The 144179-nt window shown below is 47.5% G+C and overlaps 1 protein-coding gene and 1 long non-coding RNA gene across 4 annotated transcripts; one reads left to right on the forward strand and one right to left on the reverse strand.

The window, feature by feature from the left end:
• Positions 1-15903: 15903 nt before the first annotated feature.
• On the reverse strand, positions 15904-93793 carry Col6a3 (collagen type VI alpha 3 chain). 3 transcript variants are annotated; one of them, NM_001427497.1, is made up of 44 exons: positions 93506-93691; positions 78330-78445; positions 76522-77142; positions 70332-70934; positions 64401-64985; positions 61648-62247; positions 59669-60241; positions 58571-59173; positions 56049-56654; positions 52237-52848; positions 51266-51865; positions 50338-50675; positions 49355-49433; positions 47503-47648; positions 45953-46045; positions 45336-45389; positions 44523-44594; positions 43881-43907; positions 43730-43774; positions 43559-43612; positions 42600-42662; positions 41985-42050; positions 41496-41549; positions 39136-39171; positions 38623-38685; positions 37774-37836; positions 37501-37563; positions 36212-36274; positions 35428-35478; positions 35310-35345; positions 34890-34952; positions 33943-34005; positions 32139-32171; positions 32019-32055; positions 31900-31911; positions 31317-31810; positions 29765-29861; positions 28550-29248; positions 27305-27407; positions 25300-26150; positions 23219-23482; positions 22053-22151; positions 17369-17533; positions 15904-16653 (listed from the first exon to the last, which is right to left on the reverse strand). In NM_001427497.1, the coding sequence occupies exons 2-44, from the start codon at positions 78415-78417 to the stop codon at positions 16640-16642; spliced, it is 9951 nt and encodes a 3316-aa protein (NP_001414426.1). In that variant the 5' UTR covers positions 78418-78445; positions 93506-93691; the 3' UTR covers positions 15904-16639. The 3 variants fall into 3 exon arrangements, with proteins under 3 accessions (NP_001414426.1, XP_063123589.1, XP_063123590.1); XM_063267519.1 differs by lacking the exons at positions 15904-16653; positions 17369-17533; positions 22053-22151; ... (5 more) ...; positions 31317-31810; positions 61648-62247 and having other exon boundaries at positions 31817-31911; positions 93506-93793; XM_063267520.1 differs by lacking the exons at positions 15904-16653; positions 17369-17533; positions 22053-22151; ... (6 more) ...; positions 70332-70934; positions 76522-77142 and having other exon boundaries at positions 31834-31911; positions 93506-93788.
• LOC134480411 (uncharacterized) lies at positions 23479-31320 on the forward strand. The gene is made up of 3 exons (XR_010054868.1): positions 23479-23691; positions 24828-25089; positions 30132-31320. It is a non-coding gene; the product is annotated as an uncharacterized LOC134480411 (long non-coding RNA).
• Positions 93794-144179: the final 50386 nt, after the last annotated feature.

Consider the following 144179-nt stretch of genomic DNA (forward strand, 5'->3'; position numbering starts at 1 on the left):
CATGGAGGAAAAAGAAAAGTTTACCTCTCTCTGCCCTACTGGGTCACTTACTGCCTCTGTATCTCAGGGAGGGGCAGGGCTTCCTGTGCCCTTTCATGAGGTACCCCTGAGTGATCTCCCAATCATGTCAGAGTCCTGCGTGGGTAACCAGAGCTGCTCTGATTCCAAGACAGAAATGGCGGTATGGCCTGGAGGACAGGAAAGGTATGGCTTCCTGTAACAGCTAAATAATGTTGGGGAAATTCACTCATACAACTATTGATAACAACTGTCTTTGTACCAGGTAGGGAACTGGTATTTGATTTTCAATATTTCTAGAAAGCAGACAACAGTCTTTCTGTTGTCCACACAACATAAGCCGCCTCAGAGAGGTGTGGAATTTTCCCAGTGCATTAGGTGTTTTAACTGTTGGCTTAACAAACTTAGTGGCATAAAAATGCACAATATATCATTCTTTAGGGTTGTGAGGCAGGACTCTAAAATGGGTCCCAGTGGACGAAGATTAAAGTGCTGCTAGGAACCTTCTAGAAGTGCTGCCCCTCTGTCTTCTTTTTCGTGGGAACTGCCACACCCCTGGCTCACGGCCCCAGCCCCAGGTTCGAAGCCAGAAGTACAGAGCTCAGACTGCTCCACTATCACATTTGGCTCCCTGACTCCGATCTCCATCCTCCACTTTCCACATTTAATATAAAGTGTGTGGTGTCCACTTTCATGTACGGATGCATGTGGTCATGCATGAACCTGTGAAGGTTAGAAGTCAACTCTGTGTGTCTTCCTTGATTGTTCCTGTCTTGAAGCAGAGTCTCTCACTGAAGCTGGAGCTGATGAACTGGCTAAAATGGCTGTCCAGTAAACCTCAGGATTCTCCATCTCCATCTCTAAACGGGTGTGCCAACATGACCAGCTTTTCTACTGGGATTCTGGAAGCTGAACTCGTGGCATGCTCACACGGCAAGCATTTGGCCAGCTCACCAGTCTCCGCACCCCTGTTCTTCCACCTTAAGGAACTTTGTTATTACATCCTGTCCACCAGATAATTCAAGATAAATTCAACTCCATTTCCAATATCAGGTCCCTGTGCTATGTGAAGTGACATGTTCACATACAGGTCCTGAGGTCTGAGATAGGGGCACCTTTGCCCGGCCATCTGTCTATCTATGACACCAAGATCACAAGACTGTCAGGTGGCAGAGTGTAGCCAAACACAAGTCTATCTTCAGGAGCTACCTCCTGCTCCATTCTCCTCACTCTGTCTGGTCACCCAGCATGCTGCTCTTTTGCCCTGTGACTTCTGGGACATTTCCAGCACCCCTGCAGCCCATGCCTCTGAGTTCTTCAAAGCTCAAAATGGCTTTCATCTCTACCTTGGAGCGTTTCCTGGGCAAACTTGGCTGCCGACCATGAAGGCCATATGATGAAAACTCCATCTGGAGTCTCCCCTGCCTCATGGTGACAGTCTGGACTAGAATCCACGGGCACAAAACACACAGCCAAACTCTGGGTAGCTCAGACCATTTCCTACCAGCATCCCATGTGCTTTCGTCAGTCATGCCTAAGGAGAACAAGGAAGGTCCTTCTCCCACCAGAAAGCTTTGCACATAGACAGCGGATGGAACCACAGGCTCCTTCCTGCATTTTCTCTTTGTCATGTGGAACAGCTCTGACCCCTTCACCATACCCTCAGGACATGCTCTGGCTGATTCCCTGCACCCGGGCACAGTGTCCCCCACATGCTACTGCCATACAGAATGGCAGTCACATAGACATGTTCTAATCAGCCTTTCTCGTGGATACCTCACCATTTCCTGCATGAAATCAAACTGTCTTTCTGCCTGGTTGATTGTAGACTAGGTTCAGTCTGCCTGTGGTCTGACTAACCACACTGCAGTATGGTAGTGCCATCCTTTATCCTCTACTTGGAGGTAGATCAGTTGTCTTTTTTTTTTTTTCTTTTTTGAGACAGGAGTTTTTTGGTTGGGTTTCTATCGCTGGGATGAAACACCGTTACCAAAAGCAACTTGGGGAGAGAAGTAGTTGTCTTACATTCCCATACCGCTGTTCATCGTTGATGGCAGTTAGGGCAGGAATTCAAGCAGGGCAGGAATAGGGAGGCAGGGCCTGATACAGAGGCTATGGAGGGACACTGCATGCTGGCTTTCTCTCTGTGGCTTGCTCAGCCTGCTTTCTTATAGCACTTGAGACCACCAGCCCACAGATGGCCCAACCCACAATGAGCTGTGCCTCCCACAACAATCACTAAGAATATGCCTAGGCCTATAGCCCAATCTTACAGAGCCATTTTCTCAGTTCCGGTTCCCTCCTCATGGATGACTCTAGCTTGCATCAACTTGACATAAAACTAGCCAGCACACAAGGTCTCATTATGTAGCCCAGGCTAACCTGGAACTCCCTGTGTAGACCAGGCTGGCCTCAAACTCATAGAGATCTACCTGCCTCGAGCTGAGAGCAAAGGCAGGGGCTACCACATTCAGTCTGACTTTTATAAATCAGGGTCCTTCTAATCAGGGTCTTTCCTCTAAGCTTCATGACATCCTTCAGTGTGAAAATTCTCCCTGCCATGTTTCCATTCACAGCACTGACCAAAATGCTGCCCAGACTAGAATGAGGAGCAGAGCTCCACAGCCCACAACCAGAACTCTGGCTTAGTGAATCAGGGATTCCTCTGGTCACCGCTAACCAGTAACTAATACACCTCACTGCACGGTCTCCACACACAGCTCCCCGCTTGGCTGCATCCCATCGTCAGGGACTGTCAGATGCCCTAATGGAGAACAGATGCTGTCAAAAGCAACCACATTCCCAGGGCCACGCTTGCCAAAGGAGGAAGTGAGTTCTGCGGGCGATGGTAGGGGTGGGGGTGTTCTCCCTGGATCTTCCGCTAAGCATGACGGAGACAGAGATGGCTTCAAACAATCCCTGATCTGAAAATGACACTTAGCTCCCTTGATGCCTGGGATAGGGAATCCGAAGAGCAGAGCTCTATGATCACGTCTGTTTTATATGTCATCCGGCATACGGTAGCACAGTTGGTTCCCTGCAAAATGGCATGCGTTCCCTATCTGCCCTGTGTGTCTCTGACTTAGAGTGGGCATCAGTAGAGCTGAGCTAAAGAACTTGTGTGGTGGAAACTTCCCTCCATAATACTAACCCGGCACACCTTCCATGACCCCCTCCCCACCCACCCCCATCTCAGACATGACACACACCTTTTCCACAGCTTGGGACAATTCTGATCAAAATAATTTTCCTCGGGTCCTAGGGGAGGTTGGTGGAGGCTATGTGGGTGGAGAAGATTTAAATGCATTGTATACATGCATGAAAATTTCAATCAATAAAATATTTTAAATGCATCGTATACAGTCAGTTCTGAAGTCGCTGACAATGCAAAAATGGTTGCAAATGGTATATGGGTGATCTTGGAAGACCCCTCCCCCCGCTTTATCTTTACAGGACAAGTTCTGGACTTCACAGTTCAAATTATTTTTAGGAATGTGCTTAAATTTTGGCTCTAGCATTTGGTGGAGGAGGGAGCGGTGTTGCAAAGGAAGAAGTTATCCAGTGAGGTTGACAGGGCATCTCTGATCACTTCCTGTGTGCCCAAGCCTGCAGTCGAAGCTGTGGGACAAGCTGAAGTGAGTCTGTGGTCTCAAGAACATGTGATGGGGGAACTCTCATAAGTAAAAGTCACACATGCTAGTTGATGCCACTCAATAGCCAAAGAGAGAACCAGCACTCGGTGTGGCTGTGTTTTCTCAGCCTTCCTCTGACCACATAGATCAGCCGTTGGATGTGTTTGAAATCCGCTGACATGTAAACTCCTCTCTCTCTCTCTCTCTCTCTCTCTCTCTCTCTCTCTCTCTCTCTCTGTCTGTCTGTCTGTCTCCCCATCTGTCTGCCTCCCCCTCCTCACCATTTCCCCCATCTGCTCTCTAGTACAGCCTTGACAAAGGTAGCAGTGGGAGGAATCTCTTACTGTGCCCTCCATGCCTCAAACACAGCCTCCTTCATCACTGCATCGTCTTCCCTCGGTGCCCTCTGCATGGAAATAATGTATGTGAAATTGCCAGCCCAATGCCAAGGCTAGACAGCAGGGTTTCTATGACAAATGCAGCAACAAATACTTTCCTGGAGATGAACCATGGCTAACGCACAAGTTTCCACAATGGCGGTCGGTGGATGCTTTTGATCTCAGGCTTGGCCTTCGTTATGATGTCAAAACAATCTCTAGGTCATGGAGTCCACAGCAGATGGACTGCAGTTAAAACCGTGGCTGATATGCAGTTGCTGGGGAATAATAAGGTGAAAGTTGTCCAGATTTTCAGAAATAACATTCTCAAAACTAAAATGTACCATTTAAAAGTAGAGACCAGCAGACTGGTTTGGCAAATTGGACTTAATGACTTGAGTCTAATCTCCAGGATCCACAGGGTGGAACGAAAGAATCGATGCCTGAAAATTGTCCTGTGGCATGTGCACCCCATCAAACACATCTGTGCTTGGTACACACACACACACACACACACACACGGGGGGGGGGGGAGGATGTGGTGAAACCATTTACTCTCTTTTAAAAGTATATATGAATGTTTGCCTACATATGTGTATGCACACCACATGTATGCAGTGTCCAAAGAGGCCAAAAGAGCATATTGAATCCCCTAAAACTAGAGTTTCAGTTATGTGCTACTACGTGGATTCGGGGAACCAATCCCAGGTCTCTGCAAGAGCAGTGGGTGCTCCTAACCACTGAGCCATCTCTCCAGCTCCAAGAGACACCACTCACTCTTTTTCTACTTAATTTTGAAATTATTATTTTATTCATATGTGTCTGTGCCTTCATGTATGTCTGTGCAACACTTCCATGCCTAGCACCTTCAAAGGCCAGAAGAGGGCATTGGATCTCCTGGAACTGGAGCTACAAACAACTGTGAGCCACCATATAGATGCTGGAAGTCATTTTTGAGTCCCTTGGAAGAGCAGTTAGTGCTCTTAACCACTGAACAATCTCTAGCCCTGAGCCACTCAGCCTTAAACTAAAGGCATTAAGTAAAGGCCATGCACGGAGGTTTCCTGCCCCATTGTATTTCTAGTACCTTCCATAATAAAGGTGAGTGTTCTGCAGTGTGGTGGTGGATATACTTGACTAACAGCAAATGAGGGGTGGATTGAAGGTTGAACTGAGGACCTGAAGTTAAGGACCTGCACCTGGGTTACTAACAGAGCCATTAGAACCCACTGAGAGACATCAGAAGGACCCAACCCTATCTGAGGCTCTGTACCCGAACAGGAAGCATTAATAGGAACTCACCAGAAAGGTCGACTGGATATTGTTTGTCAATAGCATCCTGAAAGGTTTTCCTTAAGTGATGAGAACTGTCAGCTGAGAGCAGTTTAGTATCTTGATTGACAGCTGACAGGCCCCGCCCAGCGCCAGGCCACAGCCACAGCTGTGAGGATCAAAACCACAGGACTGACTCAGAGTATGTAGGAACAGAACCAGATCCAGTGTGGCTGCTGTTGCCTCCACAGCGTCTGATGTTTCACTGGCGGAGGGGGGGGTGACAACAGGGACCCTGGGACCACTTTTTTCCCTGGAGCCACAGCGAGCAGTCAATCAAGCAGCCACTATGGTAACAACTTGTGGTGCCGGGCCAGCTGACCTGCTAGGTCTTAAGAAAGGCACGTACTTTACAATGACTATGAGGGTGCTCAAAAGAGTCCACATCCCCACAGCCAGCTTGAGAAGGATGGGCTGGCCTACAGTTTTACTTCTAGAACTTTCTCTGTGCTTCTTGGTTTATGAAAAGCACTTGCCTCATGTCATAGCAGTCTTCTATCTATAACTGATGCCATTCTCAGAATGGTACTCCACATACTTTTCTTGCTTAGCCCACTGGACTTTCAAGCAATCCGTAAATCCTTGTGATCAGTTTATACTCCTCCCTAGAGCCTGTCACGTGTGCAGTCTTTATGTAATGGTCACAGTCAGCGGACCATCCCCAAGCCAAAGACGTAACATTTTATAATACCATTATAAACAGCAGACCACCCACAGAAGCCTGTCCTGGGAAATGAATTTTAACTCAGGGCTTCTAAACCCAGAGTTTGTAACCCGGTGTCTCGAGGTCCATATCTGCCCAGAAGGCATTCATTTGGCTGTAGTATGTTAAAATCTTTAAATCTGACTGTTTTCAAAAGGATAGAAGTACCCCACTCGACTCAAACAACAGAAGTCCCTACTGCCCCATCCTTTCTCTGATGCTCCTCCTCTGTGAAACCTGCCTGGCTGTTCATGGCGTTGAAGTCTGTGGCCCCACCTAAGCAGCCTTAGTGGGGTTCAGAGGAACCCCAAAGGACTGAGGCAAGGTGGTCACAGTAACCAGAGAGGCTGCCCCAGCTACTGAGAGTTGTATTTAACTAATCCATTTTTTAAAATTCATTCACCCAGTATTGGTGTAATCTGGCAGAAAGGTGGTGTCTCCTGGCTCTGGGGTATAAGGAGGTAAGAGTTTCCTGCTTGGGGAATTTCAGGAGGAGGACTCTCTGAGATTCCACGATGGTGCCATTTCTCTAGCACCAGTGATTAGTTCGGGCTGGGGTGAATAACAGCTTCTGCCAAACAAGGGCATTAGCAGAGTCCCAGTGAGACGTCCCTATATTCCGTCGATGAGAACCGGCTGCTGCCGAGGTCCACCCTGCTATTTTTAGCCCTCCGTATTGCCACCCTGGCAGAAGCTCCAACTCAATGGCAGGCAAAGGGCTCCACACGTGCAGGCTGGAATGCAGAGATAGAAACACTCCTGGGGGTGGGGGACAGTGCTCGCTCCCTTAAAAGGCATGAGAAAGTCCCCCGACTGACTGTGAGTTAGGAATATGGACCCCAGATGCAGACACATTTACCTCTCAAGAGTTCCTCGGGACAACAAATTCCCCAGAACCTCCTCATGGTCACGCTTACGAGGAAAGTTGGCTTTTGCTTTGAAACGTCAAGAGGGACGACAGTTAGATGCCATAGCTGTGATGCAGTCTGCCCAAAGGCAGAGCCTTGATAAATTCCCCTCTGGGCATTTATTTTTCGAATCAAGGCTGTGTAGCCAGTTGGTCACAGTTTGCACAAATTTAGTCCTTGGCGCCAGATTTCCCCAGGGTAACCCCACAGAAAGAAAGCATTCGGAATACATTCTGAGGGAAGGATAGAAAGACTAGAATAGTAAGACTAGAACAGAATTAAAATGTCTTCACCGTCGTCCTTTATTCTGAGCAATAATGTGAAGTGTGCAGAAGGGCTGTTTCTAAGAATGGCCATAGTTATTTTATCTTGAAGCTGTGTCTTACCCCGAGTAGTGTACCTCCCTTGAGATGAGAGAGATTCAGCAGACTATCAGAGGTGAATGGCAGGCAGGTACCCTGTTGTTGCCAAAGCCCTCTTTGGCTTCAAAGAAAAACATTTTTCAGACAGAGTCGCACTATGTAGTCCTGGTTGTCCTGGAACTCAGAGATAGACCTGCCTCTGCCTCCCAAGTGCTAGGACTGAAGTCATGTACCACCACACTCCCTGTGCGTGTGTGTGTGTGTGTGTGTGTGTGTGTGTGTGTGTGTGTGTGTCTTTAGACTCAGACTAACACCTAACCACACTCGTGTCTTCTACTCTGTCAAGGGCTAGATTTGTTCTAGGTAATAGCGAAGACCATTAGAAAGCAAATGGAGGTCAAGATGTGTCTGGAGGGTGCGCCCAGGTCCTCCGGTATCCACCTCCCGGTGCTGGTCAAAGTCAGAGTGAGTTGGTTGACAGTCACATAAAGATTTGACCCTCCTGGTCCCTGAGAAGGGAAGCAGAAGGGACTCCAAAGCCCTCAAAACTATACCTCGGGTGCTCCCTGAAACAAAACTATAGACTTTTATTTCTAATGCCTTGACTTCTTTGGAGACTATTGAGAGCACGAGTTGGGTAGGCTAAAGCCTGGTCCATAGGACGTATGAACATAGCTTGTTAGATGGCACGAATTGTTCACCAATGTGTTCACGGACACGCTCAGCCTAATTCTTTCCAGAGCCATGCGATTCCCAGGATTGTCCTGGGGTTCAGGCTTGCTTGAGCCAAGAAAACTGCAATTCATGGTTTTTTTGTCTTGTTGTTTTTCAGATTTATTTGTTTCATTGTATGAGTATTGGTATTAGCCTGCATGTATGTATGTGCCTTGTATCCACTGAGGTCAGAAGAGAGTGTTGAATTCTCTGGAACTGGAGTTACAGATCAGTGTGAGCCACCATGTGCTGGGAGTTGAACCCAGGTCCTCTGCAAGAGCCATCTTTCTAGCCTGGCCTCCAGTCATTTTCCCTAATGCTTGCTTAGGAATGACCCCGGGACCCTATTCACGTATCACAACGCCACCCTCTGACTTCAGATTTCCCTTGGCTTTCCATCGCATTGCATTAGAACCTGTCAATTCCTTCCCATTACTGAAAAAGATGTGAAAACTGTTAGGTAGCTTTCAGCAACCATGGGGATGCTCAAAAACCTAGTTCAGTTCCAAACCTAGATGGGAACATGGACCTAGGTGTCCAGAACCACAGCCAGAGTTCACATCCCAGTTCCGGGTTCAGTTGCTACATCTCACATGAACATGGTTCCTTTCCAGCGAACTTTACTGATCCCAAGGGGTAGGGTGTCAGGCAGAGAGCAGGCTTTGGTGCTTCCACAGAATCTTCACACAGCCAGGGAACCCCCTTCTTCCTTCTAAAGGATGGGCAATGTAGTCTTTCACCATCTTATTTCTGTCTCCGCTACCTTTTCTTTGGGTTCATGTCCAACATGACTGATCAGTAGCATTCGTGACTCCCACCTCAGCCCACCTCTGAGTTCCCTCGTGTCTGTGGCATGGCAGATGTCTCTAGCTCTACTGTCTGCCTCAGTGGTCCACATTCCCTGCCTCTCCACCCAAGCCCTTCCCTTACCAGTGCTGCTCAGGTTCTCCAACAACTGGAGGGAGTGAGCGTCATCAGGTTGACTGCCGACCAAAGATCTCAGCTTCCTGTTCCTCAACCACTGACCCCAGCTCCCCAGTGACTCAGTGCGACCGAGCTGCTCAAGCTGCTCTCAATGTGCCTGTGTTGACGTTCTCACACACAGGCCTGCTTCCCGGTGCTCTGTTGTTGTTGCTTTTCATCTTCTATGGTTCTCTGTAGAAAAACTGGATGAGAGTCTGCTTCAGGCAACCTGTTTTACACAAGGCCTCTCAATTCGCTGGACTGGACAGAGTAGCTATCAGACATGTGGGCTCTAACGTTAGCCTCCAAAAGCAGAAATACCTTTTCTCAGGTATGTAAGTGCCATCAATTTCTTTTTGTCATGCTATTTCTGTTCCCAAGATCTCTGGGAAATTTTTGGCAAATACTGGAAATCTGTCGTTCTCTTGAAGTCAAACACGTGTGGTTAGTTCCCTCCGAAGGTGCCCAAATACCGTCCATCAGATAGGGTTGTTTTTTTTTTCCCAGACACCTCTGACTCCAGGCAAGATCACAGTGTTGATTTTCCAGACTGAATATTACTTAAAAGATGTCCTCATTATGCAACTCCCCTGTCGCTGCTCATCACTCCCTACCAGATGCCATAACTGGATTTGTACGAGACCTCACCTCTGCTGTTTTGCTCCATAGCTACTGAGGGCCACACATAGGTCACAGAATTAAGTAAGATCCATGTGGGGCCTCAGGAACTCAGGGCAGGTCAACCCTTACATAAGATCCAAGAAAATAGTTAAGAGTGCAATGGATCTTAGAGCAGCTACCAGCCCCTGGCCTCAAGAGAGGATGGGACCCACAGGCAGCATGGAAACTCAAGCAGGCAGGAAACAGAGACGGAGCAAAGCAAAGGACTTTCCCGGCACCAGGCCCCACAAGCTTTGTAACACATCATCCTGCCAGTCAGCCCATAACCCATCACCCCAGCACCATGGCTCACTGGCCCTGAGCCATGGCTCATCAGCCCAGCATCAGAACCCATGGATCCTCAACATAGTCAGACATGGAAAGTCATAGAGAAGTCAGCACAGTGGAGGGCAGCAGGCTGGGATGCAAGAGGTCCTCAGTTCAGGTCACTTCCCCTCAAGCCAGAAACATATTCCAGAACGGCGCTTCTCCAGGTCCTTCTGAAGGAAGCCAGAGCAACTTGGCAAGACAGAGAAGGTGTCAGAGAAAGGACAGGGAAGGTTAGTGATGCTCTGTCTGAGAGAAGAACGGAAGGTCCAAGCAAAACTGATAAGAGGGAGTGAGCTTGGCTCTAGTAGAAGATACAGAATGCTCTGACCACAGAGGGACAGCTGAAGCCTCTGAGGAACAACAGCTGGGCTCACTCAGGGACCAGGATTCACTGGAACTCTGGGGTTGCTGCTGGGCTGTAATGACTTGTGTGTGATATCATAGCCAGGTGAACTGGACTATTCTGACAGTCTGAAAAATCATTTGCTAAATTAAAAGCTTCCACTGAAGAGTTTTACCCATGATGCTGTGTGTGAAGCATCTATGGCCATGCCACACTTCAGTTCTACTGATGGTCACTTCAGCTGCTTATATGCACTGAGGTCACATCAGCTGCTAGGACAGCCCATGGCTTCAGTGTCTTAGCCCAGAAGACATCGTTTTCTTTAAAAAAGAAAGAAAGAAGGAAAGAAAGAGAGAGAGAGAGAGAGAGAGAGAGAGAGAGGGAAAGAAAGAAAGAAAGAAAGAAAGAAAGAAAGAAAGAAAGAAAGAAAGAAAAAAGAAAGAAAATCTAGCACAGGAAGTGCTCTTTATAGCCAAGCCAAGCCAGAAGCTGTCCCAAAGAGACTGAAGGGACACTAGTGTTGTGAACATGTCAGGGATCAAGAAAAAACACAACACTCATGCAATCTAGTGAAGAATAGTCCCTGGGAGTGGAGAATAACAAGAAGTCAGGGATCAGGAGGAGCGCTGCAGCTCCCATCAAACTCTCCCCAGGCCTAAGGAACACAAACAAATCCACAAATGTTTTGGGTCTGTTTGCTGTGTGGGAACTTATGTAACTGCATCTGTTGGATCAGAATGAACCCAGAAGCTACTTGCCTAAGATCTGAACAAGATTGTATTGGTAGAGAGTTCATGAAGCTCCACCCCTCACTGAAGAACTATTGGCATTTAATGGGGACTGTAGGAGGAACATTCATGTTCATGCAAATGACCAAAATTAAATTCAGTGAGTCACACTGTGACAAACAAAAGGAGGCTTGTTGAAAAGAATAAAGATTTCAGTGGAAAAGAGGGAAGAGGAGGTGAGAGAGAACAACGGGGGTGAAAGTGACAAAATTTTATATATATTAATATGTATCAAAAATAAAAATTAAAAATTACTAATCGGTATATATAAATCAATGCCTTATGCATAAAGTATTTCATTTAAAGCTCTTTTTTTAATGAAAGAAGCAAGAGAAACTCAGATTTCAATAAGGCTCCCAGGAAGCAAAATGGCCACCATGAAACAATATGGCTCCCAGAAAACAAAATGAGGAAAATGGCAGTCACTTACAATTTGTGGGGTCATTGTTCACCCAAGGCCAGTGCTTCGTCCAGGGTCAGGACTGCATTTACTTGTACAGAGAGTGACAGACCCTGAGTGGGTCTTGAAGCAGTTGTTGGGAAAGAGAACCTTCAGTGATGACAAAGCCTGCTGGAGAGCAGCTAGATAGATTCAAATCATAGAGTCGGTAGTGAATCATCGAATTCATCCAGGGGTCATCAATTCATACCACATGTGGTGATTTCAATAGGTATGAACCCCACAGACTAACATATTTGAGTATTCGGCACAGGGAGTAGCACTGTTAGGAGGTGTGGTCTTGTTGGAGTAGGTGTGGCCGTGTTAGAGGAAATGTGTCACTGTGGGGGCGGGCTTTGAGGTCTCTTATGCTCAAGCTATGCCCAGTAACACAGTCTCCTCCTTGCTGCCTGTAGATCAAGATGCAGAACACTCAGCTCCTTCTCTAACCCCAAGCCTGACTGCATGCCACTAAGTTTCCCACCATAATAATAATGGACTAAATGTCTGAGACTGTAAGCTAGGCCTAGTGAAATGTTTTTCTGTATAAGAGTTGCCAAGGTCATGGTGTCTCTTCATAGCGATAAAACCAAAATAAGATACCAGGTAACATGGAACCTTTTAAATGGGAAAAGAAAGTGCTCTGCCTGGTAGGGACATGGCTTGAACCAATTCTTCTGTGACAGTAGCTGAACCCTTTGACAGTGGGGACTTACCCCTTCATAGAGATGCTCTTGGGAATGTGGAAGACCAGGATGAGAATGGCTAGCCCACTCAGCTGACCACCTGAATTTCTGTGATCTGCCATTCTAACTCTAGAGAAGTGGTGAGTGCGATATTCCCAGATGTTCCTGGTCTCACCTTAAGCAGCCCAGGAACAGGTACAGAAAGGCAGCACACAGCTGCGGTGGACCAAATCAGAGCGATGCGGGACATGTGCTGGCAACGACAGGTAGAAAGATCAGAGAGAGCTTTGGGCAGCAGGAGGAAATGATTCTTTAAGTAATGGATGCCACCCAGTTTATTTGTACCTTTACTAGAACAGACCCTCCAGGGATATCAGAAATATAAGGGTCCCTTCCACTGGTCCCACCCTGTGCTCTATAAATATTGTATGTATCTGTAGGTCTTTTCTAGAACACTACACACAGGCCCAGTGCCCAGTGGACATACACATGGGAACAACCAGTGAGCTCATTCTCTAGGACACAGCTACCCCTGGGAGTCAGTGAGATATAGCCCCATTCCCTCACACCACAGCTAGGCTGCAAAGTCCACAAGCTACAGTGCTCCTCAGAATTCCCCATGTAGAATTAAACCCTTGACCATCCCTCGCACATAGTGGGAGCGATCTTCCACCTTTTAATCCTGGTCTCACCTCTGTCTCACTTCACACTCCTCCCTCTTGTGGTTCCCTTGTCTCCCAAAGAACTGACTCACAATTAACACTTTGGGCTGTTTGGGGATACCCAAATAATAACTCCCCCCCCATAAAAACATTTTAGGTCTATGTTATATAAATCAAGAAGGAAGATGCAATGCTCAGCCCATTACTTGGGTCCAGAGTCATATCAAGAGCCATAGGTGACATTGCCTCACACAGAGATGCAGAAGAGAAGCTTCCCCAAGCTAGTCAAACCAAGAGTACTCCAGAGAGCTAGTATATGCCTCACAAAGGAGTTGGCAGAGGAAAACTGCCACAGACATGAGCCAAGGACAAAAGCAGTTGACACACACCAGCTAACACCTCTCATCTAGACTCCAGGAAACAGTCCACCATGACACGCTATGTGCCTGGAGAACAAAGAGGGAAGAAGTCAGATCTCATTCAAATTCCAGAGCCAGGAGTTGAGCCTTTACAGGGGAGCAAAGCCTGTATATGGCTAAGACAGAAAGGCTCATTAAGGATCTGATATTTCACCTTCAAAATGGATAGGAGGTTCCAGTTTTAAGACTCAGTACTGATGGTTTCAGGCACCAATCACGGCAAAGGAACAGTAGGATTTGTTGTGGCCTTATCCGTGGCGACACTGTCTAGCAATGAGATGGATCAGCACCCAGAGGTGTGAGCACATGTTGAAGGTGATGAGATGGTGCTGTTGATAGAAAGGATGGTTTCCTGACCCCAAGTCACTTGGGATGTCTTTATTAGAAAGCAGGGTGACTGCCGATGACATTAGCTGAGATGAGGTCGGACTAGAAGATGGGGAATCTAGTCAAACTTGGCTGGTGTTCTCATGAAAAGACAGCCATTTGGAGACAGAGGTGCATAGAAAGAGTCCCTGATTATGAAGGAGGCTGGTGGGGTAACGTCTGCAAACTGAGGTATACCCAGGGCTGCAGCAACATTGAAAGGCAGGAAGAGCCTCGAGGAGGGTGAGTCTCCCCAGTTTTAGAGGCAGCACAGTTCTGCTGATATCTTGGTTTAGAGTCTGTCTTAAGATTTCTATTGCTGTGGAAAACACTATGACCAAAGCAATTTGGGGAGAAACAGGTTTATTTGGCGTATATTTCCATAGCATCATTGAAGGAAGCAAAGACAGGAACTCAAAACAGAGCAGGATCCTGGAAGCAGGAGCTGATGCAGAGGCCATGGAGGGGTGCTGCTTATTTGCTTGCTCCCTTGGCTTGTTCAGCCTGCTTTCTTAGAAAACCTAGGACCACCAGCACACAATGGGACTGCCACGCCCCCAATTAATCACTAATTTAAAAAATGCCTTACAGGCTTGCCTAAAACCTGAACTTATGGAGGCATTTTTTTCTAATTGAGGTTCCCTCTTCTCAGATGTCCTTAGCTTGTGTTAGTTTGACATGAAATCATCCAACATAGACCTCCAGATCACTTGATTGTGAGGGCTTTTGAAACATCCCCAAAGCTTTGCAAATCCCCTAAAGCCACCTTGATAATCAGGTGTCATCTAGACTCAAGATATAGGTGAACTCAAGTCCCCCAGAGTCTTGGACCATGAAGCCCTCAGTCCTTCCCAAGACCATCATTAATTTAAGTAGAACTCTCCTTTACCCAAGCCATCCTGCATGTGACATCAGCACAGAGCTTAGTTCTTGCCCTTGTTTCTAAACTTGTCCCATTCTGAGAACTTAGGAATCCCCTTTGAGAATCCAGCAGCTGTTCTGAGAATGGCCCCTTGAGACTAGTGTCTGTCCTAACTTCCAGGTTCTGCACACCCTGTTGTCCCTCTTTCCTCCATCCTCCCTACAGATTCACTAGCAAATCTACCCTTAATCTTACATTAATGAGTCTGCTCACACCTAAGAGCCTATCTTAGTCCTACCATCAGCACCTGTCAAAGCAGAAGCATTCTGTCCAAAATATACAGTTTCTTCCCTAGTGGGAATTTTTTGTGTATCCTCTGAAAGTGTATCTGCTTTGTAGTATTGTTTGTTTGTTATAGTGATGACCATAGTGTGTGTGTCTATGGTGTGTGTGTGTGTGTGTGTGTGTGTGTGTATGTGTGTGTGTGTGGTGTGTGCTTGTGTGTGTGTTGTGTGTGTTTGTGTGTGTGTGTTGTGTGTGTTTGTGTGTGTGTGGTGTGTGTGTTTGTGTGTGTGTGTGGTGTGTGTGTATGTGTGTGCGTGGTGTGTGTTTGTGTGTGTGGTGTGTGTATATGTGTGTGTGTGTGTGTGTGTGTGTGTGTGTGTGTGTGTGTGTGTGCATGAGAAGGGATGGGGGAAGATGAAGATTACTTCATTTTATTTTATGGATACTTTGCCTGCAGGTATGTCTATGTACTATGTGTATTCTTGGTGTCCCCAAAGACCAGAAGAAAGTATTCGGCTCCATTCCCAAGAACTGGAATTACAGATGGTTGTGTCTGTGTGCTCTTAACCACTGAACCACCTCTCTAAGCCCAAGATAAAGATTTCTAAAAGAAGGGGGAACACGGCAACAGCAAAGTATATTTTGTCTTAGAGATTCCAGGGAAGTAGTAGAGTCAAAGAGAACTATTCCATCCCAGCCACTGTTGGATAGCAACAATCTAGTTCCTAAGTTAAAAAATAGTCACTGTAAAGAGGCCAGAAGCTGAGGTTCTGGGGTCAAGAGTTAGAAGAGAGGATGAGTATCCTCTTTTGAGTCTCAAACTATCCAGGGCTCTCTAGAGTATATGGTGAGCCTGACCCTCCTATATAACATCTCCTGGATCTTTCACAAAAGGGCCAACTCTACTGGCCTCCTGGGACACTGTCTTCTGTACAGTCCCATGGGGTCTTCTGTCCCTTTCAGTGAAACCAGAGTCTGGGCCTGAGCCAAGTTCTTGGCTTTGGTGGAATCCTGACAGTGGACACTACAGAACAAGAGAGCTAAGAACACCAAAACTCATGACACATTCAATATACTTTATTTAAAAGTTTCTTTGTATAAATTTCCTAAAAATTTTAAACATTGAATCCCACCTCCAAGCTCCAAGACAACAGCATTGAAAAATAATCCGCCTTAGAGGACCACCAAAAAGATTCTCCATTATGACTTTCCTTGAATTCTTTAATGGAGGCATTTGTCCCAGCGACGTGCACAGGAAAGGGGTCTGATTTCTTTTAATTAGATCATTTGTCAGAGGACTTAGAAGAAAATTGCATCAAAGTCTAATCCAGGAAACTGGGGCCATGAGAAGGTTAGACTTTTGTTTCTCCATCTAAGCCATGCAACTACAGAGGAATGAACCAAGCAGAAATGTACAGAGTAGCTGTGAGGTCAAGCCTATGTTCTAGACACGGGGTTTGCCTGGCACAGGCATAGCATGGAATTCCAGAGGGAATGTGAATTCATAGGAATGTTCACATAAACACCAGCAGTGGCTAGCTATTACACAATGGTCCAAGTATACGGTAGAACTGCCTGGAGACGGAGAGCAGGGTCCACAGACACGTTTAGCACCATATCGACAGGTCATGTGCAGAGGGTTTCCTCCCGAGGTTGAGTGTCAATCAAAGCATGAAAAGGCACCGTGCTGGGGCATCTACCCAGAGCTTCTATAAAAACCGAGTGAGAAATGGCTGCCTCCTCCTTCTCCCAGAGGTACGTGTTGCCCGAAGGCCTTGCTTAGGATCTCGTCAGACTGATAACTCTGGGTGTAGAAAGCGTTGAGTGTGGAGGGAAGGAAAGAAGAGTGGAGCGAGAGACAGAGGGAGAAGAAAAGAAGAGAGGTCAGTAGACATATAATACACTGTATTACCACAGCACAACCCCACGGCCTCCAGTCTGTACCCCTTCCTCACTGGTTCCTGTGATTCTTGTGGTTTGGGCTGTCTGAAACCTGATTACCCAGGCCTTGTGCCACTCATTGTTAATTGAATTGCTCACTACCATGGAGCTACTAGACAGCCCCAAGGTCAACATTACTTTTCACAGGAAGCAAAGCTATTTAAAAATGACTATATAAGTGTTTATCATTAGTCTTCTCTTGTTGATCATTATTCTATTCTAACAATCGTGTGTGCTGGGACCCTTCTAAAGTGACAAGAATGTGCTAATGTTCCCGATGTGATTGGCCGTGTGTTTCCTAACTGCCATAGATACACTTAACGCTTTCAGGAAACAAATCGGTCATTCCAATCACTGCTGTTTCCTGTGGTTTCTTTTCATGTGTGTGTAAAGTTAAAAACCTTATCTTTTTAATGGTCCAGTGGCCCATCTTATCTGAGGATGTGATTGAAGTGTCTTCAGGTATTCCATAATCATTGTAACTCAGGCATTTCTCAGTGGTGAGGGCATTAACCCCATCTCTTCTCTTACACATAATAGAGAGCTTTAAAAACCCAAGGGAGGGAGGGACCACTTACCAGGACTACACATCTTTTCACATTCTTCCTGTGAGTGGAATCTGTTCTCGTTGCCCCCGCAGCCTCCATACCAGAATCTCTTGCAACTTTTGCTCTCTAAGTCATAGTGCCATAGTAATTTGAAGTCCTCACAAGTCCCAGCATCTTTGGGCAGCTTACAGATATCTACAAGGTCAAGAGGAGAAAGGAACATCAGTCGGGCTGTTCCGATTGTTCCATATTGGAGCCTGTGGTTGGATCTCAGTGCTACAGTAGAGAAGAATTTCCTGGTGGGAAGGTTTTGACCAACCCAAGCCTCCATTCCCTCATTACTCTACGGACATGGCAGGCAGTCTCAGGTTTGCAAAGAGTAAACAAAATCGCACCAAGCATTCTCAACTACAGGCTGTCACTGAGTAACAAAAACAAAACGACTAACTTCTCCCCGTCTCACTCTCCAGGGCATCTGATCTCCAGCTCTTTCTGTGTGCACTGCCCAGAGAAGAAACTGGATTTCCAGACCACAGGCTCTTCTACTCCTTGGAAAATGGCATTAAATTCTGCTAGAATGTACTTCAAATGTAAGGCTATAAGTTTCATGAAGAACATAGGTTGAAAAATGTATGTAGACTGTAAACGGGTGTTCTTTTTTTATATATAAAAATAAATATATACACTGTATTGTTTATGCTCTGTATACGATATCATATCTCCTATAGCTAGAGTCATAGGTAGCTGTGTGCACCCTGACACAAGTGCTGGCACTGAACTCTGACCCCTGCAAGATCAGCACCACTCTAAACCAGTTATCAGGTCTTCCTGCCAGGCCCTCGACAGACGTTCGTTATGATAAGTGTGTTTGCGCGTGCGCGCGCGCGCATACACACACACACACACACACACACACACACACACACACACACACGTAGCCAACTATTTTTTCTGGCTTCTCACATAAAACTAACATGGAGATCAAACTCAGCAGATAGCAGAAATGCCCCAAGGCAAGACCGTGTGGGAGCTGGAAGCTTTTTTGTTTGCTCCAGTTAAAGGAAGTTCATGTTTTGAATACACGCTCCTGCTGGAGCCCAGCTGCAAAATAAGGCTATGTCCTCTAGATGCCTACAGAGGTAAATTTACAGTTTTCGAGCAGCAAGGCTTCCGTTTACAGAACTTTCTGGCAAAGACCAGAGTTTGCTGGGAAAGATGTGTGCATGTAAAATGTTTTAATCTCAAAGTCTGAAAGTCTAAGCTTTCTGTCAACAAAAGCTCGGGATCTGATAATCTGCATGTTTGTGGAAGCGGCTACCGATCTGACTCTCAGCTCTCCCTCATCCTTCTTGCTTTCCCGAGTAAAATAAAACTGAAGGACTGGTTCGGTCTTCGCTAAATGGCTTTAACAGGAGGTGCCCTTGATACTTAAAGGTGGCTGCATTGCGATATTTGAGAGCTCAGGGAAGCAAACGGTAGAGTGGAGATTTTTAAGGAAGGTTTGCTTTGCTTGGTTTTAAAAATACAAATTCTAGCCACTTCATATGCAATGCTTCAAAGTCTAGAGTCTTGAAAGGCAAGTTATGGATGATGTCGGAGGTCTATGAGCAGAATCAACCTGCATCTGGAAGCAAGGTCGTATGGAAGCACAGTCCTCTCTCTACCAAAAGGACAGACTTTAGACGGGGGACACGGAGTCAGACTCCTCTCCCCTCGTGAGGCTGTGTCAAACAGACAAGGACTTTCACCTGCATCCGCACGTTGAAATGCCTCACCTCCATCAATGGGAAGGAGAGATTTCAGATTTCACCCGCAACCAAATGCTTGGCAGTCGTGATAAAAACATGGGTTCCAGTTAAAGACAAAACCAAAGTCACCCCCTCTTTGTCAGATGGTGTTATATGTCTGTGTAGAAAATCCTTCCCTAGTTCTGGAAGCAGCAACTCCATATTTGAAGACGGAACAGCCTGACCCAGATTTGGGTTTAAAGATTATATTGTTTACACTAACTAAACACTGTTTATACGGTTTCATCCTTCAGAGCCACAAATAAAGAAACGAGCCTATCCCTGAATCTTGCTCTCTAGGAGTTCCTCCAAGTCTCTCAATGAAACAAGAGTTTGCTGGAAGTTTTACATTTTCCACACTCATAGAGGCAAAAGCTAAGAAGAGAGATGCAGACGAAACACACCTGTCCCTGTCTTTGAAGTGAAACATCTTCTTTGGCTAGTGTTTTTTTTTTCCCTAAATTTTACTTGTTATTACTGCATGTACACACAATCTAGGAGAGAGGGTGCACTGTGGCATGAGTATAGAAACCAAAGGAAAATATTGTGAAGTTGGTTCTCTCCTTCCACATTTTCCTGGGTTCTGGGGGTCAAACTTGGGTTCTCAAGCTTACACCCTTAGGGCTTTACCACTGAGCGATCTCCCTGGCCCTGTGACAGGATCTTGAAGGAAAAATCCCAGAAACCCCAGCCACAGAAATGTGGCTTTCTTTTGAGGTCAGCGTTCATGTTGGGGTATTCTTACTGTGGAAGCTTAAGAATAGCCCAGAATAGACTGTGAGCTACAGGGTAGCAGGAACTAATGAACAGTGGGATATCCTCCTCCTCCTCCTCCTCCTCCTCCTCTTCCTCCTCTTCCTCCTCCTCCTCCTCATCTCCCTCTTCCTCCTCCTCCTCCTCATCTCCCTCTTCCTCCTCCTCCTCCTCTCTTCCTCCCCCGCCCATCCTCCTCTTCCTCTTCTTCCTCCTCCTTTTCTTCCTCCTCTCCCTTCCCCTTCCCAAGCAAACTCTCACTGCACCTACCTACTCCATTTTTCCAGTTTACATTTACATCATAGCATTAAATTTCTTCAAGGCTTTTTATAGAATCTCTCAGTAGTCGCAGTTAATCATCACCACCTGTACGGAGTCCCGTCCCCCCTCGGTCCCATAAACTTCTATTGAGAAAACTCCCTAGTCTTCAGCCAGCCTTCTCAAAGGAAAGGCTCGAGACAGTGGACACCATGCAGCCGTCTGCTGTTAAATGACTATGGTAGCTCTTCTGTGTAGCACAGTCACAAAGGCAGCTACAAATGCTGCTGATGACCGATGAATCACAGAAAGAAAGCGAGTAGTGAGGGGCATCCTGGCCCTCCAGACTAGCCAGAAAGCATCAGACCACCTCCCTGCTACACAGACTTGCTCTTTGAGGACTATGACAATACCATACCTAGATCCTCACAGGATTTCGAGTTCTCATGTTAGTAATGGCGCCGTTGGTGCCTAAGTCAAAACTATCCAGCACTACGTAGTCACCTCCTCAAAGCGAAACAGCCAAGCCTCCATTCTGCTAATTGACAGTGTAGTTTGAATATGAATCTCTCCCACTGGCTCATATGTTTGAACATTTGGTCCCTGTACTGGCTAGTTTTGTGACAACTTGACACAAGCTATAGTCATCTGAGAGGAGGGAACTTCAATTAAGAAAATGCCTCCATACGATTGGGTTGTAGGCAGGTCTGTAGGGCACTTTCTTAATTACTGATTGATGGGAGGGCAATCCCATTATGGGTGGTACCATCCCTGAGCTGGTGGTTCTGTGTTTTATAAAAAAGCAGGCTGCACTTTGAGGACTATGAAATAATACCATTCCATACATAAGGGAGCAAGCCAGTAAGCAGTACTTCTCTCTAGTCTCTGAATCAGCTCCTGACTCCAGGTTCCTGCCCTGTTTGAGTTTCTGTCCTGATGTCCTTCAGTGATGAACAGTGATCTGTAAGTGTGAACCCAACAAACCCTTTCCTCTCCAAGTTGCTTTGGTCTTGGTGTTTCATCACAGCAACAGTAACCCAGCCTAAGACAGTCCCCAGTTGCTCAGGAAAGATTAGGAGGTGTGGTCTTGTTGGAGGAGGTGTGTCACAGGTGAGGCTTTAAAAGCCCCCCACCATCCCTCAGGAGTTCTAAGCCTCCTGCTTGGGGATCACGATATGATCTCTCTGCTACTCCAGCTGCCTGCAGCCTGCCACCTCTGCTCCACCATCACGAACCCTTATTCCTCTGGAACTGTGACCCCCAAATAAATTCTTTCTTCTATACGTTGCCTTGGTCATGACCAAGTGACTAGATGACAAGAGCATGTCTGATCATAGCAATAGAAAGGCAACTAATATGGGGGGTGGGGTTTACAGGGGAGACTTGTATTCCAAGAACATAAATCTCGCCTGTCACTAACAGACACACTTTGTGCCCAGGTACCTAGGAGAGTGGTATACAAAACCAAGCCAGGATGTGGTGTTTCCGGAACTGGGAATACATGGGAACCCACATGTTCTGTGGGATCCAATCTGTGTCTCCTAAGCAGTGTTTTATAGATGATCTGGTAAGCGAATGAAACCCTTTGCAGCACCACAGACCACAAGTAACCCTAGCTAGTCTCAACATAACACAGAGGAAGTGACTAATGGAGCCTTGTCTAACAGCCATGGGCTCAGAAGCAGCTCCAGCCAGCTTCCTCTAACACTATTGGGACAAGCTTGGTTCCTCTGCTTTTGAAACGAGACTGTGTAGAGTGTGATGAAACCCAGCAGCTGAGGGCCCCTTTGGAACCTACCCCACGGAAGTCATGTGACTCAGTGTCAGACAGGTGACCTTGATTTCAAAGGGTTTTCGATTCTTGAGAGAATACTTTCTGAGGTCCATTAGGGGGGCCTACAACTGCCATGACTTACCTGTTTTAGTGAGAAACAGTGGCTCTGTGTTCACCATCAGGTTAATGGTTGAACTAGATGCTCGGTGCGCTGCCTGAAGAACTGGAGGCTGAGTTTTCTCTATAAGAAAAAAAAATCCAGGCAGCTAGTAGTTGACTCAGAAACTAAAAGGGCTGGGGAATGCTAAGCTTGCTTTCTGGATTAATCTCTTGGGTGATAGGTGCTATTGAAACATAGGAGAGGTTTGAACTCACTGCAGATGCTTTAATATATTCTTCAATCCACCTGTTCACGGGTAGGTGGGGGGGTCCTGATCTAGAAGAATGGCATCCTGAAGTTGGGTGGGTCTTTTGGGCCCTCTAACCTAGGGCTACTGGTGTGCCTTCCTTTATTCAAGAATGGTTCCACTGTAAGAACCATGCTGAACTAAGGAGATGGCTCTGCCCACACTCTTGAGCAGAATAAAGAATCAAGGGGGGAGAACCCACATTGACTCAGAATGGAGAGAGACAGGAGTGGTTCGGAAGGTCTGGGTATGAAGGACATGGTAGTCACGTCCAGTCACTTGGGAAGATCATCTGAACCCGAGGGTTCCAGGACGTGCTCAGGAACACAGAGACCATAGCTTAAAAACTTAAATTAAATTAAAAAGTAAGGAAGCAAGAAAGGGATTAGGAGGAACGGCCTGAGGAAAGTGTACAAGCCAGCCAAGGATAAGCAGGTAGGGCTGGGGAGAGAGGGTCTGCTAGCCTATCTTCCTTAGCTCAGATGCCCCAAGACTCTCAAACTCTCCCTGGCTCCCCAAGGAGTCAATTCTATTCACTGAACTGGAAACAGGAACCGGAAGTGGCAACAGAGATCCCACCATCTTCCTTGCCAGGATTCAGATCTCTGTTTCCTAGGTGCCACCTATATATGATAGGTTAAAGCAGAACAAATCTGGTCTCCCTTTTGAAGTGTCCCAGGAGCCAATGCTGAGGGCAATATGGCACAGGGAACACCCGCTCCCATGCTGTTGCCGTGGTTTCGATTCTCAGGGTGTATGTACCTTAAGTACCAAAGACTGATGGATTCTCCTTAGTTGTGTCTATGTTTCAGAATGGACTCGAGGCATGATTGCTCGATATCCCATTTTGTATGCCACGTAGAAATCAAGAACCAAGTGCTCTGAGATCATCAGTACTTACTCGTATTGAAACTCCCTTGGTAGATGGCTCTGACTTGAGACTGCAGGTAGGAGACCACTACGACATGGTACAGCTGTCCAGCCAGCAGGCCTCCGATGACACGGTCAGTGACAGTGAGGTTTTGTCTCAGAACCAAGGACTGGTCATGGGCCGAGGTTACAGTGAGGTCATAAAAATAGGAACTGGAAGGTTCAGGCCGCTCCCAGTGGAGTCTGGCACTGTTTTCGGTGACTTCAGAGACCTGGACTTCTCGGGACACTCTCGCTGAAAGATCAGAGTGCAGAGTTAAAAAAAGTGAAACTCTTCACAAGTGGAACCCATGTGGGAGCATCAGAAGAGATCTGGGAGATGTTGGTGGACAGCTGGCCTGAAGCTTTCTGAGAAAGGGAACTAGTGTCCCATTCTCTAGTCACATCAGCCTGCCTGGCAAGTAACAGTATAGTGGCTCAAAAGCGTCCTTACTCATCAACAAGGTACATAAGTAGCTACCTTCATTTTTCTATCAAAAGTCCCTGGTTAAGAAGATGCTTTGAGGGGCTGGGGATTTAGCTCAGTGGTAGAGCGCTTACCTAGGAAGCGCAAGGCCCTGGGTTCGGTCCCCAGCTCCGAAAAAAAAAAAAAAAAAAAAAAAAAAAAAAAAAAAGAAGAAGATGCTTTGAAACGTAAGTTCCAGCATGCTAACAGGATGTTACAAGACCAGCTTTAGGATGGCAAAAGTGAAAATCATGGTGCTGTAGGCTATGACAAGAATTAGCCCCCCACCTGCTCATAAGGTCAAGATAGTTTCTACTTTTTCCTGAGCACATATATTGACTCATCTTCCTTTATAGATTGTGACATTCTGTAGTATCTTCCTACATCTTCTTAGAAAAGCTAACAGTTATACCCCTGGGTCTCATTAACTCCCCCACTCACTCACTCCCCCACACACACTAATAAAATCAGGAATGGGTTTTTTTTTCTTGGGTCAGAATGAGTGTGCTGGTCAGCTTTGAGGAAGGGCTGAGTTTCTGGGGTGTAATTTCTCACTTTATTGAACTAACTAACCCCTGATTCTGCCACAATACCCAGTGTGGGGCCCCATTCTGTGACCATGTCCCTTTTGGAAGAAAGGGATAGATATTCACAGTACCAGCTTAGATCTTTCCATGCAGTATTAGAAGGGGAGAAAGTTTGGTTCCAGAAAAACAAAAGGGAAGAAAGGAAGGAAGGCAGAAAGACAGAGGAAGGAAGGAAGGAAGGAAGGAAGGAAGGAAGGAGGAAAAAAAGGAAGGAAGGAAGGAAGGGAGGGAGGGAGGGAGAGGGGGGGCACTCTGCTACCTAACCAAAACAAAACAGCAGGCTTCTCCTTTCTCTCTCACTCCAAGTCAGGAGCATCCAACCCAAGGCCCACATTCTATATGTGACCAAGGACAGCTATGGGTATGACCCAACATAAAATCATAAGATTACCTAAAATATCATGAAACATTTCTTGTGTAACTCTATTACAGGGTTCTCAAGCTTGAACTCTGAGAGTGTCACAGGGCCTAGCCATGGACGGTGAGGCTCTGAGGCCCAGGGGAGAGCCTACTGTGCTGCAGTATAATTTTTATCTTTGCACCCACAGATGCTGCTTTTTGCAACAGAGACAATTACATTGAGGAAATGCAGAGAACCTCTGATTGTGGGGTGCCCCACCCTAATTCACAACATCTAAAACGCAACCTCCTATACGTAAGGCTCAAGGAACATCATGGAAGATGGACAGAAATATTTCAAGAGCCAGAGAACCAGGACGGGACCCTATGGAGGAGAAGCTTCACCCAGGGAAGCAGGGCTGAACCTACAGAATGGAGTTGTCTTCCTCAGGACCCCAGCATCCTTGAGAGGTTGTACAAGGGAAAACTGCTTTCTGATTCAGAGAAAAGCAGAAGCAATGTGTGCACAATCCTAGGCATGGCTAGCATCTTCTAAAGTCTATCGTGAAGCTACGCCAACCTCGGGTCTGCAGACTACCCTGTAAACCAGCTTCCAGGGCCCTGTCCTTGGAGTACTCAATATGAGCATAAAAGATGGTGTCTCTAACCAGGCTTTCTTACCCATGGGCTTAGTAGTGGCTGGCTTGGTGGCAGCTGGTTTGGCCTGTGGCCTGGGGGCCTCTGGTTTCGTAGCAACTGGCCTTACAGCAGCAGGGAGGGGTCTCGTTGCTGCGGGCTTCGATGCTGCTGCTGGCTTCACTGCTGATGCAGGTCTGACTGTGGCTGTGTTTGTGGCCACAGGTTTGGCTGCCACAGGCTTGTTGGCAGAGGCTGGCTTCATAGCGGCTGGTTTAGTAAGGACTGGCTGAGCTGGGGCTGGCTGAGCATGCACTGGTTGAGCAGGGGCTGGCTGAGCAGGGACTGCTGGCTTAACAGGGACTGGCTTAGCAGCAGCTGTCTGAGGAGGGGCTGGTTTAGCAGGGACTGGTTTAGCAGAAGCTGTCTGAGCTGAGGCTGATTGAACATGGACTGGTTGAGCAGGGGCTGGCTTAACAGGGACTGGTTTAGCAGCAGCTGTCTGAGGAGGAGCTGGCTTAGCAGCAGCTGTCTGAGGAGGGGCTGGCTTAGCAGCAGCTGTCTGAGGAGGGGCTGGCTTAGCAGCAGCTGTCTGAGGAGGGGCTGGCTTAGCAGGGGCTGGTTTTGCAGAAGCTGTCTGAGCTGAGGCTGATTGAACATGGACTGGTTGAGCAGGGTCTGGCTGAGCATGGACTGGCTGAGGAGGCACTGACTTAGCAGAAACTGGTTTGGCAGGGTCTGGCTTAGCAAGAACTGGCTGGGCAGGGGCTGGCCTAACTGGGGCTGGCTTGGCAGGTGGCAGATTTACAATTGATGTTGGTTTGGTTGTTGTCACTGGCTTCATTGTGGTCACAACTTTGGATGTAAGACTGGAATTAACAGTATGTGGAGTGTTTCTGTTAAAAACAAATCAAACATTACCTGTACCCATACTTTTCTTTAGCATGCTATGAAGAGCCATAGCCCTATGATCTACAGGAAATTTGCTGTATTAGCAGCATGAACATATTGGTTTCTGTAAACCTATAATATTTCATGTTCTACAACTCTTACTTTCAAAACCTGCCCCTAAGGAAATACTGAACAGAATATTAAAATAGAATGATTCAAAATGATTACATTGATTATACATAAATCTGATATTCAATTTTCAATGGATAAGTAAAGGTGGAAAGTAAAAGGGAGGAAGAATAAATATTTAACGGTGTTCTAATTTAAACAACCGAGTTAAGTACAACAAAAATCAGCACTATTTGCTTGTACCATAAAGTATCTACTCCTTGCATGGGGTGGCTCACGCTTGGAATCCTAACACATTGAAAAGATAAGACAGGAGAATCGCCACGAGTTTGAGACCAACCTGGGCCACCAAGTAAATTCCAGGCCAACATGAATTACTCAGTAAGACTGTGTCTCAAAAAAAGACAAAAAGAGAGGATAGAGACAGGGGAGAAAGGAATGCATAACGCAATATCCTCAACTCTATTCACGTTGGCCATACTTCAAACTAGGCTCTGGGCATATAAGATGTGGTTTAAAGTAACAATGTACTAGGCCTGGCTTAGATCTCAAGAGAACTGATATTTAGTCCTTTTCTCATGAGAAGCCTCCTGGTCAACTTGTGAATAAGCCCAGGCTAGGCCACTGGAAGATAAGAGATCATGTAGAGCAGAAATGAATCTTCCCACCTAAGACCAGGCTAGACTAGCCTGGCCATAGCTAAGAAATATACTATCACCAACATAAAGGAGGCCAGTAGAAAGACAGACAGACTGACTTGACAGGCAGACAGACTACACAGCTGAACCCAGTCAGTAATTTATAACCCACAGGATTTCAAATTATTCTTGTTTTAAGCCTCTAAATTCTGGGTATTTCATTACGTAGCAGAAGCTGACCAATACAAAAGGATGTTTAAGAGCTCGCATTATTTAGAGAAGTCATATTTCAATATTTCAATGTCACACCCCATGAAGCTGGGTGCTGGTTGGAGAGCCCTTACAGCTACTCTAGTTCTATGATATCCGGGATAACGATCATAACTACTTACATCTGTCTGTGACCAAACTTCACGCCATTCTTCACTGGTTGGTCCCCTTGGAACCAATCACACTGCTTCCTGAGATCTGGAGGCAGGTAAAATGCATTTCCACCTAGAGGGGGAAAAAAAATCAAACTTTATGTGAATCATATGGAAATTGAAATTAGTGTTGATGAGTTAGTTACATAACTCCTTGGGTAATTCATTTATAGGTAATATGTCCTCAGTGTGAGAAGGCAGACCAGGATTGAAATAAATGTTGCGTAGAGAGTAGAACAGGCTCCAGAGACTTGCAGAACATCAAATTACTATCCAGTTATGTTTAGGGTTCTCTGAATGCTTTCTCAGGTGCACTCTTGCTTAATCGTCCTAAGGCAGAAGCGTGGATCCCTGGGTAAAGCTGAGGTTTCTCTTTGCTTCACATCTTCCCCTAAGTCTTTCACAGGACAGGCCCTCATTATGTGAACACTATACTGTTCATGATCCTCAACTTTCTCCTGAGTGGGGACTACTCACGCTGTCTTATGTTCTATAGACCCTCCCTTGTTGGTTTCATATGAGGCCTGAGCTCATTCACTGTGAACTATGTCAGGTCTGAACTATCCTCATGGAGGATGCAGTCTCAACAGATCACAGGTATAGGGACAAAAGACCCATAAACCAATTAAAAGATGACCTAAGGCCAGTATCCAAAGGTGGGGACTATTGAAAACTAGTTCTTAAGATAACTGCCGAGCAGCTGCTGAAGAGAAAATAAGAGGCAGGGGGATTCTACTCAGGGGCAAGCATGGGTTTGGTAGTAAATCCCAAATCAATGCAAACTGTTCTAGAAGCTTTTCTCAGGCCCCCTGACAGGATAGGCTTCCTTATGGCACAACCAGCCTACTAAGTCATGCATAGTCACTGTGCATTTGGTCCATTTGCAAACCTAGTTGTGGACTCTTTGGGACAACATCAGCGCTTTACGGATAGAAAGCATCAGTCAAACGGGCATAAGTGAACAAAGGAGGACTAGCAATTTGTCTTTGTGTGCCTTGTTGACTTTAGCTCCTAAGTCAAGGCGCAGGGTAGGCGTGTGTGTGTGTGTGTGTGTGTGTGTGTGTGTGTGTGTGTGTGTGTGTGTGTTGGATGAATGAACAGATCACACCAGCACAGAATGTATTTTCTATGACTGTTCACCCAGCCTTGTGACCTGAGAGTTAAGAGTCAGAATAAAGCCATAGACAGAACACACTAAGTGTGGCCCATACTTACTGCCGACAAAGGAAGGGAGCAGCCTTCCAAAGCGCATCAGAGGCTCCTCGTTGAGCTCAGTCGATTTGTCCATGAATTTGAAGAAGACATCATTGGGCTCACTGGCAAAACTGTAGACCTCCTTGACGTTCACCTTCCTGCCAATGCCCAGAACCACGAAGAAGTAACCCTTGCACTTGGCCTGGAGGATGGCTCTCTGGGCCTCCTCCAGCTGCTCCCTTGGTATCTCCCCGGTCAGCATCAGCACCACAATTTTGAGGTCCCGTGGGTTTGGAGCACTTTCAAAGATGTTCTCTATAGTGTATTCAATGGCATTGCCCAGGTCCATGGTTCCCTGAAGTTGGGTCATCCTCCGGCTAAGGAAGTCTAGCAGCTTTTCCTTGGCACCATAGTCTGTCAGTGAGAACTCCACCTTCACTGGTGGCACACTGGTGTTGTCCACGGACTCATAGGTGGCCTGCTGCACAACAGCCACCCTGGCAAAGTGCTGGGAAGCCTTGGGGTCTGGGCTCAGGTCCAGCTGTCTGACCATATAGCTTATGTACTTCTTCATCTCATTGAACTGGAACAGAGTGGTAGCCTCTGAACTGTCCAAGATGAAAGCCAAGTCTATGTCCACATCGCTGCCTGCTGCCCTCCGGTCCCTGAAGGAAGGCCTCCAGTTGCCGAATCCACAAGATGGGTCAATATTGCAAATGTCTGGGGAAAAAGCACAGTGGCCCATTACCAAATGGTCCTAGCAGCATCCCAACTTTCTGGGAGTCAGGTGACTATGGTCATCACAGGAAATAGGAACTTCGCAGGGAAAAAGGGATGCATACCTAAAATCCACACACTTGGGAGGCAAAGGCAGGAGAATCAACAGTTTGAGGTAGCATACGATATATACTTAGACTATGCCTCACTGCCTTAGTTGTACCCAGATCTCAGTTTCTGTCCCCTCATTTCACTAGATGAGACTTGTCAATGACATAGTCTTCTTAGTGCTCCATGAGGCTAAAACATTAATGTCACTTGCTGCGCCTTAAAGATAGATGTTCTAAAAGAACTTCTGAGACCCTTGAGTGCCCTTGAGTGGCGCTTACATTAGTAACCACACTGAGCCTTGAGTCTTAATTTAACATTATCACTCTTCATTCAAGTGTTCCTCTGTAGTCACAACTTTAGTGGCTATGGCTGGACAGATCCCCATGCTCCAAGAGATGAACAGCTTACCCAAGCAAACGTGGCAGGTGAGGACGTTCTTCAGGAAGTCTCTGAGATCCCTCCTTGCAGGCAGAACCAGGGCATGTCCTACTGCTGTGTTATTGATCTGGTTTAAACAAAGGGAGATGTCAGGATGCACACAGGCGAAAGGAGCCATTATGAAAACACAGAGTAGCAACAGGACAAAATCAATGAGATAAACTGCCCGTGACATAGCATCCTATTATTTGGACTCTGGTTGCTCAGATGATTAATTAGACACTAAACAAAGTGTGTGGTTTGCCTGTGATGAACCGGGGTGGGGGGCTCAAATACTATGGTGGTGGTTTTAGCGGTGGTGGCAAACACTAATCCGCCCCCTCCCTTCTCTCTCCAGGTTAGACAGTTACAAGGCAAACAAGAATGGCCCTTCTTGGAGATGAAAGCATCCTGCCCATCACAGCAGTGGGCATGTGGCATCCAAGTACTGAGTAACTAATGTGAATTGCCAAGGGGATTCCTTTCTGATCTGTAGAATTACATGTGCTTCTGGGTCCTTCGGCTCACGCAAAATAAGATGAACAAAAACGTTCCCTCACAAGAACTCACAGCCAGAAGCCCAAGTTTAACACTGAACTCCAAACCCAGTGTCTGATCCCAAACCAGGTCGCAGTTTGGCAGAGTAAACACTGAGGGACAGTGGCACTGAGCAAGCCATAGCTTGCTGACACAGAAAGTGGTGACCCCCAACTGGCAAGGCACAGAGCCCAGATCACACAGCCTCGCCTCACAAGAGAGAATCCCAAGATACAGAAAGGTGGCAAAAGGGACTAAGGACACCTAATTCTGGTCAGGGGTTCCTGTCCTTTGTATCTATTGTCCATGTGTCTTGACTAGTGTCACTAGAAGTGACCCTGAATATACTACTGGTCAGTTACAATTAAAGATATACAGGTGGGAACAGGATGTGTCCTCTTCATAGACTGGCCAGGAGAGCTAGCTAAGAAAAGGTTTAAATAGTGTGGGGTTGGGAGGGTCCTGAGGCCACTCATATTTTGAGGATCTCACTGAGAAGCTGTAGGTCCTAATGGCCAGCTCTGGGAGAGTCTCCTCCAGAACAGAGTGGGGTAAGCTCTACCCTGTACGTGAGCCTCAGAATCTAGTGGCCCAGCAGCTTCTCCATTCTTGAGACCTTCACTAACTCCAAGACCTTCTAACCCATAAGGTAAAAATGAATAAAAGGTTTAGCAACATGTTACAGGAAGTCAGGGTAGGGTCATATAAAACTCAAATTGAGCCACTTGGTGAGGAGCTAGAGTTGTCCAACTCCACTAAGAGACAGAATCCACCCACAGCAACAACCTCTACTTGGCCAGCAAGAACATAGAGCCTTGCTACCTAGCCAGAGCTACCACCATGTATGGTGGGATCTGGGCTGCCCTAGACACCTCACAAGAGGTCTCGACCATCCCAGCCCACTCAGACCTTTCAGAAGCCAACAGACACAAATTCTACTTAGAGAACATGACATTCCTTAGAGCTTTCTCAAAGATGAGAGGGAGCCAAAGCATGGAGCGCAGACCTGCAAGGCATTGATGAGCTCTCGGTCCTCCTGGCTTGTAAGGAACAAGGGTGTGATCCCTGCATCTGAAAGCTTGAGCACAGCCTCTCGGAGCTGAAGGGATGGTTTTGTGGGCTGATTGCTGAAGAAAATGGCCACTTTCCTCATCAGAAATCCATTCCTCACACGTTTGAAGGTATTCCTGGCCACGAATGACATTGCGGTCTCCAGGCTTGGTTGCTTAGATGTCAAGGCCACTTGGAGATTCTGAATACTGTCTAAGAGGGCAGACTTCTTCTTGGAGTCAGCAAACCGGATCTCTGTGGTCACCTCATTGTTATAGGTGACCACAGCCACTCGGGCACCCCTCGGACAGTTGCTCTCTGCAATGGTCAGATCTCCCACAATGCTCAGAAGCACTTCTCGCATCCGGCTGAAGGTGTCCTGAGTTACCCCCTCAGAGGTATCCAGGGCAAAGGCGAGTTCTGTTGGGAATACAGGGCACTCCAGGGGCCCTGTGGAAAATGAGGGTTTCAGAGATAAGCCCTACTCACCGCAGAGGATCCGTCTCTCCTCAGGAGAATGTGAAGTCACCAATACTCACCATAGCAGCAAGCTATAAAGGAAACAAAGAGAAGAGAGGATGAAAGCCAGGTCCACAGAGTGAGAATGGTGAAGGTAAAAGCATGATGTGCCACAGGCAACAGAGAAGCGAGTACTTACGGCATTTGTCTCTGATGCTTTGGATGAGGGCACATTGCTGTGGAGGAAATCAAAGTGTTAGGAAGAGCAGGTGACAGGCATGTAAGACAACAGCTCACTCTGGACACACACACTACTTACATCAACGGAGTCTCCTCGGTTGCCCCTGTGACCCTGTAAAACCAAGCAATAAAAGTCTGAGAGAGGAAGCAGATGGTGTGGTATGAGAAGGGAAAAGGAATGGGAAAAGAGGGTGGGCACCATCTAATCACATGGGCACAGGTCGGAGATGTCCAAGTAGAATCCAATGGCCTATACAATGAATGTGTGTTAAGTATTTTAATGAGGAGCTGGCTGGAGAGATGGCTCCGAGGTTAAGAGCACTGGCTATTCTTCCAGAGGTTCTGAGTTCAATTCCCAGCAACCACATGGTGGCTCACAGCCATCTGTAATGAGATCTGATGCGTCTTCTGGTGTGTCTGAAGACAGCTACAGTGTACTTGTACACATAACATAAATAAGTAAATTTTTTAAAAAAAATAAAGAAAAGAATTATAATAAAGAGAAAAATAAAGAAACCAAAGGCCATTCTTTAGCCATAGGAACTGAATTGGAAGTAATAGATACCCAACAGACACTGCATAGCCTTGAGCTTCCACAGCCCCTCTGTCTAAATTGGATTCCATCACTGGAGCAGAGGAAACACACTTTTGAAGACAAAGTGTTCTCCCTAGGAGGTGATCTCGCTTTGAGAAACTCCACTCCTTCTACCTGGTAGCCCCTTATTTACTCCTGTAACTCATGACTCTAACCACAACCACTTGGGTCCCTCTCAACTGCTATGGGTAATAAAAGCAGCTTCGCCTGAGGACACAGTTTCCTTTAGGATGCTGGATTTGCACAACCTGACTCTGAGGAAGCATAGGTAAGGAATTATCACATTGTCCCCTCCATGTCAAAAGTAGCTCATCCCCTAGACTCTAGGCACAGACTCATGACAGTCCTCTGGGTTTTGTTCCCATGTTTTGTCAACCTGATGGTTAAGCTTTGGGGCTACTTGGCTGGTTCCCCCTGAAGCAGTTTCTCTTGGCTAGTACCCTGAAATAACTGGCACAACACACCCCATTATTTGTGTCCCCCTTCAGTCTGCCTTCATCATATTCAAAGGCTCAGCCCTCTTCCCGTGCCTTCAAGGAACCACAATCCCTCAAATCCTCCTTGTAGGAGAGGTTGGCCCACTCCTGGTTTGTCTTGTCTGTTCCTCCTTGAACCTCATGCATTTCAGTAGAGGGGCAAACCAAATACAGAAAGAGTAGTATCTATGACAAAGATTCCTCCTTGGCTCTGGGCAAAGCATGACTGATGGATTTTAAACACTGACTCAGTGGCTCGTCCTAGGAATTTGATAAAGGAAGAAAGTGCTCCCCAAACCCAGATTTGGTCTAGCGCTGCAACGTCTACACAATACAATCGTATTGCAACTTGCTCTCTCTGAATAAACCTATAATGAGAAGTTATAAAGGCAAATATTATAATATTCCCCAGATCACAGAGTAACATATAAACCGTATTTATAGCTCAATGGGAAAGTGTTTGCCTGGTGGGAATGGGGCCTTCCTTGGGTTCAATGTCTAGTACCACAAAAAAATCTGTTTATTTTCTTGATTATGGTTCTAGGTTCATGACAGGTACATGCTCTCTGCCTCTGAGCTACATTCCCAGCCCCCATAAAACATTTTTCCAAGCTTCTTATTTCAAAACTCATGTACGCTTTTATCCATTGCTGTGTCAGAAGGTAGTAAGTTTAGTAAACAGATAACACGTACACAGGGAACTGTAACGAAGAGAGAAGAGGGTTGGAAGTTTTCAGAGATTAGATGTAAGGCACCCATCATGCTTCCCTCTAAACATTTAATGACTTGTTAGCGATTGGGTGGATACTTACAGATGGTCCTGGGTAGCCAGGGTCTCCCTTCTGCCCAACTACTCCTGGAGGTCCCGAATTTCCCTAGAGGAGGTAAAGGATGGAATATTCTTAGCTCCTGCAGGGGGAATGGTGGTAGGAGGAATCCATTTCCAACTACCCATCACTGTGAGAAGTCTTTAAAGTTCAGGGGTAAGGATAAAGGACCCCAACAAGCTTCTTTGAGTCTCCACACTGTACAGTCTGGCAGGCTTGGGTAAGATAGATGGTTGCCCCAAAACCATCACTAAAGTCCTTCTGAACGTCCAAGAGAATCGGTAACTGCCAATCAGCTAGATAACTGCTCACAGACACCACTAGCCCATTTCAAAATGACCTAGATGGACTGTCTTTACTGATCAAATTCACTGTGTCATTATTGTTATTAACCATATTCCTGGCTGAAAACAACTGGACTGTGAATTGAGATTCTGTCCGATTAATGTTGGAGGAGAAGTGAATGATCATTGAAGAGAGAAATTTTGAATCAACAGTGGTTAAAGTAAGAAAGGTCTTACCAACCAGGGAATGAGGAGCCCATAGCCCAGGCATGGTTCACCTTGGAGGCTACAGGCTTCCTAAGAAGGCCTTATTGAGCTCTGATTCCTCACATCTGAATAGTCATGACACCACGCAACCCAAGACCTAAGCCTCCCTGGCACCATGAAGGGGCAATCCGTGAGCTAGTGACTTTTGAGACATGCTGGAGGAAGGGTTCTTGGGGCCTCTCCACCATAGGTCATGGCTGAAGGAAGACAGGTGTAGAACACAGCTCTCACAGACTGCGAGGACATTGGTTTGAAACTTGGAATTCCCTTCTACCACCTGGTCTGCCACTGATCAGGCTGAGAAAGAAGTCTCAGCCTCCTATGACACTGCCATACGCCTGCTCATTCCCACTCACCACAGCAAGGCCTGGGCGAACTTACCCTTCGACCTCTGATGCCTTTGGGTCCTGGTGGTCCATCTGCCCCTGGCTCACCAGGGGTACCCTGGGAAGAGAGCCAAGAAGTGACACATCAAGGTCTTCAAGAGAAGGTCCTGCACATCTACAAACGGCCCCAGTGTATCAGTGCCATTTACAGACAGCCTGGGTTTATGTCATCACTGGCATTACTGCCAAATGGGTTGCGGCATTTACAGGTCTCAGATTCTTCCTTGTAGCCTCAAGCACCATGGACAGCAAGTGCTGCCAACTCCATCCACACAGCATCTCGAGAGCTCAGAGACTTCCTCAGCATGGCCCTGTCATGAGTGGCTGACCCAAGACTGAAGCTGAGGTACTCTGACTTCAGCTCACGGGAATGCTCAGGTATACCCAGAAACACTTTAGATGCCCTATTACTCACCTTTGGTCCCGGATACCCAGGGAAGCCTCTCTCTCCCTGTAAAAGACAAGATGTCAGATACCATCCTTGGTGACTCTCAACGATGGGGACATCTCTAGAAGCTTCAACAGATACGTACTTTTTTGCCTCTGCGTCCTTCACTGCCAACCCCATCTCTCCCGTCATCTCCCTAAGAGGAAAAGAGAGGGCGTTAGTGCAAGCCATTGCATCAGGCACTTGATAGCCACCACATCACAGCACACCCTCAACAGAGGGGGAGTGCATGAGTGTTTTGGGACCAAAGGGCAAGCAGAAGAAGCCTTCCATGTCTGTGCCCTCCTCCACAGGTGTGAGAAAAGTCGTGTTCATAGAGATACTCAGATCTATATGAGCATTATCTATAGTCTCTCTCTAAACAGGAATTCTGACCTTATCCTCACAGACATCCTGAGTCTCCTGTGTGTAGCTCTCACTCTCTGGTCACCAAGCCCTTCCTGTCCTAGCCTGCCACCCTTTCCAGACAGCCCTCCTCCAAACGCCTGGGCTCTGTTATCCCGAGCCCTGCGCCCACGTCATGTGATGCATTCAGAGTGAATGCTGTTAGCTGTCCTACAACGGGAGGAGCATGTTAGGAAGACATATCAGTATTTTAAAGCTCGGGATGATAAATGATCTGGTGTCCTTTCACAGAGTCTTCTTGAAGAGTGACTCATTTTAGGAAAACTCCCAACAGCCTATAGACTTCCTTTTTGCTCGTGAGGCTGCCAGGGAAATAAAACTCATTTTAAAATGAGCAACTTTCACCGTTTCAGCTGTAGTCCTATAATCCAAGCAGGGTTTAATCACAAACTCTTCAGGTCTAAGATGCTTTCTGCATCCTTCATCCCAGTCAGTGAGCCCCACAGGGCACTGGGTGGCCTTACCGTCTCCCCTCGAGGTCCACGATTTCCAGTGCCTCCCTTCGGCCCTGGCTCTCCTGGCTCACCCTACATGGGGAGAACAAAGTTGACACACTGAGCGGAAGCATCTCATGGGGAACCAAGCCCCACAGTTGCTGTACTGATGTTGGGGGTAGTGATGTCCGGCGGAAGGTGCTGCCTACTTAGTCTTTTAGGTTTCTGTGAAATCAGATTTTAATTGTAATAAGCCAGGAACAGCCAGACAAATGCCACGTACTGTCTCACACATGAAGCAGCAAAGGCTGACGTCATGATAGAGTGAACACCCATGATTGGTCGGGACAGAGCAGTGTGGAACAGAGCAGTTCCAACATGCAGTTTAGGCAAGAGGAGAATGGTCTGGTGGGCACCGTGGGATGACTAATTGACAACAATTACATATTCAGAAGAGAGAGTTTCAAGTGCCCCCAAGACAAAGAGATGCCCATTTCTCTGACCTTACCATTATATGTATGTATGAAATTATCACATTGTGCCCTATAAATGGGTACTGTTATATACATATTTTTTTAAAAATGCTAAATGCAGGGGCTGGCAAAATGGCTCAGGAAGTAAAAAATGCTTTTGCTGCCAAGCCTGACAATCAGAGTTTAATTCCCAAATTCCATGTGGTGCAAAAAAGAGAACCAAATCCCACCAAACTATCCAATGATTTTTACATACCTAGTATGGTATACACATAACCACACACATGATAGATAGATAGATAGATAGATAGATAGATAGATAGATAGATAATTATTTGAAAACTTGTTAAAACTCCAATAATAAACAAAATACTGACTATATTTGTGTATGTGCATGTGTGTGTGTGCCTGTGTGTATGTGTGTGTGATCTTGCCATGTGGACTAGGCTGGCCTCAGACATAGAGTAATCCTCCTGCCCCAAGTTCCCACCAAGTCTGAGCCACCACAAGTGGCTCTGTATCTACCTTTTTTCTTTGTTTCGTCTGGGGAGGGTGTTTTGAGACATCTATACAGTCTCAGCCGTCCTGGAACTCAGTATGTAGATTACTTTTGGTCTCAGATTCACTGAGAATCACCTACCTCTGCCTTCCAAGTACTGGGATTAAAGGCGTGGGCTGCCATTAATTGTAACATATATGTGTGTGAACAGTGGAGAAAATTGGGGTTGTGTCTGTAACCACTGGTGCACGGGCCTCAGGCTGAAGGGGAAGGAGCAGAGGAGAGGGCAGGCAGCAGGGAGGCAGCAGCACCCAGTTCAGCAAAGTCCTCCTGTTCCCCAGACAAACCTTCCTCCCCAGCGGACCAGTTCTTCCACGTTCTCCAGGAGCCCCAGCCGTACCTCCGCCTCCCTGTAAGGCAAGGAGGGGATGTCCATGAAGCAACAGACCAAATGTCCCCAGTCAGAGGCCAGTCTCACCCACAAATCCCAAGCACTTAATGACGCCCAGCACTGCACACTTAAGCCCACAGAGTCACAGAGCGGCTCCTGCAGACTCCACACCACCAGCTACCCCAGCTCTAGAGCCAGTATGCTCTGGTTGCCACACTCAGATGCTTACCCGAGGTCCGGGAATTCCTTGTTCCCCAATCAGGCCTGGGGGACCAATGGGACCAGGTGGGCCCTGGGGAGTGAAAGGTCACAGGTGAGTGCAGTTGATCTGAGTCTCAGTAACCAGAGTTACCCAAATGCCAAGCAACCAGTGAGTGAAAAGGCTCTTCTTCATCCGTGTGATGGAATATTACTCAGCCAGTGAAAGGAATACAATTGTGTCAGGTGCTATAATCTGTCTGGAGTTCAGAAAACTACACTACAAGAAAAAGCCAAACATAAAACCCACCTACGGATACGGTTTACATGAAATGCCCAGAAGAGACAAATTCATGAAGACAGGAGGACCGGTGTTTGCCAGAGGTGGGGAGCACAAGGATTGGGGGTAACAGGGGTGGGGAAGGGCAATAAAGATGAAGGGCAGTAAGGATCAGCTGTAGCTTGGGTGGGGCAATAGAGGTGGAGGGCAATGGGGGTGGAGGGCAATGGGGGTGGAGGGCAATGGGGGTGGAGGGCAATGGGGGTGGAGGGCAATGGGGGTTGAAGGTCACGGGAGTTAGGGTGACAGGTGTGGGGATCTATAAGGGTGAGGGAGATGTAGGAATGACAGAGGTGGAAGACAAGAGTTTGGGGTTGACAGGGGCGGGCACAAAGGTAGAGTGCAATGGAAAGTGCACAATGCCTCCTTTGGGGTTAATAAAACATTTTCAAATCATTACACAATACAGCAAATGCTCTGGTGCTGTGGAACTGTTACGAGAGGCGGAATCCGTGTCACGTGACCATCACCTTAGTTTTTAGACAAAGCAACAAGGGTCTGGGAGATACTACAAGGGATGGGTCATGCCAGGGTACTGACCTGTGAACCTCTGGTACCCTGCTCTCCTTCAAAGCCTGGCTGGCCAGGACCGCCTCTGTTGCCCTTGGAAACAAGACAAGCAGGTAAACAAAACCAGCTCTCTGCTCTGGACTGGGGAAAGGGTATGGATGGTGACAGTGTGGGCAAAAACCTCACACAGGGCAGCAGCCCGCCTCTCTGAGACTGTTCTATGGGACAGCTTTGATAAATAAGCATATTTTGGGCTGAATCCCCTCTGACACAGGCAAGATGACCAGAGACATGGACACACCTGGCAGAGGGCTGCCCAGACCTCTGCCTGTCAGCCTTTTCCCTCCCCTCCTCCCACTCCAGAATCCACATGAAATGCCTATCATAGAGGAGGCTGAGTTTGGGAGAATGGTAGAGAAAAGGGGAGGGGGTTCTGTAAGCTGTTGGTCAGGGACAATATCTTAATCCCCTGGCTGCATCCAGGAGACTCCTGGAAGTCAAGGTAAGAGACAAGAGACATTCCAAGCCAGTTCAGTGGCCTACCTTAGCTCCTGCAGGCCCCCTTCGGCCAAAGCCACCCTGTGGAAAAAGGCACATGATTTGAGGGGGTGATGCGGATGCGGAATCCTGACACATGTATCCACTCATTGGAGTGCCAACTCCATGCCAGAAACTGGTCCCTACACCTCAGAGGCTGGTCTGCTCACCCGTCCTCCTCAACCCCTCCTCCCCAGTCCTCAGTAGTTTCTACTTCTAGGCTGTGCCTGCGAGTTACTCCAAGGAATGGTTGGGAATGACTTCTGACCTGCCAAGGAAAATAATGGCTTCTGACTGCAGAATCCGAGCCAGTTCCCAGAGAAGAATGAAAAACGGGAGTGAGAACCTCCCCGTGGCTCTAACTGAAGCAGAGTCGAGATGCTTCACTGCGGTGAAGGGAGTCCTGGGCTCTCAACCCTCCCAGCCAAATGCAACAAGAGCAGCCCCAGTGCACACACGTGAACCTGAAAGCTGGGCTCATGTCTTGGCAGCTTCCCTTGGATGTTCCAGAGGTGAGCCTTGGTTTGAAAATGTGAGGCTGCTGCAGAAGGACCCAGGGATTCCCTACCTCATGAATACTCCAGTGGAGAGCTGGGGGAGGGATCTGCAGGTACTAAGCTGTCTCTGCAAGGCCAGGGGCTTGGTCAACCTAGGAGTCACATTCTCTACCCCAAGAGGGATCAGCCCAGCAATTGGCCACTCTGCAGTCAGCACAGTGCTGCCCTCCTTCCTGGGGTCAGTGTGATGCTGCCCTCCTCCCTGGGGTTGGTGTGAATATGAGAGCTGCTCTTGTCCTGCATAGAGAAGCAAGCCAGCCCTGCTCCTCCCTAAGGAACATGCTTTCATCCGAATCCCACCTCATTGCCCACTGGCAGCCTGAAGAGCCCAGAAGAGGCAGCCAAGAAGCTCTCTAACACCCTGGAGCACATCTAATCTGTGTCTGGCATAGCAGAGTCCTCCAGGAAGGGACAAAAGGCCTCTCTGTTGGTCCTCACCCTGAGGCAAACTTACTGTGCTGTATCTCTTGCCACTTAGGGAGCCCCTAATTGAAACTAAAAGAGGCTCTGATTCCAACAGGAGTTTCTGCCTCACCCACAGTAGTGAATATGACCGTCCTCACAGCTGGACTCACAGTCATGTCCTAAGACCGTTTTGAGAGCTGTGTCACAAACACGTATAGAATAGTTCTTGTCTCTGTGTGGCTCAATCATATATCAATCTACCACCACTCCCACACTTTGACATGAGTGCAGAGGACCAGCCGCAAGCCTATTTAGTAAGCATTTGGCTGACAGAGCTAGCTAACTCTCCAGTCTAATGTTCAAACTTTTGAAGGTAACAATTTACTTTCTGTTTTTCAAAAGTTAGAAGTCATTTGAGTACAAGGGAGTCACTCACCTCCCTAGGATGGCCTGTATCTCAAGAACTCTCTGTGGTGGTCAGCCACGGAGCCCAGCAATGCTGAGGACCCTTCCTGAGCTGTCCACTCCTATCCCCCATGCTTTCTGCTCTGTTCATTTTTGAGCAGTGACCCATCCTGGTCACCCACTAACTTCCTGAACTCTGCTAAGGATTGTACCTGCCTGGCCTCTTTTTCCATCTACTAGGCTCTCTGCTCTCCTGGGCCCTGACAGCTTTCAAGAGGCTTCACAAAGGTTATGGACTTCACCTTGGCTTCCGCATTACTTCAGTGAGTATGGAAGAAGTTATTCAGAGACACGCATTCCAGAATGTATTGGAAACACAAAAGCTAAATCACGCTGTGCCCAAGTTTCCTTCTGTGAGTGGCACAAATATAGAAGCAGTGATGGGGGCCACAGGCATCTGCTTCTTCAGCCTTCTTCCCCATGTCCTCCCATCAGCCAGCATTAGTGTTTCCTCTGATGTTTAACTACTTAGTGGGGAAAGGATAAAGGACTAAAGGAGGGAGAAAGGACTGAGGGAAGGCAAGTAATGGGTGATGGTGACGGAAGAAGCTAAGAATGAAAATGTCCTATCAGCAACAGATGTGGTGTACAGATCATCATCTTGCCTTCTACCTTCCTCCACGGGAAGACAAACATGAAAGCCCTTGCTAGCTACCCATGCCATGTTCTGGGGCCTCCCTGAACCCTTCAGAATTGTGAGCCAGTAAACAATCTAGGGTAGCAACATTGAGTCAAAAGAAAAAATCTACCTGTTCTATATTGATGCAAACGATCTTGCTTTTAATACTGTGTCTGTATAGCACAAAACAGGCAGATGGGTAGTTTCAGGAATAGCTCCACATCCCCCAGTAGAGAGCTGTACCATAGCAGAGTGCCAGGCACTATGTCAGGTACCAATCACTTGTCCCTGAGCAGAACCCAACACCCCAAGGTACTCACGTCTTTCCCAGGGTCTCCTGGACTGCCGGGGATACCGTCTCTGCCTGGGAGACCCTGATGTGGGGGTAAAACATTAACATGAAATTCACCTGCAGAGAAGAGCATTAAACCCCAGAGAGTGTCACTGGAGACATGGGGCAGAAAGGTCTATTCCCAGGGAAGGGTCTGTCTATAGGAGGACAGAGATCCAGGCACTCTTGGGAAGCATCAGGCTTAGGGTCACAGAGATAGTGATCACCCCTTTAAGAATTTTGCTTCACCAGAGCTCTCTGCACACAGCTGCAGGGCACAACTGCTGCCTGGGAGCAGCCCCGATGCGCAGTCCCACAGAGGCTGCCTTCCCAGGCACACACATGTCGGCCTTGGGGGACAGCGCTGCTGGGCTCAGAGACTCTGCAGTTCATGGGGGCTGCAGGTGGTGAGGCATGAATGCCGTGAGAGTCGTTTGTTGCCCTGAACGCAGAGGTTTCTGGGTGTGGATTACTGTACCATGGGGCCAATGTCGCCCGTCTCTCCTTTGGGTCCTCTCTGCTGGCTGTCCCGTCCTGAGTCACCCTGAAAACAACAGGGTTGTCGAATGAGCCCCACATAAGGAAAGCCACAGCCATTAGAATTCTTAGCAACAGACTGAAGGGAGGGCTCTCAAAGACAGTCCTTTGAGCTACCTCCTGCCCAGCTAACACCCAGAGCCTAACAGTGGCCCCAATGGGGTGGCACAAATCCTTCCCTACTGGGGACACTCAGTCTCACATTGCATCCTCTCCCATGGAGGTGGGTGACGTGCAGAACAGGTCATCTCAGCAGTAGTCTTTCGCTTAAAGGGTTTACAAATCCTCGAACCAGAAAGCTGCATCAGACACATTCTAAGGCAAATGTATCCATTGGGCATCTTGGGAAGACCCTCCTACTGAGGGACTTGGAAATGCTTGTTGTATTGGAAACAAATCATCTCCAATGATCCCCCATACGGAAAGGACAGGAAAAACCTCATATTTTATCAGAACATCGTGATGCAATTTCAAAATGTAAATGACCCCCTTCTCCTCCCTCCTAAGCCTCCTCCCGTGAAATCCGTGAAATCCGAAATGGTGAAATCTTTCTTACCGGGTCACCTCGAATCCCCACATCTCCTCTCTCGCCTTTGTCTCCTTTGGGTCCTTTGTCACCCTAAATCAATCACACAGTGGAAGTTTAAAACTAGATATTTCTGGTGGATTTTTTTGACAAGTATTGTGTGAGTATTTGAGATCTATAACATGATGTCATCATATATACAGACACACACACACACACACACACATATATATATATATACACATATACATATATATTCACACACATATATGGGCGGTTGCTATGACGAAGAAAGTGATTATCTATTGTCCCACTACTTTGTTTCTGTGATCAATTAGCCGGTGCCTGCTATTCTGACCAGAATATTAACTATAACCCTCAAGCTGCACCTTGGACCTCTATGCTGTTCATCAATGTCACAGCCCTCGCTCTGTAAGTCCCATCAGAATGCCTGTCGCCATTCTCCCACTTAGCATGAACCTGAACCTGGAAGACATCACATCCTGTCTACGATTTATTTTCTTTGTAAGTATGTATATGTGTCTCTGTGTGCGCCTGAATGCAGTATCTGCAGAGGCCAGGAGAGGGGTATCATATTCCCCCCCAGAGTAGGAGTTACAGGCAGTTATGAAACATCCAGTCTGAGAGCTAGGAACTGAACTGGGGTCCTCTGTATGATCAATGTAAGTTTCTAACCGCTGAGTCATCTCTCTGGTTCCCCAAATCATGTCAAAATATTCCTGATGTGTTTGGCCAGTCTGCAGATGTTTCCTGGGGAGCCTCTCAGGACCATGCATTGAGAAATGTGTTTACAAGAGAACAAACTCGGTCTCCACCCTGTGGGGCTCGCCAACACAGGGTCTCACAGCTGAGAGGGGCCCTCACTCACACATCTACCAGGAAGCCTGTGGGAAGAATGCTAACTGGTCCCTGGGGAAGGTGTTAAGTCTCCCGCCCTCTCCAGGACAAGGAGAGAAGAGCACACCTACCCTTCTTCCAGGACTCCCCTTTTCACCAGATGAACCAGGCAGCCCCTTGTCTCCCTGTAAAGACAATGAGAGTGGGTTGTGCAGTGTGACCGCTCCTGTGGATGCACTGCTGTTGAGCAGGACCCCGGGAGTAGAACAGTTGGGACATGGGAGGTAAAGCCTGTTACGTACCTCTTCACCATCCAGACCGTCCAAGCCAATTTCTCCCAATTCACCCTGAGAAGGAAACAGCAGACAGTGAGTGCAGCAAGTTATCCCCGAGAGGGAGACAAAGAAGCAGGATCGGGGGAGTTTTCATTAAAACAAACAAATGTTTTAGTACCTTCTCGCCTGGGAATCCTCGAGAACCCTGGAAGGTAAGGGGGCAGAGAAAACATGAGTGACCCAGAGGCAGTGCCTCAGGACAGAAGCTGAGGGATGCCCCTTCACCTGCGTCTGAATACCCTTGGTTCTGAGGGTTCTATACATTGAACATACATTCTGGCTTGCCTCCTGCCTCGCTGCCAGTTGCGGTGTTAGAAAGTGAATTTGGGTGGTCTTTCTCCCTGGGAAGGAGAAGTAGCCCCAAAGACAGAAGGCCAGTTTCATGACTTGCAGTGTGCTGACCTTCCCTTCCACCTTTCTCTCCAGGTCAGCATGCAGCCGACCCTGGAACCCCAAACAGTTCTTTCCCTGGCTCCTCCGAGGGCCCAGCCAAAACCTTGCACTTCATGACTGACTCCTGGCTGCGAAATGTTTTCATGGGAAACTATGTCTCCACCCAGGTTCCTTTCCAATGGTAGCCTGTGCTCTGGACCCCTGACTCACCCCAATACAGAGCCACCGTCAGAGAGAGACCCTGGCTACTGGGCTCTGAGAATAGAGAAACCCCAGCCTGCTACCCTCCCTCCTCAAGGCACATGGAGAGCTCTTATCTTCCTGCGCGCTCTGCACTGACTCTCCTACACAGGAATCCATACTGTACCTTCACTCCTCTCTGGCCGGGGCAGCCCTGGAAACCTTGTGTGCCATTCACACCCGGGGGACCTCGCTCACCCTGTAAAGAGAACAAATGCATTTTGCAGACAGGAATTCCTTGCCTGGTGTTTCATCTAATGCAAAGAATAGTAAGCAGCACAAAGAGGGCTTCATCTACCAATATCCTCAGTCCCCCAGCTCCTGACTGAGCAAGAATTCACTGCTTCATGGACTGGGGAGTGGGCTCCGGGATGGTTGCAGTGTCCAGGGGGTATTGTTCTTTCCCCTGACCATTGTGCTGTATTGTCATGGTTTCCCATGGCAACAGGGTCAGCACTGACATCTTTATCTGGTCTAGATACCCAGAGACGTCACTTGCTCTCCCAGGAGCCCCTCTATCCCATATCCCAGAGAAGGTCCTTGTTCTAGGGTCCCAGAGCCTCACAGACTTGCCAGAATCTTGCTACATAACAGCTCAGGCAGCTCATCATCCTCCTGCCTCAGCTTCTCAAAAGCTGGGATTAGGAGTACACACCACCCACCGGTTTCTGCTCATATACTTAGTGGGCACTGGACACACCATACTTCCCCCACTCTGAAACAGATCAGGTGTCCCTATGCACTCTACACACACACTCAAAGAATGTTCTTAGCGCGGGAATGAAAGGAAAATGGTTAAGTAAGTTAAGAGAAATTTTTCTCCTGATGAGAAGGCCCCTGGCCACCGGACAGGCTACAAATCCCACCATTCAGTCCCCACATGGGAAGAATAGGAGCCAGTAAAACCTTAAGGGGCAGGAGAAGGGAAGCTTTTACTCACGGGTCCACCTTCATCGCCTGGATAGCCTCGGTAGCCATCTTCCCCGGATATACCCTGAAATAAAGCACACGAGTCCCCACATCACCTGTGTTCTGCATAAAGTGTCCCAGCAGAGCCTTTGCTCAGTGGAGCAGTGGTGACACACAGTGTGGTAGTGGGCGTCACCAAGGGCTGAGCATGCTCCCACTCGCTCTCTATTCCACTGGGACATCTCTTTTCCAAGAGAGCTGTGGCACTCCTTCAAGGTAACCAACCTCAAAGGGCCCCACTGGCCCACATCGTGAGGCTGCCAGTGGGCACGCTTGGGTCTTTCATTGTTTTATGAAATGATAGATCCATATGTCAAAGAGCAGATTGTCCCATCCAGTGGAAGAGGGAAACATGGCAGGCGCTTGGGCCATCTCCACCACTAGCAAGACACTGGTACTATTGACTGAAGAACATTACCTTGGAAACCTAGCATTGGCAATATGGTCAGGGAGGGCCCTTCTGCCTCTCTCATATCCATCCATGATACTCAGGAAGTCACCCAGCCAAATAGTGTCAGAGCCTGTGGTGTGAAGTCTAGCCTGTGGTGTGAAGTCTAGCCTGTGGTGGGAAGAGTACCATCTCCATACCTTTGGTCCGATGCTGCCGATGGGCCCTCTGTCTCCCCTCTCTCCAGAGCACTTGCATGGAACCCCACAGCAAGCTTTCTCAGCAATATTATCCTGCCAAGGAAAAAGTAAATACACATCAAGGAGAGAAAACAGAAAAACACCATGGGGCTGGTATCAGTCCCAATCTGCTACAGGAAGCTACCTAATGCCACTCCCTCAAAGGCTCGCTGCAGCTGAGGGCTGAGCTCTCTGCATAGGATGGGAAGTTGTTGGTGGAAGAGAAAAAAAAATCAACTATGATAATTCTTATCCTAGACTAGGTTCAGTTTCCAGAAGTTTCTGACACTCAAGGTTTGGATTTTCAGTATAACCTCTATGGTGGTTTGAATAGCTATGGTCCTCATAGAATCATGTGTTTGGATGCTTGGGCCATAAGGAGTGGCACTATTAGGAGGTGTGGCCTTGTTGGAGTAGGCGTGGCCTTGCTGAAGGAAGTGTGTCACTGTGGGGGCAGGCTTTGAGGTCTTCTATGCTCAGACTCTGCCCAGTGTGTATCACAGTCTCCTCCTTGTTGCCTGCAGATCAACATATAGAACTCTCATCTCCTTCTCCAGCACCATGTTTGCCTGTGCAGTGCCAGGCTTCCTACCATAATGATAATGGACTAAACCTCTGAACCTGTCAGCCAGCCCTAAATAAACGTTTTCGTTATAAGAGTTGCCTTGGTCATGGTGTCTCCACACAGCAATGAAACCCTAAGACAACCTCCTTAAGCCCAAACCACAAACATAAAACCCAACCGACACATTGAAGCAACCTGAAGTCAAAGAACATTCTAAATTAGAGATCCACCTCCCGCCTTTCTCTGAGCCACGGTTGGGATGGTGGAAATCAGGACTGGCCTGGGGGAGTCCCTGGAGAAGCAATGGGTTGGCAACATGTGGGGCCCTGGGCCCTGAGCCAGGATCTCCACAATCTGGGTCACCAGCCGCCTCTGCGTCCCTGACCTTACACATCCCGAACACATTGCCGTTCACTGAATTAGTGCTCATCCTGTGCGCCGCTCCCCTTGCTCTAGACTGAAGCTGCTTCCACTCAATAAAAACATCCCAGTTTTTAAGACAGAGGAAGAGAGGGCAGCACCCCTCCGACTCTCACAGTCTTAGTCACTGAGAATCACTGACCACGCCCCACCCCACTCCCCATCCCAGGAGGTAGCTGCTCTCAGTGAGAGAAGAGCCCAGAAAGGGAGGTAGGAGAGGACTTCTCCACCTGGAAGTGGTCTCCGTCCCTTTCCCTGCATATTCTTGATTCCATCATACAGAAAAGACAGATGCCATATCCAGGACTCATACAGCCATAAAGCAAGCCTTGAGGGAGTCCGTGATCCATCCGTGTTCCCTTCCCCCAGTCACCAGGCCACTAAGACATCTGGCTTTGCTGCCTTGAGATGCCGTCAATCTAAAACCGTGTGTGTGTGTGTATGTGTGTGTGTGTGTGTGTGTGTGTGTGTGTGTGTGTGTGTGTGTGTGTGTGTGTGTAACTCTTTAAAAGAGACAGAGACTCACAAGCTGCTCCGCCAATTCGTAGTCCAAGTCAAGCAAGTTGAGCCTCAGGGGCCTGTCGTACATGAAGCCCCGCCCGAACTCCACTTGCATCAGCCGCTCCAGGTTAGCCACACGTTCAAGACCCACCAGGATCAGGGCTTGGACACCTGTGAGACATGAACCATTTAATACACCTCACCTAGGCATTAGAGAGCTGGATTTCATTTTTCCTGACTCTATGAGGTGATCTGTGGGGTGGAGGTATAGCGTTGCAGTCCAGCTATTTTTATTCATTTTGGAAGGGGAATACAAGTGCCTTGTGCACCGGGGCATGAATTAGGTTCTCCTTCTACCCTTGGGAACTGAACTGAAGCTAACAGGCCAGGCAGTGGCTGCTTTCCCCACTGAGCCATCTCTCCGCCCCATGCTGTTCACTTGTTGGTGGTCCCGGGAATCAAACCATCCAGTTGGGAACACGAAGTACGGCTGTTAGGCACACTTTCTGCCACTGAGATACATCCCCAGCCCGTCAAACTTTTGCTGTAACCTACCTGTGTTTAATGAAACCAGTCTGCTACTTGGAAGAGTTGGGATACTGAACTCTTTCTGAGTTACTGAAGTGGCCTCTGTAACATGTCACCTCTGACCCTACAGACCTGGAGTGTACCATGGGAAGGACTGAAGTATTAACGCATCTAACACATCAGGCCACAGCAAAGCCCTCTCCACTGTCCCGGAAGGGACAAGCTAATAAGTAGAATGCTTAGGTGCGTCTGGAGAGATGGCTCAAATGATTAAGAGTGTGTGCCACTCCGAAAGAGGACCCCGGTTCAGTTCCAAGCACCCACAATGAGTAGCTCACGACTGTCTGTATCTCCAGTTCCATGAGAGCCAATGCCCTCCTCAGCCTCAGAGGACCTCTGTACATACTTGGCACACACACACACACACACACACACACACACACACACACACACACACACACACCAGATAGATAGATAGATAGATAGATAGATAGATAGATAGATAGATAGATGATAGATGAACAGATAAATAAATAAATCTTATTTAAAGATAATGTGCTTGAATAGTTCTGCTTCCTTAACTTCTAAGCAGTGGTTCTCAACCTTCCTAATGCTGCAAATCTTTAATATAGTTCTTCATGGTGTAGTGACCGCCCCCCAACCATCAAATTATTTTTGTTGTTACCTCATAACTATAATTTTATCGTTAAGGAGCATGATGTAAAAATTTGATATGCAGAATATCTGATATGCTGCTACCCCTATGAAAGTGTTCTTAGAGCCCTTATAGGGGTGACCCACAGGTTGAGAACCCTAGCTCTAGAGCCTCTGGGATTGACAACTGCTTGATAGCCAGTGCTGGGATATTCCAAAGCTCACCTAACCAAACAAGGCTACTCATGTAGCCGTTGTCAAGTCTGCTTGATAAGTGCTTGTGTGGCTTATTTTATATTAATTATGTGTATACGTGATTAATACTGGTTACGTTACATTGATTTAGTGGTCTAAATACTAAGCTGCGATAACTGATGGTGTGACGACTTTCTGCTCAGCACGTCCCATCCCTGACGCATGTTGCAGCCTTGTAATCATTTGCAAAAGCCTCGTGCATTATGGGTGTTCCCCCTGGTCAATGTGCCTGACGTTGACCTATTCCTGGCTCAGAAGTAGCTTCAGTACTCTTATGTTAGAGCCTAAGCAGGGAAGAAGGAGCCAAGATGGCAGGACAAGCGCCTCTGATGGACCACACCCAAGGACTCTATTGACAGATCTCTCTCAGTAAAGTGGCCAGTCTGCCTTGAGCAGAGGAGAGAGGCTTTCTTCTCACAGTGTGGAAGCCTAGGACCTACCTGCTTGACGGAGCTCCTCAGATGCTCGGTATAAGTCGGCCATGTCTCCATCAGCTCCATCCGTGAAGTGAATGACGACCTGCAAGTGACAGAGGAGTCAAGGCTCACCCATACGGCTAGGGAGCATCAGAAACAGTCGGGAGGGAACTGAGTGGTCATGGTGAGCCAATTCCTCCTCCACAGCTGAGGAGTCTGAATGGTGACCTCTTAGGAGAAGATGACTGAGCCACCAGCAGCCAAAGGGATGACTATGTGAGGGCCCGAGGAGAAGGCTGCCATTTACAAATCAAGCAGCAAGGCTTTGGAGCAAAGCAGCCCTGCCCAGGTCTTGCTTGATGCTGGCCTTCCAGCCTCCAGCACTGGGAGAAAGAAATCCTTGTGGTTTAAGGCACCATGCCTGTGGTATTTTGCTTGGCAGCCTTGGCGGAAAAAAAAAATATAGAGTGCACATAATGTGACATAGTGTGTGTGTGTGTGTGTGTGTGTGTGTGTGTGTGTGTGTGTGTGTGTGTGATATATGTCCATTGTGGTGAATGTGTATGTGTCTGTTTTATATATATATATATATATATATATATATATATATATATATATATATATATATATATATGCATGCAGTGGTGTGTAGGTGTGTGTGGGCGGCAGGGGGTGTTATGTGTATGTGCATTGTGGTGAGTGTGTATGTCTTATTTATGTAGTGTGTAGTGTGATGTGTGTACATGTATGTGTGTGGTATGTATGTGTGTGGTATGGAGATGTGTGTAGCATGTGATGTGTTTATGTTTTGTGGGGATGGGGGAGGCTAAGGGAGGCTAACGAGAAAGAAGACATATAGAATTAGAGTCAGTCCTTAAGAATGTAACTCTCCTCACAGGCAGGTGCTAGCAACCCCATCCCACCCACTGCGATGCATGCTAATCCCTCAGGACAGACTTCAGGAAGCTCAGAGCACTGCACAGGGCCCCTGGCCCTGGCCTGCTTACCTTCACAGTGTCAGGTGACGATTGCCTGAATTTGTTCTGGTACAGCTTCAGCGTGTCAGCGGTGAGGACGTATGGGTGCTGGCTGCGCATGGTACGGAACTTCTCGAACAGGTCTGGCTGATACTCGGCAAAGTCAAAGGCTTCCACTGGCCCAGAGGGCGTGTTGGCCACCACAGACACCCGCACAGTGGGCAGCTGGTTACTGCTGCAGCTGATCCTTTGTATCTGGCTGATTCTATTCAAGATGGTGTCCACCTTGGACTCGAGACCCTTCTGACTCACAAACACGTTCTGATCTCGAGATCCATCGAACCCCAGAATGACTTCCAGATTACAGGCTGGCGGAGAGAGAGGCAGGGAGAGAGCAAAATGAATCCTCCACATGTGAGCCCAGAGAAGGAACTAGCTAGATCTGACTCCCTCTTACTGACAAGGACCAAAACCGTGGGCTACTTGAACATATGTCTGCTCTTTGCGGGGGTTAGTTACTTGGACATAATAGTGTACATTTGGTATTCACTCAGGTTGGTGTTAAAAATCCAAAGTACTTAAGAATACAAATGCCCCAATCCAGGCAACCAATCCAATAAGCACAGTGAGGCATACTATAACCCCGGTGCCAGCCTACTCAGGAATTCTGTGAATTCTGGGTCAGTCTAGGCTCCAAAACAGAGTATGTCTCAAGAATTATCCTTTTAAAGATAAGTGAGGAATCTTACTATCTGGGGAATCAAACAGTGGGAGAAAAAGTAAAGCGTATAAGACTTTGACTCTTATCTTGGAAGAACATTCTAGAGTAGTGAGTAGGTGAGCACCAAGGACATAAATAAGTGTCCAAGGCAACCACGAGCCTGAGGAGCCCCCAGGACGGCACTAAGGCTGTTCTCAGCATCAGCGGGAAGAGCGAAGCTATGCACACGACAGTTACCTTTGGAAACATCGGTCACACCAGGACAGAGGGTCTCGTGCATCGCGTCATGCAGAGTCTCGAGCACCGTCTCACTCAGTTCCGACAGCTCCTGTACGCTGCCTACCCGGAAGGCTGTGGCACTGTTGGAGGCTATCTTCCCCACCTCCTCAGAGTCGATGTTCCTCACGCCGACAGCAAACACCTTGACACCTTTCTGGGTGAGAGCCAGGCTCACATCCTGAGCATCCTCCACTGACTTTCCTCCCGTGATCACGAAGGCGATCTGAGGGACCCGCTCGTCCAGGCGGCTCCCAGCCTCGGACACAAAGTGATTCTTCAGCAGGTGCTCAATGCCCACCCTCGTGTTGGCGTGCCTCCCTCCTTTGTAGATGACCTTGTTGATGGCATCGATAATCTGCCTTTTGGTAGAAAAGTCCCTCAGGAAGAATTCATCCGTGGGGTCTGAGTTGTACTGGACCAGCCCCACTCTGATGGAGTCACCATCTTCGTAGACCGTGTCCACGATTTCAGATGCAAAACGGAGCACTTCCTGGAAACTGTCCCTCCGAAAGTTGATGGAACCATCCAGCAGGAACACGATGTCGGCCTTCTTCTTCTCTACAAGTGGATCACAAGGAAGATGAGGAGAGCCCAGCCTCCAAAACAGCACACAGTGCAAATCAAAGTAACTAATGTTTCCACCATGCTTGTTCATGAGGAACTGTCTCTCCACACGATGCCCCTATAACTCCACTGCACAGTACACTAAACACTGGGAGAAAGTGACAAGTCACCTAAATAAAGAGGAGAGGAAGTAAAGAACTCTCCTGCTGGAGACAGGAGGACATGGGGGACATGTTTTCCTCTACAATTTCAAATGAACTATATCCCCCGCAGACACAACCCTGAGAAGTGAAAATTATTTCAAAGAAAGGAGTTACTGTTTAATTTAAACCACATTCAATAACCATGCACCAAATGGCTCCTACCTGGCCGGGAAGAAGGGAATTCTACCTCAGGAGGCTGAGGGGTAGGTCCAGAGGGTCCAAAGGAAAGCATGACCCTCTCTTCTATGTTGGGAAGCTCTCTGAATTCCCGAACTGTGAAGACCAGCCTGGGGTCGTTGGTGATGGTTTGCAAGTCTGTCCTATCGATGTTCCGGTCTCCTATTCCTAAACTCATGATCCCCGAGGAGCTTATGACTTGGGCATGCCTAGACACATCGTCCTGAGACTTCCCACCCAGGAACAAGACCAGGTGTTGAGGGACCCCATCTTCTATCCGGCTCCCAGCAGACTTCACAAAGAGGTTTCTTGCCACAAACTCCAGGGCTCTGCCAGTGTTCAGGGGAGACCCTCCTTTGAACCTCAGACGCCGGATGGCTTCAAGCACACTGTTCTGTGACTTGTGGGTCTTCAGGTAGAACTCAGGGAAGACATCGTTGCTGAACTGCACGACCCCAATCCTCACTTTATTGGGGCCGATGTTGAGTCTGCGGACAATCCTGCTGACAAAGTCACGGATATGAGCAATACCGTCAGGCTTCATGGCATCGGAGCTGTCGATCAGAAAGACGATGTCCGCAGCATCACTTTCAGCCACTGCCGACAAAAGAAAAGGTGGGGTTTAGTTCCTGAGCAGCCCTGCTCTGACTTCCCTCCTACGTCAGGTTCTGGAACTTGCGTAGGTGGCACCCATGGTGACCCAGCACTGGAGTGATATTCCAACACACGCACTGGGCTTTTGTAAGTTAAGTCGCTAAAAGCTGGTTTTCCAGGTTGGTGGTGCTTAGCAACATACCTAATGGTCTGAGTCCAATGCTCAGATCGCAGAAAAGGAGAGAAACCACTCTTAAAAGCCGTTCTCTGGCATACACACACACACACACACACACACACACACACACACACACACACATTTTAAACAAACAAAACCCCCCTGATATTCTAAGTGCAGCTAATACCTGTTCCTTCAAATGTTTTAAGTCATCCAAAACTTTCTCTAAGATAACTTTTGTTTTGTTTTTTGTTTTTGCTTTGGCCTTGTGGCCTGGGTTACTACTAATTTAAAACCTATAGCCACAGGATTATGAAGGACCAGAGAGACTGGGATCGCTGAGGTCAGCATCTTCATCATAGGGAGAGAGAGAACTGAAGTCAACTGTCCTCACTTGGCTGCTGTGTCCAGCACTAAGATACACCCCACGGGGCTCCCCAGCATGTGTTGCTGTCCCACCTTCATCCATGGGGTAAAGGGTTCCTACAACACAATGCTGTATGCCAAGAGTCACAATTTCCCCCAGATATTGGCTTGCTTATAATCCTTAAATTTTGTTAAATTGTTTTTTAGTGAAGCCATGGCATTTATTTTTTTTCTTTTTACCATTCTCTGTTCTCCACATGACTCGCTTTTTAACTTGTAGAAAGTCCAGACTGTGAAGTTTTTTTACTTTGTTTTGAGTTTTCCTTTTAATCTCACAAAATTACCTGCAAACGATTGCATTAGGTCTATGAGAAACAGAAGTGATTTCATGCCCCGTGCCCACATTAGTTCATTATGAATATACAAATGTTCTAAAGTAGAAATGAATCCAAAATCTGAAGCAATTCCAGTCCCTAGCATTTTGAATTAGAGATATTCAACTTGTATAAAAGTAACCAGAATATCTTGGGAGAGGCAAGCCACATTCTCCTGCTGGAGTTCCAGATGCCTCTCAGGACAGCCTTTAACTAAATGAATAGGCTGTCTCGGTGAACTCTGACCTGTTATTTCCTCAATTCCTGGCTTTTACAGTGCAATACTACAAAATGACGTGTTGAGCTGATTATGAAATGAAGCTATCAGTGAGCTGGGTTACAACCTTGGGGTCTCCTGCTGAGTACACCCCACCATAAGGCTTCAGCATCAGACAGACTCTGACTGTGGTGGGGTAAGATAAAGATAGAAGTACCCCACCAACTATGTCTAAATACAAAAAGGAGAGTACTGTCTACAATCCCAAGGATGGGCTGCCCACTGTTCGGTGAGTAGGGTCGACAGTTACACATTTCCAGTCTTTCCCAAGGCCTTCCTCCTACACAGGAATGATGGCAATGGCCACATGCAGAATTACCTCAAACTTCTGTGAAGTCCCAGATCCTGGCTGAGGAACCCCTGCGTCGAGCCTTCCACAGTACTCACTACCACAAGCTCAGACCCTGTATACCCTTCAGATCCAGCCCCCATCTCCCTGCACCACACTGACAGAAAAAAAGCTACCTTACTAACAGTGCATCCTAGTATTCTTAGGCTGATAGGAAAGACTTCATGAAAACAAAGGACCCTCCATTTTTAATTCTTTTATGTGCTGGTTGGCTTTTGACATAAACTAGAACCACTCTGGAAAGAGGGAAGACCGGTGAGCAAATCTGTGGGAGCATTTTCTCAATTAATGATCAATGTGAGAGGGCCCAGCCCACTGTGGGTGGTTCTACACCTGGGCAACTTGTCCTAGGCAGTAGAAGGAACCAAGCCGAGCAAGCCACGGTGAGTAAGTCAACAAGCAGCATTCCTCCGTGGTACTTGTCTCTGATCCCGCTTGAGCTTCTACCCTGACTTCTCTCAATAATCAACTCTCAGGACTTATTAGCCAAATAAAAATAAGCCTTTCTCTCCAAGGCGTTTTTGATCATGGTGTTTAGCACAGCAAAAGGAAGCGAGTTAAGACACCTTATTACAGGGGCCATTGAGCCTGGTCTATTTTATATCGAAAATATGCAGGAGATACATACATTTTCTTTTCCATTCCTCTGTCAGTGGGTTGGTTCCTTTACTCACTATTACACAGAGTGCTAAAGCACACACTTTGGTGTGTCGATCTGGAGTCCTTCAAATAAGCACCCAGAAGTGGTGTATCCAGATTGTATGAAGACTTCTTTCTAGTTTTTTGAGAAACCTCCATAAAGGCCTCCATAGTGGCTAAACCAGTTTACATTCTCACCAGGCGCACAGGAGAGCACTGTTTTGTCCATATTATCACCAGCACTTGTTGTTATTCTTTTTTTTAATGGCTATTCTGACTGGGGTAAGAATCTCAAGAAAATGTGGTTCACATACACAATGGAATTCTTTTTCAGCCATAAGGAACAAAGCTACACTGTTCTCAGGGAAGTGGGTGCCCCTAGAGATAACGTTAGGTGCGTTACACCAGTCTCAGAAGGACTATTTCCTCTCATTTGTTGTTTATAAAGATGCATAAAACCATAGACACAAAAAATAGAAGTTAAATTGTCTAGAACAGCGGTTCTCAACCTAAGGGTCTTGACCCCTTTGAGGGGTTGAATGACCCTTTCACAGGGGTTGCCCAAGACCATCATAAAATACAGATGTTTACATTATTATTCATAACAGTAGCAAAATTGTAGGTATGAAGGAGCAAAGAAAATAATTGTACAGTTGGGGGGAATCACCCCAACGTGAGGAACCATATTAAAGAGTCAATGCATAAAGAAGTTGAGAACCACCTATCTAGGCGATCAAAGAGAAGGAAGTAAGAAAAGGGAGAATAACTTGATATGGGGGTGGGGGGGTGCTCGGTCTACAAGTGTTAAAACTTTAATATACAAGCATGCAGGCATGCACACAAGTCAGCAAGCAGCCCGGCCTCTGCAAGCAGCCCTGCCTCCGCAAGCAGCCCCGCCTCCGCAAGCAGCCCCGCCTCCGCAAGCAGCCCCGCCTCCACAAGCAGCCCCGCCTCCGCAAGCAGCCCCACCTCCGCAAGCAGCCCCGCCTCCGCAAGCAGCCCCGCCTCCATGGGTTTTACCTGAAGGGGGATATCGTGTACTGGCCAGGATCTGCTGGATCTGCTGTGAGGTTAGAGTGGTGATGGGCGTCAGCAGCCTCTGCTCCAGTCTGGGCAGCTCCCTGAAGGTGCTCACGGAGAACACGTACTCAGGACTCAGGGAGATCTTCACCAGCTCTTCCTGGTCTGTGTGTCTGGCTACGGTGAGAGGGGCCACGCCAAACTGCTTGAGTTCCACAGCTGAGTCGTCCACCTCATCAGCAGACTTCCCAGACGAAATGAGGACTAGGAACTGTGGAACACCCTCTTCTATCCGGCTCCCAAGCGGTCTCTGGAAGATGTTCTTCAGCACATACTCCAGAGCGTTTCCAATGTAGACTTGCCTCCCACCCTTGGGCCGCAGCCTGCGCACAGCGTTCTGTACTTCGTCCTTGCTGAAGTGGGCGTTCAGAGGAAACTCCATCTTGGTGTCCTCACTGAACTGGATGACGGCTACCCGGGTGGTGTCGAAGCCTATGTCCAGGTACTCGACTAGCCTCTCAATCAGGGTACGGATGTGCTGGAACTCTGCGCCAGCGTTTTGGGATCCATCGATGAGAAAGACCACGTCTTTCTTGTTACCAGGACCTAAAAAGCAGATATGACCATGGTCTTCAGTCAAGGGCATCATATTCCAATCACCCTTGAGCCACTTCCTAGGATCAGTCTGTCATCAGATCAGTGCCCTATGGGTGAGAGACTCTAGTATCAGGCACTATAGGGAAAACACCAAGAGAAGGAGCAAGTCCTGTGTGTTGCCATATCTGAATGACAGACGAAGGAGGAGAGGAACCAGCAAGAGGCATGGAAAGGTGAGCCCGAGGGAGACAAAACCGAAGAGTTGTTTTAGGAAGGAGGCATCAGCGCTGGTAGGAACTGCCCACTGGCCTGGCACCAGTGTTTTGAGTCAGCCACTGGGACTCTGGAGAAAGCACTTTCTGAGGAAGGGTGAGCAATGAGTTAGACAGGAGAGACTCCGTGCAGAGCACATGTAAGCCTTTTAATGGTGCAGGCTCTTCTGTAGGCCACTGAGAGAACTGGTCTGAGCAATGCACAATTATCACAAGAAGAATCATCCAGAAGAGTGGAGAATGGGCAGGAGTGACTAGAGCAGGGTGGAGGAGGCATGAAGAGGGTGTGCAGAGCAGGTTCAAAGAGAAGGGCGGAAGTGGAGACAGGCCATCCCAGGAAAAAAAAATCACTCTGGGAAATGAAACCATCACCAGGAGGGACCCAGCAGAGCTTCTGAACATCCTCTAGGAAGTGAGACTTGGTCTGCAGCTGAGAGCAAGGCATGGGGAGAGGGGGGTTGGAGGGAACTACACAAGAAGGTGGGGAGTGCACCCAGTGGCCACTCTGACGTGTGGGAGAGTGAACGGAACCAAGCACCGTAGAAGCATAGGTCTGGATTCACTAAAAGGAGGTTCTGTGAGCACACAGGAATGCACCCATCCACCCATCCCCACATACAGGAGCCCTAGGGCCTTGAGGTGCATCATAATAGATACTCCTGTGGTCCAATGGGGTTTAGAAATGGCTGCATTCCTCTACTATGTCAGAGAGAGAGAGAGAGAGAGAGAGAGAGAGAGACAGAGACAGAGACAGAGAGACAGAGAAAAACAGAGACCCAGAGAGAGACAGAGACAGAGAAAGACAGAGACAGAGAGACAGACAGAGACAGAGAGACAGACAGAGACAGAGACAGAGACTTCCCCCAAATGTATGTGAGTATGAACATCTTAAATCATTCCACATAGATATAAAGAACACATCACTCTCTCCTGAACACCAGGGGGAAGCTGAGCCCTCAGGCCGTGCAAATCCACTGTACAAATCCTGCCTCTAACTTCCTTTCACATGCATCGCTCCACCTTCCTTCCCTGCTCCCTCATTCCCCCTCTCATGAAACCACTGCCCCGCATCTGTCTCCTTCAGCCCTGTGACTAGCCCACCCGAGTGCCCAGGAAGGGGGCACAGCCCTGGGCTGACTTGCACTGGGGGAAGAGCATCTTGGTCTCTTTCTTGAGCTATTGTAGCTCAGACTTTGTCAGCTTATTATGTAGAGAATAGGAAGGCCTTCCCACAGTTGGGACACCTCTCAGCTTCAAGCAAGTGTCACACATGGGTGCTCCAGATAAAAATATATCAGAGACTCCACCCCTCTTGGCAGAGCAGAGCACTAGTGATTAGGCTCCTCCAGATGACAGGTTACTGCTTGACACTTAGGTTGGACACTCAGCAAGTGTGCACCCCCCCCCCCGCCAGGACTCTCTATAGAGCCTGGATCCACGTCATGTGCATGCTCTCTGAGATGCTTCAAGTTGACCACAGACATGAATCTTAACTCTATTGCTTTGCAAAAAAAAAAAAAATTCCTAGTTTTTCCACACATGCTATATGGCAGAGGAAACAAGACTGAAAATGCTTTGTACCTCACAGCCCAAGCTAGTAGCTAAGGTAATTATCTGGAGAGAAACGAAAAAAATCCACTCCCATCCTCTCACCTGCACTTGGTGAGGGCATCAAAACAGGTGTCAAACTGCTCAGCTGTTCACGATTAAGCTGGATCACCCTCTCAGAGATAACCTGCTGTATTGTCCCAAGCTCCCGGAAGGTGGGGATGGCCACAGCGAAGTCGGGGATGAAGGAGATGGTCTGCATTTCAGAGATGTCAGCATTTCCAATGCCAATACCAATGGGCACAGCCCCTCCCTGCTTCAGGACCACCGAGGGGCCTCTCACATCATCCCCTGACCGCTCCGCCGTGAGGACGATCAGGAGCTGAGGAACACCTTCTTCTATCCTGCTCCCAGTAGAACTGGTCAGGATATTCCTTAACACAAAGTCCAGTGCCGCCCCTGTGTTGGGGGTTGGGCCGCCCAGCAGTGTCAGTCTGCGGATGGCGCTGATGACACCCTGCTGGTCCATGTGGGAATTCAGATAGAACTCCGGCCTGGTCCGGTCACTGTACTGCACCAGTGCCACACGCACCTGGTTGGGACCCACATCCAGGCTCTCCACGACCCTCTGCACAAACTCCTTTAGCAGGGGGAAGCCACTCCGGACCCCCTCGGAGCCATCAATCAGAAACACCACATCCTTTTCACCTGAAATTGAAGGAAAACATCTGGTGACATGGACGGGACTGGGCACAGCAGCGGGTGGAACTGAAGTCATCTGCCTTCTCTGGCGTCTTTCGTTTTTAATGAATGTAAATGAATGACTTACATCAGTAAAAGCCACTTAAAGTACATCACTTGACACTATATCCAAATGAAGGCCGCAAGGTGACAAGCACAGTCATCATGTGTGGCTTTATTATCAGATAGGAACTTTTCCAAGATATAAACTATGGCTATCTAAACCTCCTTAAGGCATCTTATTGGGAAATATTCTAGCACCATTAAAAACTATCAAGACACAAGTTAGAAAACCAGAGAAAGAAGACTCCTTTTGCTTGCCTAGAAATAGCCTGTAATTTCCATGTTCCATGGAAACCCTGAGAGAGATTCACCTAGAGCTAACAGCTTCTGCTAAAGATCCGAAGCTAGAGACTGGGATACAGTGGGATGGGGGCGGGGGGGCAGTTTGCTGAGCCATACCTGATACAGTGTCTGAAGTCTGTTTAGCCTTCAGAAGGCCCACAATCTCTGACTGGAGGTCCCCGATCTTAGGGAGCGACTCTGCAGCCAGGATGAATGCGGGGGATGGCACAATCTGCTCCAGCTCACTGGGATTGGCATTCTTGGCTTGGAAGATGAAAGGTATCACCCCTCTCTGCTTCAGAGAGCTTGCAGGCCCGGCCACAGCATCTGTCGACCTTCCAGCCACCAGGAGCACCAGGAACTGCTGCACGTTGTCCTCGATGCGGCTGCCAGCCGACCTCACAAAGATGGTCCTAAGGGCGTGATCCAGGGCCAAGCCCAGGTTGAGACCTTTGCCTGTCTTTAACTTCATCTTCTTCACGAGGTTAAGGATTTCAGCCTTCGTCTGGTGCTCATTGAAACGGGACTCCACCCTGACGTCATCACTGAACTGCGCTATTGCTACCCGGGTCCCATCTGGCTTCACATCGAGCTCCTCAATGATCCTGTAGAGAAAGTCTCTGACAGCAGGGAACTGGCCCATGACATTGACTGAGCCATCAAAGAGGAAAAGAATGTCCCGCTTGACCTCTACGAGGAAAACAGATGGACACAGTAAGCGAAGAGACCCCAACACCAAGTGCATTCTGCCTCTCAACTGCCACATGATGTGGAAGTTCATTCCCTAGATCCAAATGACCTCACCATCCCAGCAAGGGAAGAGAACAAAGGCCCTGCCAACAGCCTCGGCTGTTCCAGAGAACACAGATTTGCAAAGGAATAGCACTGGCCTGGCCATTCTACCAGCCCACCACCAGACATTCTTGACAAAGCAAGTCGCCGGAAAGTCTGGCCACACTGCTCTTGCAGCAGGTTAGACCCCTGAGAATAGACAATGTTTTCTTGTTGTTATAAATAAAACCATCAGAACTATTCCTTTCTATACTCCCTGAAAACTGTCCTCTCTCTCCTGTTACAGAGACCAATTACAGACTAACTTCCCACTGACATCTGGGTTGACACGTGTGGTGGTTTGAATATGCTTGGCCCAGGGAATGGCACTATTTGGAGGTGTGGCCTTTTTAGAGTAGGTGTGGCCTTGTTGGAGGAAGAAGTGTGTTACTGTGGGTGTGGGCTTTAAGACCCTAGTCCTAGCTGCCTATGTGCATTTGGAGCAAGATATTGAACTCTCTGCTCCTCCTGCACCATGCCTGCCTGGATGTCGCCATGCTTCTGTCTTGATGATAATGGACTGAACCTCTAAATCTATAAGGTCGAGAGTTAAGACTCAAAATATTACCTGCTGGTTCTTTGGGGGGTGGGCAGTGCAAACTTCTGCAAACATTTTCAATTTAACAAAACTGGACCATAGAAAACATAGGTGACAGCAAAGGGGTGGGAGTGGGGGGACAGCATCATGTAAATATCTTCTCAAACAGTTTTGAGAACTGCTTCAGTGAGACAGCCATTGACTTAGGCTTGCTACCCATCTGAATGAAAGAGGCAAACTGATAGGTCTTATGTGTCCATCACCAAGGGGCATAATAATAATCTGACACAGTAGCAATGACACAGACTCTTTGTTGCATGCAGGTGTTTTTTTTAAACATGGCAGAGACTGAAAAAAGGAGAGATTCAGGCTTTAAAGGATACCAATACATAATTATGTAATAGAATCAATCAATCTCTCTTTCTCTGTCTCCTTCCCTTCTTTTTCCCATTCCCTCCCTCCCCCCGCCTGCTACCTCTCTCTCCCCCATGAACTCTACAATGTTTACCTTGTTCAGCCTCTCAATAAATGTGGGCGACATGAACAGGGCATTGCTCAATGTTCTAGACTTAAGAGTCTACATTTGCTAACACACCGTCTTGAGCCAGTCCCAACCCAAGCGAGCCCACCATCTTTCCACAAGTCAAAGGCTCTGAGGTCTCATTGGCTACTGCTGCCAGAGCAGCATTTGGAGAGGGAAAGGGGCCCACACTGCTGGGAGGTTTACCTGGCTGGGACAGTGGAACTTCCTGTACACCTCCACTAACATATGTGGTTAGGGGTTGAATCAGCTGTTGAGGCAAAGCTGGCAGGGCGCTGAAATCATCCATGAGGTATACCAGGCTGGGGTTAAAAGCAATACGCTCTAACTCAGCCTTATCCGCCTGATTGGTCCCCACACAGAAGGTCAGCACCCCTGAGCGCACCAGGGCATTGGCAGCTTGCAAATAGACATCCTCAGAAGGCCCGGCCATGAGCAGGAGCAGCAACTGAGGTACATGTTCACGAATCCTGCTGCCGCCTGCCTCCGTGAAGTGATTGGCATGGACATAGCTTAAGGCAGAGCCTGCATTCAAGCCGGTGCCCCCCTTGAGCTGCAAGCGCCTCAGGTGAGCAAGCAGCTCTGACTTGGTCTGATACGTGTCTAGAGAGAACTCCGTGACCGGAGTGTCACTAAATTGCACCAAGCCAACACGGATATTGTCACTTCCAACATCGAGGCTGTTAACTAGGTTGGTTACAAAGTCACGCACATAAGGAAAATTGTTTTTCCCAACGTTGTCGGAGCCATCCAAAAGGAAGATGATATCCCGTTTGTTTACGTGAACTGCAGTGAAGCACAGAAAACACAGTGAGACACGCCCCTGAGAGGGCTTCCCATGTGTGCCCTGAGGGGCACACATGACACACTCAGAACATGGAGGGAGTCAACGTGGCAGAGCAGGTCATCTGGTAAAATATGGCAAGCGGCTGCATATTTTCCCCTTGCGGTGGCTGGAGCTTGTGAGGCACACTGATAGCCAAGTGTACAAAACCAAGATTGCTCACAGACAGACAAAGCACCGGAGTTAGAATGTTTACAACCGACATCACCAGAAGAATCCTGAAACATTGTTTCCTCCCTGGAACTGAAGTCCACCTGGTGCTGTTCTTTTCTTTTGCTCATTGTCTCCAGACCGCCAGTCACAGGATGCTCGCCTATGTTGGCTGGGTCTTCTGGGACTCACCCGGGTGCACATAGCTCTTTCTACCCAAGGCTCAAGAAACATCAGCCCACATGGACCTAGAACACAGCCTCTTTAAGACTGTCTGCCAATCAAAGGATATGGTCTTAAAACTAGAGTCCTCATCCTCCTGTCCTCCTTTCTGATTAAGGGTCATTTCGGCACTAGGTAATAGGGTACCCTGGAGAAAGCCTCCAAGGAGATGTGGCAGCATCACAGATGTGGCAGCATCGTAGACGGTTAAAATAGATACCAACTTAGAATCTAAAATCACCCAAGAGACAGGCCTCTGTGCAGGTTTGTAAGGGAGTTTCTAGGATGAGCTATTGAGGTGGGAAGATCTACCCTAAACGGAGATGTCATCTTTCTGTGAGCTGAGGCCCTTTCTGGGCAAGAGAGCATCCAGTGGTCGCCAGAATCCATCTCTCTCTGCTTCGTGACTATGAATATGACCAGCTCCTGCTCTCAGGCCCCGCCCCACCATTGCAGACAGCATCCTCAAGCTGTGAGCCAGAGTCAACCTTCCTTCACTACCTTGATGTTGTCATGTATATTGTCACAGATGTCAGAGAAGTTGGGTGACGAAGAGATTGTATCCTGGGTTTGGCCATGAAGAAAAGCTTATCTGTGGGTCCCCTATCTAGGGATTTAACCAGTGCTCAAAATATTTGGAAAAATATATCTGTACTGAATATGATTCAGTACAATATTATGTCCCTTGCCAGTACCTCCTATATAATTGGCTACAATGTTAACCTCACATTTGTCACAGTATGGATAAGAGGATATATACGAATTACACTTGAGCACTGTACCATCTTAAAGAAGTGTGTGTGGATTTCTGTATTCATGGGTGGAGGGAATTGACCCAGCCCCTGTGGATACTGAAGGACACATTCAGACTTACTACTTTCCCCCATGCGCCACTGTAATTTGTAATTCAGAGTAACAACATAGGAATGTTCATGCATTTAACTTTGGCTACAGAAGAGTGGATGAGAGAGAGAAGGGGAGAGGGAGAGAGAGAGAGAGAGAGAGAGAGAGAGAGAGAGAGAGAGAGAGAGAGAGAATTTGAGGACTCTCAAGACTGAGGAGCAAGCAGGACGCCCATGCAGTAGATTCATGCACTGTACAGCCCTACTGTGTGAGGTCTGTGTGGAAAGTTGGATTCCAGGATATCCATCTTCTCTTCATTGGGGATGAAGGTTTGTGTTAACCCAGTTCACGGGCTGAGAGCTTTAGTGTCTCTAGAAATAACTGCGCTGTAAATCATACTAAGCCCTCGCTGAAGGACCACACCGCAGAAGGGGAGCTGGGCCTTCGCACTCATCTCTCCGTATATTTTCCTGTCTAAGAAAATCCCATCTACAGAGTGAAAAGAGGGCTAAGAGCTGAGGGTGCTACATCAACTGTGAGTAGAGATCCTGTCAGCTCAGGAAAGTCCTTGGCTGAGGGGAGGTTCCTGGCAAGGGTCGCTAATAAAAACAGAAGAGAGGTCAGTCGGAGAACCGAGAGTGACTTCTGTGGCCAGAAGCTGTCCAGGCAGGTGACCCTAGGATGCTACAGTTTAAAATCATAGGCATTTACAGACTGACATTTTCAACCCTACTGTTTCAACCCTGCGGGGAAAACTAAATGGTTGCTTTCACCATGAAAACAGCAATCTGCCCGCTAAACCTCCAATATGGTACCAGGTATTTCTCAAAGTGTCTGCCTACCAGCCCCTTCCTGCATATGCAAACCACAGCCACCATACCTTCTGTGGTTCCGGTGAGGGTCCTGAGGGGTGCCATCAGGCTGGGCAGCATGCTTTGTAAGGGAGCAGGGCGGAACTCAGCAGGAATGAAGACCAGGGAGGAGTCGAAAGCGATCTCTTTCAGCTCGTCTTCATCGGCGGCCCTGCTGCCAATGACCAAGGCCATGATGCTGCCTTTCTGCAGCTCCTGGGCAGCCTGGCTGACATCATCGAGTGACTTACCACCTGTGATTAGCACCAGGAGCTTCGGAACCCCCTCAGCGGCCCTGTGGCCGGCTGAGCTAGTGAAGAGGTTGTTTCGAACAAAGTCCAGAGCAGACCCCGTGTACAGGGCTGAGCCTTCCAGGGCCTTCATCTTCCGCACAGTGGTTATAGCATCCTTCTTGGTAGAGTAGGTATTTAAATAGAACTCGGGCTTGACGGTGTCTGCATACTGAGCCACTGATACCTGAACCAGGTCCTGACCAATTTCCAGCCTCTGGATGACTCTGCTAATGAAGTCTCGGATGGCATTGAAGTTAGCCTGTCCCAGGCTGGAGGAACCATCCACCAGGAAGACTATGTCCCTCTTGTTGACTTCCATGACTGTAGATAGCAATAATAAAAGATGAACAGAACAGTCTCAGGGATCGGGTTCAACAGAGTCACTGTAATACCCACTCTGTACAGGCTACTCTCCCTAGCCCTGGTCAATGTCCCTGGGAGAACTGTCACATATGATGACCGGCTCCTTTCCAACCCCACGTACCTGTAATGTGTTTCAGAAATAGCTTCGCAGAAGAAAGTTACCTTTAGCTTCACACACCACCGCTAAAGAGGTAACTGACTCCTTATTGCCCAACATAGTTTCAAGGAGTAAAGCTCGTGTCTGCTCAGAAAACTCTTTGTATCACTAGACCGACTTCAAATCCACACACAAGTGTGAAAGAGAACAGAGACGCTCTGTTTTCCTTGGTTCTATATTGTATGGCTTCCTTTGGCAAGCAAAAAACAAGGGTTTGCTAGATTATCAGAAATCTTGGAAAAGGAAACCAGTGTCCACCCCACCGAAGGCAGCCATAGCTTTTCACTTACTTCATAGTCTAGAGTGGGAATAGCAGTCAATGATAGGCCATGATCTGGGTTATGTAGATAAACCACGAAAGCAAGCACCTTGGCCAGATCACTACTGGCACTGATCGTGAGTTTGCCCACCCACTGTCTCAGAACAACTTGCCCAAGGGATGGGAACAATGCCTCTACCAGACTCAAAGCCTATTCCTGATGTGTCAGGCTCCTCCTAGACTGTTAATACTCTAGATGAGCCAAGCTGGGGTAGGTATGTTTACAGAGAAGCCCCTGTGTATCCTTTGTGCCAAACAGCTGGCATAACAACTTCGTGTTTTGCACCCAACAGAAGAAAGAAGGTTAGAGATAGAGGCGAGGAAGAGCTTCCTAAGAACTAGAGACACCTCTCATGATGTATTCTAAAACAGCTCATTCCCAGTCACAGGGACCAGAGGCTAAGAATATGGTGCCAGGGTCACTTTTGCTACCACAAGGAATGGCATTAGTGTGACTGAGCTTCCTCTAATACTCTCTGCACCAAAAGGAGACAAAGCTGAATTCCACCAGGAGGGAGGTGTTTCTGCATAAGACTTTTTATCCCAGATGCCCAGTTACCTGCAGGTATAAATGTGTCTGCGACATGACCTGCCCTTGCTCCCTAGACTACAAACATGGATGTGACCACCTATTCAGAGATCTCCTTCCCCCTTCAGATTGTAACATGCAGTCTCTTGGGGCTGCAACTTTGACTGTAATACAAAAATACCTTTGCAGATACACCTAGTGCACATGTGTATGTATAGTGGACTTCTCATTCCTTATGTCCCTGGGAACAGTATGCACACAAGCGTACACACATATATGTTGCACATATAATACATCTGTAGCACACATATTTCTCAAGCATCTCTCACACAGCGGACTGATAGACAAATATCCACCAATGGGCACCTGAAAGGCGGCATGCTCCTTCCCAAGCATAACTCCAAGTTGTAACCTGATAATAGTCACACTCACCACCTCACAAGCTTCACCATTTCGCCATACATTTTACCAGCGGTCCATGGGAAGGACAGATGTTCACTCGTGGGGGACACAGAAACTATCTACCTTGGACTCAGCTCTGTGGAGTCTACAGTGGACCTTGGAGTTCTCAGGTTCCATAATACATGCCCTCTTTAATTAGGGAAGGGGTCACTTGGTTTGTGTTTAAAGTTCTGGAAACTGCTAACAGGGAGATACCTGGAATGATGCTTAGGCAACTATAATGAGGACTGAAAAGGAAGTCCCAAACCACTCAAAGAGCGACCAGATTCCTGTGTTCACCTCATGCTCTGGCCCTAGCTGGTTACCCTTCTCAGGACTGGGTCCTTTCTCAGGACTTCTCCTTCTGTGGGATGGAGGAGCTGCTAAATGGACCGTCTGACACCCAGTTATCAAACCTCATGATTCTCTCAAGGATGACCAATACTTCCTCACTGCCATCATTCACCCCCTGCCCCCAATCTCCTCCACAGAGATTGGAGGAGCCATTGTCTCTTAGGAAGTGACCTTGAAGGTCTTGCTAGTTTCAGCCATGACTGATTCTCTTCAGCCCTTACTCCTGGGACGGACAACAGGATACTCCATGATCCCTCCTCCCCCTCAAAGTCTGGGAGTTGGAAAAGGATATCCTCACTCTTCCCGTTAATATCACCAAACAAATCCTGTCAAATAACCACTCTGTCCCCACCCTAGGAACTGCCTTCATGTCCATGCTACTCTTGTGTCCTGTCCTTGGATCTCCATCTACCCATCCTCTTCTCTCCCCATCTTCTAAAGGACTTGGGAAACGTCATCTAAAGCCCCCAGTGCTTGCCGTGAGTGTGTCCTCCCATTCATCCACCCCTGTTTCTGGGGTCATGCCTATAATTACCACAGCTTTGCACACCCCTGAAATCTCCCTCATCCTGCCACCTGCCCAACACCTTCTCTTTCAGCCAACTGAAATCCCTACTTCTTCATACACCGAGTTCTCAAACATGAGATTCACCCCTTCCTCTCTTTCTCTCTTAGTCAACCTCTCTTAGCCTCACAACCCCCACCTTGGGCCTATCCTCATGGGCTCTCTGATTCACCAGCCCTCACTTCCCCTGTCCCCATCAGACCCTCCTGGCAGAGCCGCAGTGGCGTTCTTCCCTTCTCTCCTTGTGACATCCCACAAACAGATGCACAATCAGGAAGCCTTCACTCTACAGCTGGAACCTCAGAGCACACACGGGTGGTGACACCAATGTGCCACAATGAGAGGCCCCCCGGAAAGCTGGTCTCCCCATTCTGCAGAAGGAGCACCTCAGGACTCTGCTCTCTGCTCAGTCCTCTGCTGTCACTACCGTAGGAGGGTCTGACCTGTCACCAACAACTACAGTATCTGCAGATTCTCCCTCCCCAAAGCCAAGCCTCTGCCTGTGCCCCCTTCACTACACCTGAGCTGCCATCTGTCTGTCAGGTCAGGACGAGGACCTCGCTTTTTGATGCAAGGCCACCCTGTCTACCATTCCCTATATCTGGAATGCCCTTCCCTCTCCTCTTCTTTCCCTGCTCATTTATGTCCTATAACTTTGCAGACCATTCTACTGAGTCTCCTGCCTCCATCCTCTATAATACAGCCCCCTTTGGTGGCCTTGAAACTTGTCACACTTGAGACATGGCTTATTGTTTCATCATTAGCTCACATGTGACAGACCCAATGACTATATCTCTCTTTCTCCTCCCAGTGTCTCCAGTGTTTGACAGAGTGACTGGCACACATCAAATAGTCAATAGTATCTACTGAAGAGTTATGAAGTCATCACTGAGACAAACAGTGATGTCTGTGAGGAAGGGGCTAAGATGCTAGTTAACTATAAGAAATCCAATATAAGAATAACATTTAAATGCAGATACTGAAGCTTCTCTTAAGGCAAAGATATCTTCACCCAGCAAATTCTTGGATGAGAATTTAAGAAATCAGAGCCCATAGATGTTGTATGATCTAGCCAGGGTCACACACAGACACACAGACACACACACACACACACACACACACACACACACACACACACAGTCCTCCCAAAGTCAGCCATGGTATTGATTCTGCTCCTAAAGAATAGAGCAATGGTTTGTTTCTGGTGTAGGCAGGCTCAGAGAAGCATCAGTGGGCTGTGCATTTCCCCATCTCTGTTTTCTTTCTGTCAGAGCCAGAGCGAGGCAGCTGGATGGATACTGCAGCTCAAACCACAGCTGGACAAGACTCAGACCACAGCTAGGCAGGACTCAGACCCCGAGTCCCTTTCTTCAATGTTTCCCCTCAAGAATTCAGATCAGGCTGTTGACCTCCCTTCCTGCACCCTGTCCCCCATCAGAAAGGAGAAGGAGAGCAAAGTGGGGCACAACAAGCTACAGCCAGACTGACCCCTGAACCCATATTTACCAAGAGCCTTCCCAGGAAAGAGGTTCCCACAAACAGTTCTGGTACCGAAGTCAGTTTAAGATGTCCTGGAGCCCTGAGCTTCCTGTCACAACCGCCATTATCACCAGAGCTCTGTCTTAAATGTATCTGAAGGAAGCTATCCTGACTCTGGCTGAATTTCACACTGAGGAATTATAGCCAGGTTTCTGTTACCACCGTGTTATGATTAGAACCGCCAATTCACAAAGTACCAGGCAGCAGAGGGCAGCTTCGCACATGAGCCGGTGGGGAGCTTTAAAGTGTTTCATTCAGACTTTAAAGTGTTCTTCTGTTCATTCCATGCTGTGGCATGTTCACCCAAACATTTATTTTTGAGACCACAGTTACCCCTTTGGCTAAGAAAAACCAGCCTAGAATCCCAGAGATATAGCAGGTAAAACCTATTATGACAATGGTCACTTCACAGGTCTAAGCTCTTTATAAAGTTAGTACACAGGACTAGGCATACAAGTGCAGAAAAATTAGAATCCCAGACTGCAGATGCTAATCAGCGTCTCCCATGAGCCTCTTTTCATGTGCTTACTTTCACTGAGCCTGTACTCTGCTGAAGAACAACGAGGAACAGGGTCTTGCGTTCAAGGATTGATCTGAGCACATCCCTACTCAAAGACACCAGAAAGGAGCGAATTGGATGTTTATGGATACCGAAGCCTTTGGTAGCAACTGTGTCCTCCACTTATTCGATGGTTTCCACTGCCTGTCTAGGTCATAAAAATGACACCATCTGGGATGGAACCTCAGACCAACAGCCTTTCTGGTGTCCCTACACTGCCCATGTTAATGTGTGTGTCACATATGATGTTGGTTGGCTTGCTTAAATGACTCTAGTTGACTGTACTGCAAAGCATGCCATTCAAAACAATTTCTTCCAACCTTGGAATGACAGGACCAGGATTTCTATAACTACTCCACTCAGCAGGAGCTCAATGGAGACTTACCTTCAGAAATGTCCCTCCCACGTCCACTACACTGAGCCAGGAGCAGAAGCCACTCCCCTTCACCGCCTTTGGGAAGACACTATTTATGAGTGCACTTCTAACACATTGACTTTACCCGGGAGTGGCTTTTGTTGTGAATCCCTCAAGCCTCTTTCAAGATGTATTTGTTACATTTTACATTTGTTACATTGTTAGCCTAAAGGCCACAGATGCCATACAACCCATGTTCTGAGAGAGTGTTCCACTCACTTGTCCTTCTTTAGATTCCTCTGAACAATGCAATGACACACACAGGCCATACAGAAGCCAGCACATCCCAGAATGACGACTGGCTGGCTGTAAGTACTTACGGGTTCTCCCAAGGTGAATCACTCCAGTTCCCACTTTCCTTTTATGACAGACACCATATAGCACACCCCCACTCCTATAGAGATGGCAAAAAAAAGGCATACATACCTTGTGTGACAATAGCTGGTGGTTGCAAGACAAAGTGCCTTTGGGCCACACCAACAAGGTATGGCAGTAATTGCTCCTGGAGGTCCCCAAAGCTACGGAATTCCGGGACAGTAAACACCAAGTTGTCATCGGTAGCTATGTGCTGAAGCTCTACCCTGGAGGCAGCCTGGGCTCCGAGGCCAAATGAGAACACACTACCCTGCTTCAGAGCTACCACTGCATCTCGAATCTCATCACTAGAAGGCCCAGCACTTATGAGGACCAGCACCTGGGGGACCCCTTCCTCCACACGGCTGCCACCTGTCCGAGTGAAGTGATTCTCTACTACAAAGTCAAGGGCCTGGCCTATATTGGCCAACTCCCCACCAGCAAAGCTGAGCCTTTTGACAGCATCCAGAACTGCAGCCTTGGAGGGGTAGCTATCCAAGGAGAACATGGTTCTGGGCTCGTCACTATACTGTACCACCCCCACTCGGACCTGCTGATTTCCAACTGAAAGTCTCTCAAGGACATTTACAAGGAAGTCTCGAATGACATCGAAATTGGCCTTTCCGGTGTTCTGTGATCCATCAATAAGGAAAATAATGTCAGCTGAGTCTTGTGCTTTAAAAGAAAGAAATGCAAAAAAAAAAAAAGTGAAAGTGTTAGAACAAGTGACCACATGCATCATCCCGGCTTTCAGACGTGTTTCCTTGGAAACCAACAAGAAACACGAAACACAGACAAACAAAACACAATGTCGATGAAGGAATGTGAAGTCTCTTTTAGTTCTGCATTCTGAGTGGATAAGAGGCAACGTCTGAGGAATGGTGGTTGAAGTAGGGGCATCTATAGAAAGTTTTCATCTGTGATTCCTTCACAGTTAAACTTCAAGGCATCATACCCCAAGAGAAATCAACATTCTGGATGTTTCTTCTAAATTTAGAGGGAAGTATAATTGTATCTGATTATAGGATACTATGTTGCAGGAGAGAGGATTAGGTTGACATAAATTCAAAGGTTGTTTATCATTTGTGCTCATTTCTCCTGACTCCTCAAGTGATTACAAAGATTTTTGAGGCAAATTTACAGTTTAGTAAACAAAAGCCCAGGTTCATGGCCCAGGGACTGAGAGTTGCAAAAGATTATTTAATTCCCTGGGGTAACTATTGCTTTGTTTCTTGAAATCAAAATGGATGACCCCACACACATCTGGGACCCAAAACTCAGACACAGTTAAAGTCTTAATTTTAAGATTCCTTGACCTATGTCAGATCCTACAATTGTCTCTCGGGTTCTTGGCTGTGTGAAATCCAAATGTTGGGCTGGGATCAGAGATGTTTGGTTTGCATTGCCTCTGTATTCAGTCAAATAATGAAGAACAATGTTAAGCAGAGTGATGTGAAGCCAGTCATGACATAATTATCCAACCTCATTTTATGACATTTGATGATTGCCTAGAAGAACCAAGACTGGCTGAGAGATCCTAAGCCAATCAGCATAGTCATCATTGAAGGACATAAAAATGACTGCCAAAGACCTCTTTATTTTCTTAGTGAGGGAAACTTGAACTTTCAATTACTGGAAACAAGGGTTACACTGAGGCTCAGGTAAAGGGGAGCAGTGAGTAAGCCTACACCAGAACAGGGGAGTCCAAAGGCTCAACTTGCGCTCTAAAATCACACCATTTCATACTAGAAGGGCAAAATTGCCCTAGCAAATGTTTTAATGAATTAAGGGTGTACTGGGGACAAGAAGGGCCTCTATGTGAGGATGAATATTCTACCCTAGGGCTCGGAAGCACAGTGATTACACTGTAATGCAAGAAAGGACCATTCATTCAGGTTTTTGAGTGCCAGTGGGTGTTTTATATTTAAATTTAGTTTTTCCTTGTACCAGACGATCTGTTTATATTCTCTCTGGGGAAAAGCTCATCTCACAAAATTGGAGTTTTTCTCTGGGGCAGTGTTCTCATGAGAGGAAAAGCAGGGAGGACGAGGCTTAGGCACCATCTTCCTTCCCTACCTACTTCAAAGACCTTGACAACCCCTTCAGGGTTTAACCCTTTGCACAGGGAAAGGTAGTAAACTTGAAATGTTGCTACCCCCCTGTCCTCCTGACAAGGTACAAGAGGTCAGTCACTTTGTTATAGTAACTAAGATCTTATGTGTTAGTAACTGTCGTACAAAATCAACAGAAGACCAGACCCTTGGCTTGAATTCCAAAGTATTCACCAGTCTTCAGCCAGAGTAGAAAGAAGATTCCAGAAGGATCTTGGGAGAATGCAGAGCCAGGGGGCGTGAATTGCACAGATCATAAAAATTACTATCACCATTGCATGGCGTACACCATAAATCGCCTCCATATTTCCAGATCTATGCCAGTGACCTCGAAGGACACAGAAGAGCCTGTTTCTTACACACCCTATCAGATGTCTTTTTCAAAGGTTCTCTATGATAGAGATGGACAATAAACAGATCTTCAGTCATAGCACGGCATGATTCTGCCTTCCTTACATCCACCTCTGCCATTCTTATACCACCCAAGAACTCTCTGGATGGGGGAGCCGGCTGAGGGGGGTGGGCTGAACATGGTCAGGGGTAGGTCATAAAATGATGGATAATTTGTCATCACTGAGTCAGAACCATGATCCTCTTACACACACAATAATGGAACACACAGAGCATGCTTTGTTAGCCGTGAGAGCCGAAGCCACACAAAGACCCAGGGGGTCCCGGGTTCTTGTGTGCAGCAAGGCGCACCAGCGACCAACACCAATTCCAAGAGAAATCAGATCAGCCTGAAAGTGTAAAATATGGAAGCTGGCTGGTGGTCTACATCGTGTCTCATGTGTCATACCCTCTGTGGTACTTTCTATGGAAAGAATTCAAGATGTCCCCGGAAGAGCTCTAAGCCCCAGTTGCCTGGGTGTCCAGGAATTTTCCTGAGAGAAACACAATTTGTAAAGAAAATGTATGCGGGGCTCCTCAGAATCACCTGCAGCTTCTGTTTTATAGTGAAGGTCTCACATCTCAGTTTCGCCCATTTCCAAAGGGTGAAAAGGGGACTTAAAGAAACATACACATACAACCAAGACTAACTAGCAGGGCAGGGTCCATGCAGAATGGTGATCGTTAGGGCCCTGACTGTGTATGCTCTCATGTTAGAACCAGAAATAGTAATAGGGAATGTGTAAGGTCCCTATAGCAATCTCAGTCAGGCCACTGATGTGCCTTTTCAAGGATTTTATGCAGGACTCACGATTACGATCATTTTATCGTATTTTGGTCTAGCTATGGAGCGAACACCCAGTGAGATGTGATACAAAAGAATTGCAGAGCGCAGTTAATCAGAGAAGACAACAGACCAGTAATACTCCACCCTGGTGCTGCCAGTGACTTAGACATAGAAGACAGAGATGCTCTCTTGGCATAAAAACAAAGGGTTTTAGCTGTGTAGAAATATGCAGCCGGTAGGCTCTTGGCTCTTGCTGTGAGCATTTCGGTTCCTATCCTTTATATAATGGCTACATTATCTATTCGTGTTCACTAGTTTGTCAATACATGAACTTTAGAAATGTGCTGTTCTCTAATAACCACATTTTCAAATGAGTATGTCATTATTCTGAAAGGAGTGGGTCAGAGACTCCTGGTAGACGCGGACAGCTGACCCAGGTCCCCTCTTGTCCTTCCCTCTGAAACTGGAATACCATCCAGGGTGACCTCTAGAACACACATTTGTTTCCTACCACCTGGCAATTATAAAACAATTCCAGAGGAGAGACCCCCACTCTCTGGAAGCAGGGAACCCTAGTAGTACAGATAAGTGGACCAGGCAGTCTCCTCCCTGTCATTTGGTACACTTTGGTGGCCCCAATCCTACCAAAGTTGAGATGAAGGGGAATTGTGGAGAAGTCATGGAGGACCAGCCTTCAGAAACTCCTTAGGATGTGTCATTCCCAAAGTCCTATGTACCCAAGCCTTGTATATCCATGGAAACAGGTTTCTTTCTGCTCACACCCACCACCCCTCTTCACCTGCAGTTTTCTAAATCTCTGTGATGAAACAGGACTGACGTTATTTCCTTTTTTTTTTTTTTTCGTTCTTTTTTTCGGAGCTGGGGACCGAACCCAGGGCCTTGCGCTTCCTAGGCAAGTGCTCTACCACTGAGCTAAATCCCCAACCCCGACGTTATTTCCTTATAGCTGCCCCTTATAGCTGACTATAATCCCAAAGGCTTGCTGCCTGTTCCGTCTGTCTCCGCTAGGTCCCCCCACACGCTCCTTAGAGTGTTTGACTCATGCCTCAAATTCTCTACTGTTTCTTCATTCCACTTCCTAGTGTCTTCATTGTAGGAGAATGGCTTCACCAAATGCTTTAAATCCAGCCTCCTGCCTCAGCCATCCTCTTGGCAGAGGGAAAAAGCTGCCCGTGAACTTGGCTCCCTCTACCACCTCCTCTGGGATGTACATACCTCCCGAATCCTGGCTGCAAGATCACTCTTTCCCTAGTCAAGAACCAGCTACCACCCATTTTGCTTAGCCTCTCTCCATAGCCCCAGTCGAATGGTGATCAACCTGCCGCCACACTGCATACTCAAGAGCTGTCTGAAGAGACCTTTATGGCTGTGAGGATGACCAGCCTCTCACCTCTTCTGCCTCTCCCCTAGAAGTCCTCTCTAGAGGGCATAGGTTGCCCTTCTGGCCTCATTGACCTCTCCAATTCTCCAACTCCATGATTCCCAAACGCCCTCTTACTACACACTGGCTGTACCCTTGATACACACTCAGCTGTCCTAAGGACAGTCCCCAGGCATCTCATCCTTTGACCCTCAGAATTCTCCCCATTCACTCCAGCATTTCACCCCCTTCCCCACCCTGCCAGGACGCCAAGGGAGGGTGTGGCTAAGGTCCTCATAGCTTCTAGGTAACTGCATTACCTGAGTGGATCTCTCTTTCAAAACTCTCCATCTGGGAGTTCTCCAGCTTCTGATGTACCTGAGGAGTTTGACGCAAGCTAGAGAAGGGGCATACTGGTGAACGTTCCCCTGGCTGGTAAGCTCTGGCTTTTATTGCGCATTGCTGCGAGTCCACAGTCATTTCCTAGGTGTGACCCTCGTCACATCTCTGCAATAATTGTTCCAAATAGCTCCAACCGCAGGCTCCCAAACCTGGCGCTCTCCCCGTCCACCTAAGTCCATTCCACCTGGGCTGCTCAGTTTCCCCACATGAGAATCCTAGGGATGCAGATCCTTCCTCTCCGTCAAGAGACATGAGTCTCTCCTCGCAGGCTTTTCTACGCTACAGCTACCCTCTCGGGATCTCCCTCCTTCCCACTTGCTGCACAGACTTGAGCTCTCTATGGACTTGTGCTCTAGCACAGGGCGCCCTGCCCCCATCCCGGCTGATGAAGCTAATCCTGACCATGAGGCAAGATTGCTGTTGGAAGGTAGAATTTGCATTCTTATCACATTTCTTCCCTCTCAGTCTTTTGGGCATTTATCAGTGGAAGGAAAATCAATGGCCTTGATTGATTTAAGGACTCTCCTGTCACTCGTTCTGAAATGTTAACAGCCAATGTGACAGCCACCAGCTGCTGCATACTCCCAGGTTGACCACAAGTAAAGCATTAGAATCTGAAGAGTCTCATGGTTTCAGTCCCAGGGCACAAAAGATAGAACAGTGCAGACCACGGGCAGGAATGCCATAGCTCAGAACTAGCTCTTTCCCCAGCTTGTCACCTATGCTTTAAGACTCACTTTCTTCTAAAATGAAAACTTAGGGAAAAAAGCTTGGACCACATCACAGCTAAGACATGGTCCTCTGATTCTGTCAAATCTTTAAAACAAACACAGGCTTCCTCTCCTCCCTCAGCCTAGTGCCTCTTAGGGTTCTCTACTCCTAGATGGATGCCTGTCCCATCCGAGGAAGGCTTTCTTCTTAAGGAAGGTAAACTAGCCCTGGGATAGCATCGGAATGTGGGTTTTGAAGTTCAAATGTTGGCTGTTTCCGAAACCTCCTCTTGGTACGGGTGGAGGCTGTGTTTGAAGGAGAATGAAGAAGGCTAGTCACGCCTTTGTTTTTAACCTTGAGAACATCTCTTCCCTAAGTCCCCAGCGTCTCTTAGGCATGAGGCTGCTTTAGGCCAGTATTTGCTAAGCTCACAGCCACAGAGCAGCAGGGCAGGGATCAGCCTGGCAATGAAGACATTACCTGTGATGTCTTTAAGGCTTTCCTTGTCCCCAGCCCTTTCTGGATTCACAGAGGAGTGTATACAGGACACTAAGTTCCCTACCATGTCATGAAGTGAGGTAACGTTCTCTAGGTTGAAAACATGCATACTGAGCGGTTCGCTTGCTATTTCCCTTAAGGTTCTTTCATCTGCATCCTCAACTCCAACTGCAAACACGTTAACGTCCGCAGACTTAAGTTCCGCTGAGGGCAGAGCGAAGCCGTCCTCCTCCGATTGCCCATCAGTTAATACTACGATAACCTGAGGGACTCCGTCAGCGGCCCGGCTTCCAGAAGCCTCAGTGAGGTGGCTGTGAATTATATATTCTAATCCTTTTCCAGTTTGATTGCTTTCCCCAATGTAAGACATGTTCAAAATATGAGAAAGGACTTCTTGTTTAGAGTGGTATGCATTTAACAGGAACTCAGTATGTGGGTTTCCGTTGAGCCGGACCAGAGCAAAATGAAAATCATTGTCTCCCACAGATAAAGACTCTACAACATCAGACAGAAACTCTTGAACAAGCAGGAAACGGTCCTTCCCAGCACTCCAAGAGGAATCCACTAGAAACAATATGTCAGCCGCCGCACCGTTTTTGACATCTTTAAAAAAAGACATTGGTTCAGGTTTTTTCTGCCGATTCAGTGACCTCCTGTCCACGCACCTCTTCCTAAATAGACCTTCTGCTGTTAACAAATAAGTCACACATTTCGGCTAAATGAGGGCAAGTAGGAGAACTTACCTGCCGAGCAGAGCCAAGAAAGAGGCCGCAGCTGCTGTTATCCCCAGCCAATCGCCCAAGTTCCATACCAAGTAGCCCCAAGTCGGGGGTTAGCAGAGTGTTCCAGAAGAGGAGAAACAAGCCTGGGTGTCTTTGAGCTGAGGCATGACTGTTTGTGACAAGTTGACCCTCCTATGTCCATCTGACCAGACCAAAGGGACCTCTTGTCTTTGGTAAGCAACCATCTATAGCAACTCGCTTCTCATCGTGAAGGAGAAAGTGGCCCCAGCTGAGGCATAAGGAGCCCACTGACGCTTCGGAAGCTCACCCCCAACCCACAGGGCTTCAGAAAACATGAAAGAAATGTAATGTGACAAGTAACTCTGTAAGTGGGGAAAACCACGGATATTTAGAGGGAGAAGTCTTGTTTCTCTTGCATTTTCGAACGAAGACAAGCTCTCTAAGAAGTTACTACATATCTCCATATCAGAGGAGCCTGCCTATACCCACTACCCCTGGCTAATGACAAGGAGACCCCGTCAAAGGCATCCAGTTCCAACATAGCTTATCTTGCTGCCCTAAAAGGAGTGTTGGGGCACACTATTTAAAGTTGTTGAGGGAAACATTTTGTTTTTAAGGAACCAATGGTTCCCATGTATAACTACCATTCTGTGTCTATGGTTAGAGATGGAGGAAGTTGCGGTTTGTGTCTTTATTTTTTTCTCATTTTAAGGAAAGAATTTTTATCACAATAATTGTCTTCTTCCTGCAGTCCAGTGCCAGAGATGTAGAAAAGTCGCTCATATGGAAAGCTTTATGGGATGGAAACTCTACTCAGACCCAGTGTGAAGATAATTCCACTTACCAAGCAATTCAAGATTTGAAGTTCAAATTTTTAGAAAAAAGAAAAGACAAGAAAAGCCACCTTGCCCTAGACACTGTATCTGTAAAGCCCACCCACATCCCGCTGATTCTCAACATTCCCAGGCCCCATGTCAAGCTCTGGGTGATTTGATCTAGACTCAAATACTGCTGATAACTTTTTTTTTCAATAAAATTAAACCTTACCTGATTGTTGTTGGGCATGAGTCATGGTGATGCCAGAGAGGAGAAGGCTAAAGACAGCCACTAGGGGCAGATGCCGGTGTTTCCTCATTTTGAATGTCTAAGCACCAAGTGTGAACCTAAAAGAAAGGACACGGCCAAAAGAATGGTGGGTTCTTAGCTCTCCAAAAATCCGTGTGTGTGTGTGTGTGTGTGTGTGTGTGTGTGTGTGTGTGTGTTTTAGACTTCTGAACAGGCTTTGCATGTGAATAGTGTTTGAACCAGCAACAAAGGAGTAGACTATAAATACACAGGCAGGTGGGCAGACAGGAAGACACAAACAGATACATTACATATCACATAATGACATTCAGAGACACAAACAGATACATTGCATGCCACATAATGACATTCAATTGGCAAAACCCTTAGAGACAGCTGTGGTCCCTCAAGGTTTCTTAACTAATAATGTTACAGTTCTCTCAGGATGAACTCTGATGCCCCCTCAAGAGCGGATCCACCCAATGCTATTCTCAGAATGGGCCCCCACTTCTAAGTGACATATGACTCATACACACACACACACACACACACACACACACACACACACACACACACACAAACACACTTGACTGTGCTGCAGGCCTGTAGTCTTAGTTACTGTGGACTGAAGTAGAAAGATCACAGATTTATGAATACAAGAACAGTTTGATCTACAGAATGAGTTCAAGGCCAACCTGAGCAACTCACCAAGACCCTGTGTTAAAGTGAAACGTGAACGGTGAGCTGGAGATGCAGCTTGGCAATAAAGCATTTGTCTGATGACCATGGAGCCCTTGGTTCTGCCCTCTATTCTACAAACAAGTGGGGTGTCAAGAAGAGACTAGAAAACACACAGTGGGTAGATGGAGCTCTTCCTGAGGGACCACAGACTTTATTATTTGTTTTACTATATATGTGTGTATAGGTGTCTGAGTGTGTGTGTGTGTGTGTGTGTGTGTGTGTGTGTGTGTTTCTATTTTCTTAATGGACCTTCGTCGTGATTTCAGTATAATCTGGAACTTTCTTCACTCCAATTACTAAGGAATGAGCTAAGTGGGCACCCTCTCCTGAGAGTCATAGTAACTGACCCTCTAAGCGAGAATCTCTAACTCTATCATCAGCCTCAGTCAGGCACTACAAGACCAACTGTTTTTCCAAATTGAAGCAGGCAGCAACTTGAAGGCTGCATGCTCCTGAGAAAATGGACTGATGAAAGAGGACAGGGCTTGCCTCGTGTGCACAGAGGGTGTGGGGATGCACTGGTCCTCTTGATGGGAATAGGCTCTGCCTAGCTAGAGACAGTGAGGCCTGTGTCCAACTCTACCTTTTCCTCCCTTGCTAACCAGCGTTTTCCCTGTCACAGGCCAACCTCGAATCTCACCACCATGGAACAAGCCCAGAGAGATTCGGTTTGGGAGACAACAAAGTCAGGGCTGAGGGCTGAGGGCTGAGGCCGAGTGCCCATTGCCTGCTTTGCCACCATGCACCAGCTGATGACTGCAAACATGACTTCCAGACAAGCCCAGGCTCTGAGTGTTCAGTAGCCCATGTCCTCAGGCTGCCAACACCTTCTCCTCCCCCTCAGGCTACTCCTCTGCCTCCTCAGCCTTTTCTCTCCAATAATGAATCAGCTTGGGGCTGGAATCTTCCTCAGGACTCCTCCATAGAGTTGCTTGGGGGTTTCCATTCAGGCTGAGGTCTCCTTCCTCCTCCCCCTCTTCCCTGTGCCCCAAAGCACTGATTCCTGCTACTGGGGACCCATGGCCTTTGGTGGTGGGACTCAGCATCTCCCAGTGAGCAAATGAGAAGGCTGGAAGGCACTGGTGACCAAGGGTACTTCAAAGAGGCTCAGGGGAGAGACCAGAGCCAACAACACCATCAGTATTGGTTCTGTAAAGTGAGTTCAGATTCTCACTTTTTTTCCCTTTGTATTGAGTTTGAAAACTGTTTGATAGTGGGAATCATCTGGAATGGTCTGTGGTTAAAGGGTGAAAGTCCATCTGGTTTAGGAAACTGAAAATCATTTAATTTAAGCATAGTTGGCTTACTTCATAATTTATGTTTCACTATTAGGGTATCAAATGGTAAAAGGGGCTCTTCTGGTGAAACTCTAGCTAAATCCATCTCGAATCAATGTGGACCGTAATTCAGAGCCTCTGCTCCCTTCTCTTCTCTTCTCTTCTCTTCTCTTCTCTTCTCTTCTCTTCTCTTCTCTTCTCTTCTCTGCTCCTCTCCTCTTCTCTCCCTCCCTTTCCACCCTTCCCCCTTCTCTCTCTTTCTCTCTCTCTCTCTTGCTCTCTCTCCTCTCTCTCTTGCTTGCTCTTTCTCTCTCATTATATTAAAAAATCCAAATACTTGCAAATTTCTTCTATATCCCTTGACTCGGGAAAGGTTTGAGTCTGGTAAGGAGGAATGAGAAAGGAGAACAAAGTGACCATGTACCACAATTTGCACAAGAGCCTCCACCATTGTGCAGTCAGAATAAGACTCCATGAGACCAGGAAGCTGTGATGGTGGGAGTAGATATTCAATACCCGAGACCGTGTCAAAAACAATAAAAACTCTGAGCTGATGTAGCTGCTGTGGAATTTAAGTCCACAGTCAAACCCATCAGAAAGTAAAGCTCAGGAGTGGGTAGTTGCAGTGGGAAGTCCCATTGAATGTTAAAAGAACTAACCAAGTTCTTCCCAAACTCTTTCCAAAACACCGAGGAAGAGGCAACACCTCCAGACTTGTTTCATATGGTCAGGCTTATCTTAAAACAAGAATAAGAAAAAATACTACCAGAAAAGAAAAGTACAGCCAATGTTCCTGACAAATACTGATGTGCTCAGCCAAATTCTAGAAAGCCAAACTTAAAAGCAGCTTAAAATAAGGACACATCATTACCAAGTAGGATGTGTTCCTGGAATGGAAGGATGGTGTGAAACATGAAAGATAGATAGATAGATAGATAGATAGATAGATAGATAGATAGATAGATAGATACATAGATACATAGATACATAGAGGAAATCACATGATCATCTCAGAGTTCATTTGACAAACTTTAACACATTGTCATGATACGGATAAATAAAATAAACTATTCAAAACACTGGGACTTGAAGAAAACTACTACAGAATAAAGACAATACCCAGAAAACCCAAGCAAACATCACATGCAGTAGGGGGGAAAACAAACCTGTTCAGGCAGCGCTCAGGGATGGAGGACTTATTTGATGAGCATATGAGAGATACTAGATCCCATCTCCAAACAACAAAAGACAGGGTTGAAAATGGAGTCCTTTTCTGAATAGCAACCTTACCTTCTCTATGGCTTCTTTTTAAGAGAAAATAGTAAGTCCTAATCAATTAGCGCAATCAGGCAAGCAAAGCAAGCTAAATGCATTCAAACTGAAACGAAACAAATAGCAACAAAAAGAAACAGTGGCATGACTCCTTCACAGGAGGCATCTAATGTAGCCAGAGTTAGAAACTGAATGAATGGGGCATGCAGAGGAGGGAAGGCTGTACTGATGCTCTGTGGCTGCAGCAACTTCTACAAGGTCAAAAAGGTCCAGAGAACTGTGGTACAAGGTACATGTAGCTAATGCTGTTGCATTGTATAGCTAAACACAATTAAGATGCTGCAATTTATGTGTCTGCAACAACAGAATAAGTAAACAAGTTAGAAAATTAAGGCAGTAAATATCGCAGCTGTTTTTAATTAATTTGCTTACTTAATGGGGGTGAGGGTTGGGGTGGAACAGGTGTGCCACGAGCATGCATGTGGGAGTCAGTGAACATACTGGAGGAGGCGGTCCTCTCCTTCCAACATGAGGGTCCTGGAACTCCAACTGAGATTTTCAAGCTAGGTGGCAAGCACCTTTACCCACTGAGCCATCTCACCTACCCCATTGGTGGGTTTTTAAAAACACAGGCAATGATGCACCCCTAAAATCAGTCACTGAGTTGACAGAAATGATATGGAATATGGGAGACCTTTGAGGGGTCATAGACTTTGCAGTGAGAGGGAAGCAATGTATATGTCTGTGCCCCAGTATTCGAATAACACCACAGTTATTACTGCTTGTAGCTAACACCTGAAAAAGAAGGAAGGGAGGCATGTAGTAACGAAATGATGACATTTGAGGGAAAGTTTTATGAAAATAAGAATCTGGTGTGAGCATGTGCACCTGGTTCCAGGGTCACATCTTCCCCAACTGGTACCTTAGCATGGTACAGACTCTGGCTAAGGCCAAAGTTTGTGCATCTGAGCCTGACCCTCCTACAGGCTCGGCTCTGGTCCTGTGGTCCACCCTAGCTGCTTCTCATGCAATAAACACAGATGTGCACTTTCCCAGATGAAACGCTCTCACGACCCCAAAATTGTCACTGGAAAACTGATGGGAGAGGATACTGCGGCCAACTATTTGGTGACAAAGCTTTGCCTGGGAGTGAGGAGAAGGCAGGACACTTGGCAAAATGGGAGGGGCAGGGGTTAGGAGAGAAGAGTATTTCTGAGGCAAAATGCATAGAATACCTGAAGCTCGTCCACCTTCCTGAGGCCAAGCCCAGCCTTAAAGAATGGGACACAGCACTGACTGAGGTAAGGCATGCCCAAAGATGAGACCATAACCAAAAGACTCAATTCCCAGACCCAGCATGGGTTTGGATCTCTAAGGAACATCCACAGCGAGTATCACCTGGGACTCAGAAGCCACCCTGTGGCTCAGATTCCAAGCCTTCAGGGACTGAGCTCAGCTGCTGCAAAACCACCAGTCCACGCAACTACCCCTGGCCAGCGTGTCAGCCTTAGACACAGAAACACACAACTCTGAGGCGCAGTCTGTGGTGCTCAGTGCTATGGCTCCACGGTGTGCCCGGAACTTAACGTAACTTGCGTGGCAGCGGTGGGGCTCTGCTCACAGTAAGTATGGAACCCACTGCTGATGGGCTGGTGACCCTCTCACCGACTCACTGCCCCAACTCCACCCCTTCACTCTGTAGAACACTGCCAACCCCAAGTTCCACTCTGGAAACCTTCTAGACCTTTCTATCCTTCTAGACTATCCTAGAGTGTTCCTTCATTAAAAAGGTTAAAGCAAGAGCAATGCTTCTGTCTGTCTGCCTGCCTGCCTCTCCCTCTCCCTCTCCCTCTCTCTCTCTCTCTCTCTCTCTCTCTCTCTCTCTCTCTCTCTCTCTCTCTCTCTCTCTGTGTGTGTGTGTGTGTGTGTGTGTGTGTGAAATTAACTGATAATGCACACTCAGGACAACACAAAAGGACGCCGTACACATTCTAGTCTTCATTCTGCTTCAGCTGTGTAGACGGACATTTGATGGAGAATCTACACCCTTCTGGGTCCTCTCAAGGAATACAGTCTGTTCCTCCAGAATGCCTCATGGCTTTGTAATTAGTCTAGAGCTGTATTTTAATGCTGGGTCAACCTGTGGAAACTCTAAAACTCTCCCACCATTGTGCACCAAACTACATCTCTGAAAGAGCTATGCCTCGGGGACAGGGTGCTTTCTTTCTGTGACTCTAAATTCAGCTGTGCCACTTTCTGCCACCACATTCCATCAGAGTTTTAAGCATCACGACTTCAATCAAAAGATGTGCATGCAGGTCTTCTAGTATTCCGGTTCAATGATTTTTAAATATTTAATTAATTCAGGAAACGTAAAGCTTTAAGTAGCATTGTGTATGTATGTGTACATATGTGCGTGTGTGTGCATGTGTGCACATATGCATATACCTGCCTGGGTGCCTGAAGAGGACAGAGGTCAATGTTATGTGTTTTCCTCAACTGGTTTCCACCTCAGGATTTGAGACAAAAATCTCTCTCACTGAACACAGCAGTTGGGCTAGACTGACCAGCAAGCCTTTAGGAATCCCGGCTCTGCCTCTCAGAGCCAAGACAACAGGTGTGCATAGCCACGGGGCTTTTTATGTGGGTCTTGGGTACAACTCAGTCCCCAAGCTTGCAAGGCATGGACTTCACTAGCTGAGCCACTGCTTCATCTTTCAAGGAGCATCTTGTGGGGGAATTAGGGTACAGGAATATGCTAGCACCTCGCTATGAGGCAATAAGCTGTGGGATCTATGGAAGGGGAAAGGTGGGGTCTGAGGTAAGGACTGTCTGACCACTGTTGAGTCTACGTCGAGGACAGGAAATGCTACGATGGCTTTGCAGACCACATGGACAGAGAGCTCACTGTGGGTGAGTCATATGGAGTAGTTTTGCTAATGATCCCTGACCCTCACACAGGGGACTCCTTTGAATACACTAATCCTACCATGTGTTAGTCATACTGGAGCAACCCCTAAAGCTCGCTCCTAGCCTTCCGTGCTCCCTAAGCTGGAGGCGGTGATGCCATGGCTCTGTGAAGACGTTTGAAGCCACCAGCTAATTGGGCTTCTCGAAGGAAATGGCACCCATGTTATATGAGTAAACTTAGCCAAGATGTTCACTTTCCCAGCATTCATCTCAGAAGAGCAGCTCCCTAGGTACCTGACGGCTCCGAGAGACAGAATATACACAACTACCCCCCAGACTCCACCCAGGCATTGAGGAGAGGGGAGGACAGGAGAAGCCCCTTCCCCTCTAAGAAGCAGGGCAAGAGCTGATGCCCTGGGTTGAGGTACCATTGAGATCCCACTAGTGACCGACCACACTGCTGGATCCCCGGGTGTAAAATTGAAAAGAAATTGCCTCCGTGGTTTGCTGTCAGGAAATCAAGACCCTAGGATGTAATGAACCACGTAGTAGAGTTAATAACAAGTGAAAATATTAATAAATATTCACCTGAGGAGTAGGAGCCCCTTACATCATAGGACTGCATCCTCATGGAGATGAGCAGAAGAAACACTTGCAGGAAAGGGAGCTTTTACCGAGATTGCACTAATCTAAAGGTATCAAGCATCATCTCCCAGACAGTGGCCAGGATTGCCCTTTCTAATGATGGGGAACGAAGGTAGGCACACTCCCTCTTCTCCCACTGCTAGACCCATCACTCTGGGAAGAGAAAGAGGTAACCACTGAGCAGAAGAAATTAGCCACTGGGTTTCTATCTTCAAGGCAGGATTGCCCACCTCCTTCCCCGAAATGCAGTTCACTGCTCCCGCCATGTTAAAGCCGAGAAGCTAAAACCGGACGAGGAAAGGTGACTGGCAAAACACACACAGATAAAACAAGACAGGACCAGCATCCAGACGGAACCCCTTAGCTCCAAGGAAGGAACGAAATCCAGGAAATGGTACAAGCTAGGCAGAGTTTTCCCAACCTCTGGGAAACTCCCGGAGTTCTTGGTGCAGGGAAGAATAAACATCCTTGGTATTGGTGAATGTCTGGTTCTTTTCTTCCCGATTTGAAGACATAAAAGTCAGACTTGACTGCCCAGGACCCTTGCGTTGGGTGGGGTGGGCTGTCCTTTGACAGAGACTCTGTGCCCTCAAGGCAACAGAAAACCAAGTGCCATTATCAACTGTATCCTCCGCTTCCTGGTTAGCACGTCTAAGTCCTGCATTTCTCCATCTCTTTTTCACAACATTGGGATGTCTTTTCCCACGTGGTTGCTGCCCACTTGAAGTCCAGGGAGACTCCTTTTGCTGTCAAGGATGCCCTACACAATCTTCAACTTGAAATCATAAGTGTACTGCACAGACTTTCCCAGGCCATTTTGCAATTTTGTGAAATTAGTTTTCATTAAAGCATCCTCAAAAGCATTTCCATTTTCCATGTCTGGAAATCTTTCCTTCTTTTTTTTTTAAAGAAAGGCACACACACACACACATGAACACGAGGAAATAATTTTGAAACAAAGACTTAAATGCATCCAGAGCTCCCATTTGGAAGTCTTTCATTTGATTTGTCTCCAGGCACCACTTTATGAAGCCAGGAAGCACTCCTATGGAGTTCTGAAGCCTCTATTAGCACCTCCCTGTCCTGGGTAAACTGGGGCCACAGCCAGAACGTAGCTGCCCATCTCACCTCCCCCGCTGTGGGGTGAAATGTCAGATCACAGTAGAGTTTAGGGTGTTCACTTACTCTGGCCTTTACCACCCTTATTTCTGGACTTTTAGGAATCAAAATCGGGAGTGCAGAGGGGGCTCAGGGGTTAAGAGGATGAGCTATTCTTGCAGAAGCCCCAAGTTCTGCTCTTGGCCAGGGGGTCTCAGGAGAGCCTGAAACTCTAGCTCCAAGGGATCCAGTGCCCTCTACTGGTCTCTGTGGGCAATGGTCACACACACACACACAATTAATTAATTTTTTTAAAAAAAAATTAGGCGTTTTGAGACAAGATTTCTTTGTGGTACCCTGGCTGTCCTGGGACTTACTCTGTAGACCAGGTTGGCCTCGAACTCCAAGACCACCTTCTCTTCAACTCCTGGGTCCTCGGATTACAGTCATGCACCACCATAGTGTCTGTGGTACAAGCTAGTGGCTCAGAGTAGGTACAACTTGGGCTTTGTGTATGCTGAATTATCACCCTACTAAGTGAGCTGCTTCCCTGGCTTCTTTGAGGCCTGTTTTGTGTTTGTTTGTTTGTTTGTTTGTTTACTTTTTTTTTCGGAGCTGGGGACCGTACCCAGGGCCTTCGCTCTACCACTGAGCTAAATCTCCAACCCATTTGTTTGCTTTTCTTTATTCGTTTTTCTTTTTTCTTTTTGAGACAGGGTTTCTCTGTGTAGCCCTAGTTGTCCTGGAATTTGCTCTGTAGACCAGGCTGGCCTCATACTTAGAGATTCGCCTGCCTCTGCCTCCCACAGGGTGGGAAACCACCACCCAGCCATGAAAGGAAACCTTTTCCTCACCCCACCCCACCCCCAGTCAGACTTCTTAGCTGCAAGGATCCTGTGGTGGCCTAAGAGAAGAGGTTGGGGCTTACTATAGCACTTAATGGCACAGCTTCGCGGAAACCTTCAAAAGTAGATGATTTGGGACACACACTTCAAAGGAATGCATCAGAAATGGAGTTTGTTCCATTTGTCTGACAACTATGGTCTTGCCTTTCTGTTCTGTGACAATGTTCAACAATAACATTTGAGTCTACGCCTTTCCTGTGACCACGGATTCTTTCAGTATCTCTGATCCTATATGATCCTGCATAAGCAAACCCCCTCCTTGTCAACTGCCAGCACTGGAGGGCGCTGGTTCTCCCCGGTGGGACCTCATAGATCAATGCCCAGATGCTCAGCGGCCATCATAAGGTACTAAGAAGCGTTTGAGAGAGGGTGTGGCCACCTCTAACAGGAAGACCTCTGTGGAGAAGACCAGGAGCCTCTCAGACACATGCTGAGCCCTTCAGAGTCTAGCTCCTTTCTTTCTCTGAAAGCAGCACTTGGGAGGCAAAGGCATGCATTTTAAGAGTTCGAGGCCAGAAAGCTACACGGTGAGTTGGGGGCCATCCTGGGCTACATGAGTCCCTATCTCCTAAAGAGGGAGCAGGAGCAAACGCCAGACCAGTTGTCCAGATATTTAGAAACGAGCTTTAAAATACACTCCTGAAATACACGAGAATAACCGTGAAGCAGAAAACTCTGAATCTGTCATAGTACCAGAGGCCACCATGAAACATAAAAGGCATTCTATGAACTGTGTGGCAGCCAGATGAGAAGAGGAGATGCTGTGCCTGTTTATCCAGCTAATTATAACCGTTAGGCAGAGACTGGCTGCGTTTTAACAGTCAGGGAGAGAGCCTGCTACAAAACGCTTCACAAGCAATTATACAAGCAGACACTCCGTCCAAGCCACGCATTGGCCGCAGTTGGCGCTGGTGCACAGCACGTCCCACATTTCTCCCTTCCTTGGCAAGGGACTTGAGTTCCGCCAGCCTCCGAAAACCATGTGTGCCGCCACAGAATTATGAAAGCAAGCGGCCACGGCCTTCTCACAGCCTAAGGAAAAGTTACGTTTTCCCGCTTGCTTTCATGTGTAAGAGGAAAAACTCATCTTAAGTAGACAGTAGAGCTTGTATGAGTTTGTCTACCTCCTTACTGTCTCTACCAGTAACCTCCCCGAGAGTTTGTATTTAGGAGTAAAACGGTGAATTGTGTGAACTGGCAGAGACCCCTGGACTACTGTGTTATATCTGCATCCATTGCGTCTGACCGAGCAGGTCACGGACATCCCACATCCCAGCCATAGGTGGGTTTAAGCTGAGCTGAATCTAGATGCCAGTGCTGGCTGCTGACTCAACTAGAGAAGATTCCAGAAGTGAAAAACCAGTTTCCTGGAATAGTCCCCCCCCCCCCCCCGAGACCTGAGTCATCGCCAGCTGCTGGTCAATTCTGGAATTAAAGTGGCCCATGAGCTCTTCCTTCCAACAGACAATTCCCAAACACTGGGACTGTGGCAATCGGGGGTACACAACACACTGGGGGATTCTACAGAGATGGCTCTGTACAGTGAAGCTTTCCCTGGCCACCCCCAGCTCACGAACAGCTCTCAGTATTTCCCGATTGCTAAAGATAGGGAGGAGAGAGGGTGGCGCTGGGCTCTGCATAGCCAGACCCTGCAAGGTGAACCTCTGGTTAGTGGCTTAGCAAGGCGTTCTCTGTTCGTCTCATTACTCTCATTTTTTGAACGTCCAGATTTTTTGTTTCCTTGAGACAGTTTCACATGCCTGGCCTGAAACTCACACCTTAGCCAAGACTTGTCTTGAATTTCTGATCCCCCTACCTCCAGCTTCAAAACGCTGTGATCCCAGACACATGTCACCACTTCTAGATTCTGTGGCACAGGGAACCACTCTCCCCAACTGAGCTATAGATCCCAGATCCTCCAGAGTTGTTTAAACAACGGTGACTCCTCTGCCACTACTCCAAAGAAAACCTGGAAAACTTAAGATTATCTTTCTTCCCATGGTACTTCTTAAGGCTTAGCCACCCCTGCCCCACCCCCATGCCCAGGTCCTGGGTGCAGGCTTAGTGGAATCCATCAGGCAGGTGCGGAACATTGGGTGGGGCTGGCTTTATTACTGCTCCTAACACTGTAGCCACCCACCAGCACTCCACCTCTCTGAGTAACACATCCCATGTCCCCAAAGAGTATGAAGAAAACGTTCACCAAGGCAATGTTCTTTTCAATATCTCAATAGCCAAACGGAAGGCATGAATTTTACCAACCTGATCTTAAAGCTTAGCACCAGGGAGCGAAGGAGCCTGATTGATAAGCAAACCTGAGTACGTGTTTTGGGACAACTCACAGAGGGTAGCGGTGCTCTGACATGAAATTTAGTGGCTCGGTCAGAGTCACCAATGTGTTTTAATCAACAAGTATTTAAAATGAGACGTTTATGTGAAATTCTTTCAATTATGTATCTCTACTGGGGAGAGCAGCAAAGGCAAGGTTATGCACTCTTTAGGGGCTACTGGAACAGGGGATTTTAATAACTTCTTCAGTGTTCAAATAAGAGATTATACAGTGTGTATGCGAGTGTGCTTTACTCCCTGTGGGAGCACTTGTAACTTAGGTATAAGCAATATGTCGCCTTTAAAATTTCCAAGTTTCCCAATGCTATTGACCTGAATTATTTAAGAGTAGAGAATGTGTTATATAAAAGCAAAATTTCCTTTCTGTATGCTCATAGACAAGCAAGGAAGAAAAATAGAATTTTAAATGTGTGCCCATCACAGAGACTGGACTGAAGCAGCTATAGGCCAACCCTAACTGCCACCCACAAGCTGGGGTGTAAATTGGTTGACTTCCCATGAGCCCTGAAACCCCACCCTGGAAACCGCCAGGAACTTGGATTTTCCAAGCACTCCAAGGGATACACTGCCCTCTAGAGAAAAGAGACCAGAATGCATTCCCAAAAGCAGCTATGTGCCCTCCTGCTCAGACTTTGGGCTGCATGAAGAATTTCAGTTTGAAAGCTAACATGATTCACTGCTAAAGAGGGTCCCTCTTTTTAAAAGCCAGGACTTGGCTCTCCAACAAGACACCCTCACGATCTAGATGGCACTGGTGTTCATTGAGAATTACAACTTGGGGTTGGACTGTGAGCAACATAAAGAAGCTTTATACAATTATAAGCGGGAGAACCGAGAGAAGCAGAAATGTCCTCATCTACTCTAACATCGTGTGTTGGAACGTGAACCAGGCCCCGGGGAGATGGCTCAGCAGGTCAGAGCACTCACCGATCTTGCACAGGACCTGAGTCCAGTTCCTAGCACCTGTCTTAGGCTGCTCACAACTGCCTGCAACTCCAGCTCCAGAGGGATCCAACACCTCTGGCCACTTCGAACACCTACACTCGTGCTCACACCCACACGTGTGCATGCGCACGCATGATTCGGAATAATCAAAAATAATAATAATTCTTAAAATTTGAAGCATTTTCTGGGTTTGGCTGAGCTACCAACAGGATTTTTAAATGTCAATTCCCAAGTCATCAACTATTTATGTGTGTTTTTACTGCCCGACAGCCACAGCCAGGACACCATGTGCAGTTCCTGCCTGTAGGTCAGTCAGTGAGGAAAAGCCTCCTCGGTACACAGTGCCTCATTCAGCCCTGGACATCACCTGCCACCCTTTCCCAAAGGACATCCAGCTCGCAGCTCCTTCCACAAAGAAGTGACAGCAGCTTCAGTTTTCTCTTGCTAACATCGTTAGTATGCCTGCAAGATCATCTCACGAAACACAACTTGGCGGCTTGCCGATGAATTTTCAGTCCTAGATGTGGAATTTTGCACAAAAGCAGGTGGTGTCAGAGCACCAGAGAGCAGCTCTGTCTGGGCCGTGCTTTCTCCAAGTCACCAATCGTCTGGAAAGAGCGGGAAAGCAAAACGAGCCCTGGATGGTAAGTGCCTCCACCCACTCTGAAGGAGGGTGGTGATCTCAGGAGGAGATGGTGGCCTTGAGCACTGAGGTCTGTAGGTTTCACACTCAAAGTAAGATCAGAGTTCATGGCCCCAGGAGCTGGATGAATGGAGGAATTTTCCCTACTCTATGGCCGGTGATAGGGGACATTGTTCTGTCTGAAGTCACAAAGTGCGCTTATCGCAGGGTAAAACAAAGTGCAGAGGCGCAGATGTTTCTTGCTCTGAGCCATGCCCACCTTGTCTCAGACACATCCTTAGGCTCCCAGACCTGACAGTCTCCACCAGAATGGGGTGTGGTACCCACCTCCAACCTAAGATACACTCTTAGGCCAAAGGATAGCTCAGTCACCCCCAAGGAAGGTACTGTGGCCACACCCTCTAGTTCCCAGACTGGAAAAATCCAGGAGAGACCTTCTCTGTCCCCATCCTGACCATCTTCCCCACCCAGTGTTAGCTTTTCACTACAGAGACAGAGAGAGAGAGAGACAGACAGAGAGAGAGAGAGAGACAGAGACAGAGACAGACAGAGAGACAGAGAGACAGAGAGACAGACAGAGACAGAGACAGACAGACAGACAGACAGACAGACAAACAGAGACAGACACATTGGACCACTGTTCCCAATTGTAAATCTCTCTCAAAGAAATTCTACATCCCCACTCCTTCACCCTCAGTAGAATTAAGCAAAGTTTAGGCTATTACTGTGAGCCCTCCATGCCCTCAAGCTGGCCTGGATATAAGAGTCCCACACTGGAATCCCAATCACAGCGCCATGCCCTCCTCCCTGAAGTGGGCCTCCCTTCATTCCCCACGAGTTGTGTATCCTTGTGAAGCCTGAGCCAACTGCCCCATGGCTCTGAATGGACTGTAACAGATGGACGTCTCCTCTGAGGGGAATCAATCTATAAGCCTATCTCACATGGAGATCTAAAGAGCCCCCTCCTGCTGGCTCATCAGCCCCAGCGCTCCAGCAATGAGAAAGGATGCTGCTGGAAGCCAGCCACTCAGGTGGGCCTGGCGAGTAGTCCAGCATCTCAGAGCTTCTCCCTCTTCACCCATAAGCCAAGGATGACAGCACTGGAAGCTTCTAGCCCAGAATCACCCTGCAAAGAAAGCAAAAGTCCCAGTAGGGGCAGCTACGGCAACCAGCTGGTCCCATATTGATTTGTTAAGAGCAACATGGTTTTGTTTTAAAGGCTTTTCCCTAGTTTCAGTTTCTTGTGTTCCTTCTGGGGAGTTGGGAACTATGCTCGGGTCCTATGAGTGCCCTTGAAGCTCTGAGACTCTGGGGCTTTCATCTGGAGGCAGCTCTGGTAGGGAGAGAAATGGCCTCTGGGGTGTAATGTGCCCACTTGTGCTCATAACAGCTTGTTCTTGAAGTCCACACCAGTCCCTAAGTTTGCCTGGGTTTGTGTGAAATTCATTTTTCCTTCAGCCTCTCTCCAGTCCTGCGATGAACCCTTCCCGTTGACCCCACCCTTGCATTCATCCCATAGTAGCTTGAAATAGGTCCCCAAGTGGGCTGGCAACTATCCGTGAACTCCCTCCCATCCTCAGTGAGAGAGGGCCTGAACCCCACCCAGCATCCTCATGGCCAGGGAATAGCCCTTGGGCCTCCCAACTTGGCACAGGCCTCCCATCTGGACAACCCAGGGCAGCCCAGTCCTGAGCCTTGCCTTCTCCAGTGGGAAAGTTGCCCTAGTATTGCATTCTGCACGCTTGAGGCCTGAAGTTCCCTTAAGCGTTCCCAAAAGACAGATCTTGCAAGGGTGACTTCAGATTCCTGAAAAGATTAAGCAGCCCTGATGGCCGCAGCTGAGTATCTCCAGCCCAGCCCAGAGACGAGCACCAGGATCTCTCCAAACTCAGAAGATGGCAGTTTGCCTGACCAGCCTCTCCACACTGATGAGTATACCCCTACCTTACCCATGACCCTTGGAGAACCCAAAGAGATGAGATCTCTCTGGAATCCACTCTGCAGGTTGCCCTATGTTCCCATCCTGATGCCTCTGCAAACAAGGCAACCAGTCTGGGGAAAGAGAGACGACTTTCAACCAACCAGCAGGCAGAGAGCGCCACAGTCAGAAGTGCACACGACACAGGCAGGGACACACAGGACACTCCCAGCAGCAGCAAACCTAAACACAACTGAGCAGTCCATGACCTTCAGCAGGTTAAAGAAACCCAGGTCCCACAAAGGAAAGAAAGAGCAGCCGACTCTTCCAGAAACCGAAAATATGTACAGAATACTGACTGACAGGGTGATGGCAAGAGACCCTAGCTCACCTCTGCTTGAAGTATGATTCCTTCGTGCCACAAAGGAAACAAACAAGCAAAACCTCACACTTACCCTGAGCAAACCTGAAGACGTGTGTCCCTGGGCTTCTAAGCTCAATCACAATTCACCAGGATGCATATTTCTCTCTCACGCTCGCTTTCTTCCTACAACCCTCCTCCACCAAAGAGAGGAAGATCCCGGATCGGAGAGCACAGCCTCCTGTTGCAATCCTTGCTGGAAGCTGGAGCCCGGGGAACTGAGCAGCTTTTGGTGAAAAGCTGGACTCCAAACTGGACAGGGTCCAGGGGTACAGTCAGGGCTTCCTCCTGCTCCTCCTCTCGCTCCCGCCTCTCTCTCCCTCCTCCCCTGCCTTCTTCTCCTCCTCCTCTTTCTCCTTCCTTCCTCCAGACCCCTCTTCTCCCCTCCCTGCCGTAGGACGGACCCAAACTGTAAATGAAAACCAGACCTGGGGCTCTGTTGCTTCTGGCCTGCTCTGCAAGCTGATGTCACCTATGAAGGCCGTCTTTTCCCTACAAGCATTTAGTTGGACTCCTGCAAACTCCAACCCTAAGAAAGGGAAGGGGGAAAAAAAGGAAATCAACCATGAGCCAGAAGGAATTATAATTTTCAATCAGAGGTTACTGAGGCAAAACTAAAGTGTGGTAAAGATGAGAACCTCAAGAGCTAGGAAAACAGCTTTAGCCCCGTGGCTCTCAACCTTCCTAATCTGCGACTCTTTAATACATGCTGTGGTGAGCCCAACTGTAAAATCATTCCATCGCCATTTCATACCTGTAATTTTGCTACTGTCATGAATTGTAATGTAAATATCTGATATGTGACGCCTCCCCCCCCCATCGGGGTCACAACCCACAGGTTGAGAACCACTGAAGCCCATAAAATGTTTAATGCCTGAGCGAGAGGACCTGAAGTCTGTCCCCAAAATACATTTTTAAAAAAGCCAGTGTAGAGTCATCTCATCATGGAAAAGGAAGGAAAAAGCAGATCCCTGGGTCTCACTGGTCAGTAAATTTAGTCAAATCAGCGAGTTCCAAAGAAAGGCAGAGAGAAACTATCTCAACAAAGAGGAAGGAAGGAAGGAAGGAAGGAAGGAAGGAAGGAAGGAAGGAAGGAAGGAAGGAAGGGCGGGTGCTGGTAGCTCTTGCAGAGGACCCAGGTTCAGTTCCCAGTGCCCACATGGGAGCTCACAACCACCTAGGTCCAGGGGATCTGACACCCTCATCAGACCTCCAAGACCAGGCATATATGGTACACAGACATAAATGTAGGCAAAACACTCATACACATAAAGTAACGAAATTAAATTTAAATTTAAACTCATTTCCATAGCTATAAAAAGAAATAGTGAATTGACCACTTCTACCCATCACCTTTATGGGCAGGGCCTCTAGCAGGAAAAAGAATGAGTTTTGGAATTTCTCCGTGGGTATCCATGGTTTTCCACCACCATCAGAAAGAAAAACAGGAAATGCAATCTCCCCCCTCCACCCTCACCACACCCTCCCATTTCTTCTTGAAGTTTCTGAACCGAGACCTCGCTTAATAATCTCTCTTTTCAAATATCAAACCCAGCAATTAGCGTCGTCTCCTTGGCTTGCCGCTAACCAGAGCTCTGTTTGCCAGCGCAAAAGGCAAGAGGGCGAGAGTTCTATATAATGACCCTGATTGTGAGAGGCGGCCTCCTTCTGGGACGCACACTGGGATGGGGGCGGTTTTCTGGCTCGGACTCCTATGGAAACTCTCCAGTGGGAACATGGGTTTCTACAGAGCTTTGTACCTTTCAAAGCACTTTACAGTATATCTCTCGAAAATCTAAAGGGCTTCCCCGACCTGAAGCCCTTTCAAATATACATGCTGGGAAGAGGGGTGCCCATGCATGCACTTGAGGACCAGAGAAGAACACCGGTTCCTGCTGTGCCCCTCTCCAGAGGTCTCTCACTGGACCTAGAGTTCAGCTGTCAGCAGCCAAGCTTCAGCAATCCAATCCTGTCTCTATACGTCCCCACCCCCTACCTCCACCCCACCTACACACCTACACACACACACACACACACACACACACACACACACACACACAGAGCTGAGGCTGCAGGTGCACACTTGCCCACACCTAGTTTCTTAAGTAGGGACTGGGTATTCAAACCAAATTCAGGTCCTCATCCTTACATAGCGAGTGCTGTCCGCCATTCCACCATCTCTCCAGACCCTCCATGAGAATTTAGGTAATGTGAAATTATTCAATTATGCTCCTGATTCATAAGTGAGCAAAACTATATCCCAATGTCCTAAGGTGACACGGTTATGCCCCCCCTGACTGAGATAGTAGCAGAGCTTGGGTCAGAGCCCCAACTTTGGATACCCCTACGCTTCTCACCACTCAGCCATCTGGTGGCCCGTGTGAAAAGTTAGATGTCACAAAACATCAGGAGATATCTGTTTTCTACTAGGAGATCCCGTCGAAGCCATGTGCAAAAAAATGAAATCATTGACTTCTTCCGTGTGTTACCTCCCTCCAGTAGAAGGGAGAAGGGAAGGCAGCACCCCAGAAAGAATCTCAACCCTGCATCTCCATGGCTTTCTGATACTCTGCTACTAGGAACATACTTGCTGGGTGTGAGGTGGGCAGTGGGCATGCAGACCCGGACTGGGGGCGTTCCTTACCCACAGCCTTTAAGTAGAAACTGGAGCAGAGGCTCTAGCCATTGAACCACACTCCCCACGTGACATGAGGGCACAGCATTCCCTGCTCCCACCCCATTCCTCTCTGCACCGTGTAGGCATGGATCCTGGCCTCATACAACACCAAGGTGCTTGCTGCCTCTCTCCTGGGTGGAGTTCAAGATTCACACTGGGGAGAGCCATCTGCCCCACAGCTCCTCTCTGCTGCTAAAAGATGGTGTTTAATCACAGCTGAATGCCTCGAGCAGCTACCCCACTGGGGTTAACTGAACCAGCACTTTGCACGGGATCCCACGTGTGGCTCTTCTCTCTGTCCGGTCCAAATGCAGCTGTGCGTTTTCAAAATAGCTACGTGCTCGCTTGTTGTGAGAAGGGTGCTAAGCCAGCGATAGTGAGGGATAAAGGAGTTAGGTGCCTCTGCTGGGCAAAGACTTAAACTCTCTATTGTGTAGTGGTTGCCATGATCTAGACCCTCTCCCACCTCACATGTGACTGCACAGCCTTCTGGAACCTGGTGGCACCTCATGACAACTCTCCCAGCCCTATGTCTTTCTTACCCAACCACCCATATTTGGGATTCCACTCTTCCACTTATTCCAGGTGGGAGGCCCCTGTGGCCTTCCCTGACAAAGAAAGAGTTAGCAGATCCATCTCCAAGGCTCCCTTGTGCTCAGGGGCTGCATGGTGCTTAGGTGCACCTCAGACACACTGAGGTGCACGAAAGGTAAGCCCAAGACACTGGTGACTACTCTGGTTGGCCTTGTTTCCACAGGCCAGCGTCATTGAGAAGATGCTCTGGGTACCCCTCCCAGTGTCCTCCATAGTAAATGCCTACTGGTTTACATCCACACTCTTTCTGGGACATGCACATTCTAGAGATACCATGGGTGAGGTAGTCACAGTGCTAGAAAGGCCTCCTGAGAAGGGAGACCCTGTCTAACCTCTCTGCCTGAGTGCAGACGGAGCCTGAAGCTTGATCAGCATCACTTGCACATGACGAGGGCTGTGGGTCCCTCACAGAAGTCACTGTATAAAGTGGTGGTGGAAGGACAGTCATTCCAGTCATCTCTTGCCATTTCAGAGGGCTCGGTCTCTCCTTGGCGTCTCTGGTCTGATTGTCTGTTTGTCCTTTCAAAATTCACATGGCGGACTCCCGACTCCCTGGGCACGTCCCATGAGTGTATCAAGTCAGTTTTAAAACAGTACCAACAGCAGGATTCCGCCTGAGAGACTGAGAACATGGTCGTTACTCTGCGCTCGAGGCTGGGTTCCTGAGCAGTCAGAGCAGACTGCTCCACAATGCCTGCTTCACGGCAGTTACCTGACAATTAGTTGTTACAAATTGTCCGTGAAGCTGGGTCCCTCCGCCGTCCCAGTCTGGTGTCGGAAGTCAGCAAGGTTCCCAGAGAGCCACTAGTCGCTAGCTCACAAGGGAACTGGTTCTGCTATTAGCAAAGGACTCAGTGGAAGCAACAACAGGGAAAGTCAACTCTGCAGCTGAATGGAAGTGAAGAAGGCACAGGAGAAATGGTGTCCTGTCTACCATCCCCGTTGATCTGGACTGACAGCAGAAGGTACCCCTGACAATCAGGATGGGCCTTCCCACATCAATAATAAAACCTAGACACTTCTTCATGTGAGGCTCCCTATTCACGTGGCTGTAGTTTGTGCAAGTTGACATTAAAACTGACCACGACAAGGCCTTTGGGAGGTTTAGACCATGAGATGGGGCCCTCATTTAAAACTCTTTCTGTGGGCTGGGATGCAGACCTAAGCAAACGGTAAGGCTGTTAGCGCTTTGCTCTTGGGCTTCTGTCTCCCAAAACTGTGGAAGTAGAAACTTTTGTCTCTGTAAGCTGTGAATTCATGGTGTCTTACCCAGCTCTCCAGTGGACTACAACTTAACAAAGTCAGCTGCTGTCTCATGAGAGCGTCATGCAGCAAACAAACTTAGGAGTCTCTAGGAGGTGCCCACAACCCCACACCAACAGTTGTCAAGGGAGCAGGATATAAATCCTACAGCCACAACAGATTCCCGAAACCTACCACAGGAGCCATGGAAAGACCCTGGGCTCAGAAAGACATGAACCTTGGACAGCATCTAAATGCCAACCCAAGTAGGGGACCCAGCCAAGCCACACCCAAACTCCAGACCAGGATATCAAAACATATACTGTGTGACAACTTGTTACACAGCACAGCCATAGATGACTAATACAGGGCTGAACGTTGGGGTGGCCCACATCCAGGACCAGCTTATGTGGGCACAACACTCCAGGCCATTGCCTCTGGCCGGAAAACCTCCAATCATAACTCACACTCCAAACCCCCATTGGATCCCACACCCCACACCCATAGCCTGGACCCTCATGGGAGCCACACAGCCCATATACGAGACTCCCATGGGTTACCCTCAAGAAAAACCTGACTCCCTAGGATCCCCCAGTCCACACTCTGAACTTCCATGAATCTCCTCAGCCATGTTATGATCCCTCCCTAACCCACATGCTGGCCACCCTGATGCCCTGGCCCATAATAAGATCCTGGCATCTCCTCAGCCACACCCTGGCTTCTTACCCTGCCCTTCACCTCCTTTGCCCACCCTCACGAGGTGGACACTCTTCCTCGGCAAGCACTTGCACAGGGCATCCTGCTTCAAGGCACTTAAACATAGATACACCATCTTAGAGAAGCAAAAAACGTCATCCTCTGGGTGTTAAGAGACAGTCACAGGCCATGGGAGCTGAGCTCAGCATCCCAGTTCCCAGAAGCTATGATAACTCAGGAGACATCCACAGTCCACATTTCAGCACCCAGCAGCCACTGAGGGGTACTGTTCTGCAGTCCCTCAGCCCTGGTTCACAACTGGGTGATACATTCCTAATTGCAGTCATGGAGCAACCTGGCTTCCAACTTTCTGAAATGGAGCAGAGGCTACTGCTGGGGTTCCTAGGAAGTACAGGTGGGGGACTGGCTCAACTGAGACTCCCTAACAACTCCAAGCACCAACCAAGTGATGTTCAGTATCTAGATCAGGTGGGTGAGCAACATCTATTCCTAAGCTCTTCTGGCCCCTCTGCTGTCCCTCCATGAATCCCCAAGCATGCTGGACACTTCTGCTTGTGCAGATTGTTCAGGGCTCTGTTGCACTGCGCAAGCAATGTCGAGTAGAGCAATCAGATGACCCTTCCCTTTAACCCCTAGGTGTGAAGGAAGCCATACTGACAGTAGTCAACAGCCTCTGCTGGGTCTGGGCCCCTGGCAGCTCTCCCCTCTAGCTCCTTTAATCAGTTCAGAACAACACTGAACTCTTCCTGCAGATCCTCCCAGTGCTTCCTCCGCTGGGAGATACAGGATGGATACATCCAATCCGGACCCTCCTTTGGGTTTCCACCTTGCACACAGCTATCTCTTGCTGATGTGGTTCATGGAGCTGTTTGTCTGCTGCCCTCTGGAGGAAGCCAAGCAGAGAGCAGAGAGGGGGAGGGAACAGAATGAACAGTCTCAGTTCTGATTTCCAGACATGAATGACAGGCTTGCCCCAGAGTTTGGTCTCACCTCTTCCATCTCAAGTCCATCTTTAGTTATAGTAGCAAATATATATATATATATATATATATATATATATGTATATATATATATATATTCATTTTCTGCAGCAATTCAAGTTAGTTCCTGACACAGCCAAATATGCCCTGCGTGATGCCTTCAAAGAAGACAAATTACAAAATGTGTCCTGGACCAGCAGGTCATGGAGGCCCTCACAATAATTCCCTCTATAACTCTGTAACCACCTTTACAAGTGTTCCTTGAAACAGTCTTCTGAGCACACTGGACAAAGGCGAAGCTTTTGTCACTCACACGGAAGTCCAAAAAGTAAACCAAATGCCAGCTGTCAGCTCACATTGTCAACCCAAGACAAGTCAGGACGTGGGACCTTTGTCAATGGGGCTTTTGTTTCTGTCACAAAATACCTAAGAAAGGCAGTTGCAAGAAGCAAAGTATTTGGAGATTGTTCCAGAAACGACAGTTCTTGACCTGCTGGCTGCACTGTTACTACACTAAGGAGGAAGGGTACTGTGGTGTGGAGCTGCTCACCTCGGTCACCTCATGATAGCAGAGTAAGAGTAAGCGAAGAACTGTGGAGGAGGGGGTGTCTCTGTGTGGCGTGCCCCGGTGCCGCCTGTGTCCTCGACTACTCCCTGCCCAACCCTACTTGCCCTTGGGGAAGGTGAAGTGGTACGGAGTCAACAACACAGACTCCAGGAGCAGGTGAGAAATGCTGCAGCAAGCGTCTCTGAACACGGCTACCAGCTCCTTGAATATCCTCCATCTGCACCCCATTGGTCCCAAGAAAGCATCGCTTCTAAACAGCAGTTCCTGATTGGCTGGTATTATCTGCATCCGCAATCCTTATGCTTTTGCGGCTGCGCAACCCCAACCTTTCCATAGAGGTGGCCTCAGCTGTTCCTCCCACACCCCTGTGACTCACTTCTTCCAACTGTGCTCCCACCTTCCAGAGTCCCGTCACCTCCCAATGGTCTAATGAATTATAAACCCTTCATTGGGTTAGTCCACAGACGAACCCTCATTGTCCCACTCACTTCCATATTTCCTTACTGATAACCTCCCTCACTGGGGAAAAAGTCTTCAATGCCGTTGGAAGGACATTGCGTATCCCTGTTGTAACATGGTGCTACAACCAATCATTGACCTAAAGACTTGGAAACCCTTTCTGACAGAGCACTTTTTTTTTTTTCAGAGAAAAAAATTACTGAGGGCGTCAACATTTATCTCGAATCAGTAACTTTGTGGGGTACTTAGCTCTTCCTTTAGAGAGATGAGAAGATGGTGGAACCCAGAAGTAGCGAGTCAACATTGAACTGGCTCTAGGAAAATCTTGCAAGATCGCCCAGTTAAAAATATAGCAGTCTTCCTAGAAGTCTGTGAGCCGTAAACCAGGTTCGGCTGATTAATTTTAAGGATGTCACAAGCCTCAACACGAGAGGAGCCAAGAAACCTTCTGTAGTTGATTGGAATTCAAAGATTTTTTAGCAAAAAGATGTTTGGTTTTATAATTATAGGGTGAGACGAAAATTCCAATTTCGTTTTTTGCTTTTTTTCTCCCCTCAGTTTGAAATGTGAATTTCCATTTGTAAAAAGTAGGTGGACCCAGTCTCTCTTTAGTAATCTTGGATTGTGTTTTTTCTTCGTGCCCAGAGTCTCCTCCTTGATGTCATCTCAGCCCCTGCTTCTACTCAACAGAGGTGCCCTGAGAAGTTCTGTGTGGAGACCAAGGACTGGAAGGTGGTGCCTGAACAAATTTCCATGGGGACTTCCCTCCAGGACCTACCTTGACGTTACTTGAAGGGCACCCAGAAAGTCCTGCACCCCTGCTTGGAAATGACAAAAGTGAACATCCGCATTTTACCTCTTGGACAAATAATGGTTGTGGTAGCTGTGACCTTAGACTTGAAAACTAGAGATTGCATTTATGGACGATTAAGGGGCAGATTTCTCGGCGTCTTTGTCGGGGTTTGTATTGCTGCAATGAAACACCATGATCAAAGCAAGCTGGGGAGAAAGGGGTTTGTTCCACTTCAATTTATACAGCACTGTGTCACTGAAGGAAGTCAGGACAGGAACTCAAACAGGGCAGGAACATGGAGGCAGGAGCTGATGCAGAGGCTATGGAGGGGTGCTGCTTACTGACTTGCTCATCATGACTTGCTTTCTTATAGAACCCTGGACTGCCTGCCGAGGATGGATGGCATCACCCACAATAGGCTGGCCCCTCCCTCATCAGTCACTAACTGATAAAATGTCCTACAGGCTTGCCTACATAGAGGCATTTCTTAATTGTGGCTCTGCTTCCAAGCAAGGACAGGCACAGTGAGTATTGCAAGTTAGACCCCAGTACCTCCATTCAAAAGAACACAGTTCAATCTATAATGCCCTGGTGGCATAAACACAGGCTTCCCCTATAGAAGGCTGGACCTAAGCAAAGATATCTTGTACTGGTGTATGAGGTCATTGGAAAAATAAATAAGCCCTCACTCAACTGGAAACTTCATTGTTCAACAAATTATTCCATAAATGCAAAGATTCTAACTAGTTTTCCAGTGTCTCCTCCTGATATGAACAGCCAATCAGGTCCTCTAAGAAAAACCCCTGAGAGAGTAACAGAAATTTAAACCGCAGACATAAAGAAGAAAAAATAGAGAAGGAAAGGCAAGAATGAAAAAAAGAAGAGAGAATGTAAAAGGAGAGAGAAATTGGGAAAGAAAGAGAAAAAGAAAGCCTGAGTGTGGTGGTTTGAATGAAAATGGCTCCCATAGGCTCATAGGTAGTAACATGATTAGGAGGTGTGGCCCTGCTGGAGTGGGTGTGGCCTTTTTGGAGGAAGTATGTCATTGGGGGTGGACTTTGAGGTGCAAATGTTCAAGCCAGGCCCAGTGTCACTCTCTGTTCTTGCTGCTTGCTGATCTGGATGTAGAACGCTCAGCTCCTTCTCCAGCACCACATCTGCCTGCATGCCGCCATGCTTCCTGCCATGATGATAATGGACTAAACCTCTGAACTGTCAGCCAGCCCCAATGAAATGTTTTCTGTTATAAGAATTGCTGGAGCCACGGTGTCTCTTCACAACAATAAAACCCTACCTAAGATAAAGATAAAGAAGAAGAAGAAGAAGAAGAAGAAGAAGAAGAAGAAGAAGAAGAAGAAGAAGAAGAAGAAGAGGAGGAGGAGGAGGAGGAGGAGGAGGAGGAGGAGGAGGAGGAGGAGGAGGAGGGGGAGGAGGAGGAGGGGGAGGAGGAGGAGGAGGAGAGCAAGAAAGGGGAGGAAAGATAAGATATTAGGAGGGAACAGGAAAGAGGGAGGGGAAAGAGAAAAGAAAGAGGAGAGAAAGAGATTAAGGGAACCAGGTCTCATAGTGTCCATCTTAAAACCCAGCATTCTAGAAACAGGTGGGTTTCTGTGAGTTCAAGGCCAGCCTGGTCTGTATAATGAAGCCAGCCAGTGCTATATAGTGAGACCCTGCCTCAAACGTAAAAAGAGGACCATGGAAAGAAGTTGCTACAGAAATGAAGTTGCTCTTCTGCTGAGTAACAGTGAACACTCACAGGGATCAAAGAAAAGCTATCAGTCTGGAGAGACGGCTCAGCAATTACGAACATCTACTACTCTTTCAGAGGACCTGCAGTCAGTTCCTAGCCTCCATGACAGGCAGGCAGCTCACAACTGCCTGTAACAGCCTCCTGATGCTTCCAGCATCCAAGGGCACTTACATAAACCCATACACAGTCTCCCTCCCCAGTCCCCCACCCCCAGCTGATGCCACACAGTGAGATTTGCTCCATGCCACAGAGTTCTATGCACTACTGCCCCCAAAATAATGGAGCCACAAGACTGTGGCCTGAAACTTCTGGAAGCTTGAGCCAAAACAAACCTTTGCCCAATGTTAGGATCCAGACCAGACTTCTGTTGCCACCTAAGACCGGCAGCAGCCCCTGCCCTCCTACAGGTACTGGCCCGCACCCTATTGAGAGTGCTGTGCGTACCTTTAGCTTCCAGATGCCCAGATTTCTGGGCTGGAATTAGGTTCACATTAAAGGGATGCTAGTGGCCACCCACCCCGCTCCAGACCCCTTTCCCTGCCTTCTGTGGAGGAATTAGGAAGCCTAGCTGCAGGCTCCAGCTGAGAGTCTTTCCTCTCAGAAAGGACCTCACTTGGCAACTTAGGCCTGATTCTGCTTTATAGACCTTATCCATGCTGTTACACTCTGGAAAACTCTCCTCAGAAGCCCTGCCATGTTTTGTCTGTCTGCCTGTCTTGTCTGTCTGCCCATGAAATTAATAATTCTTCTAATAAACTACTCCCAATAAACTGTCTTAGTGTCTGAAGGGATTCTAGGCAGCCGTGGCATATGGCTCTGGCAGAAGGGCCTTGTCCTTCTCCCCGACTCCCTTGCTAAAAACCAAGGGATTCCATTTCTGAAGCTAGCCACCCCGATCCCTATGTGGCCACTTCCTCCTCCTGAAGCTGACCACAAAGGTCCTGCTATCAAAGTACTGAAGTTCAGGAACCAACAGCCACCTTTGGATCACCTAATTAACATGCAAATTAATTAAGCCCCTCATCCTAACATGGGGATTCCTTTTTTATCTTTATAAACTGCCATTTTCCTAGGAGCAACATCTGACCCCTCTCTATCCTGAGGCAGTCCTTTGTCTCGCCCCACCATATCCCTCTCCTCTCTCTCTTGTTCCTGGTCTCTTCTCTCCCATCCTCTGTCTCTCTTGTCTTTGACTCTTATTCTCCAACTTCTGTCCCTTGAGGTAAATAAATCCCCTCTGTGCTGCCTGGTTTTTGGGGTCCTGGGCCAATCCCAGTCACTTCATAGGCTTTCACTTTCTATTTTAAAGTGGATTTTCTCAAGTATCTTGTCATAGCAATGAGAGGTAATGCTGTAGGGGTTCATACAAGAGATCATGGACCGAAATATATACCCGGCCCACTCCCCCCGCAACTTTGGAAGCAAGGAGACAATGAAGCAGTGTCTCTGAATGCCTGGTAAGTATTCGAATTCTGTGTTCAACAAACTGTTAATCAAATGTAAAGTCAGAAGGAAGACATGTTAGAGAAGCCCTCAAAAAATTACTGTCCGTTACTTTGGCCAGAGGGCCACTAAAGGATGTGCCCCAGCATACTGAGATGGAAACCAAGGAGAGGAGAGAAGTTGGGACTGAAAAGGCTGCAAGAAAACAGCTCCAGGCAGACTCAGGATGCCCTGTGTAAGAGGATCAGGTCAATGTACCTGGATCAGAAAACCAGGTCAGGGCTCTCAAGGAGGCCTGGGAGCTGGGCAAACAGGAGAAAGGGTTTGGGGAGACCAGCATGGGGACACACACACACACACACACATTAAAACCCACGGTGGGGCCATAGTTAATTCTCTGACGCACATGAGCTAAAGAGTTACGTAATTAAAACTCGTGACACACTTGTGAGGGAAGGAAGCAGGAAGACAGAGATGATTTGGTGTCCAGAGAAGGATGACTGAAGGCCTGGAGGAACCGACAGACGGGGCCAAAACCAGAGACTTTGCCAGGACAGATGAGAGGGTTTGAAAGCGTATGGATGAAGACTTGGTAGATTTGGGCTTACTAGCAGGACAGAGATGGGGTGGGAGGTGAACCATGTTATTCTTGAAAGGAGGGATGTAAAATCAAATAGCTTAGTTCCCCTTCGATACTGTTCTCAAATTCGCCAAGATGATTAAAGGGTAGAAAATTGGGAATGGGTTTCCTAGCAACAGCATCCAGTGTGTGGGTCTCGAAGCACTACTTTTCAATTTGAAGAAATAGACTTTCTGGCTTAAAGTTTAAAACCTCCAGGCATAATTTAATACACAGTGGTTTTTCCCTTTCCATTAGCATTTACGAAGGAAAGAGGAGGGAAGAGAGAAAGCCTGACCCTGTCAAAGCCCACAGCACCCTTCAGGACAGCCTCAGAGGGGACGGTGGGCAATGGCCGCTGTACTGTGTACTGTTTCCAGAAGCCACCCTATCAGATGCCAAAGCATCAGGGGCCTTCTTATATTCTCCGTCGATTCTTATTCTGCCTCTACTATTCTTAAAAGATAGATTATGTTTTCTCAAACTAACTCCAGTCTCCACCCAAAATGATGTGTTAGCCTCCGCCCTGGTGACTTGTGGGAAGGTCTGCAGGTTGCTCAGGGCGGGTGCATCACGATACATGGAACCAGAGAGACCGGTGCCACTGGCCAGCCAGCTGTGCTACTAGGAGGCGCAATTATCACATTTTTGTCATATGTAAAGCCCTTGAAAGGACTTTTTGATCCTTCAGAGATGAGGAACTTAATGAAGGAAGGTTCCCACAATGTTCAAATGACAGACCAGGTGCTGTTCTCTGGTAGCCGCCAGCACTCAGGAGTCCAGTCGGGAGGGTTAAAATCACCAAAGGTTGTGTTGTAAGTTCTAGGCCAGCCCCTGTCTCAAACAAACAAGCAAATGAAATGTAAAAAGAATACAGAGACTGAGGATATAGCTCAGTGGTGGAACACGTGGAAACCCAGCACTGAAGAAAGAAAAAGAAAAAAAAAAAAGAAAAACACAAGCAAACCAACAAACACAAACCAAAGAGGCTAGAAATGGCTCAGAGGATAAGAGCACCTTTTGCTCTTGAAGGAGCACAGGGTTACACCCACTGTAACTACTGTTCTAGAGGATCCAACCCCTCTCCTGGTCTCCATAGATAGCAGGTATGCAAAGTGATGCACATACATATATGCAGGAACTTACACATGCAAGAATTCACACATACATGCATTCAGGAACTCACACATACATGCATGCAGAAGCTCACACATACACACAGAATAAAAATAAATAAGATTTTTAATAGGGAGACCTTGTGTCAAACACACACACACACACACACACACACACACACAAAATTAGGCCGAGAACTTACTTTATCATATCTTCCATTCCCAAAAAGACTATTGAATTCTACTCCCAAGACAATGCAGACCTGAAATAGCAAAACCACCATAAACAAAAGTTCTCCCAAAATGTCCACGTTACAGTGTATATCTACTCTTTGTTAATTCCAAACAAACCATCACATTCTATTCCAAATAAGGTCCTCTGCATCAGTTATCCAAAAGATAATTCTAGGAGCTACTCTGTTACGGTTTGCCCTGAAGTTATCTGTATTTTGATGCTAATTCCACTGCCCCAAGGACAGCTACTTAGTCACATACTCAGAAGTCAGATGACTTCACCAGAACCACCTCCCCATTGAATTTGTAAAGTCAGGTGAGGGGCAGGTACAGGATAGAAGGAAGCCTGTCATTGGAGGAGAAGGAAGGATGGGCGGAAGAGAAGTTTGAAGAAGGAGGAGGAGACTAGGAGAGAGAGGAAGAGATAGGACAGAGGAGGGAGAGAGGGGAGAGAAACCATGGCAGGACAAGATGGCAGGTGATGTTAAGATTCTGCCCTGTGTATTTATAGGTCGTTATTAATGTTCTCAAGGGATGGATAGTACCCGGCTTTGTATGTTTAAGTGGGCAATTATATCTTACCAATTGGGTCAAAGATTATTGTGTTGTGTGTTCTTTTATGTGAGGGTTTGAGTGTAGGAAAGTGTGTGGCAGCAAGAGACACTGGGTCGCCGAGGAGTGGGGATGTGTTTCCACCAAGATATCAAGCAGATATCTGGGACACCGTGGTGCAGGACCTAGCGGGAAAAAGACAACTCATTTTTTATTTTTATATTTTTACAACAACACTACTCCCCAAAAAGCAATATATTCTATCATTAAAACTCACAGCTTTCATTTGAAAATGTAGGGAAGCTATCAACAGACCCAAAAGAGCATACTATGTGGAAGAACCAGTAATGTGTGGGTTCCCAAGCCAGATAAGGGATGGTAGAGCACTGTCCATACCCCAGACAGCTCTCAGCCAACAGAGCGGTCACTCCTTCCCCAAATCAGGCGTGGACTTACCCAACTCCATAGAGACAAAGGCCACACCAGGATAAAGCCAGTCAGACTTATGTTCTCCAAAAGAGAACTGGCTTCTCAGGAATCATGTGATCAGCAGTCTGCTAATCTAGCTGATCTGATTGGGAGGTCCCTGTCCCCATCCCACCCCCTAAACACACACACACACACAAACACACACACACACACACACACACACACACACATACACACGTGCACTAACTCCTCTATTTCAATAAATGAGTCGTCCTCTGACACAGTCTCCAGGGTCATTTATACCTGCTGTAGAACTTCTGCTGGAAACCTTGTCCCTCCCCACAGCTGGTGCACAATGGCTGATCAGGGCCTGGGGACACACATCCGGTGCCCGAACAGGGATCCTCTGAGATGAAGAGGGTGAGTGCTCCCCTCAGAGGAACATCCACTCCTGCCTTGCCATCCCAACCTGAGGACTGGCTGGTTCTTCTCTACTCCTTGTTTGTATATACTTGGCCTAGGGAATAGAACTCTTAGGAGGTGTGGCCTTGTTGGAGTGGTTGTGTCCCTGTGGGCATGGGTTTTAACACCTCATCCTAGCTGCCTGGAATTCGGTGTTCTCGTAGCAGCCTTCAGATGAAGATGTAGAAATCTCAGCTCTGTCTGCACCATGCCTGCCTGGACACTGCTGTGCTCCCACCTTGATGATAATGGACAGAACTTCTGAACCTGTAAGCCAGTCCCAATTAAATGTTATCTACAAGTTGTCTTGGTCATGGAGTCTGTTCACAACAGTGAACCCCTAACTAGGACACTCCTTTACTTTTCATTTGAACTGTCATGAGAGACCAACTACAACAAAGGGGCAACTGATGTCTTTCAGCTGGGGCTACTCTCTGGCAACAACTGAAGACCCTTATCCTCTGGTCAGACCCCAACAGTTCTTTGGGAATTGGCAAAAATCAAGTTTCTAAGTTTCTCTAAAAGAACCTGGTAACCCAATGACCAGTTAAAAGCTAGCCAGTTCTCTTAAATTTGCAGGCAGTCTGTGTGTCCTGGTCTCAGTAGAAATCTCCAGAACTCCTGCAGTCCCAGGAATGTTTCCACTTCATTCTTTTCTGTAATGGGAAAATCTGCTTCCTACCAGAAGAAGTTCCAAATTGGGGGCCTTTGGGCCCTCCTCAAGCTTCAAGGGTGTTAAACTCTCCCAGAAGGAATTTCCTCCCAGAGGTGCTTCAGTTAGCCCCTTGGATGATCTCCAGCAACCTCTACAAAGCTGAGGTCAGGACTCAGGTATTTTACCTTGAATGAAAGATAGAGGTCTAAGAAGGGACCCTTCCCTCTTACCTCCCCATCACTGTGGCTACTCAGCAATGTGTGGGTCCCTCCCAGAAGGAAACTAAGGAGAAACCCAAGCTCCTTACTTCCAGAGATGACTCTGATAAGGAAAGCCATGAAGACCTCCCTATGGCAGACCTCACTGACCTTAAATGAGCCATTGAATATGTCAGACAGAAAATAACCCCCCAGACTCACACACACACACACACACACACACACACACACACACACACACCCCTCTTTATCCCCTACTTCTGTCTTATGTCCCTCCTGCCTAACCCTCTAAGCACACTCATAAAGCACTTGAAGTTTTCATGCCTTCTACCCCTCTACAAACTACCACCCAACAATTATTCCAGATTAGAGATTCCTTGCCTACAATGGAAATAACACCTTAGTTTCCCCTGTTAATGTTCAGTCCACTGGCTCTCAGCTCCTAGACTGGTATCCTCTACTAAATCAATGAATTAAAAGAACATAGACAAGCAGTAGGAGAGGTTGGTATTCATACGCCCTGGACTAAATCCATTCCCCTGAGCCTTCATGCTACCCATAATACACTACAGGACTGGTCCTCCTTGCCTAGCCCTCCGTTCCTTCAATGGCAGGCTTTATATAGGGATTAAAGTCTCTAACAGATCAGGAAAAATCAAAATCAAATGCAACAAAAATATCTCTTGGGAGCTTCAGTGAGCTTTTCCATGGGACAAGGTAACTTGTCCATGGGAGCATGGTAGGCTACCCAACCTTCAGGGTTGTGTCCTTCAGTCCTGAGGGTGTGTAATACACCCTTCCAAACCCCAAGACAAAGGATTCCTTACTTCTCTTCCTCCAGAAAAAAAAACAAAGAAACCCCTCTCTGATTTTGTTCTTAAATCAAAATGAACCTAGAACTCAAAATTTCTGATCCTATGGCTAGAGGAATCCTCCGTAAAAGTGTAATGTGGGAAGGCATAACCTCAGAATGTTAGTTGGTGTGTCAGGGTTTGGAAAGTGATGATTACAATGGCTAGTTGCCACTCAAGACATTGGGCTGACTTCCCATAAGTCTTTCATCCAAACCTTTGCAGTGGACCTTAGTACAAAGGAAACTGTTTTAAATGTGGAAAGAATGGACACTGAAAGGGTGAATGCTCTAACGCTGGCCCATCTAAGGGCTTGGAAGCCTCCCCACCAAAACCATCTGTCTCTGATGCCATAAGGATTCCATTGGAAAAAGGATTGTCCTTCTACATATGACAAAGAGGGCAAGCTCCTTGAGTCTTTAAACTCCAAAGGGGGCAAGAGGAAAAACCCACAGAATCTCATGGGTCACTAACATTTTGGAAGGCTCAAACCCCAAATTCAATACAAAAATTGGGGGAAACCTATTTAAATGCTTAATTGACACCAGAGCAGATAGAACTATTTTTTTTTGTTCTTTTTTTTTTTTTTTCGGAGCTGGGGACCGAACCCAGGGCCTTGCACTTCCTAGGTGAGCACTCTACCACTGAGCTAAATCCCCAGCCCCTGATAGAACTATTTTTAAATGACCTGAGGTCTCATAGCATGAGGAACTAATACTGGAGCCACAACTACTGGGCATAGGAGGCTCCTCCCAGGCATATACCATAAAAGAGGCCTTCAAATGGAAGGATCCAGATGGAGCTGTTGGCCTTATTGTGAAAGTGGCCAGCAACCACTTGAGAAGAGATATCTTAAAAACCCTAGATGTGGTCCTTGCCAGTAACATGGAAAACAAATATGTCCAGATAGAGAACTACAACAAACACCCTTCCAGGGGTCACCCCCAATTCTAAGAGCCACTGTTAGATGTGATGCTCCCTACCTCTACTGGGTATCAGATGAACCTGTCTGGATAGAACAATAGCCTTTACCTGGGGAGAAATTAGAAGCACTTACTCTACTCATTAAAGAACAACTCTAATTCCAACATATCCATCCCTACCACAGCCCATGGAATACTCCCATCTTTGCAATTAAAAGGAATTCTGGGGGATGGTGTCTATTACAAGACCTATGAGCCACTAACATGATTATGCAAATCCGGGGATCCCCCCAGAGAGGACATCCCCTTGTCTCTGCAATTTGGCCAATACTCCACATTGGCCATAAATATTAAAGATTTTTCTATCCCCCTACACCCCAAAGATTGTCATTGTTTTTCCTTTTCGGTCTTCTGAATAAACAACTCTAGACCAGTCTCATGATTTGAATGGGGAGTCCCCAACAGTCAGCCAGCAGTTCCACTACATGCCAGAAAGCAGTTGTTGCCACCATGAAACCATGTTTAGAAAAGGTAATACACATTTGTCATTATACAGATGATATCTCAGCCTGAGGATATCAAAAAACTTCATCCAATTACCTCAAAGATTTACTGGTCCCTGTTCTAACAAAAGTAGGATTCAAAATAGCTCCAAATAAAATGTTACTCACTACTAACCCCATCACCTTCATAGGGACATAAATTTCCTTAACCTCAGTCTGTTCTCATTAACTAATTCTAGCATTCCCCCAGATGCTAAATCACACTACCCTCCAGAGTTTTCTGGGAAACCTCAACTTGCTCCAGTTCTGACTGTTTATCCCTGCAAAAACCCTACAGTCTCTTATTGAGCTCATAAAAGGAAATAAAAATCATCCCCTTCCCCCCAACACTGAAGGCCAAACAAGTCCTTTGCAAGATTAAGGAGTCACCCCAGGGCATGTCCCTGGCTGGATACACACCAGACAAACCTGTCCAACTCCTCACATTCAACCTTTTCCCAACCCTCATGGGGATTCAATATCAGCCTCAAGTAGTTTGGGGATTGCTCCAAACTCTTACTAGTGGTGCTCCCAGACTGCTAACAGAGATTGATGTCCTGGCCTCTTTGATTAAATTAGGAAGGAAATAGAACTTACAAACACTGAGCAAAGAACAGGACATCCTTATGACCCCTTTCTCTCTCTTAGATGTCTAATGGTTACTTACAAATCACTTCTGCTTTTTTGTCAGACGAATGGGGTTCTCTGGGCAGTGAATAACCATTATCCCAATGAAAAAAAGCCTCTGCTCTGTTACTCTTGACGTGGCTCCCCACCCCACCCCTGCCACTGCCTCTTTTCTTGAAAACCAACCTGAGGCCGCTCCCATCTTTACTAACTTGGGATGGGAGCTGCCACTCTGGAGATCAACCCCCAACTATTTGTTTCTGGGCGCTTCCTAGCCACCTCCCATTCCATTCAGGAAACTATTCTGTCCACATGACCCTGAAGGAGGAAGATGGACCTTTCAACTTATTTTCTGACAGCATGTATGCTGTTAACCTACTCCCCTGGCTTGCCACATCCTTTGCCTGGTTAGATGAAAATCTCCTCTCCTCACTGCTCATGAGAATTTCCAGTTTGGTTCAAGGTAGGACCTCTCCTCTCTTTGTCCAACATGTTCAATCTTATACCCCCTCCCCATCTGGCCCTATATCAGAAGGAAACTCCTTGTCTGAGCAAGTTGCTTCAATGGGGGTTTTTATAGTCACCCTTGAACAAGCAAAGAATTTTCACTCATGCACCCATGTTAAGCTTAAAAGTTTACAATCCCATGTCCCCTATATTCCAGCCAATCACCTACACTGGATCATAAAACTCACAATTCAAATGCCTCGCTAATTAACACCTCTGCAGTACAACAAAAGAATGGTTCAATGTCTCAAGCCCAATGCCTTCCTATCCCAACATATCGCAATTTGATCAATAAAAGTATGTTTTGTTATAAGAGACCCTTGTTCCCACTTCATATGGGCCTCTTGCCCCAATGGGAAAAAACTCAAAAAATTGTATATCCCACAAGCTTTCCTCATTCACCATTATGGACCTGCCACAACAAATCAAGACCAATAATGGCCACCTTTGACCAACATTCATTTTAAAACTTTCTGCTCTACATGGGAAGTTACCATATGGGATCCCTTATAATACCCAAGGACAAGATATAACTGAAAGGACCTACCAAACCCTCGAAACCCATCTAAAAAGACAAGATGCAACCACTTAATCTCCTAATGTTCACTTGGTAGTGGCCCTAACAACGCTGAACATTCTTAATATTTAAAATCACAAAATATCCCCCATTATTCTTCATTGACATATACCACAATTGAACCCCCTCATTGGTGAGATGGCAGGACCCCCTAGATGGCAAAGGAACCTGATTTCCTCCTCACGATAGGCAGGAGTTTTGCTCATGTGTTCCCATAGGATCAGCTTCAGCCTATCAGGATAACAGCACAAAATGCCAGATATCTCCCTGCCCACCAAGAAGATGGCTGCCTATCTGACAGGAAAGGGAAGGAGGAGACCCAGAAGGAGACACCTGTGTCCAAAGAAGGAGATCACCTGGAAGGACATTCATGACCTAGTGGCAACTGCACAATGCACATGCCCTCCTCAAACTTCTCCCTCTGATATTTTAATGGCAGTCTTTGTTATATTGCAAGCCCACGCTGCCATGGTTAAACCCCCTAATTCTCTCCCCAGCACCCACCACTGGTGTTTTTCCATCTAGGAAACCTATGATGGCAAGAACTAAGAGATCAGGAGCACAGACTGCCCCAATCAAAGATGCCACAGCTCTATTTCTATTCCTGTCTACAGCAACTCCATCTCTGTGACCCCCAACTCCTTGTCCACTTCCCCTAATGACAAAAGGGTCACAAAGGAGAAGCACCTGCCTCACAGATCAAGATCATTATAGCAGCTCCTGTCACTGCTCTTGTAAAATTTAACTTAGCTCTCCCACAGAAATAGCATATTTCAAAACCTGAACAGCCATTTCACCATTGTTATAGATGGCCCCTGGAATGAAAGATAGAGAACAGGAATTATGGAAAAACTATATCCCATCAGTTATGCTTCATATCCTTCTGCTGAGATTCATGTCTCTTGACAGATGGTGCAGGCCTCCCAGTCCACACTAATCCATAAACTATGCTTGAACAGGAAGCACAACTGAGAAGAAATGTTCAATCTACCCTATTCTGGCTACAATATATTCAATTTGCCACTGACCTGGCCCTCACATCCCACCTCAGCACCTCCGAATGTTTCTTTTGTGTCTCCTCTCTGTGGTACCCCTCTTAGCTGTGGTACCTGCTAATGCTACCTTGCATGGTTCCTCCTTAGACCTGAGTCTCTCTTTTAATCAACCCTTATACAAGGTTCCCCTCTTTGAGGCCCCCTACCTTGTGTTCCTGTTATAACTATTCCCCAGGTTCAAATAACCACTCTTGCTGGTGTTGTACTACAAACTAAAAGGACTCTCTGGACCTCTTGACTACAGAACAGGGGGCAACTTGTGTCATCCTTGGGGAGGAATGTTGTTTCTATGTGAATGAATTGGGATTGGTAGAACAAACTATTAAGACACTTTGGGACCTCCACAACAATTCAAGATCCCAATACGTCTCCAATGACCCTGCCCCCTGGTACTCCAATCCTTTCATTGCCTGGTTCTTGGCCTTGACAGACCTGATCACAGCCATTGGAGCCCTTCTCCTTCTAGCCCCATACAGTTTCTCAAAAAATGAGTTACTAATGTAGCCAAAGTCACCACCAACCAAGTTCTGGTACAATCTTGAGCTATTCCCACAGACTATGCTGTCACATACAATGGCATAGTCCCCATTATAAAAATCAAAGATGTGGGTCCCCAAGCCAGACAAAGGACAGTAGAGCACTATTCATATCCTGGACTCTCAGAGAGCATGGCAGGAGTGTGGCCACAGCCTACCCATATCAGGCTTGGACCTACTCAATCCATAGCAACGAAGGATGGTTAAATCTCAGAAATCATATGATCCACAGTCTGCTAATCTAGCTGATCCAATTGGAAGAGCTTCCCCTCACTGCAACACTTCTTCCCTTGTCCTTTCTCCTCCTTTCCCCTTCAAGTTCTATAATTTAGCCCCTCAATTTCAATAAACCACCTATCCTCCAGAACAGTCTCCAAGGTCATTGATACCTGACATGCTTACTGCCTCCTGACACTTTGCCCACATTCCTAGTTTCTTTGCATCCTTAGCCCGCCAGTGCACGATGGCTGATCAGGACAGGGGACCCACAGTAATACATGCTCTCTCATCCTTGGCCCTTTCCACAAGCTGCGTTAACTGTGACTGAACTCACCAAGGGCACACAGCTCCAGTACAAAGCTCATCTGAAACTCCCCCATGGTCCCTGCTCTTACACTAATATGAATGGAAGGAGAGTCCATGGGGTGGGGGTCAGAGTGGGGTGGGGGGTCATGATCAGTTCCACTCTTCTCTCTTTCCAGGAGAGGAAGACATCCTCCTAGTCATCACTGATGCCCAAATTCACCTTTCTAGTCCCATGATGTGCTGGGCTCCATGACTAGCTCAGCCAATTACAGGTGATACCATTGTGATTTTAAGACTTTATGACAGACTTCTCCACTCTCCAAGTCTCTCTCTTTCTGCACACCAGTGGCACACAGTGGCTGCTTCTTCAGCTCAGTGATGCATGGACTCAAACTGCTGAGAGCAACCCACACGTGCTTTCCTGTGGTGTGAGGCAGAAGCTGGTGTTCGATATAGAGCACCTGTGGTGTTGAGGAGCGTCATTTGTACAGTGGAGCTGCTGGGTGGGTTTGGTGAGAAGAATGACTTGGGTGCCTGTGCACTGCTCTTATGTAGAGGATCATTCTCTAGAACACAGAGCTTCCCTCTGACCATGCCCCGTCTTGTCCTAAAACATATCCAGCTTTGTGCTCCCCAGGATCAAACCCTACCCTTGCCTTTTTAACCCAGAGTGTGAAAGGGAGCTTTGAAACTTCTAACAAAAATACCTACTTACTAACTAAAATGATACCTGCCCTCTACTAAATAATAATTTTCTAAAGAGTCTGCATAGTATAGTATAGTATAGTATAGTATAGTATAGTATAGTATAGTATAGATCAAGTGCTTTTTAAATTTAACTTGTCAAACTTAAAATAGTATATAGGATAGGGATATCAGCAGTGAGACACTTGTCTAGCATTGTGTGAAAGAATCTGTCTTAGTTAGGGTCTTATTGCTGTGAACAGACACTATGACCAATGCAAGTTTTGTAAAGGACATTTAGTTGGGGCTGGCTTACAGGTTTAGAGGTTCAGTCCATTATCATCAAGGCAGGAACATGGCAGCATCCAGGCAGGCATGGTACAGGAGGAGCTGAAAGTTCTACATCGTCATCTGAAGGAATTCAGGAACAGACTAAGTATCCTCAGGCATCGAGGAGGAGGGTCTCCAAGCCCACCCCCCACAATGACACACTTCCTCCAGCAAGGCCACACCTTCTAATCGTGCTACTTCCCTGGGCCAAGCATATGCAAACCATCGCAGAGCCCAAGTTCAATCCCAATTGCCATATTGTGTGTGTGTGTGCTTGTGTATGTGCGTGTATGCATGAGTGCTGTAAGGGTCTGAAAATCTCTGAAGAAAGACCTCAGACTCAGATAGTACTCAAAGACAGAAACAACCAGCATGCAGAGGTCAACCATTTTTTGAAATGGGGATCCCAGATAAAGCGATCAGGCCTTCTTATAGGGGACTGAGGAAGTTTCTAGAAGGGTTGGGTAATCTAAAAGTTCATTGGTGGGTACTAGGGGTCACAGGTGGTCAGTGGTCTGCATTCCTTTGTCATAACATTTAGCCACAGCATAGGGCTGCCCAGTGCAGATGGCTCATTCTGCTATATTTCCCCATTTTTGTGGTTATCCCCAGGCCGTTCTTGGGGAGGGGGGTTATAACCTTGTTTCTGGATTTTATGGTCTGTTCCTGAAGCTTGTGCCTACAGCCTTCTTTTCAAAATCAGGCCTGGTCCTTAAATGGAGACAAATAGGATCTATGTTGTTTTGTTCGTGTGTGTGTGTGTGTGTGTGTGTGTGTGTTCCCATAACCCCTTCCTTCCTTCATTGGCCAGGTCACAGCACACTAGCCATACTCCCTTGCAGTGGACATCTGAGATGACTTTAGGAGTCTTGACTGTCAACCCTTCTGTTGGAACCAGCTCTTCTCAGGTAGGAATAGGGCAGCTTCAAGACCAGGAGGACTCAGAGGGTGGACTGTACCAACTCGTGTTTCAACTTTGCCCTCCTGACCTCACATCTGAGCTTCCAGGTCCTGGTGCGGCTGAGCTAACTGGCCTTCCTGATACTGATGGGTCTGCCACTCACAAGGACAGTGACCCTACCCAGCCAGGCCCAGGTGGTTTTACTCACACATCTCGCCTACCTACCAGGTGCTTCCCATCACCATCCCTGAGGTGACTGTGGGCTGGCAGTGTCCTGCACACCATCCTGTTGCACTTAGCTGCTTCGTTGATGGCAGGCATTAGGACTGCTGAATGGCAGGCTGCCCCTAACTTAGAATTTGCTTCTGCAGTCATCCAGTGCCCAGTAATGCAGGTCCCATCCTTGCCACCAGGTGCTTTCCTGACTCATTATTGTATGAGTCCCTGTGGGCACCACAGGGTGCTCAGAAAACTGAATCTACCTAGCTTTTCATACTCTGTGTGAACCCTGATACTCCACGAGTGGCAATGATCAGCCCTTGGTTAAAACCTCGTGCTTTGTCTAACCTCACAGCAGCTCTAAGTCACAGCTGTCACCAGTGACACATGCTGATAAGGAAACCAAAGTTTCGATCCACTAAGAAGCTGCTCACATCCACCAATCCCCATAAATGGTTTAAGATTTGGACCCAGATCATGGAACCCTGCATAGCCTCCCAAGGAGTGAGATGAAGAGAGCCCCCACAGTTCAGCCCTGAAGGAGTGCAGCGGCACAGCACATCAGTACATCACAGCACATCAGCGTGTCACAGCTCTGGGTATTCACTCCCATTCCTCTCAGTTCATATCTTTGTCCAGGCTCTTCCCGCCTCTGTGAACATCACCATCTTATAAGATGAGCTTCTGCAAGACAACTGGATGAAATACAAGGTTCCTCATTTCTAGCATGAAAGGTCAGCCAAGCAGATGTACCTGGTATCTTAGTCACTGTTCTATTGCCATGATCTGAGCAACTCTTTTAAAAGAATGTATTTGACTGGTGTCTTGTTTACAGTTGCAGAGAGTCAGTCCATTACCATCATAGCAAGAAGCATGACAGCAAGCCTAGCTCTGGGATAGTAGCTGAGAGCTACATTCTGATCTGCAGACCTGGCACAGACTTTTGGAACCTCAAAGTCCACCCCCAGTGATGCACTTCTTCCAACAAGGCCATATCCCCTAATCCTCCTAATCCTTTCAAACAGTTCCACTCCCTGGTAGATAAACATCCAAACATATGACTCTTATTCTTATTCAAACCACCACGATACTGTGCTCAATCAGACAAATGGGCATGGCCAACTAAACAGATACATGTGAACAATCAAGCAGGTGTGCACAGTCGGGCAAGCAGACATGTATGGTCAATCAAGTAGAATTACCTGGCAAGCCTAGCCAAAGTGTACAGTCAACATAAAAGTTGTGTAAGGTCAACCAAGCAGATATATGTGGTCAACCTAGCAGATGTGCATGATCAATGAAGTAGATGTGTATGGTCAACATGGCCAATCTAGCAAAGGTGCAAGCAGATGTGCATGGTCAACCAAATGACACTACTTGGTCAACCTAGCAGATGTGCATGGTCAAACAAGTGCATGCACATAGTCAACTAAGCAGATGTACACGGTCTAGCAGATGTGCATTATCAATAGAACAGATGCGCATTCTCAACCAAACAGATGTGCATGGCCAAGCAAGTGGATATGCATGAGCAGTCAAGTGGATTTCGTGGTTAACCAAGAAGATGGGTGCAAGATCAACACAGCGGGTGTTGCCAGGTGGCAAAGAAAGGCAGCCCAGACCCTCAGCCTCATGTTTGGTCTGATAAATGCCAAAGCCTTGTGCCATGCCAAGCTGGGTTCAGCCACAGAATTGGACAACAACCTCCTAAGAGTGTTTCACACACGAAGAGTTTGTGTTACAGATGAGAAAAGTGGGGTAAGAAAAGATCAAGGCTGGACCCATTCTGGAAGTCCTCTGGAAGTTCCAAGGCTTCCTAAACTCTTTTTCTGTGGCTTTCCTTGTGGGCTAGCACAGTCTCAGCATTAACTTCTATTCTAGTTTCACCTCTGCTAGTATAATAAAACAACCTGACACAAAACAATTTAGGGGAGGAAAAGCTTTATTTCACTTACAATTCAAGGTTATAGTTTATCATTGAGGGAAATCAAGGTGGGAACTTGAAAGCAGGCCTGCTTGCTATCCCACCTCTGACCAAGGAAATTACCTCACAAGTCAAAGAAACATAGTAGGAACCATGAAAGGTGCTACTTACTGGCTGGCAGAGAGGTCTATGCTTTCCCATATAGTTGAGGAACACGTGCCTAGGGAATGGCACCACCCATGGAGAGCTAGAACCTCTTATTTCAATTAATAAGGAAGGTAATCTTCCACAGACATGTCCACAGGCGATCTGATCTAGGCAATTCCTCAACTGAGACTCTTCTCGGGCGATTACAGGTTACATCTTAACATTTAAAATTAACTAGCACAAACATAAACTTCCTGTAAGGAACACTGCCCTTCCTCCTTCCAACCTCCAAGTATGGCAACCTTTTACTGCTTAGCTCTTTGCTAGAGGAATGCAATAGTTAAGACTGTTCACTTGTGAAGCGAATCAACTTCTGCTGGTTGCTTTTGTCATCCTCACTATCTAAGTGACACTGGGTAGCATTCCATAACCAGTCATTGGCTCACATCCCAAGAGCAGAACATTTTTAATTCTGCCTTGGTTTTCAGGAAGTTGTCTGGAATCAGAAGCTTCCAGAATAATAAGAATCCAAGGATCCCAAGCTCGATGTGTGAAAAATAAAGACAGAAGACATTCAGGGCGGAAAGCAAAATTCCCCTCTCACTAGCCCCCAGAAAGTATGTTCCCACCTTGGTGAGAATGTTTCTCAGAAATATGAAGCAGCCTGTTAAACTCTGGGAGGTACTGGTTCCTTTAATCTGCCCACTTCCCAGGAGGGGACACCCAATCAAAGAAAAGCTCGTCCCCACGGCAGTCCTGGAGTCTGTCTCCTCTGACCACTCCCCCACTTTGTTTCTGTTCTACAACCCTCTGCATCCACAGGAGCGAGATTTCTGAACTTCTGTTGTCAGCCTGAGCATGGCCCACAGTTATAAGACTCAACAATCAGGAATTTAGGTCTACAGAAAGAAATGGAAAGCTGGCTTCTTTGTAGAAATTGACAAACTGACTTAAAATCCATACAGATACAAGAGACCTCAAGTACCTTGGTAAACTAAACACAGCTGGGAGGGGGATCACCCTTCCTGACTTCAAAGGTTACAACAAAGAAAAAAGCAGCAAGACAATGTAGGTTTCATATTGTAATTGGTGAAACCTAAGAGAGCCATACAGAGTATAGGAAAAAAACCGTATCTCCATGTTCGGTTTATAGATGTCCCTTACATCCGTCCATGGTTAACAAAGTTGTCCTTTTTAAAAAAAAAAATTATTAATGTTGGGATAACTGGATAGCACATCAAAAAAATCAATCAACAAAGTTGAATCTCTAACTCAAATCAAATACAAAAATAATTCAGAATGAGTCAAAGACCTACATACAAAGCTAAAACTATAAGATTCTGAGGACGAAGAAACCCAAGGATCTAAATTTGCACAGCCTTGGATTAGCCAATGTGACATACATGTGGCACACATACACACACTGAAAACAAAAACAAAAGAAAAAGTATAAGTTGGATTTCACCAGATTTCAAAGCTAGTATTCTTCAAAAAAATTTTTTTCACAAACTAAAGAAACCTTAGAAAGAGATGGTGTGTGAAATGCATGCATGATAAGGAACTTGAAGCAAAAATATATCAAAAACTCGCACAATTCAGTAACAAAAAGGGAGCCCAATTTAAGAAGTATACAAGGTACATGCATAGGCTTTGCCCCAAAGAAGATAAGCCAATGGTTGAACAGCACAGAAGAGCATGCTGTGGGCAAGCATTGGGGTAGCATAGCAACTCCCAGTAAGGTACCGCTTTGAACTCTTTAGATTGACTCAGATGCTAAGCACTGCTGACAATATGGAGAAAGCAGAACTCTTACAAAAGACAGTGCAGATTCTTCAAAAACTGACCCAGTAGCTCTTTAACCAACTGAGCTAGTTAACCACGTTTCAGCAATCGCATTCCTACACACCCAAGAGGCATGCACATAGAATGTTTGGTGTGTGTGTGTCCAGCAGCTTGCATACACATGCTCATAGCAGCAGTATTACTAACAGCCAAAAGGTGTAAGCAAAATAAATGTCCACCAGACAGTGAGGAGGGGGCACATGTGTGCCCAGGAGGGGACTTGGATATGACACTGGATATTCCTGATCTCCCTTTATGGTCAAATGAGAATAACACCTATCTTGCTGTTTTCACAAGGTTACCATGGAGACTGACAGAGAAGAGTAAGTAGAACTGTTTTCACACACCACAGAGTGCTCTAGCAGACACAACTCATATAGAGCTTTGGGATGCCAGAGCCACTCGTGCTGGTTTTAGCCTAGAAGGTTTTCACGGTTGTCTCCTCGGCACCTTGGACAAGGGGAGTGCCTCTTGCCAAAGCAATGTCAGGTCCATGTGGTGCTGCCAGGGGAAGCCTCTCTTTGTACTGTGATGAGATCTTACAGCCCCTAGAACATGATATCCACGTGATATGATATCCATGTCATCCCCAGATAATAAACAGAACTGGTGAGGCGAGCCCCCACAGGACAGAATGGTGACAAGTGTGAATGGTTCTGAAGAGAGGACTCCTGACAGAAGCTGTCCAGAAACAGAGGGCCATCAGTATCTGTGTGGGTGGATGACATAGCAATGAGTAACCGAGGAGAGCCAGACTCACATCCCACCCTTCTCCCGTGGCCACAGACAGGGAGTGGGGATCAATGAGGCATGCCGAACAGCCATTCATAGGAACTGGCACAAGAGCGTCCTGTTTCAGCTGCCACCTCAGCCCTCCCTCAGGCAGAGTAAATGAGATACTCAGCAAGGCCGTTAGTGAGAGCAGTCACTGATTCATGGTTTATAAGCACGGTGAAGGGCTTTTTCCATTGGCTTCCATTACGGATGGCCAAGAAGTTGTAAACAGCAATGTCACCATGGGTGAGCCTCCTCCTCACCTCAGTGTTTCCTCAACTCACCTCTCCAACCGTGAGCAGGGTCCCTGGGGACCTCAGATTACCCTACCACATCTCGGCTACACAGCTTGCATCTTTAGCTGGTACTCGGAAGGTACACCAGGCATGTGTCAGATCTGCTGCCAGGATTTTGAGAGAAATGGTGGGTAGACTGCAGCCCGTTTCCTGGAGACACTGAAATGGATCAGAAAAGGAGGCACATCTTCCCCTGTGGGGTTGCCAGGCCATGAGTCTGGTTTTATCATTGCCTCATTCATTCATATAACCAAGCCACTCCTGTGAGTGAGCTCCCACATCCCAGACACTGTAGGGAAAGAAGGATACAAATCACAATCAAACGCACATGTTCTCGGTGTGTAGGAAAAGGCTGTCAGATTCTTAGGACAGCCTCTGTACCTGCTGCCACCTTCCCTCTCCCAAGAAAATGAATGCCTCCTGGTACCTGTACAGAGATAGCAGCTAACCATGCCCTCTCATGGTTACCAGCCCAGAAGAACCTCATTTGAAAGACTATTCTGACGAAGCTTAGACCTACCGAGTCTGGGACATGTTACAACTCTTCACTGTGGTTAAGAGCAAGAGTTTGTGCAGCCACACCACTATCTCCCACCATCCCCATGTTCCTCTTTCAGGCCAAAAGAAGCCATCTCTCAGAAGCTTCAACTACTGATGGGGAAGCCTATCTCAGCACCTGTCTCAGAAGTCAGTCCTTGAGCAATGGAGACATCTCCCCAGAAAGGAGCCAAGTACCAAAGGCTGGCAGAAGTGGAGTGCAGGGCATCTCAATGTGTGCTCTAAGCTTCTGAGCTGCACCCAACATGGACCCCTTTCACACTCTCTACCCTCTCCTAGGAGTCTCCCTCCTTACTAGTGTCTCCCACTGGATCAGCCATTTGCAGGAGAGCCTGCTACTGGCTCTGTTTCCAGACCTCGGATAAAGTGAGCCAGAGGTTTGAACCAAATCCCAGCTGGATAGGTTGTCAGACCAGGTACTCCACCTTCCCGGGTTTCCATATTCTGTAACGTAAGCATGATAGTAACCCTTGCCTGAAATGGTGCTCTGCAGACAGACTGAATGCGGTGACACAGTAAACTGGCTGGCCCCCCAAAAGTGTCTGAAGACGCTACTCATTCTTCAAGACAGTGATGGGTGGCTAGATGGTCTTGAGCTACTCGTCAGACTGGACTTCACAAAACAAGAATCTGTATCTTCTAGAATCTTCCAAATGGTCCTACCTCAACCCTTAAGGACCTACAGGATGTCATCTTTGCTGGCTAAGATAGAGCAGGACAAAGGGTGGACTGTTTTCTCCGTAATCACAGGATTCATATCCAAGTTCCCCGGAAGCAGCTGAGCCCATTGTCATACTGTGGGGTGGTCCTGGCCAGCCTCAGGAGAGCGGTGCTTCAGACCTCCTGACCTTGGCACCCAGAAGGAATGGCATGTGACACTGATTACTGGAGCCCCCCTGGAGTATGGCAAGTTCCAAGGTGCCCCTTAGAGGTGGGGTGCACACCTCCCACTCCCCACATTCCATACCCCATCTCTATGTCAAACAGAGGCAAAGGGCTCCATCGGCTTACACGATTGAAGCACTTCCTGCCTAGGCTTTCAGCATTGTTCAGGACAGGCTGTAAAACATACCTAAAAAGACCAATTTTTACAGACTGATGCTCCAGACAAGAATTTTCCCTAACTTTCAAAAGCAATCACCCCTCCTAATCCAAGTGCCTTTATCCTGACCCCTGGTGTTTTTCAGGCTGATCACTCTTCTTTAATTACTGTCTGTAGACTGTTCTCAGGTGTATAGGATATATATACCTATAGGAAGGAATCTCTCGTCACTTTAGAAAAGAAAGATGGTGAATTAGATATTAATTGACTGACTTTTAAATGCAGCATATAGGTTCTGTGAATGGGGATTCCTGGAAAGAAGAACTGTCTGCTAAAGCTGACTGGCTGGTTAAAACTTCAGTGCTGTGGAGAGTTTGGACCTAGTTGCTTGCACTTACCCTGGGCTGCCTTGCCCCTTTGCCTGCCTCTGTGTCAAACCCAACACCCTGTTAAACTTAAAGAACTTTGGAATGTATAACTTAGCAAAGCCCTATTCTCCACCAATCAAAGAGCTAAGGGTGTTATCAGCCAGTACCTGAAGCCTCTAGCTGAGATCTCTCCCCTGCACTGCAATCTCCTTCCGACTTAGTGTGCCCACCAATGTATTGGGGAAGCTCCTTGGTTTATGACTTTCTTTGTCCTGATACTATAAAAGCTCCGTGAAACTTCTCCCATATCAGAACAGGGTATTTAGGGTAGCATGACTCTGTGTTTCCAGGCTATGCTCACTCGAATTTCACACTGGGGTAAACCATTATTCTCTCAGAGGTGAGAGACAGTGCCTCCAGTCGACAGTTCTCAGGAACCAAGTCTGAGCAGTCTTTATTGGAATGTCTTCTCTCTGAGGGGGTTGAGGTGGGTGTCTTGCAGTGTTCAGGAACTCTGGGAGTCTTGAGGCATGTATACAAGGTGCTATATATAGTTCAGAGATGGGCATGCCCCTCCTCCCTTAATGGAGCATCATTGCCTGACCAAGTCAGTGGTTATTCTTCTCATCCTTAATGGGTTCGTATGATATCTAAAGCTTCTCCTCCAGCCATGCACACTTTCCAGCTGTGTGTGTATGTGATGCATATATACATATTTATGTTTATGTATCTGTAACTGTCACCTATAGATAGGCAACTCTGAGGTTGGCGAGTCTCCTCTCTGGTCTCATTTCTCTCCAGAAGCCTCTCCCTTGTCATTAGTTAAGGTAAAGTTGGGAACATCAGGGTTCCAAATGGAACAACCCAACACCCTGCCATCCAGGCAGCAGAATTCCAGCAATGCCGGAGAAGCCAGGCGTCTCACTTTAGTGTAAACTATGACTTTCAGATGTTGCAGGGAGTGTTCTTTGAAACAAACGCATCCTGCAGCTCTCTAGTTGTGACCTTCCCCAGAGAAAGGAGACAGCTGGAGTCTGGAAAACGGAAGACAGGCCTGTGTCTGGCACCTGTTTGCCAGCAAGGAAGAGGGAGTTCAGGGGAGCACTCACAGGCTCCCCTCAAGTTCCAGGTTTCTGACCTCCCTGCTTCTCCTCTTTGGCCCCAAAATATCCAGACTTTCATTTTCAGCTACTCTTGTAATCATTTATTTATTTATTAGAATATTAACTAAATTATAAATGTGTCTGTTCAAACGAGAGTCTGGTCAAGTAAAACTTTAACCAATTACCAGATTTCCAACTGTTTTCCATTGACCCATATATTAAAATAGCAGAAGCCTTTGGTCTCTGGAGGGTTTTGGACAAGTCAGGATCCAGTAGAAATGACGTTCCCGTTGTGGAATTTTGCTAGGCAACGGGCTCCAAACAGAACATGCTAACCCTTCCGAGGACAGGGGCAGTTCTTCTGGTCCCTTCTCCCTCTACCACCTCCTGTACCCGGACTCTTTGCTGTCTCAGTTTTAACATTACGTGTCCAGTTTGTTTTTATTGCTATAACTTAAGTAGCACCCACCCCTTACACTGGTCCTTTCTGAGTGGTGACACTGTCTAAATGTATCGTGCTGGCTTCTTCTTTGGAATACAGTTGTCCGATCTCAGAATGCTCACCTGAGATGGGCAGTGAATACTTGCTTTATTACCAGGGTCTCCGGCTCAATTTTAGCAGGAGGTCAGGAAGGATAACTGGTTGACTTCAGAAGAATCCCAGCCCAACTGGGAGAAAAGCCAACGTCAAGGTCTGTGAGCGGGAGTGTTATGGGGGCACTAGTAGTTAAGAGCATAAATGGAGGTTGTAGGTGTGGGTCCATCAGTAGCTTCTTGACCGTGGTACCCACTCTCCACTACACAGACTGTTATTACCGGACTCACAATTAATTCCAATCCCCTAGCATACCTTCCCTCAAAAATAGTGAGTGTGGAAAGTGTATTTAGTACTCTAACCAACTAAGCATGCCCACATAGCCCACAGCAGACGTCATCTATGCCCATTGTGGTCACTAAATTAATTGATCTGTGCTCGTGGCCATTGCTCAGAAACACCAGAAGATCAGGCCACATACCGTTAGCCCATGGAAAGGTCAACATCAAAGTCTGAGGTTAGGTTTCAATCCAGTCTGTGGTATGTAATCATACAGGGGGGAAAATCATAAATTAAGGAATCAGAAATTGGGGACCTCTGAGTAGCTGGTCCCCCACTTACAAAGCCATCTTACTGCACCTTGTCTTTCCCTTTCAAATGAATGCAAATTACTAAATGCCTGCTCCTTCCTGCAGGTGGCATGGAGTATTTACAACTATATGGTGCCGTAGAGCACTCATCCCACAGATGTTGGGTAGGAAGGAGGGATGCAGCAGGAGTGGCCACATAGTGGCCCCAAAAGATATGTTCAGGCTTGACTCCCCTGAATCTCAGAATATGGGCTTACTTCATAATAACACAAACTAAAAGAATCCCCATAGATACAATGAAGGATTCTAAGACAAGATTGTCATGGATCGCCTAACTCCTAAAGCCAGTAAACAAAGTCCTCATGAGAAATCAAAGCACAATGCCACTAGAGAGATGTCCCAGCAGTTAAGAGTACTTACTGACCTTGAAGAGGACCAGGGTTCAGTTCCCAGCATGCTCTTGGAGGCTCACAACCATCTGTAACTCCAGTTCCAGGGGATCTGATGCCCTCTTCTGGCCCCCATGGGTACTACACTCATGTGGTGCACTTATATGGAGACACATATTCATATACAGAAAACTAAAGTAAACCTTCTAAAAGAAATAAAAATAGGAGGCAGACACAGTTAGAGGAAGAAGCCATGTACAAATGGAGGCATAAATTAGAAAGATGAAACCATCCACAAGAACCCCCTGGAGCTTGTGAAATGACATGGCCCTTCAAAGCCCTGATCTCAGAGCTCTGGCCTCCCAGACACTGGAAAACACATTTCTGCTGGCTTTAGCCACCAGGCTTGAATTTAATCACTACTGGACACTCAGAGAAACCCACCCCTGGAAGAAATCTCAACAGAACAAGAGTCACTGGCTTGAGTGCCATCCCAGTGGTCCAGTGAAGCACATTGTATTAGCCACTGTATTAATTATATTTCTTCCTATTGCAATAAAACACATAACAAAAGCAGCTTCAGGGTGTGTTTGGCTGACATATCCGGATACACAGGCCATCATGGAGGAAGAGGTATGCTGGCAGGAGTGGGACACAGCTGGTCATTGCAGCCACAGTCAAGAAGCTGGGCAGATGAATGTCTTTGCCCAGATTACTTCCTCCTCCGTATCCAGTTCAGGATGCCAGAGCACTGAAGGGTAAGTACCCTTCACATTCAGGGTACGTCTGTCCTAGTCTCAATGCTAGGCGCAGAGACTTGCTTTCGAGATGATTGTGAACACTAGGAAAGCAGCTGGAATTAGACACTTATAGGTCTATTTTGTGAGAAGCCCAGATCCTGGCTGACACTACTGATTTTCCAAGTGAGCTGCCTGGGTCCTTGGTTAATTCTGATGCACAGGTTGCCAGCCCTGCATGCTGACACCAACCATTCAGTGGAGCATGAACTAACTGGGGCCCCTGTCCCCTCTGAGTTTGTACCAGGCTGCCCTTGACCCCAGCATCAAAGGGCACAGCATGCTTGGGGTGGAGAAAGAAAGGCGCTTCTGTTTTCTGGACTTTGGGGCTAGATTAGAACCCAATACTCCTCTTCCAAGTATGGAAGCGTTCGAGGGAAACAAGCACCATGTTACATTTTATTTTTACATTTTAAACTCAAAGGAAAATAGAGGTCAAAGGACAACTTTACAGAGTTAGTTCCTTCTATGTTTGCGTGGGTTCCAAGGATCAAACTCAGTTACCAGTCTTGCACAGGAAGCCCCTTTACCTACAAGCCATCTCACCAGCCCACAATTTTAACCTTATTTTAACATTAGCTTTAAAGGCCAAGACAATAAAGAGGTCAAGTGAAAGCCAACAGTAAGGAGGAGTGGAGCTAATAAAATCTCTGAGAAAGCAGAGCAAAGATAAAGGGTATACGACCGAAAGACAATGTAGACCCTCTAAAGCCCCAGGGGTGGGGGCGGGGATGACACATGAACTAACAGAAAACATTCCGGAATTAAAGCACTTGAGTTAATGAGCTAACAATTTGGGCTAAGAGTTGGTTCAGCGGGTTAAGGGCTTGCCGTGCAAACACAAAGACTTGAGTTCAAGTCCCTAGAACCCATGTAGAGCCTTAGAGCAAAGACATTATGGTGCATGCCTTTAATCCTAGCGCTCAGAAGGCAGGAGCAAGCATATACCTGTGAGTTCGAGGCTAGCCTGATCTACAGTAAGATGCCATAGCAGAAATAGATGGGCAAAAAGCAGACACATGGATAATGATCTAGAAGTCAGGTGTGGTGGTTCACACCTGCAAAGCCAGAGCTAGGGAAAATGGGATGGGATGCTCTCCATGAGTTCAAAGCCAGCCTGGGCTACAGGGTCAGTCTGGGCTTCATTTACCATCACGCCCTATTAAGTCATCACTACCGTTTAATTATTATTAACAGCTAGCAAAGCATTTGACACTGTTAACTGCAGAACAATCTGAAAGCTCTCTGTTGTCAAAGCCTTTCAGCTACTTGTCTGGATCCCCAGGCTTGTGAAGAATTAATGGCCTCACTTGTAACAGCTCTGCATCCCCAGGGGCACAGGTGGGCATGGGAGTGGTGCCCTCAGAGAGGAATGAGCACATTCCAGCAGAATTTGATTTCCAGACCCATAAAGTGCCTTCCTAGAATTTTCCCTATTGATTCCCCCTATTCTCCCGCTTTCAGACCTCTTCACACACACCAGCTGCGATCGGAGTTGCGCTTTTCTCTCAGAATAATCAGGGTCTGTGATGCCACACCCAAGCAGCCACTTAACACCTGTGTCCATCACACCAGTACCCATCTACATCAGCAGCCATTTCTACCAGCCAGAGAGGATTTTTTGCAACCCTGGGGCAAAGCACAGACACCCAGCTCTGGGCCTATGCCCAAGCTCATAGAACAAAGCTTCAATGTGCCCCACAATTGGCCTCAAAGAGAACTCTTTGGGTGACCTTCCAGCCGTGAGAGCCAGTGTTGGGCAGACAGTGGTTCTGATGGGATGGCGTGCCTAGGACCGGTAACGTGCAGAAGAAAAGCATTGGAATCTTGGAGCAGCACTGAGCTGGCCTACATGGCCAGGCAGAAATAGGCCCAGTTCACCCTGAACTTAGATTCTGAGTTCAGTCAGCAGCTGTGGCTCCTGCTGTCCCACCCCTATAACATGAGCATAGACTTCTTGCCTAAAAGGACCCCACTTGCCTCTCTGAAAGGCTCTGGGTCATCACCACCCTACTTAGAGAAAGCCTGGAAGCAGATGGTGTCCTAAGAGAGAAAGAGGTAGGCAGATCCTAGTTGGGCCCCAGCACCCATCCTCCCGCCTTCTCTCACCAGGCTTCCGTAAGTGCCACTGACCCACCACCATACGGATCTCATTCTTTGTCAAGGGGACGACTATATTTCATCTACATATTGAGCAACACCCAGTCTTGATTTCTCAGTTCAAGTGTCCATAGATGTTCCTTGGAGTGCAGTTGCTACAATGTTGCAAGGTGGCTGAAGTGGAACAAAGGTACTCAGGCCCATGGAAGTAATGCACATTCTCCCCCAAGAAAATATCTGTTCCGGGCAACCACAGTGTGGGCAGAGGACCCACAAAGAGAAAAATCCTAGAGAAGGGTTCTCTGCTAGAAAGAGAGAGGGAGGGAGGGAGGGAGGGAGGGAGGGAGGGAGGGGGAGGGAGGAAAGGAAATGAAAATGATCACAGGGAAAGGAAAGCAAAGGAAGGGAGGGGTGAGAAAGGAAGGAGGGGTAGGGTCAGGAAAGGGAAAGGAAAGGAGGGAAGGGGGAATGGGAGGAAATGGGAGGGGAGTGGAGGGAAGGGAAAACAAGAGTAGAAAAGCAGAAAGAAGGTCAGCTTGGGTGCCATGTAACAGTAAGACTTCGTAGATGCAGATCTCAGTAAGCTCTGGGATTTGGACAGAGATCAGATGTCCCATGCCTGAGAATAATCGGCACATATGGCCACTGGACGCTTGCTCAATATGCATTTAGCTGCAATTGGCTTCTTGGTTCTGATCCTAGAAAAGCCGAAGCCAAAAGAGTTGAGTGGTGCACGCAATACATTGGGAGTGGGGGAGCCAAGAAGGACAAAGGGGAGAGGGGCAGGGGCCAAAGAGAGCCCACAGCAGCACTAGGTATAATATCTGGGGGGGGGTGTAAGCAGAGGTGGGGAGGAGCACTGGGTGGGAGGAGGCTGGACTCTAGCACAGTTCCAAGGGAGAAGTCCTCCAGTCACGTTTGTATTAGAGGAACCCAGGTTCACAGGAAGTAGCTAGGGACAGGACCCCATACACAGTCACTCTGGGCTAAAAACAGTCCTCAAGAAGTGTGACCTTAGAGAAGCCAGCTGGGCATCCCAAGGGACAGTAATCCGTTAGCAACTGACCCTCCGCAGAGCAGGCAGTGTGTGTGGACAGCTCCCAGACCTGCTCCTTCATCGATCCCTGCGGCTGCTCTCTCTGCAGCCTCTTAGCCTGGCTCCAACCCTCCCCCATTGCTGTTCATATAGGCCCACCTGAGGAACCCCCAGGGAAGTTTTCCCTAACCCAGTGACAGCACAGCACCTCAGAGTACCTCCCACTAAAGAAACAGTCTTCTTCCTGCAGCCTGTGTCCCGTGGACCAGCTGTCTCCTTACCCAAAGACATTTCTCCAAGACCCAGATACACACAGTACTGGATATCAGCGTAATGAAAGAGTGAATGAGGCTTGACATCAAGCTCAGTGGTACATCACCCAGCTGAGTGAAACTCTGGGTTCAATCACTATCACCATTGGGAAAAGGTAAGTAAAAGGAAGAGTGTCATATTATTGACTTGTCAAATTATCCTAAAAATTAAAAATAGGATACATTGTATCAAAACCCTGGAAACCTTAACTCGTCATGTTAGAATATGAAACACCCACTTTTTTTGCTTGAATAGATATCACACAAGAAAACATGCATTTGTACTTTAAAATCTCAATGAGAAGGGGCAAAAGAGATGACTGTGCAATCAAGAGCACAGGCCGTTTGCTCTTGGGAAGGACCTGAGTTCAAATCCCAGCACCCACATTGGGAAACTCAAAAGCACCTACAGCTGCAGCTCCAGGGGATCTGACACCCTTGTCTAATCAGCTCCCATATCTGCACTGGCATACACATAATTAAAAATTAAGTCTTTTTTTTTAATTGAGTTGTCATATGCACTTGCTAAGAGAAAAGCCAAAGGATATTCTTAGCTTCATTCTTGCTGGCCAAAGATTTGTGACACACAAAATTGCATGTTTCTTCGGTTTGGGTCTTGGTAAGCACCCACACTTACTTACCAGGCCAAGGTTACCTGATAGAGCTGGCAAGAAATTAAACCAGGCTCAGGTTAGAGGGACCGGGAGGGGCAAGACTGAAGCTGTGACAATTTTATTGAGCGTAATCAAAATTTTTATACCTTTAAATAGAATATGATGGCAGTTGGCAGGAACAATGCAGTTGTGGTTGCCAGGGTACAATGATGTTTGCAAGCCACACAGGGTACACAAGATTAATGTCTAAGATCAATTGTCCTGTCAAGCGTCCATGCTTCCTCGACTTCCGAGGGAACATACAGAGAAACACAGGCAGCCTGAATGCTTCACCGCCTGAGGGAGGGAGTGCCTCCATCTCTCAGAAACTAAAAGTCACACAGTGCCCCAGGAGCACAAACTCTAACCTGAAAAACTTACAATGCTTGCCTCTCAGGGCAGCTAGGCCAGGCCAACTTCATGTAACTTAACGAAAGTTTAGATTTTTTTTGTCTCTGCTAACCTTTCCACGTCAAATAATTCCTTAATTGCTGGCATCCAAAAGAGATTTTTTTTTATTCTTTTTTTTGGAGCTGGGGACCGAACCCAGGGCCTTGCGCTTCCTAGGCAAGCACTCTACCACTGAGCTAAATCCCCAACCCCCCAAAAGAGATTTGACAGGAAGTCATGCACACTAATTTTGAGCCAACAGTGCAGAACTCAGCTGCATGGAAAGAAAGTTCAAAGTCTATGCAAGGTTGTTGCCAGAGGCTTCAAAGTATGGCCAAGATGAATTATGCAGGTGCACAGCCAGGGCTCTTACCATAACTCATTAAGGCTGCCTCACACAATAAAAGCCAGGCGGGTTACAAACAATGAGAGCCAAAAGTCCGTGGTCTGGTCACCAGCAGTTTTAGTGCCAGTTGAGGGATGTTTCCTTGTTCATAGACACACTGCTCATTTTTATTCTATCCGTGTTGATAGAGAGGGAAACTGAACCCCTCAGGACTGTGAAGGTACTGATGACCTCATCAGTACCTTCACATGCATTCTTCCTCTCTATTCCCCATGGCAGGTGTGATATGACCAGATGTTTGAAGTTCCTCCCTGAATTACAGGTCAGCACTATGATGCCACAGTTGTTGTGAAATATAATGTGGCAGTGACAAGAGTAAGGGGGATACCTCATAGGCCCATTCCAAGGTGTTCACCTTGTGACAGACCTAGCATAAGGGAGTAAGGGAGGTTTATTGTGGGGGAAGGGAGGGGAACAGGGACTTGGAGAAGGAATAGAGGCAGACAGAGTTATGAGAGCAGAGAAAATTGGGATAGAGAAGGGCAGAAAGAAAGAGGCCAGCAAGGAACATGTGGGAAGAGAGGGGTGAAAGAGAGAAGAAGGAAGAAGCTGGAGGAGGGGCCAGCCCTCTTATACATACCCAGGCCACCCACACCTGACAGTAGCACAGATAGTAATAGTGGCAGGTGATGATGTAGTCGTTGCTGGGTTGCTGGGTTGCTGGGAGGAGTCTAGCAGAACTGTCTGTAAGCCAACAACAATGATGGACTGCCATCATTGTAAGCTGAAATAAGCTTTCTTCTCCTAAATGGGCTATTTTATCGCAGCATTCGAAACAACACTAGAACTGTGGCTTTCTCTACACTAGGACAAAATAAAGAAAAAAGTATTTTGAGCAGATCAATCTGGACCAAAAAAGTAAATCTATCTAATGTATTTGCCACCCACAGTAACAAAGCCCAAAGACTTTTCATGATGCTCCAGTATTTGAATTATTCCAGAAAGACACAGATGCTCTAGACAAGAGCCAGATAGTGCTTGCCTGTTAACAGGTGATTGGCAGTGCGGCTGCCATGATTTCAAAACACATGCAGGGCAGAGGGAGATTTGCCTGGACCCACCGGTGCTGCTCCAAGCCTTTCTGATCCTCCTCTGCTCCTACACTTCTGCATCTGGTACTCCCTGAAGTCTCCCTGTTGTTTCCCTGGAGATCCTGCCTCCAGGTCCTACCTGAGGTACTATTGGCACTGTCACTTTTCCACCAAGACACATATTTGAATTCTCCTAAGAAAAGAGAAGGTAGTGGCCTGGGTATTTGAGATGAAGAGCAGGAACCTATCTGCTGATAGGCACCCCTGATCCAGCCCTCCAGGAGAAACACAGTAATCGGGACTATCAGTTGTTATTCTAGATGCTCCCCTAATAGACAGTCTCCAAGCCTGCCTCATCATTCCCACATCTTCCAGTGAGTCAGAGGAGGACCTCAGAGCTAAGAGGTGGGCCAGGAAACTTGGGAGTGGTAGGAAGCCAATCCCCAAATCTGAGCTACTTGTAAGGGGAATTCTTAAGAAGTTTCTGTAACCCCCTCATCTCTCATTAGCAAAATTACCTTGGAGCCAGGGACTGGCACAATGATTGTTTTGTTTCCCTCCTTCCCCAATTCCTGAGGTCTTGAGGTGCCCTAGGCCCAGAGGGCATAGCTGTGAACAAAACAGCTCAAGTTTCCTACCATGCAAAGCCTCAAACCTATGTGAGCCCACCTTAACTGGCATGCACAGGCAGCTGACTCTGCCTCCTTCTGCACCCCTGCTTCAAAAGAAACATGTTTTCCATTCCATGAAGACTTTCCATTCCATGAAGCCATCCCATTCCTGAGGTTGACCAGTTGTCTCTGTCCCAGACATGTGGAGTTTCACTGCTGTAGGACATTGCTTAGGCAGGTGATCAAACTGACTAAGGGATTTTAAGACAGAGCAAACCCCTCTCTCTATTCAGGACATCCTGACCAAAGAGAACGTCGTCTTAGCAGCTCAGTGATATTGAAGTTCCAACCCTGTGATGCTGACTTCAAGTGAGGGAGAAAGCACGGTTTGGTAAATGTCCTCAAAGGCCTGTATGTCAGGCCTGGTCCTCAGTGCGATGCTGCCAGGAAGTGGTGGAACTTTTAGGAGATGGGGTAGTGTGAGGTCATTGGGGACCTGCCCTTGAAGGCAACCGTGACACTCTGGTCACTTCCTCTCTCTTTTCTCCATGGCCATGAGGTGAGCCTTCTGCTCTGTCCTAACCCCACTATTTTCATCCAGAATGTTCCAGAAACCTGATGCTGTAGGCCTGTCTGATCTTGGATTGTAACCTTCAAAATGTGGAGCTAAAACCCTTCACATTAGTAGTTCTACATCTCACAGGAGCAATGGGCAACTGACTCTCTCAGTCATGGTGATGGCATCCATCACTCACCGAGCCTGGCACAGATTCACCAAAGGGTCTGCACAGTGCTGTAGCAGGACGAGAAGCCAGGCTCTCCTCTGAACGTACATATTTGTGGGGCACTAGTGCTTCTTTTGGTCCCTGGATGATTCTTGAACTGAACAGATCCTTGGAAAGCTAGAGGAGAGCCCAGGAAAGATCTACTCCTAGGTGAGGAGTTGATGCCTATGGTGCGGGGGTGTGGAGGTGGGGTAGTATTTTTAAGGTAGGCAGCCCCTGGAAGGTTCTCCCTCAGGAGGATGCCCACCCATCCAGATACACCCAGACACCCACACACACACACACACACACACACACACACACACATACACGCACGCACACACACACAAAACCCACTCACATATCCCCATACACAACACACACTCACACGCACACAGCCATCCACCTACCCCACACATATACACACATACCCAATACATATACACACTCATACATGCACCCAGCCACTAAATATGCACACACACACACACACACACACACACACACACACACACAGGGCACCTAATGGACTCCTTGGGTTAAAAGAGCCCATGAAGTTAAGAGGGAGGAGGGGCTGGAGAGGAGGGAAATGGTGTGATTTACTCAAAGCACAATGTATACATCGATGACATTCTCAAAAATGCATTTTAAAAATGTGAAGAGAAGTGCCCTCAGCATGGACGATTAGAGAAAATATGATCTCTGCAGCCCATCGCTGAGTAGGAAGTTTTATTTATTCAACTGTTCCTTATTATTTTCCTTCCCACCAGGACATACTGAACACAAGTCTGATCTGTGGAACCCTGTGGATAGAGAAGAGCAAGACAGGCAGAGACCTGTACCTGCCCTCCCAAAGCACCTCCTCTCTCTCCGAACTCCTCCCTCTCCCTCCCCGTCTCTCCCATCCTCTTCCTCCTACCTGTCCCTCCCTCTCCTCTCTATTCATTTCCCTAACTTCCTCTCTCCCTCCTCCTTACTTCCTATCCCTCCCCTTCCTCTCCTTCCTCCCCTGCTCTCCCTCCTCCCCTCATCTCTTTTCTCCATCCTCCCCTTCCTCTCCTCTGTCCTCCCTCCCTTTTCCCTCTTCTTCCTCCTCCCCTCCTCTCCTTCCTCTCCCTCCTCCTTGCTCCTCTTCCCTTCCCCTCCTTTTTATCCATTTCTCTACCTTCCCCCTTCCTCTTTTTCCTTCCCCCACCCCTTTCTCTCCTCCTTCCCCTCCTTTCACCCTCATCCTCTTTCCCTCCTTCCTCCTCTCTCCTCTCACCTTCCATTCTCCCTCACTCTCCCCCCCTTTCCTTCAGCTCCTTCCCCCTTCTGTCTTCCCTGTTGTCTATCCTGAAGAGCACAGCATTTGTGTGCCCTCCTCCTCTTCCTCTTCCTCTTCCTCTTCCTCTTCCTCTTCCTCCTCCTTCTCCTTTGAGACCTGGGCTTAACCTCTTTCTTGTGTATCCTTAGCTAGCCTGGGAGAAATCCATCTATGGTGGAGACTCCCATAGAATCTTTGGCTCTTCGCTCATTTCTCAACCTCCACAGTGAAATTCCCTACCTTACAGTTCTATCAAAGACCATGAAAAAGTCTCTTCAGGAAATGCTGGTACTTTCTGCTGTACTGTTCCCACTGAAGCCACCACTGTGCTGCCAGGAGGGTGGCTGGAAGCAAGATTGCAGAAGCCGAGCAGAAGAGCCCTATAGAGGGTCTTTGCTCATTGTAAAGCAAGGCCTGATGGTCTCAGCTGCCTCGCCTCAAAGCCTACACTAACTCAGACTCCATCCCCTACCTTCACTTCAACAGTGATCAAGTCCATTCCTCTGATGCCAGAAGCTCACACACTCTTCTGAGTGGCTTCTAGTCACCATCGTTCATGATGCCAGGATGTTACTACATTCTAGCTCTGCTCCATGTCCTGGGAGAAGGGAGTGAACAGGTGAAGACCACCCTCAGTGAGGCTCTACCAGAGGGTACAACCCACACATAACGAATGAGAGAACAGTAGAGTGTGCCTTGGTGCCCGGTTCTTTACTTTGTCTTGGGTCCTGGGGATTTCATCCTGTGTCTATTTCCTAGTGTCTCATGCGGTTAAGCTCTACATTCAATGATACGGCCTCTTTGGGGTCACATGTTATAAGACGAGGTTTAAGCTTTGGTTCATTTACTGCCTGTGGGTACATTTAACCTCCATAGATGGCTTCTGCAGACCCAGTCCAGGTTCATACTCACCCTGACAGGCTGTGGGAGCATTCATGAGCAGTGTGGTGCTCTTAGCTGTGTGCTGGCCCACGGGAGTCTTGGGACTGTAGAAGAAAATTCAAGTCCTCTAGGTCTGCCATAGCCATTTACAGCCCCAGGCCGTTTCTTCTCTTGGTGGCTGGGCCTACACAAGCCCTCCAGAACCACCCAGATCAGCCAAAGCTGTCTGAACCCACACACACTGCCACAATTGAGGTGCAAGGCCTTTGCTGTGGAGGGTGGGGTTGCAAGGCATGTGTGGGGTGAGGGAGAGGACAAGACAGTACTAGGAGAAGATGTACTTGAGCTCCCTGTCAGTCCACATGGTCTAATGTCAGCCCCTCTTGTGTTTTCTGACCCCCCCCCCTCGGGATCTGAGTCCCAATGTCCTCAAAGGAGCCTGTCCTGTCTCTGAAGCAATGTGTTACGCTCCCCCCACCCATGCTGCAGACACCCATTTCCTCTTCAGTCCCCTGCTGATAATGAAAAACAGCTGGAAAACATCTGCAAACTCACAGTGCACATAAGGCTCTTAAGGGGCAATGCGCCCCTCCCCCAGTATTAAGGAGCTGAGTGGAGACGGGCCATCCTCTTCAATGGCCCTAGGGTGGCTTTCCTTCTCACCTTCACAGTACTTACTGAGCCCTGAGGAAGAAGTCAACCTTTACCCTCTACCTTAATGTGTCCCTTGTATCCCTGTGGGACAAGGACAAGACAGGATGAAGGATCCCTGGCTACACTTTGACCTTGACTCTCTCTCTCTCTCTCTGCAATGTCAGGGAGCTCAAAGGTTAGGGAAGGGCTGACTGGTCCTAAAACTGATGTAGAAAAGAGCAAATATTATGTCCACCATAAAGATGACAAGACACCAGAGAGGTCTCACTGAGCCTGCCCAACATCTGGGCATCTGTACCGTGCATTTACATGACCGGGGAAGGAAACATAAGAATATCCAACTTTACTGCAGTGACCAATGTGTCCTGCCTACAGCCAAAATGGAACAGCAGGCCAGGCTCTTCAGTGGTGGACGTGTAGAGTGGACGTTAGAGTGGACGTTAGAGTGGACGTTAGAGTGGACGTTAGAGTGGACGTGTAGAGTGGACGTGTAGAGTGGACGTTAGAGTGGACGTTAGAGTGGACGTGTAGAGTGGACGTGTAGAGTGGACGTTAGAGTGGACGTGTAGAGTGGACGTTAGAGTGGACGTTAGAGTGGACGTGTAGAGTGGACGTGTAGAGTGGACGTTAGAGTGCACGTGTAGAGTGGACGTGTAGAGTGGACGTGTAGAGTGGACGTTAGAGTGGACGTGTAGAGTGGACGTGTAGAGTGGACGTTAGAGTGGACGTGTAGAGTGGACGTGTAGAGGGGAGGTGTAGAGTGGATGTGTAGAGTGGACGTGTAGAGGGGAGGTGTAGAGTGGACGTGTAGAGGGGGCGTGTAGAGTGGACGTGTAGAGGGGAGGTGTAGAGTGGAGGTGTAGAGTGGACGTTAGAGTGGACGTGTAGAGGGGGCGTGTAGAGTGGACGTGTAGAGGGGAGGTGTAGAGTGGAGGTGTAGAGTGGACGTGTAGAGTGGACGTGTAGAGTGGACGTGTAGAGTGGACGTGTAGAGTGGACGTGTAGAGTGGACGTGTAGAGTGGACGTTAGAGTGGACGTGTAGAGTGGACGTGTAGAGGGGACGTGTAGAGTGGACGTGTAGAGTGGACGTGTAGAGTGGACGTGTAGAGTGCACGTGTAGAGTGCACGTGTAGAGTGGACGTGTAGAGTGGACGTGTAGAGTGGAGGTGTAGAGTGGACGTGTAGAGGGGACGTGTAGAGTGGACGTGTAGAGGGGACGTGTAGAGTGGACGTGTAGAGTGGACGTGTAGAGTGGACGTGTAGAGTGGACGTGTAGAGTGCACGTGTAGAGTGGACGTGTAGAGTGGACGTGTAGAGTGGACGTGTAGAGTGGAGGTGTAGAGTGGACGTGTAGAGTGGACGTGTAGAGTGGAGGTGTAGAGTGGACGTGTAGAGTGGACGTGTAGAGTGGACGTGTAGAGTGGACGTGTAGAGTGGACGTGTAGAGTGCACGTGTAGAGTGGACGTGTAGAGTGGACGTGTAGAGTGGACGTGTAGAGTGGACGTGTAGAGTGGACGTGTAGAGTGGACGTGTAGAGTGGACGTGTAGAGTGGACGTGTAGAGTGCACGTGTAGAGTGGACGTTAGAGTGGACGTGTAGAGTGGACGTGTAGAGTGGACGTGTAGAGTGGACGTGTAGAGTGGAGGTGTAGAGTGGACGTGTAGAGTGGACGTGTAGAGTGGACGTGTAGAGTGGACGTGTAGAGTGCACGTGTAGAGTGGACGTTAGAGTGGACGTGTAGAGTGGACGTGTAGAGTGGACGTGTAGAGTGGACGTGTAGAGTGGACGTGTAGAGTGGACGTGTAGAGTGGACGTGTAGAGTGGACGTGTAGAGTGGACGTGTAGAGTGGAGGTGTAGAGTGGACGTGTAGAGTGGACGTGTAGAGTGGACGTGTAGAGTGGACGTGTAGAGTGGACGTGTAGAGTGGACGTGTAGAGTGGAGGTGTAGAGTGGACGTGTAGAGTGGACGTGTAGAGTGGACGTGTAGAGTGGACGTGTAGAGTGGACGTGTAGAGTGGACGTTAGAGTGGACGTGTAGAGTGGACGTGTAGAGTGGACGTGTAGAGTGGACGTGTAGAGTGCACGTGTAGAGTGGAGGTGTAGAGTGCACGTGTAGAGTGGAGGTGTAGAGTGCACGTGTAGAGTGGACGTGTAGAGTGGACGTTAGAGTGGACGTGTAGAGTGGACGTGTAGAGTGGACGTGTAGAGTGGAGGTGTAGAGTGGACGTGTAGAGTGGACGTGTAGAGTGGACGTGTAGAGTGCACGTGTAGAGTGGACGTGTAGAGATGTATTGAGTGATTTGGATAATCCTGGGTGGCCAGGGCTCCTTAGTGGCTGGAGAGGGGCTTCAAGCAGACAGGTGGCAAAGACGTCCCTACTGTTCCTGGGCAGTTTCATCTGGTAGATGCTTTCAGATGCTTTGAAAATACAAATGTAACCCCCAAAGCCACTCACAAGGCCTTTCAACTGTGTATGTCCCCAGCTTCCCACTACAGATGAGAGAAACCCACCGTCTAGTTGAAACAAAGCCATTTACAGAGCAAGAAAGTCCTCAGACAGCGCTGTTGTGGGATCTGAGTTTGCTGCCTGTTGCTTTAATGAACATCATGACCCAAAGCAACTTGGGAGGGAAGGGGTTATTATACCTTATGGTCCGCCATAAGGGAAGTCAGGGCAGGAACCTAGAAGAAGGAGCCATAGCCAAGATCATGGAGAAAAGCTATTTAATGGCTTGCTCCCTGGCTTGTTTACTTTTTTATTGCTGTGAAAAGATACTATGACCAAAGCAACTTATGGAAGAGTCTACTGGGGGCTTACAGTTCCAGAGGGTTAGAGTCCATAACCACCATAGTGGCAAACATGGCAGCAGGCAGCCCACACTCAGTGACATACCTCTTCCAACAAGGCTACACCTCCTAATCCTTCCCAAACAGTTCCACCAACAAGAGACCAAGTATTCAAATATATGAATCTCTGGGGCCATTCTCATTCAAATCACCACACTCCCCATGATTTTCTCAGGAACCTTCTTATATAACCCAGGACCACCTGTCCAGAGGCAGTACTGCCCACAGTGGACTGGACCCTCCTCTATTAATCATTAATTAAGAAAATGCCCCTGCATACTTGCCTTCGGGCCAATCTAAAGGAGGCAATTTATTAGTGGATGTTCCTACTGCCAAAGGACTTAAGGGTACGTGTGTGTGTGTGTGTGTGTGTGTGTGTGTGTGTGTGTGTCTTTGTGGGTTACATTTGTATTTTCTCACACACACACACGTAATAACCGTTGTGTCCAGGGACACAGTGAAAAGGATCAACTAGTTTGCCCACTCTCTGTCTCTGTCCCTCACCATCTGTGTCTCTTTCTGCCTTTCTGTCTCTGACTCTCTGTATCTGTATGTGTGTGTCTCTATGTGTGTGCCTCTGTCTTTGTCTCTCTCTCTCTGTCTCTCACTCTGTCTCTCTCTGTCTCTCTCTCTGTTTCTGTCTCTCTCTGTCTCTCACTCTGTCTCTCTCTGTCTCTGTCTCTGTCTCTGTCTGTGTGTGTGTGTGTTTATGTGTGTGCGCCCACGCTTGTGTCTAACCCCTTAATATACTCTCTAGGAAAGACCGCCCCCTCTCTCTAATACAAAACAGTAAACCCCTTCTTCTAGATCTTACCTCCTGGGCCAATAGATAAATCTCAAGAAACACTCCAATTGACCCTGCAAGGGTCATGTGCCCCTTCAGAGCCAGTTACTGTGGCCAGGAGGGAATTCTCTTCTGGAACAACCTGGTCATATGCCTCCATGTAACTGAATGGAAAAGGAGGGATGAAGTCAGTGATTTCCTGGAACTATATGGAGGATGGGAAGAAGAAAGAGAGGGGTGGGGAGGGGAGGAGAGAGAGTCTCTACATAAGTTATAGTAAAATACTTCTCATCAGGACATGGAATCTCAGGCCTGAGTAGAGACAAAACAGTCTAGTCCATCTGGATGTTCACTTGGACAAAGGCCCACCCTAGGGAAGGTAAATTCACCTTAAGCCATACTAAAGAGATAGAATAGTTAGTCCTTTCATTAGACACCATACTTGTCCTTCCCAGAATCCCACTCCCAGTCTGCTTGCTTTTCTGAATCCTTCAGAAACTTTTCTTCTATTTCTTTTCTAAGTATACTTAATAAGTTGGTTTTCCCAACGTTTGGGTTTCCTCGCTTTCTCTAAAGCTCCCCTCTACACCACGTGGCTGCTTATCCGCCATGTGTCTGCCTTCCATGCGACTTCAGTGACATGGCTTTCTTCCTTCTCTCCTCCATTCTTCTCTGTGTGGCACCTCAGATACAGCTGTTTTCCTTTAAACTCTAATAAAGTTGTCCTTGAGCTTCTGTTTGAGTCCGTTCTTAAATTGTTTTATTAATGATGCATAGAACCCGAAGAAGAGACTCAAATATCTCCTGTATTGAGAGGAAAGAAGGGAAGGAAGGAAGGAAGGATGAGGGAGGGAGAATGGAAGAGGAGAAGGAGGAAGGGTGGGAGGGAGGAAAAGGAGGGAAGGAGGCCAATAGCACAGACTTCCCAAGACCTCTGAAATTCACACAGCCTTTCATAGACATTACCTCATGTCACTCTGTAGCGAACCCTTAGAGGACAGTTCTGGACAAGAACTACAGCTCTCAGAGAAGTTGGACAGTGTGTCTAGGACAAGAGCAAAGCAGGATGCGGGGATGGAGCCAGGCCAGGGCCTCTCTCCTCTGCTAGATGCTAGACATGAGACTGAGAAACTAGCCCCAGAACCCACCGTCCCCTTTCCCTCTCTCCCTGCTGAAGAGCCTGGAGCTCTAAGCCTAGGGGATTCTCTGATGCTCCGGACCACACAGTTGGCAAGCTGGTCAGACAAAGATGTAGGGAATAAGGACCCCTGAGCATCTATCACTCAACAGTAGGCCAGAAAGCAAGCAATCCACTGTCTCTCCCTTGACAACTTCACAGAATACCTAGACAGTCACCAAGAGGTCCCCCAGTGAGGCCACGGTGGCCACTGCTTATTCACACATCTTACTGTTCCAACAAGGTTCTTCCCAAGACCACCTCCCAAATGCATTACTTAAACTCACTTTCTCTCAGTCTGAGTCTAAGGAATTCCAAATTAGATTATCTATCCATACTACTAAACTAGTCAGTCATGGGATGAGGATGTAATTCTCTTAATAGAGTGCTTGTCGAGCAGGCAAACGGCCCTAGTTCCATCCACATTGCAGCATCGAACCAGGTGTGGTAGTGCCTACCTGTAATCCTAGCACGCAGGAGGCTCAAGGAGTGGAACCAGAAGGTCAAAGCCATGGAGGTTAGCCTGAGATACATGAGACCATATCTCAAGGGGGAGGAGGAGGAGGAAGAGGAGGAGGAAGAGGACAAGGAGGAAGAAGAGGGAGAGAAAGAGGACAAGGAGGAAGAAGGGGAAGAGGAAGAGGAGGAAAAGGAAGAGGAGGAGGAAGGAAAGAGGAAGAGGAAAAGGAGGAAGAGGACAAAGAGGAAGAGGAGGAAGAAGAGGAAGAGGAAGGGGAGAAGGAGGAAGTGGGGGAAGAGGAGGAAGAGGAAGAGGAGTAGAAAGAGAAGAGGAGGAGGAGGAGGGGTGAGAGGGGGAGGGGCAGCAGAAAACAACTGAAGCCAAGCAAGCAGGTGTGAGTAAAGTCTCACACGCAAGTACTAAGCAGGCCTGACCCTGCTTTAGCCTGTGGAAATCTGGCACATTCTGGCCATAAAAAGATCTGAGTAAATTTTCTCTAACAGGTAAATCATATGTGATGCCCATCAACCCAGGAGAGCAGAAGGCAGTGCACAGCGACCCTGACCACATCCCCCCCTCACACAGCTTCAGAGACAGAAGTGGCTACTAGCCAATGAACTTTCCCCCGAAGCAATGTTCAAGCCAGTGAGAGACTATCAAGACCCATCAGTCATGTCTACCCAACAAAGCGCACTGGACATAATTACAGGCACGGTCCTGGTTGCCGTCCCTGCCCCTCAGCCCATGGGCTCAACAGGCTCACAAAGCCATCAGTAGATGTCCCTGCCATAAGTCCCCTAGGTCCCCAAAAGCTCATTTCCCCTTTGCCAGAGGCACATGTGCTGAAATACAGGCACTGAAGCCTACCAGTCACTCCACGTAAACGATAGAGACGCAAAATGTGGAGCAGTTAGCATGGAACCTGGCCCACCTGGGTGAGTGGTAAGCTAAAAATAGACGTGACTCACACTGGGCTGGGAGGGTGGATCACAGTTCCAGCAAGAGCACACCCTCCCCTTTCCCCCGCCCCAGCACCACCTAAGGCAGCCAAGGCGCAGAAGCCTGTGTGTACCCTATGTGCAGCCCAGCATGGGCAGGACACTCAGTGCACGTCTTTGGCACCGGTCTCCTGTGAGTCACATGG

The sequence above is a fragment of the Rattus norvegicus genome, chromosome 9, assembly GCF_036323735.1.
Source record: "Rattus norvegicus strain BN/NHsdMcwi chromosome 9, GRCr8, whole genome shotgun sequence".
Taxonomy (NCBI): domain Eukaryota; kingdom Metazoa; phylum Chordata; class Mammalia; order Rodentia; family Muridae; genus Rattus; species Rattus norvegicus.

What these genes read in the sequence shown, in the direction of transcription:
- Col6a3 (NM_001427497.1), bottom strand. Translation starts at nt 78,417, where the DNA reads ATGAGGAAACACCGGCATCTGCCCCTAGTGGCTGTCTTTAGCCTTCTC. An exon ending in CCTCACCGGAACCACAGAAG is followed by an intron (nt 62,248 to 64,400) that starts GTATGGTGGCTG and finishes GCTTCACTGCAG; the next exon opens with TTCACGTAAACAAACGGGAT. An exon ending in AGTTCCACTGTCCCAGCCAG is followed by an intron (nt 60,242 to 61,647) that starts GTAAACCTCCCA and finishes TTTTCCTCGTAG; the next exon opens with AGGTCAAGCGGGACATTCTT.